This window comes from Nerophis ophidion, linkage group LG05, assembly GCF_033978795.1.
Source record: "Nerophis ophidion isolate RoL-2023_Sa linkage group LG05, RoL_Noph_v1.0, whole genome shotgun sequence".
NCBI classification, from domain to species: domain Eukaryota; kingdom Metazoa; phylum Chordata; class Actinopteri; order Syngnathiformes; family Syngnathidae; genus Nerophis; species Nerophis ophidion.
This window is the reverse complement of record NC_084615.1, coordinates 24976065-25120243: the sequence shown is the minus strand read 5'-3', so window position 1 is coordinate 25120243 and position 144179 is coordinate 24976065. Positions and strand designations below refer to the sequence as shown.

The 144179-nt window shown below is 39.4% G+C and overlaps 2 protein-coding genes across 9 annotated transcripts in view; both read right to left on the bottom strand.

Moving 5' to 3' along the window:
- Positions 1 to 18086, bottom strand: part of dse (dermatan sulfate epimerase) — a 62069-nt gene extending 43983 nt beyond the window's left edge. For all 7 annotated transcript variants that reach the window (XM_061900377.1, XM_061900372.1, XM_061900371.1 and 4 more), the window contains exon 1: positions 17911 to 18086. The gene's annotated coding sequence lies outside the window, so the exon portion shown is untranslated. The remainder of the gene's footprint in view (positions 1 to 17910) is intronic.
- Positions 18087 to 28034: 9948 nt separating this feature from the next.
- nt5dc1 (5'-nucleotidase domain containing 1) lies at positions 28035 to 127969 on the bottom strand. 2 transcript variants are annotated; one of them, XM_061900370.1, is made up of 13 exons: positions 127795 to 127969; positions 127581 to 127712; positions 123148 to 123239; positions 110548 to 110619; positions 110207 to 110316; positions 110010 to 110089; positions 109822 to 109903; positions 94119 to 94293; positions 74675 to 74772; positions 61959 to 62080; positions 45173 to 45346; positions 39723 to 39888; positions 28035 to 28805 (listed from the first exon to the last, which is right to left on the bottom strand). In XM_061900370.1, exons 2-13 carry the CDS (start codon positions 127671 to 127673, stop codon positions 28690 to 28692), a joined length of 1380 nt encoding a protein of 459 aa, XP_061756354.1. In that variant the 5' UTR covers positions 127674 to 127712; positions 127795 to 127969; the 3' UTR covers positions 28035 to 28689. The 2 variants fall into 2 exon arrangements, with proteins under 2 accessions (XP_061756354.1, XP_061756353.1); XM_061900369.1 differs by having other exon boundaries at positions 127581 to 127969.
- Positions 127970 to 144179: the final 16210 nt, after the last annotated feature.

The window sequence follows — 144179 nt, the reverse complement described above, 5'->3', positions numbered from 1 at the left end:
ATATATAAGCAACATATATGTAGCACACATCTCATATACACAGTTTAACATTTAAATCAAACATATACATTTGTACACTTATATATATATATATTATATATATACACAATTTATTTAAATTCCATATAAAGTGGTAATATATACATTTTAATATAACCTATATGTATAATTATGAAATCATAAATTGTATTTATATACATATATATTATTGTCTTTCTAAAACAATGTTTGCTCTTCTTTCTTATATTTACTAATGATAAATGATTTAAAAAGCTTTAATTCAATTTAATTCAATTACGCATATGACAACTGAAAGTATTTTATCCACGGCATTTGATTGATTTGAATGAATTATGATTATTTTTATGATGATTGTATATTCAGATTTTAATGTGAACTCTTTTTCCTTCTTTTAATTTTATGTAAAGCACTTTGAATTGCCTTGTGAACGAATTGTCCTCTATAAATAAATTGCCTAGCCTAACAGCTAGAAGACAAAACAGCACTTTGACTTCCGGTTGAAAGCATTAAATCGAAGGACACTGCAGCACCTGCAGTTAATGAACTAATGTCAATATTGGATTTATTTTAAAATAACATTTTACAATACAATAAAGAAATGTTTCTTTTGCACTCAAATAACAAGTTTACAAGGTTAAAATATAAATTAAAAAGCATTGAGCGCATTGGGCTTTTCTTGTTGCAGTCAGAATTTTTTTTAATTTTCCATAATAGATATAGTCTGCCATAATCAACGACTGGATTAGAATATAATAAAAATTATTTATTGACATTATATCAAATGTTTCATGATTTATGGTTGCCACTACTGGTCTGTGATTTAAGAAAAATAAAATTCTTAGTAAAAACTAAAAACTAAACTATGGATAAATGTATTCAGATAAGACATGTGGCAGGTATAACACGCATTTTCTAAAGATAAAACAAAAATTGTAGCAATTTGTTACAAAACTTTCACGTGCATTAGTTGACGCTGGATGGGCGGTCTTCACTCTGCTAGTATTTAGCATCAAGCCAAGCAGCTGTGTGCGTGTCTACGTATCATCATGTGCACAACAGGGGAGCTGGTTTACTTAGGAGAGTAGTGTAAGTGTGTTTGAGAGAATGGCAATGTGTTGGCTGAGTGACGTCAGTGAGTGAGTGAGTGAGTGGGCGAGTGAAGAGAGAGTGAGAGGTACCTTGTGCACTGCACAATAGAAGGATGAACGGGTCTGGTTGTGTCCTGCAAAACTTATAATAAAGCAACAAGATTGTCACGAATTAGCGGTCTCGTCATTCTGACCCGAAAGCGGAGCTTAGCAGACCCATTGAAGGGTGTTACCCCGACGAAAAAATCAATTCTGAAAAGAATATCCGTCCTATACTCCTCCACTACGGACTGCATGGGAGCCGAACGGCTGGAAAAGTGTAACAACTACATTATTACCCGAGATCTTGTCCTTTTTGTCACAACCCAAAGCTCATAACCATAAGTGAGGATAGGAACATAGACCGACCAGTAAATTGAGAGCTTTGCCTTCCAGCTCAGCTCCGTTTTCACCAGGACGATGCAGGGTGCGCATCAATGTTGATCTCACGATCCAATCTTCCCTCACTCGTAAACATATTAAAAAGGTTCGAAAACTGGGTGGGAGTATCTGGTTCTGTTCCTAAGTGTTTTAAGTCCTATCTTGATCACAGGACATAGTTTGTTGAAATTGGCACCTGTGTCTCTGACCAAATGGCTTTGACCTGTGGGGGTTCCTCAGGGCTCAATTTTGGGACACCTGTTGTTCAACTTGTACATGTTGCCACTAGACCAGCTAATACGGAGCTTCAATGTGTAATATGCACAACTATGCACCTTGAAGTACTTCAACTCCTCCACTTGGGGCAGGATCTCCTCCCCAACCCGGAGATGGCACTAAAATCTTTTACGGGCAAGAACCATGGACTCAGACTAAGAACTGCTGATTTTCATCCTAGTGGCTTTCAGTGACAGCTGAAGATCCTGGCCAGATCAAGCCAGCAGGACCACATCATCAGCAAAAAGCAGAGTCCTAATCCTGTAGTCACCAAACGGGATCCTCACAATGCCCTGACTGCGCCTGTAAATTCTGTCCATAAAATTTGTAAACAGAATCGGTGACAAAGCGTAATTGTAATTGGCAATCAAACGTTCACAGCATGTTGATATAGGGCTGGGCTTTTTAATTAAAGCAGATTGTCCCGTGCAGGATTATACGAGTACCACATCCCTACTGTTTACTACTTCAGTATCTTGTAACAGACATTTCCACCACGTTTGATTGATGTAACATAAGCTAACGGCTGACAACTTTTATTTTGTTCATATTTATAATTGTGTTTACAAGAGGAGCATCAGTACAAGTAACCCACGCTACAGTCTGTACCTGGTTTTAGGGCCATGGTTTTGTTTCTCTTTTGGTACGTTTTGTGGGGGTAAAGGGGGTAAACTTTTTTTTCCTCTCAAAATTGTTTTGTTTTTTTTGCTTGTTATCACAATCATTCTGCAGTAAACATAATACAATTGGTGTGGTGAATAGTATAAGACTTTTATTTCAAGTTAATGTTTACTAAACAACATTATTGTATTCTTTGATTACTTGCATATCAGTGTTTCTCACTATTGCTTTAATTTGAAGTTAACATTAATAAAAACATCTCTTTCAGATGGTAAAATTTATTCTTTATTGTTTACATCGGTGCTTCTCACCAGTGGTTTGGCTAATGGCAAGCGGTGAGCCACATTGTGGAGATTTTAAAACTAAAATTTTGTATCTTATATTGAAGGAAAATACAATAAGTGCAGTTTGAATTTGAGGTACTGTAAAAATTGTGTCGCAACACATAAAACATGTTTAATGTTTATGTCAGGAACACATTTTTTTGTATTCACAAACAAACAAAAAGAACATTAAGTAGGATACCGGTACTATTGTGCCTTTTACTCCAACAGCAGGGACACTTTTTTTTTTTAATCTTTGCAGACACATACACAATAAGTCTAATTAAAATATTCATACATAAAAATGCCTTTTCAGATTAAATGAGTGTGTGCTTTGATTCTCCCAGTAGGGACCAATACAGTCACATTGACATTCTCAGTGCCTGAAAGTCCGCATTCGGGACAGGATTACAGGTGAACTGCAGCAGATAATGAAAGTAAAGTCGCTGCTCCTTTTAAATGTTGTGTTTAAACTTCTATGGTAGTGTTGGTCATACGTATATATTTTGTTCTTCTGGGCTGCACTTTCAGCTGTGTTCGACTTCGACTTCAAGAAGAAAATGACCCCTGTGGAGCCCATCAACATCTAGGGTCAGGAGGTGGCAGTAGTGGGGCGGTACAAGTAACCTGGGAGTCTACTTGAACAGCAGACAACAGCAAAACTGTATACAAGAAGGGCATGAGCAGACTCTTTTTACTGAGCAAGCTTAGGTGTGCAGCAAGCTGTTGGAAATCTTTTTTCAGTCTGTTGTGGCCAGTGTCCTGTACTCAGCAGTGTTTTTTGGGGGGAGCAGCACCAGCAAAAGGGACTTAAATCAGATTGACAAACTGATCCGGGAAGCCGGCCAAAAAATATTGTCACGCAGTTGGAGGCATTTGTGTCAGTGAGGGACAGGAGGACACTGGACAAACTGCTCGCCATCATGGACATCCTGCCCACCCAATTGAGGGACAGCGGAGTTCATACTCCAACAGACTTCTTCAGCTTCATTCCTACAGTGTTTGATTCAAGAACTCCTTCATTCCGCACTCCATCCAGCTGTATAATCACTCGCCATACAGCAATAGATGATGCCTATTACCTGACACCTTCTATGTTAACTACTTATCTTTGTTTATAATGTCTATTTTCTGCTGGATTTACTCTCTATTTTATGCTGCAGCTGTTACATATTCTGTAATATTTTACATGGTAATTGTTATATAGTGTACATATGATATAAACATATAATATAATATATCAGTATATATCCTATACTGTACATATATTATGTACATATTACGTATATATGTTATATTTTGTATTGATTTTAGTCTGTTTTATACCTGCATTGTCCTTTCCATTTTTTCCATCATTTGTAACTGAGCTACTGTGTGGAACAATTTCCCTTGTGGATCATTAAAGTTTGTCTAAGTCTAAGTCTAAGTCTATTGTATATTTTATATAAAAAAAATATAATATAAAATTATAATATATCAGTATGCATTATATACTGTATAAATAATATGTTAATATTACTTATATACCGTATTTCCTTGAATTGCCACCGGGGCACTAATTAATTTAAAACCTCTTATCACTCCTGCGCTTACCAAAGGCATGCGGTAAAAGTAGGCATGCGCTAATTTTTTTAAAACCTCTTCTCACACCGACACTTACTAAAGGCATGCAGTAAAAATTTGAGTGTGATGTAAGCTTGGACCTTAAATCCTACTGAATAGCTCTTAATCTTCTTCCCTTTATGCGATTTCAAATTACTGGTATTGAAATCAGCCTCCTCCATTTTGAAAATGATGACAGGGGAAGTGTCACTCGTGACGTCACGAGTTTGACCAGGCGGTAATACTAAGCATGCGCTAATTATTTTGCGAAGCGAGTTTGACCCGGCAGTAATTCAAGGCAGGCGCATACTATATGCCCTGTGGCAATTCAAGGAAACAGTATATATATATTGCTACTATGGTACATTTTGTTTTCGTCCTGTTTTTGTGTCCTTGTGTGAATTATCCTTTCCAACCTTATCCTTTCTATCATTTGTAACTAAGCCACTGTGTGGAACAAGTTCCCTTGTGGATGAATACATTTTGTCTAAGTTTCTAAGTCAAAGTGCAAGGAGACGAGGCACAACACAATTGAACATTAGTTATGTCGTCAGGAGACTGACGAGATGGTAGCGCACACCGATACACGCAAACACATACATTCACAAACACACACAGGATCACGGTCAATAAAGCTGGATTGTTCCGTGCAGGATTATAGCGAGCGTCGTTGTTCCCCTCCTGTTTACTACCGTGGTAACTTTAACAAACCTTTTCGCCATGTTTGCACTTTATTTGTTTTAAACTATTGAAGCGGTGTTCTGTACAAAACGTGCACTTTAATTTAGTGTTGTTTTGATATGGCATCTTAGTGACATCATGATGCACAAAAGTGCACGAATAGCTTGTTTTAAAATGTCTCTGATAATCTTGCACTTTCTGTTTTAAAATGACATGAATGTTTGTGCCACTGCTTAATAAATGTTTAATAAATACGCTTTTGGTAAATTGACTTCATTGTGGTTTCCTTCTCTGCATGAAAGTTTAAAATGAGCATATATCAATAGAGCATGAAGAAGAATGTTTTAATGTAGACACATAGAATCATCATACTGGTGTGATTACATGCATCAAGTGTTCATTCAAAGCTAAGGCAAAATATCGAGACATATATCGTGTATCGTGATATGGTTTAAAAATATTGAGATATTAATAAAGGCCTAATCGCCCAGCCCTAACTGCACATAATATTGGCAGTTCCAGTTCTGTTGTTGAAGGGGAACTGCTGTGACGATTTGTCACATTCACGTCTTGTTATGTGTCCTTAGTTGGTGTTTATTTCCTGTCAGCACTCTTATTTTAGTTGAATTTCCTGCTTGTCTCCCTGAGTGCTATTTGCCCTCACCTGTCCCTGGTTGGCTGCCTGGCCACACCTGTTTTCTATCAGCTAGCTGCTATTCATGCCTGCCTCGCCCTCCAGTCAGGGCTCGATGATTGTTTCCTGTCTTCTGTTTCCTGGTTCCTTTTATCCTGTCACCTGTTACCCTATTAAAGTCATGTTACACCTGTTATTTCTGCATCTTGGGGTTCACCACCAACAGATTAAAAAAAAATTAATGTTGTCTATCATTTACAATTCCTATGTAAGACAAGAACACCCATTTTTCTTATTTTTATCCATTCTAAATCCTAAAATACGGCACGTACAAAATGCCATTGTGGAGTGACGCAGCCGACGGGCCGACAGCGGGCTGAGAGGAGCGGTCCTGACCAAGATGGAGGCCAGGAGGCGGGGCATGCGGCAGAGAGGAGAGGCGTGACGCACGCGGAGCGGCACGGCAGCGGCAATCCGAGTCAGGTGCGTACAACACACATCTGCTCACAATCTCTCCATCTGCGGTTGCAGCATAAAAAGAGCGAGGGAGGAACGATCGTGGCAGAAGACGTAGGAGGAACTGCAGCACACGACGACGACAAAAGCGACAAGAGTGACCCAAGAAAAGACGAGCCCCCGCGGAAGACGCAGCACCCGGCCACCGAAAGCCGTGCCAAGACGAGCAGCCAAGAAGGTCGCGCTAGAAAGTGGCGCGACCGAGTGGGACACGACGCAGTTTATTGAAATAATAAACGAGTGTCAACCTTGCTACGAGTGGTCCTTGCAACCCACAGGAGGACGGCAAGAAGTCCGTCACAGTGGCGCCCAGCGGAGGAGAACCATCAGAAGCGGAGGGCAATGACGTCATGGGGGCGCTCGTCGCAAGCTACACCAAACTGCTTGAACAAAAACGTCAGCAAACCCAGATGCTGCTAGCGATGATGGAGAAGACAGAAGAAGCAGCCAAGAAAGCCGGCGCCGAGGCCATCTACCTGGAAGGCGGGGCTGGAGAGGCGGCATTGGCGGCGACAGACCAGCAGGGCGAGCTGTCAGCCAAAGATAAAGAAGAGAAAGTGCCTGGAGAAATGCAGGACGACGGAGAAGAAGAAGTTTATGATAAAGAAATTTACGTTGAAGAAGTTTATTGTGAGGATGAAACTTACGTTGATGATGAAGATTATGACGATGAGGGAGATTATGTAGAGGATGAAGAAGAATTTGAAGAAACCAAAAAAATTGAGACAGAAGAAGAAATAATTGAAGAAATTCTGGAAGATGATGAAGATGAAGACGAAGAAGAAAATGAACACGAAGAGGAAGTTGAAAAATCTCAAGAAATTGAGAAAGAAATACTTGTAGAAATGCAAGAAAAGGAAGAAGAATTACTTGGAGAAATGCAATAAGAAATTCAAGAGAAGGATGAAGATGAAGAAGAAGTCGAAGATGAAGAGGAAGTTGAAAAATCTCAAGAAATTGAGAAAGAAATACTTGGAGAAATGCAAGAAAAGGACGGAGAAATCAAAGAGGACAAAGAAAAAGTGAAGCAAGAAGATGGAACTCAAGAAATTGAGAAAGAAGAAGTTTATTCTAACGACAAAGAAGAAGAGGATGATGATGACGATGACGAGGAGGGTGGTGAGGAAGACCATGGTGAAGATGATGATGATGAAGAGGACGAAGAGGACAAGGAAAAACTCGAAGAGAACAATAAGAAAGGCAAAGAAATTGAAGTTCGGGAAGTCAAAGAAAAACGCAAAGACAAAGAAAACAAAGATAAAGACAAAGGAGCAGTTTTTTTCCCGCTCCTTGAAGAAAAGGTGGGGGGGAGTATGCTCGGCCAGACTGGAGCCCGGCCTCGAACTGGCAGTGGAGGTGTGTGGAGAGACGCAGCCGACGGGCCGACAGCGGGCTGAGAGGAGCGGTCCTGACCAAGATGGAGGCCAGGACGCGGGGCATGCAGCGGAGAGGAGAGGCGTGACGCATGCGGAGCAGCACGGCAGCGGCAATCCGAGTCAGGTGCGAACAACACACATCTGCTCACAATATCTCCATCTGCGGCTGCAGCATAAAAACGGCAAAGGAGGAACGATCGTGGCAGAAGACGGAGGAGGAACTGCAGCACACGGCGACGACAAAAGTGACGAGAGCGACCCGAGAAAAGATGAGCACCCGCGGAAGACGCAGCACCCCGCCACCGTAAGGCGTGCCAAGACGAGCAGCCAAGAAGGTCGCGCTAGAAAGTGGTGCGACCGACTGGGACACGACGCAGTTTATTGAAATAATAAACGAGTGTCAACCTTGCTAGGAGGTGTCTTGCATCCATGGTCCTTGCAACCCACACGAGGACGGCAGGAAGTCCGTCAGAGCCATATTTTAATTTAGTTCTTTGCACTGGTACTCCTCAGGGGTGTGTACTTTCCCCCTGGCTGTTCTCCCTGTATTCAAACTGCTGTACCTCCGAGCTCAGTTACAGCTCTTTTTATTACCTATTCAGTGTTATGTGTTTTATGTTGCACGATTGCGCCCCAAAAAAATTCTAGTTTGTGAACCCGTTCTCAAACAATGGCAATAAAAAAACTATTCTGATTCTGATTCTGCACACTCTTGGCATTCACACTTTTGACGTGAAAACATTCCAGGTGACTACCCATTGAAGCTCATCAAGAGAATGCCAAGAGTGTGCAAAAAAGTAATCAGAGCAAAGGATGGCTATTTTGAAGAAACCAAAATATAAAACATGTTTTCAGTTATTTCAACTTTTTTTGTTAAGTACATAACTCCACGTGTTCATTCATAGTTTTGATGACTTCAGTGACAATCTACAATGTAAATAGTCATGAAAATAAAGAAAAACGCATTGAATGAGGATAAGGATTGTCCAAACGTTTGGCCTGTGCTGTATGTGTTCTTGTATTATAAAAGAATTGTGGATGATAGGTAGGGTTGTCCCGATCTGATATTTGGATCGGATCACCCGCCGATATTTGTCCAAAAATGCGTATCGGCAAGGCATGGGAAAATGCCGATCGAGATCCAATAAATAAATAAATAAATAAATACATAAATGATACATTCCATTTTTCTGCTGCTCCTTAAGTTCTGTTCCGCATTTTCCAGCACACCTTCAACACCTCCACAGGTCTGTGTCCTAACCGTTAAGACGGCCATGTGAATTAAAAGTTACCGGTAAAAATGTCAGCTGTGTAGGATTATTTTACCCTACAAAACAAAAAAGATGCCAGCCACGTTAACAGGCAACCAATGGTCGCTCCTAGAGAAAACTGCAACAATTCTCAAACAGTTTCAAGAGCTGAGAGCCGAGGTTAGTGCAGCCTCCGCTACAGCAGCCGATGTTATCCCATCTGTCCGTGTTCTGACACGCTTTCTAGACAGTGAGAGCAAAGAACACCAAGGGATTCAAACCATGAAGGCCATCTTACTACTCGATGCGGTGCACACACGTTTTGACCATGTGGAAACTGACCCCTCTATGCCGTGGCAACAATGCTAGATCCACACTACAAAGACAAGTAAGTGATTAATAATTATTTGAGCATGTTATAAGCTTCAGTACTATATTGAAAATATTTTATTCTACAGCTGGCATTTATTTCTTTGTCAGTATTTCAGTAGCCTAATGTTTCATAGATATAAGGTGATGGGAATTTATTATTATTGTTATTATTATTATTATATTATTTATTATTATTATTGTTATTATTCTTATTTTCCTTCAGTTATATGATGTGTGAGGAAACGAATGTCACTTTTAATCATTTGTGATCCATTTTGTGTGTTACTTGTTGTCATTGAACATTATTTTGTGGAGACTGGCTGAAACAATATAGAATAATTGATTTTTCTTTATTACATTTTATCCAAATGTTAAGGATCTTCTTCGGGATATGCATGATGAGCAACACCCTCTGCATGACCTGCTACCTCCAACACGAGGCAGTCGCACTGCCAGGACATTGAGGAACCAATATAAGCGGGCTGAACCCAAGTCCAAAGCCAAGACAAAAAGACTTAAAAACTCTACCCTGCACACTGCAATTAAGCTGTACAATGACACTATCTAATTAAATAAGTAATACAGTCATATACCAGAATGCTAATAGTTTCCATGCTGCTGCTGCCCTGAAAAAAAAAATATATATATATATACTGTCTGTTTTTTTTATTTTTATTTTTTATTTGTTTGATATTTATTGTAAAGTTCAGCTGTTTTTTCAGTGGGGCCTTGGCTCCACTGCTGGCATGAATTAATAAAGTCAAGTCAAGTAAGTCACTAATGCTACCAACCTGGATCAGGCAAAGGAGGCACTAAAGGTAGAGGTGATGAAAATGGAACAACAACTGAAGACCATGCCCTCTGGAGAAGGTGTGGTTGAGGCTGAGACAGCAAGGCAAACACCATGTAAGGAGGCTGGAAGCTCAACCAGCAGTCTCGGCAGCTACTTTGACGAGATACTTGAGGAGAGCTGCACAGCAGGTCCATCTGAGCAGCAGATCACCCCAGGGGCACTGTTTCAGTTGGAGAGCTCCCTCAGTGAGCCTCAAGCTGGGCGTAAGAGCAATCCAATTCACTACTGAAGAGACAATACGTCTCGACTACCCGCCCTGGCAGCAACAGCAGCCAAGTTCCTCAGTGCTCCTTGCACCACTGTTGAGAGTGAGAGGCTTTTTAGCACAGCCTCACTCATCATTGATAAACACAGGAGCAGCCTGATACCTGAGCATCTTGAAGTGCTCGTCTTTGTTGGAAAGAATCTCCCCATTATGCTCGGACTGCAGTCAGAGGGGGCAAACAATTGAAGGGAGTGTGTAGATATTTTTATTTTTTTTTAAGTTTACATTTGTTCAAGAGCAAGTATTGATGCTGAGTTATAGATATTTTATCCCACTTAGGTTGTTTGTGTGTTTTGTTTTTTTAAATAACGTTTACAGCATTATTTGCACTTTATACTGTTCACTTTTCTACTGTTCAATGATGCCATTTCTGTTAGTCATGTATAATTTTGTCTATTTTGTGTTTATCCTTGAATAAACAAGTCAGTTTCTTGTTACCAACCATTGTGTATTATTCAAACTAACCTAATTCAGCTGGCTAGTTGTTATCAAGAGTACTAGAACCCTTTTCAACATGAACCTGACAACCAAGTAGGCTAAATAACTTTAAACTTTAATACATGCTCGGATAGGCCAGTATCGGCCGGTATCGGTATTAGATCGGAAGTGCAAAAACAACATCGGATCGGATCGGAAGTGCAAAAACCTGGATCGGGACATCTCTAATGATAGGTAAAATTCCCAAAAAAGAGGAGACGACCGGAGAGCCGGTGTCGTGTTAAATTCTTCATCACCAAAATATTCTGTATCCCCTTCCGCGGAGGCACGCATGGGGGGATACAAAATATTTGAGGAATACAGAATTTCGCACGACATTGGATTGAAAAACCTAACGAGTCATATACAGCCCACAGGCCGTATTTTGCCCAGATCTGCAAGTCAGTAAAGTTCTTGTGATATTTTTTAGTTAAAAAAAAATAAATAACTTTAAACAAGTTGAAAAATCCCCTTAACCATGGGTGTCAAACTCGTTTTCATTGAGGGCCACATCGCAGTAATGGCTGCCTTCATAGGGCCACGTTTTAAAAATTAATTAAAGTTATGCATGGGGGCGATAACCTATGATTAATCACCCCAAAAATTATTCATTTGACAACATCGTGTATATTCTTCCATTCCCGTCCTTGCACGCTACACCGCTACAGCAAAGATGACGGGAAGAAGACGCTGCCGAAGGTGAGCCACGTAAATAAGACCGCCCACAAAATGGCGCATCCGGAAGCGACTGTCAGAAAGCGGCTTGAAGATTATCTGTAAAACATAATCTATGCAACATTTAGACCAAAGAACCAACATTATATGCTATGTAGACCACAAGGAAATGTTTTACATTTAGAAAAAAAAATACAAATAATATGACCTCTTTAATGCGCCCTAGGGTCCAGCAAATTTGCATTTCGTAAAAAAATTAAGTATGTTATTAACATACACTTTTCCCAGTCTTTCACGGGGTCCACATATAAAGATGTGGCGGGCCAGATCTGGCCCCCTGGCCTTGAGTTTGACACCTGTCGTCTAAGAGGAGCATAAACATTTTCATTTCAAAATATGGGAAATCTCCTGAAAATTGGTAAAAACATGAGATGTTCCTACATCACAAGGACTTGCAATGTAATCGACTTTATGAATGCAGCTCAGCTAAGCAGAAAGAAGCGCCGGTTGTTACTAAGCTAAATCCTGGTATCATATGTGTATATATTCAATCTGCTATCAGTATGTTTGTTGTTGAAAAAAAACAAAACATAAAATAAAATATTGTCCGATACCGATAAAAAAATTAGGCCAATATCAATATTCGTCAAAATGTCAAATATCGGCAATGACGATCGGTGGATTCCTACTTTGTATTGTTCTTTCTCGAGCATTGGGTAATATTTGGCGTGATTAGATAATAATGTTTAAAACATGCATATTTTACCCGTCAAAATCGAAATAATTATTTGCATTTGGTAAAAAATAAAGAAAAAAATGAAGTATTTTATTAACACACACTTTTCCAAAGTTTTGGCGGGGCCACAAACAATAATGTGGCGGGCCAGATTTGGCCCCCAGGCCTTGAGTTTGACACCTGTCATCTAAGAGGAGCCTAAACATTTGCATTTCAAAATATGAGAAATCTCCTGAAAATTGGTAAAAATATGAGATTTTCCTACATCACAACAACTTGCAAGCTAATCGACTTTCTGAATGCAGCTCAGCTAAGCAGACAGGAGCGCCGGTTGTTACTCAGCTAAATACTGGTATCATATGTGTATATATTCTATCTGCAGATGTATGTTTGTTGTTAAAAAAAAAAACATAAAATAAAATATTATCTGATAACAATAAAATAATTAAGGCCAATATCAATACTTATCGCTGATAATCGGTCGATTATACTTGCCAACCTTGAGACCTCCGAATTCGGGAGATGGTGTGGAGGTATGGGCGGTTTGGTGGTAGCGGGGGGGTGTATATTGTAGTGTCCCGGGAGAGTTAGTGCTGCAAGGGGTTCTGCGTATTTGTTCTGTAGTTTATGATGTTCCTGAGTAGTCCTGGGTTCAATCCCGGGCTCTGGAACTTTCTGTGTGGAGTTTGCATGTCCTCCCCGTGACTGCGTGGGTTCCCTCCGGGTACTCCGGCTTCCTCCCACTTCCAAAGACATGCACCTGAGGATAGGTTGATTGGCAACACTAAATGGTCCCTAGTGTGTGAATGTGAGTGAGAATGTTGTCTGTCTATCTGTGTTGGCCCTGCGATGAGGTGGCGACTTGTCCAGGGTGTACACCGCCTTCCGCCAGATTGTAGCTGAGATAAGCACCAGCGCCCCCTGCGACCCCAAAGAGAATAAGTGGTAGAAAATGAATGGATGGATGGATGTTTATGATGTGTTAAGGTGCGGATGTTCTCCTGAAATGTGTTTGTCATTCTTGTTTGGTGTGGGTTCACAGTGTGGCGCATATTTGTAACAGTGTTAAAGTTGTTTATACAGCCACCCTCAGTGTGACCTGTATGGCTGTTGACCAAGTATGCATGGCATTCACTTGTGTGTGTGTGTAAAAGACACATATATTATGTGATTGGGCCGGCACACTGTTTGTATGGAGGAAAAAGCGGAGGTTACGACAGGTTGTAGAGGATGCTAGAGGCAGTGCCTTTAAGGCACACCTGCAATATTGTTGTCCGGGTGGAAATCGGAAAGGTTTGGGAGAATGGTTGCCCCGGGAGATTTTCGGAAGGGGTGCTGAAATTCGGGAGTCTCCAGGGAAAATCGGGAGAGTTGGCAAGTCTGCGGTCGATTCCTACTTTGTATCTTTCTTTCTTGAGCATTGGATAATATTTGGCATGATTTTTGTTTAAAAGATGCTTTTTTTCCTGTCAAAATCGAAATAATTATAGTAAAAAAATATATATATTTTATAGGGCTGGGCAACGATTAAAAATTTTAATCGAAGTTAATCGCACTATTTCTCAGATTAATCGCGATTTTTGATCAAATTATCTGTAGTAGCAATATTAATAACGTTGTGTTTATTCTGCGTAGTGCACTTAAAATAATTATGACCATATCTAGGAATTGATATGATGGGAATTTTCCGATTGTTTGCTTGGTGCTTTGATAAATTGAACGCATCATATACATGGTACTATATTGTGATGTTATGAGCCAGGGAAAAAAATAACTACCCTACCCAGCATGCAACAGGAGTGACGAGCATGCGCGGTAGCCCGGTAAAGGTTGTGTGTCGCCATGACGGCATCTTGTATGTTGTGATATGCACGCTCTGAAAGCAAACGTTAAGAACTCAGCCAACACTCCTCGTCTGCATTATTGATAAATAGACAGACAACACATATACTCCGCTGCTTCACAGGCCGCTGGATGTAGCCGGCAAAGTATTCCCATGCTAGCTAGCCAGTCTAGCAAGCACGCGTCATTCAGTCCAAAACGGCCCGATCCATCCACATTCAGAATTGTCTGGCGGTCGTAAGTGACCCCGGAGTGACCACGCTGTAAGCCAACCATGAAATTTGCAGAATTGTCCAGTATTTTTGCCAAATGTTCCATCTTTACCAAGAGCTCCTCGACGCCGAAACCCGTCCGGGCGACGCCATCTTGTTAAGAAAAGGCGTTAACAAAATAAAAGCATGTAAACAACATACGCAAATATGCGATAAAATAATTGTTGGCGTTAATAGATTGATGAATTAGCTCGTAATTAACGCATTAATTTGCCCACCCCTAATATTTAATTAAGACACTTTTTCCCCAGACTTTGGCAGGGGTCACATACAATTATGTGGCGGGCCAGATCTGGCCCCCGGGCCTTGAGTTTGACACCTGTCGTCTAAGTGGGGCATCAACATTTGCATTTCAAAATATGGGAAATCTCCTGAAAATTGGTAAAAAGATTAGATTTTCCTACATCACAACGACTTGCAAGCTAATCGACTTTATGAACGCAGCTCAGCAAAGCAGAAAGGAGTGCCGGTTGTTATTAAGCTAAATACCGGTATCATATGTGTATATATTCTATCTGCAGATGTATGTTTGTTGTAAAAAAAAAAACATAAAATAAAATATTGTCTGAAACCGATAAAATAATTAAGGCCCATATCAACCCTTGTCAAAATGTCAAATATCGGTGCTGGTGATCGGTCAATTCCTACTTTGTATTGTTCTTTCTCGAGCATATTTGGCATGATTTTCGTTTAAAAGATTCTTTTTTTCTGTCAAAATCGAAATAATTATAGTAAAAAAAATTATTTTTTTATTAAGACACTATAAAATCCACAATAATTACTGCGGCGCTAATGTTGTTGTTAATATATCAGAGGATGTCCCAAAAACCTTTATTTTGTGTGTCTAAGACACGGGTGTCAAACTCGTTTTCATTGAGGGCCACATCGCAGTAATGGCTGCCTTCATAGGGCCACTTTTTTTAAATTATCCATGCGGGCAATAACCTGTGATTAATCATTGAAAACAAACAGAACATCCATCCATCGTGGGCAGCAGCCTAGGCAAGGAAGCCCAGACTTCCCCTCCCCAGCCACTTTGTCTAGCTCTTCCCGGGGGATCCCGAGGCGTTCCCAGGCCAGCCGGGAGACATAGTCTACCCAACGTGTCCTGGGTCTTCCCCGTGGCCTCCTACCGCTTGGACGTGCCCTAAACACCTCCCTCTGGAGGCGTTCGGGTGGCATCCTGACCAGATGCCCGAACCACCTCATCTGGCTCCTCTCGATGTGGAGGAGCAGCGGCTCTACTTTGAGTTCCTCCCGGATGACAGAGCTTCTCACCCTATCTCTAAGGGAGAGCCCCGCCACACGGCGGAGGAAACTCATTTCGGCCGCTTGTACCCATGATCTTATCCTTTTGGTCATGACCCAAAGCATATGACCATCTCTGTGCTGCTGATCCGCCTCCGCTTGGGATGGTTTCCTGCTGGCTGCGCTGTGGACGGGACTTTCGCTGCTGTGTTGGATCCGCTTTGGACTGGACTCTCGTGGCTGTGTTGGATCCACTATGGATTGAACTTTTACCCGCTCGACATCCATTGCTTTCGGTCACCTAGAGGGTGGGGGGGTGGACGGTGGGGGGTTGCCCACATTTGTGGTCCTCTTCAAGGTTTCTCATAGTCATCATTGTCACCGACGTCCCACTGGGTGTGAGTTTTCCTTGCCCTTATGTGGGCCTAGCGATGATGTCGCAGTGGTTTGTGTTGTGGTTTGTGCAGCCCTTTGAGACACTAGTGATTTAGGGCTATATAAATGAACATTGATTGATATATATATATATATATATATATATATATATATATATATATAAATATATATATATATATATATATATATATTTATATATATATATATATATATATATATATATATATATATATATAATAATATTTGTTGCAATATTTGACACTTATGTTTTCCCTGTCAAATGATAAAAAAAAAATCCTAATACCTTTAGTAAGAAAATAAGAATGTAAAGAAAGAAAATATAAGGTATTTTATTGACATATTATTTCCAGGCTTTTGCAGGCCATATAAAATGACGTGCAGGGCCACTTCATTTTATGTGGCCCACGGGCTTGGAGTTTGACATTTGTGGCCTATGCACTTGATTATCAGATTGGTTCATATACAAATTAATGGATACATCATACGTAAAAGTGACAAGGAAATATTCAACTTTTCATTTTTCTCTTTACTTACCTATTATTGTATATATATCCATCCATCCATTTTCTACCGCTTATTCTCTTTGGGGTCGCGGGGGCGCTCGCGCCTATCTCAGCTACAATCGGGCGGAAGGCGTTGTACACCCTGGACAAGTCGCCACCTCATCGCAGGGCCAAGTTATTGTATATAATAATGTAATATTTGGCATGATTAGATAATAACAATTACAAGATGCATTTTTTTCCCTGTCAAAGTTTAAATAAATTTTTGCTTTGAGTAAAAAAATGAAGTATTTTGTAAACACACACTTTTCCCAGGTTTTGGCGGAAAAGGGTGGAGTGCCATCTCTGGGTTGGGGAGGAGACCCTGCCCCAAGTGGAGGAGTTCAAGTAACTAGGAGTCTTGTTCACGAGTGAGGGAAGAGTGGATCGTGAGATCGACAGGCGGATCAGTGCGGCGTCTTCAGTAATGCGGACCTTGTACCGATCCGTTGTGGTGAAGAAGGAGCTGAGCCGGAAGGCAAAGCTCTCAATTTACCGGTCGATCTACGTTCACATCCTCACCTATGGTCATGAGCTTTGGGTCATGACCGAAAGGACAAGATCACGGGTACAAGCGGCTGAAATGAGTTTCCCCCGCCGGGTGGCGGGGCTCTCCCTTAGAGATAGGGTGAGAAGCTCTGTCATCCGGGAGGAACTCAAAGTAAAGCCGCTGCTCCTCCACAAGATGAGGTGGTTCGGGCATCTGGTCAGGATGCCACCCGAACGCCTCCCGAGGGTAAGAGGCCACGGGGAAAACCCAGGACATGTTGGGAAGACTATGTCTCCCGGCTGGCCTGGGAACGCCTCGGGATCCCCCGGGAAGAGCTAGAAGAAGTGGCTGGGGAGAATGAAGTCTGGGCTTCCCTGCTTAGGCTGCTGCCCCCGCGACCCGACCTCGGATAAGCGGAAGAAGATGGATGGATGGATGATGTGGCGGGCCAGATCTAGCCACCGGGCCTTGAGTTTGACACCTGTGCCCTTAACCAAGTCATTTTTATTTTAGTCTTAACTTCCAACTGTGAACTCCATACAATTAAAAAAAAAAAAAAAAAAACATGGCTGATTTCTAATGGCTTAGTTTATTGTGTATGATCCAGAAGGCCTAATCATCACATTTTCAAGAAGATTATACCTGCTTTAATGGAAGTACTGTAACAAAGTTGAGGGAAGTTTTCATGGCAACGTCGTGGGGATAAAGTGAGAAGGTTATTAAAGTGTGTAAAAGGGCGCAACGCGACCGTAATGGAGTTCGAACTCCTTCCCTTTTCCACACCGGAATGACGTCCCTCAGAAATACATTTTCCATAACGCCAGTAATCCAGGAGAGAAAAGAAAAAAAAAAAGAAAAAAAAGGCAGAAAAAGCAGCCGTTGTTTCATCGACTATCAAATTTCGGCAGCTTACCTGTCACGGGAAAGACTTCGCGAAGCTTCCACGGGACTTTTCAGCTCATTTCACCCACGAACAGCGAGGATGTAGCGATGGAAGAAGAGTGACTTGATGAAGAGGAAGTGGAAGAAGGGCGAAGGAATGTAGGAGCGAGGAGGGAACAACATGCTGCTAGTGTGTTGGGGCGGAGGGGGCGGGGGGTTCAGAGGGGGGGTGGGGGGGGAGGGGGGGGGGGACATTTGAAAAGGAGACCTTCACCAGATCTCCCCCCCCCCCCCTCCCGGCGCCCTTCTACGCATGCGCTGATTCAAAATGCCTGACACGTTCAATAACTGAAATATTGCCAACAATTGAAGTTGTTCATTCACTTGAGAGAGCCCGTGTACTGGGCTCTCCAATGATGAAACAAAGTAGCGTCGTAGGCCTAAGTATTGATAAAAAACAACGCAGAGTTGCCGTAATATTTAATGCACTTGCCAAGCACACGCGTGGGATCGATGGCAACGTTCCATCTTTAAAATAATATTTGAAAAATCAAACCTGTTGTGGTTAATTTTGTGGCGATTTTGGTCTATTGTACAAAATAGTAAAGCCACAAATGAAATGGGATATTAACTTCACTGAACGTCTATTTTTTTATTTTATTTTTTAATACACACACCAAGCACTGACTGGCAGAAATGTAGATCGGCGCCAATGTGTGTAACTCAACTTTTGGGTTAAATTAATTCAACCCAATAGTTGGGTCAGGGATAAACCAGCATTGAGTTAGCATAACTCAACTTTTGGGTTAAATTAATTCAACCCAATAGTTGGGTCAGGGATAGACCAGCATTGAGTAAGCATAACTCAACTTTTGGGTTAAGTAAATTTAACCCAATAGTTGGGTGAGGGATAAACCGACAATGAGTTAGCAAAACTAAACTTTTGGGTTAAATAAATTAAACCTAATAATTGGGTGAGTGATAAACCAACATTGATTTAGCATAACTCAACTTTTGGGTTAAGTAAATTCAACCCAATAGTTGGGTCAAGGCTCAACAGACATTAAGTTAGCATAACTCAACTTTTGGGTAACATAAATTCAACCCAATAGTTGGGTCAAAGCTCAACAGACATTAAGTTAGCATAACTCAACTTTTGGGTAACATAAATTCAACCCAACAGTTGGGTCAGGGATAAACCGACATTGAGTTAGCATAAGTCAACTTTTGTGTTAAATAAATTTAACCCAATAGTTGGGTGAGGCATAAACCCACATTGAGTTAGCAAAACTAAACTATTGGGTTAAATAAATTCAACCCAATAGTTGGGTCAGGGATAAACCAACGTTGAGATGACATAAATCAACGTTTGGGGTAAATAAATTCAATCCAATAGTTGGGTCAAGGATCAACAGACATTAAGTTAGCATAACTCAACTTTTGGGTAACGTAAATTTAACCCGATAGTTGGGTCAGGGATAAACCGACATTTAGTTAGCATAACTCAATTTTTGGGTTAAATAAATTAAACATAATAATTGGGTCAGTGATAAACCAACATTGAGTTAGCATAACTCAAATTTTGGGTTAAGTAAATTAAACCCAATATTTGGGTCAGGGATAAACCGACATTGAGTTATCACAATTCAACTTTTGGGTTGAATAAATTCAACCCAATAGTTGGGTCAGGGATGAACCGACATTGAGTTAGCATAACTCAATTTTTGTGTTAAATAAATTCAACCCAATAGTTGGGTGAGGAATAAACCAGCATTAAGTTAGCATAACTCAACTTTTGGGTTAAATAAATTTAACCCAATAGTTGGGTGAGGAATAAACCGACATTGAGTTAGCAAAACTAAACTTTTGGGTTAAATAAAATAAACCTAATAATTGGATCAGTGATAAACCAACATTGATTTAGCATAACTCAACTTTTGGGTTAAGTAAATTAAACCCAATATTTGGGTCAGGGATAAACCAACATTGAGTTATCATAATTAAACTTTTGGGTTGAATAAATTCAACTCAATAGTTGGGTCAGGGATGAACCGACATTGAGTTAGCATAACTCAACTTTAGTGTTAAATAAATTCAACCCAATACTTGGGTCAGGGATAAACTGAAATTGAGTTCGCATAACTCAACTTTTGGGTTAAATAAATTCAACCCAACAGTTGGGTCAGGGATAAACCGACATTGAGTTAAAATAACTCAACTTTTGGGTTAAAAAAAAATTCAACCCAATAATTGGGTTGAATTACACTAACTCAATTTTTGTGTTAAATTTAACCCAATAGTTGGGTGAGGAATAAACCAGCATTGAGTTAGCATAACTCAACTTTTGGGTTGAATAAATTCAACTCAATACTTGGGTCAGGGATAAACTGACATTGAGTTCACATAACTCAACTTTTGGGTTAAATAATATCAACCAAATAGTTGGGTCAGGGATAAACTGACATTGAGAAACTCTATGATCTTCAAGCACGCCTGTGAAGTGAAAACCATTTCAGGTCCCTCACTACCTCTTGAAGCTCATCGAGAGAGTGCCAAGAGTGTGCAAAGCAGCAATCAGAGCAAAAGGTGGCTATTTTGAAGAAACTAGAATAGAAAACATGATTTCAATTTTTTCACCTTTGTTTTTGTTAAGTACATAAATCTGCATGTGTTCATTCATAGTTGTGATGCCTTCAGTGACAATCTACAATGTAAATAGTCATGGAAATAAAGGAAACACATGAAATGAGAAGGTGTGTCCAAACTTTTGGCCTGTACTGTATTTATTTAAAGGCTAAACTTAGAGTCCGCTTTGTGTTATAGGTGACAAAGTGTACAATTATTCATCTTTACACCGGTAAACGGTTAAAAAAATAAAAATAAATAAATAAATAAAAAATGTCAAAGAAAATACCTAATGTATGAAAAAAGCTGAAACTTTTACACTAATAACTAATAATAATACTCTGTCACTTATAATACAAAGTTTTGTCTTAAATACAGTATATATGTACGATACATATATTGATTTTTTTAATTTATTAAATATAAAAATGGCCTTTACATACATTGACTTTTAAGTATGCAACCCTTGGTGGAAGACCTTTAACGCCCCTGAGTTATAAGCATCACTCTTTTTTTCACCTTACATCCCAAATGTTTGCATTTACTTTAATTTTTTTGCATTTTTACTGTTAATTTTTATCCGACAACTTTGGGCAGCCCCGTGTTAAAATCATGGTTTTTTTGCATAGCCAAATATGTTTTTAGGTTTAAAAGATGTGCGACTGTATGGAGCACATGCATTTTTCTGTCAACATTGAAAGAAGGAATAGGATTAGTACTAAAGATCAATCAATCAATGAGTATTTATATAGCCCTAAATCACTAGTGTCTCAAAGGGCTGCACAAACCACAACACAAACCACAACGACATCCTCGGTAGAGCCCACATAAGGGCAAGGAAAACTCACACCCAGTGGGAAGTCAGTGACTATGATGACTATGAGAAACCTTGGAGAGGACCGCATATGTGGGCACGCCCCCTCCACCCCCCTCTAGGGGAACCGAAAGCAATGGATGTCGAGCGGGTCTAACATGATACCGTGAAAGTTCAATCCATAGTGGATCCAACACAACCTTGAGAGTCCAGTCCAAAGTAGATCCAAAGTAGATCCAACACAGCAAGCGGAGGCGGATCAGCAGCGCAGAGATGTCCCCAGTCGATACACAGGCGAGCGGTCCATCCTGGGTCCCGAACTCAGGAGAGCCAGCACCTCATCGACTGGACCCCCTCTAGTGGGACAGAGGAGAAAAAGAAAAGAAACGGCAGATCAACTGGTCTAAAAAGGGGGTCTATTTAAAGGCTAGAGTAGGGGTCACTAACCTTTTTGAAACCAAGGGCTACTTCTTGGGTACTGATTAATGCAAAGGGCTACCAGTTTGATACACACTTAAATAAATTGCCACAAATAACCCATTTGCTCAATTTACCTTTAATAAATAAATCTATATATACAAAAAAATGGGTATTTCTGTCTGTCATTCCGTCGTACATTTTTTTTCCTTTTACGGAAGGTTTTTTATAGAGAATAAATGATGAAAAAAACACTTAATTGAATGGTTTAAAAGAGCAGAAAACACGAAAAAAATGAAAATTAAATTTTGAAACAGTTTATCTTCAATTTAGACTCTTTAAAATTCAAAATTCAACTGAAAAAACATGAAGAGAAAAACTAGCTCATTTGAATCTTTTTGAAAAAATTAAAAAAAGATTTATGGAACATCAGTAGTAATTTTTCCTGATTAAGATTAATTTTAGAATTTTGACATGTTTTAAATAGGTTAAAATCCAATCTGCACTTTGTTATAATATATAACAAATTGGACCAAGCTATATTTCTAACAAAGACAAATCATTATTTCTTCTAGATTTTCTAGAACAAAAATTTTAAAAGAAATTCAAAAGACTTTGAAATAAGATTTAGATTTGATTCTACAGATTTTGTAGATTTGCCAGATAATTTATTTGAATTTTAATCATAATAAGTTTAAAGAAATATTTCACAAATATTCTTTGTCGAACAAACAAAAAATTAAGAATTAAATTATAATTTATTTATTATTCTTTACAATAAAACAAAAATACTTCAACATTGACTTAAATTGTTTGGAAATAAGAGGAAGGAATTTAAAAGGTAAAAAGGTATATGTGTTTAAAATCCTAAAACCATTTTTAAGGTTGTATTTTTTTCTCTAAAATTGTCTTTCTGAAAGTTATAAGAAGCAAAGTAAAAAAATTAATGAATTTATGTAAACAAGTGAAGACCAAGTCTTTAAAATATTTTCTTGGATTTTCAAATTTTGTTTGAGTTTTGTCACTCTTAGAATTAAAAATGTCGAGCATAGCGAGACCAGCTTGCTAGTAAATAAATTAAATTTAAAAAATAGAGGCAGCTCACTGGTAAGTGCTGCTATTTGAGCTATTTTTAGAACAGGCCAGCGGGCTACTCATCTGGTCCTTACGGGCTACCTGGTGCCCGCGGGCACCGTGTTGGTGACCCCTGGGCTAGAGTATATGAATGAGTGTTAAGGTGAGACTTAAATGCTTCTACTGAGGTAGCATCTCGAACTGTTATCCGGGCATTCCAGAGTACTGGAGCCTGAACGGAAAGCGCTCTATAGTCCGCAGACTTTTTGTGGGCTCCGGGAATCACTAATAAGCCGGAGTCCTTTGAACGCAGTTTTCTTGCCAGGACATATGGTACAATACAATCGGCAAGATAGGCTGGAGCTAGACCGTGTAGTAGAGATGCGCGGATAGGAAATTTTATCATCCGCAACAGCATCACCAAAGTCGTCATCCACCCTCCGTACACCGAAACCAACATTTTATCCGAACCGCAACCGCCCACCCGCTGAAATACATCAGAGGTCGGCCACCTTTACCATTCACAGAGCTATTTGAACCCGTTTCACAGAGTAATGAAGACAATTGGAGCCGCAAACGTTCTCGCGAATATCCAATTGGCGTTCATCCTGATGACAAGAATATGGCCGTGCTGTGAAGCCATTGCCTTTGACTCCTTCAACATGTACAAACCGATTGTTAGTTCGGCATCATGTTGCGTGCAGCTTCCGCAATCACACATACAAGATTGAAAGGCATATTGGGTGATACAGAGTACACTGATGGTTGTGATATAAACAACTTTAACACTTACTAATATGCGCCACGCTGTGAAGCCACACCAAACAAGATTGACAAACACATTTAGGGAGAACATCCTCACAGTAACACAACCTAAACGCAACACCACAAATACCCAGAATCCTTTGTATCCGTGATAATTCTTGAATTTATTTGACAACCCCGCGCCCCCAACCCCGCCCACCTTACCGACGCACGGCGGGCGGGGGGGTTGTTTGCTGCTAGCTGGGTGTATAAAATAGTCAGGATGTATCACGGATACAAAGGATTCTGGGTATTTGTTGTGTTGCGTTTATGTTGTGTTACTGGGAGGATGTTCTCCCGAAATGTGTTTGTCAATCTTGTTTGGTGTGGCGTCACAGCGTGGCGCGTATTACTAAGAGTGTCAAAATTGTTTATATCACAACCATTAGTGTACTCTGTGTCACCCAGTATGCCTTGAAGTCGTGTGCGTGCCGACGCGGAAGCCACACACAACATGAAGCTGGACTGACAAGCAGATCGTACATGCTGTAGAAGGCGTCAAAGGCAAAGGCTTCATAGCACGCCCTAATCCTTATTATCTGGGTGACTGCCGGCAGTCATTCTAGAGAATATTAGCGTCTCCTATTGTCTTCTTCGCTTTGTGACACGGGTCTTAAATGGCTCTTTGAATGGCAAAGGATACCGATCCCAGAACCATGTATATCAAATATTTCCGGATGCTCAAATATTTCCGGATGGTTCAACCGCCACCCGCCCGAATCTATCCATCCATCCATTTTCACTTATATTACTTTCTTATTTTCTTACTAAAGGTATTAGGATTTTTTTTGTAATTTCTGTAGTAGTGTCAAATATTGCAACAAATATTATATATATATATATATATTGTGACAGGTCTCCAGCCGTCATCGTGTGGGTTGCAGTGACAATCGATACAGGACGCATCGTAGCAGGTTTGACTCTGGTTTATTATTTCAATAAACACATTTTCTTGCCAGTCGGTCGCGCCAATTTCTAGCGCACCCTCTTTTCCTGCTCTTCGCGGCGCACCTTTCGGTGGCCGGTGGTTGCGTCTTCCGCGCGGGCTCATCTCGCTCTGGGTCACTCTCGTCGCGTTCGTGGTCTTCCTTCTCGGGTGGTTCCTCTCCTACTTCTGCCACGATTGTTCCTCCTTCTCCACTTTTATGCTGCAGAAGAAGATGTAGGGATTGAGAGCAGGTGTGTGAAGTACGCACCTGACTCTGATGGATGCAGTGTCGCTCCAGGCGTGCCCCGCCTCTCTGCTCCGCTGCATGCTCCGCCTCCTGGCTGCCATCTTGGGCCGGACCACCGTTTGTCCGAGCCCGTTGTCGGCTCCGCCTCTCCACATGTAAATATATTACTTTTTTGGGCAAAATCCAAGTAAATACTTAAATATCTGCTTAACTTATGGTTTTGAAGCAAGTTATCCATCAACTTGTACACTATAAAAATGACCAAAATAGTTAATTGTAAAATTTAGGGAGTTTTTTTTACAGCATATAAATTGGAAAAAAAAAAAAGACTCATGTTTTTTTTTTTTACTGTAAAATCCACGGTTGATCATTTTTATGGTAAATTTTATTATAGTAAAAAACTGGCAGCTGAGTTGCCAACATAAAATTAAACAGCGGTACTGTATTTCTATTTATGTCGTAATAATAATAATAATAATAATAATAATAATGATAAAACACCATATATTTTACAGTAAAAGTCTGGCAACTAAGCTGCAAGTTTTTTTCTGTAAAAAAACATGGTTAAAAAAAAAAAGTAAATATTTAAATTCATAGGCAAATTCATTAATTATTTCCTGTTACAAACAGCCCTCTAATGGCAGCCATGACTGCGGTGTGGCCCTTAATGAAAACACGTTAGACACCCCTGGCATAGGCAATAATGTAATAATATGAGGGTATTACTGCTACAACATTTATATTAATGCTGTCAAATTATTACATTTTTAAATTTTTTTTTTAAAGATTAATCACAGGTTATTGCACACATGCATCATTTAAAAAAAGTGGCCCTATGAAGGCAGCCATTATGGCAGTGTGGCCCTCAATGAAAACGAGTTTGACTCTTGTGTCTTTAAATCACATAATAAAGGTGTTTGTGAAATCTTCTGATATAGTAACAACAAAATATGTGCCGCTGTGTGGGAAAAGCAACGCTGCTGCAAAAACAACAGACTGCTTACTGCGGTGGAATCATTGACACAAGTAGCAAAAGAAGCACAAATATCAGTCGCCTGTCGCTAAGGATGTGGTGCAGATACAAAGAAAAATTCTGCATTTATCATTGACTAAAACTATAGTCCTCTCACCGTTTTATTATTATTATTTATGCAATATACAAACCCCATTTCCATATAAGTTGGGAAATTGTGTTGGATGTAAATATAAACAAAATACAATGATTTGCAAATCCTTTTCAACCCATATTCAATTGAATGCACTACAAAGACAAAATGTTTGATGTTCAAACTCATAAACTTTTTTTTTTTTTTTTAAATAATAATTGACTTAAAATTTCATGGCTGCAACACGTGCCAAAGTAGTTGGGAAAGGGCATGTTCACCACTGTGTTACATCACCTTTTCTTTTAACATCACTCAATAAACGTTTGGGAACTGAGGAAACTAATTGTTGAAGTTTTTAAAGTGGAAATCTTTCCCATTCTGGTTTCATGTAGAACTTCAGTCGTTCAACTGCTGCTGTCGTATTTTACGCTTCATAATGCGCCACACATTTTCAATGGGAGACAGGTCTGGACTGCAGGCGGGCCAGGAAAGTACCCGCACTCTTTTTTTACGAAGCCACGCTGTTGTAACACTTGCTGAATGTGGCTTGGCATTGTCTTGCTGAAATAAACAGGGGCATCCATGAAAAAGACGGCGCTTAGATGGCAGCATATGTTGTTCCAAAACCTGTATGTACCTTTCAGCATTAATGGTGGCTTCACAGATGTGTGAGTTACCCATGTCTTGGGCAGTAATGCACCACCATACCATCACAGATGCTGGCTTTTGAACTTTGCGTCGATAACAGTCTGGATGGTTCGCTTCGCCTTTGGTCCGGATGACACGATGTCGAGTATTTCCAAAAACAATTTGAAATGTTGACCCGTCAGATCACAGAATACTTTTCCACTTTGCATCAGTCCATCTTAAATGATCTCGGGCCCAGAGAAGCCGGCGGCGTTTCTGGATGTTGTTGATAAATGGCTTTCGCTTTGGATTGTAGAGCTTTAACTTGCACTTACAGATAAAGCGACAAACTGTATTTAGTGACAGTGGTTTTTCTGAAGGGTTCCTGAGCCCATGTGGTGATATCCTTTAGAGATTGATTTCGGTTTTTGATACAGTGCCGTCTGAGGGATCGAAGGTCACGGTCATTCAATGTTGGTTTCCGGCCATGCCGCTTATGTGGTGTGATTTCTCCAGATTCTCTGAACCTTTTGATGATATTATGGACCGTAGATGTTGAAATCCCTAAATTTCTTGCAATTGCACTTTGAAAAACGTTGTTCTTAATCTGTTTGACTATTTGCTCACGCAGTTGTGGACAAAGTAGTGTACCTGCATGATGTTTCCACCCCCAAGCTTCACAGTAGGTCGGGTGTTCTTGGAATGCAACTCAGTATTCTTCTTCCTCCAAACACGACGAGTTGAGTTTATACCAAAAAGTTCTATTTTGGTTTCATCTGACCACATGACATTCTCCCAATCCTCTGCTGTATCATCCATGTATCCATTTTGGTATAAACTCATCTTGTCGTGTTTGGAGGAAGAAGAATACGGACTTGCATCCTAAGAACACCACACCTACTGTGAAGCATGGGGGTGGAAACATCATGCGTTGGGGCTGTTTTTCTGCTAAGGGGACAGGGCGATTGATTCGTGTTAAGGAAAGAATGAATGGGGCCATGTATCGTGAGATTTTGAGCCAAAACCTCCTTCCATCAGTGAGAGCTTTGAATGGTTGACCAAATACTTATTTTCCACCACAATCTACAAATAAATTATTTAAAATTCCTACAATGTGAATTCCTGGATTTTTTTTTTCACATTCTGTCTCTCACAGTTGAAGTGTACCTATGATGAAAATTACAGACCTCTGTCATCATTTTAAGTGGGAGAACTTGCACAATCGGTGGCTGACTAAATACTTTTTTGCCCCACTGTATATATTTCAACATTTTGGGTTGCCGACCCCTGACTTTGCTATTGTTGGTCATTATGGTGGTACTTAGAGAAAAAAAACGTTTGAGAACCACTGCTGTGGCATCAATAGTAATGTACCAATTTCACAAATTAGGTTTTTTTTTTTAAAACAATTTAATAGCGGATCATAATACAATGCAACAAATCCTGTAATAAATAGTCATAATAGGATTAAAACCTTGTTCACGATGCACCAAAAAGAAGTATCAAGCGTGACTTGTCCACATTCATTGCATTTTATTGAAACAGCATTGTGCAAGCTCTTTGACACTTTATGACTTTAAGATTAACATTTTCCACATAACTGTTACGAGCAAAATACCTCACACCCCGAATACTTGAAGTACGTTTCATACAGGAAACGATGTATTCCAAGAACACGTCAACAATAACAAGTGATGGCACTGATGCGTCCGTAACAAAAACAGCTGCAATAGACGAGGTTCTGTGTAAGGTAAGACACATCACTGAGGTAACGACATCTGGATTATTTTGTACGTGACATTTTTGAATTGTTGAAGCAAAAAAGAGAATCAGGCACATAATACAGTATATGACACATGAGAACAATATTTTCCACGACTAATTACTCCTTGCAGTTAGGCGAACATACACAGACACACACACACAGTTGTGTATTCTCACATGTACTGAAAACTATACTATAAAACAATATTGTCCTGATGACATAGAATCTTTAGCTTAGGTTACATTCAACACGTTTTTTCGAATGATTGAGGAACAGTGTGCTAAACAAATGATTTTAGATTAGGTGGGGGAAAATACAAGTGGAAGTGGTGACACATGCCTCTCATGAGAGGGTGCGAGGGATGAGTTGTTGTTTTAATCATACCATTTTTTTTTATTTTTTTTTACATACACACATTTGAACAAATCTTTAGCAACGAATCCGGAGGCCTGGGGAAATATCCAATGGTGCATGGCTTATCAGGTGAAAACCTGAGAAACTTGTAGTCCAGAGGAAGATCTAGAAAGCAGAAGAGATAAAATAATAGTTCATTGTAAATGCAGGCTAGCTGAAGCTTTAAAGTCACAGTGAAATCGACAAAATTATATTATTTGTAAAACAAAAACAATGGTGAACACCACCTTATTTCAAACAGTAGACTGTTTCAGATAAACCACAAATGTACCTGTTGAGAGTCCTTGTCCATTCTTGTGAGGCAGTCACACACACACACACACACACACACACACACACACACACACACACACACACACACACACACACACACACACACACACACACACACACACACACACACACACACACACACACACACACACACACACACTTATATATATATTATACAAACCCCGTTTCCATATGAGTTGGGAAATTGTGTTAGATGTAAATATATACAGAATACAATGATTTGCAATCCTTTTCAACCCATATTCAAATAAATGCACTACAAAGACAACATATTTGATGTTCAAACTCATAAATTTAATTTTTTTTTGCAAATAATAATTAACTTGGAATTTCATGGCTGCAACATGTGCCAAAGTAATTGGGAAAGGGCATGTTCACCACTGTGTTACATCACATTTTCTTTTAACAACACTCAATAAACGTTTGGGAACTGAGGAAACTAATTGTTGAAGCTTTGAAAGTGGAATTCTTTACCATTCTTGCTTGATGTATAGCTTAAGTTTTTCAACTTGTTGTCGTATTTTAGGCTTCATAATGCGCCACACATTTTTGATGGGAGACATGTCTGGACTGCAGGCGGGCCAGGAAAGTACCCGCACTCTTTTTCTGTGAAGCCACGCTGTTGTAACACATGGCTTGGCATTGTTTTGCTGAAATAAGCAGGGGCGTCCATGATAACGTTGCTTGGATGACAACATATGTTGCTCAAAAACCTGTATTGACCATTCAGCATTAATGGTGCCTTCACAGATGTGTAAGTTACCCATGCCTTGGGCACTAATGCACCCCCATACCATCACAGATGCTGGCTTTTGAACTTTGCACCTATAACAATCCGGATGGTTATTTTCCTCTTTGTTCTGGAGGACACCATGTCCACAGTTTCCAAATATAATTTGAAATGTGGACTCATCAGACCACAGAACATTTTTCCACTTTGCATCAGTCCATCTTAAATGAGCTCAGGACCAGCGACGCCGGCGGTGTTCCTGGTTGTTGTTGATAAATGGCTTTCGCTTTGCATAGTAGAGTTTTAACTTACACTTACAGATGTAGCGACAAACTGCAGTTACTGACAGTGGTTTTATGAAGTGTTCCTGAGCCATGTGGTGATATCCTTTACACACTGATGTCGGTTTTTGATGCAGTACCGCCTGAGGAATCAAAGGTCCGTGATATCATCGCTTACGAGCAGTGATTTCTCCAGATTCTCTAAATCTATTGATGATTTTACGGACCGTAGATGGTAAAATCCCTAAATTCCTTGCAATAGCTCGTTGAGAAATGTTGTTCTAAAACTGTTTGACAATTTGCTTACAAATTGGTGACCCTCACCCCATCCTTGTTTGTGAATTACTTAGCATTTCATGGAAGCTGCTTTTATACCCAATCATGGCACCCACCTGTTCCCAATTAGCCTGGACACCTTTTGGATGTTCCAAATAAGTGTTTGATGAGCATTCCACAACTTTATCAGTATTTATTGCGACCTTTCCCAACTTCTTTGTCATGTGTTGCTGGCATCAAATTCTAAAGTTAATGATTATTTGCAAAAAAAAAAATGTTTATGAGTTTGAACCTCAAATATGTTGTCTTTGTAGCATATTCAACTGAATATGGGTTGAAAATGATTTGCAAATCACTTTATTATTCCATTAATATTTACATCTAACACAATTTCCCAACTCATATGGAAACAGGGTCTATATATATATATATATATATATATATATATATATATACACACATACACACACATATATATATATATCATACATACATATATATGTATATATACACACAGACACATATATACATATATGTATGTATATATATATATATATATATATATATACATCATACATACATATATATATGTATATATACATAAACATATATACATATATTAGAGATGCGCGGTTTGCGGTCCCATCCGCGGAGTCCGCGGATAAACCGCGGGTCGGGCGGGTGACATGACGAATAAATAGATTAAATAGATTTGAGCGGGTGGCGGTTGAACCATTCGGGAATATTTATTATATACATAGTTAAGGGATCAGCAAACTTTATCACTCAAAGAGTCATTTTGAACCGTGTCTCAAAGACAATAGGAGCCGCAAAACATTCTCGTGAATATCTGCTGGTGGTCACCCAGTTAACGAGGTTAAGGGCCTGCTATGAAGCCATTGCCTTTGACGTCTTCTACAACATGTACAAACTGCTTGCCAGTCCAGCAACATGTTGTATGTAGCCTCCGCAGACACACGCACACGACTGCAAGGCATACTGGGTGACACAGAGTACACTGAAGGTTGTGATATAAACAATTTTAACACTCTTACTAATATGCACCACACTGTGAAGTCACACCAAACAAGAATGACAATCACATTTCTGGAGAACATCCTCACAGTAACACAACATAAATGCAACATAACAATTACCCAGAATCCTTTGCATCCATGACCCCCGTGAAGGTGTGCGGGGTTCGGGTCGTGGGGGTGTAAAATATAGTCAGGATTAGTCATGGATGCAAATGATTATGGGTATTTGTTGTGTTACGTTTATGTTGTGTTGCTGTGAGGATGTTTTCCCGAAATGTGTTTGTCATTCTTGTTTGGTGTGGCTTCACAGTGTGGCGCATATTAGTAAGAGTGTTAGAATTGTTTATATCACAACCATCAGTGTACTCTGTGTCACCCAGTATGCCTTGCAGTCATGTACGTGTATTAGCGGAAGCTGCATACAACATGTTACTGGACTGGCAAGCAGTTTGTACATGTTGTAGAATGCGTCAAAAGCATTGGCTTCATAGCACGCCCTTATTCTCGTTACTGAATGAGAACCAGCAAATATTCGCGAGATTGGTTAAGGCTCCCATTGGTATCTTTACTCTGTGAAACGGGTCAAAATAGTTCTTTGAGTGGTAAAGATTGCCGACCGCTGATATATAACAACGGGCGGGCGGTTGCGGTTTCGTTAAAATGTTGGTTCGGGCGGATGGCGGGTGGATGACGACCTTAGTGATGCGGTTGCGGATGATATAACTGCCTATCCACGCATCTCTAACATATATATACACATACATATGCATATATATACACATACACACATATACATATATATACATATACATATATATACATATACACACATATACATACATCTATATATATATATATATATATATATATATATATATATATATATATATATATATAAATAAAAAACAGCCCCAGAGCATGATGTTTCCACCCCCATGCTTCACAGTAGGTGTGGTGTTCTTGGGATGCAACTCAGTATTCTTCTTCCTCCAAACAAGACGAGTTGAGTTTATACCAAAAAGTTCTATTTTGGTTTCATCTGACCACATGACATTCTCCCAATCCTCTGCTGTATCATCCATGTCTCCATTTTGGTATAAACTCAACTTGTCGTGTTTGGAGGAAGAAGAATACTGAGTTGCATCCCAAGAACATCATATCTACTGTGAAGCATGGGGGTGGAAACCTCATGCTTTGGGGCTTTTTTTCTGCTAAGGGGACAGGACGATTGATCCGTGTTAAGGAAAAAATGAATGGGGCCATGTATCGTGAGATTTTGAGCCAAAACCTCCTTCCATCAGTGAGAGCTTTGAATGGTTGACCAAATACTTATTTTCCACCATAATTTACAAATACATTCTTTTAAATTCCTACAATGTGAATTCCTGGATTTTTTTTTCACATTCTGTCTCTCACAGTTGAAGTGTACCTATGATGAAAATGACAGACCTCTGTCATCATTTTAGATGGGAGAAGTTGCACAATCGGTGGCTGACTAAATACTTTTTTGCCCCACTGTGTATATATATATATATATATATATATATATATATATATATATATATATATATATAAAAAATAGTTTTATGTTATGTATATATATATTGTATATATACACGTACAGATACATACATACATATATACATACACACACACATACATACATTTATACATAAATAAGTACATATATACATATATACACACACACACACACACACAAATCTATATATACATATATATATATAGATACATATATATAAATATACATATATATATATACATACACATATATATATATACATACACATATATATATATATATATACATACACATATATATATACACATACACATATATATATACACATACACATATATATATACACATACACATATATATATATATATATATCCATCCATCCATCCATTTTCTACCGCTTATTCCGTTTTGGGGTCGCATGGGGTGCATGTCTTTGGAAGTGGGAGGAAGCCGGAGTACCCGGAGGGAACCCACGCATTCACGGGGAGAACATGCAAACTCCACACAGAAAGAGCCCGAGCTTGGATTTGAACCCAGGACTGCAGGAGCTTCGTATTGTGAGGCAGACGCACTAACCCCTCCCCCACCGTGAAGCCCCATATATATATATATATATATATATATATATATATATATATATATATATGTGTGTATATATATATACTTATATATATATATGTGTATATATATATATATATGTGTATGTGTATATATATATATGTGTGTGTATATATATATATATATATCTATATTTATATAGATATATATATATATATATCTATATTTATATAGATATATATATGTATATATACATATATATACATATATATATATATATATATATATATATATATATATAAATACATATACATATATACATATATATATATATATATATATATATATATATATATATATATATATATATATATATATATATATATATATATATATTAATGAGTATACCGTATTTCCTTGAATTGCCGCAGGGCATATAGTATGTGCCTACCTTGAATTACTGCCGGGTCAAACTCGCTTCACAAAATAATTAGCGCATGCTTAGTATTACCGCCCGGTCAAACTCGTGACGTCACGAATGACACTTCCCCTGTCATCATTTTCAAAATGGAGGAGGCTGATTTTAATACCGGTAATTTGAAATCGCATAAAGGGAAGAAAATTAAGAGTTATTCAGTAGGATTTAAGGTCCAAGCTTACATCACACTCAAATTTGTACTGCATGCCTTTGGTAAGTGCCGGAGTGATAAGATGTTTTAAAATAATTAGCGCATGCTTACTTTTACCGCATGCCTTTGGTAAGCGCAGGAGTGAGAAGAGGTTTTAAATTAATTAGCCCCCTGGCGGCAAATCAAGGAAATACAGTATATAAATGGGTTGTACTTGTATAGCGCTTTTCTACCTTCAAGGTACTCAAAGCGCTTTGACACTACTTCCACATTTACCCATTCACACACAAATTCACACACTGCCATGCAAGGCGCCAACCAGCACCCATCAGGAACAAGGGTGAAGTGTCTTGCTCAGTCATTCACAAACAAGGATTGGGAAACGATCACCACTTTGTGAACAAATGCGTGAAAAAATTGTCAAACAGTTTAAAAACAACATTTCTCAACGGGCTATTGCAAGACATTTAGGAATTTCACCATCTATGGTCCGTAATAGCGCTGCGAATCTTTGGGTGTCCCACGATTCGATTCAATATCGATTCTTGGGGTCGCGATTCGATAATATATCGATTTTTCAGATTCAACGTGATTCTCGATTCAAAAACAATATTTTTTCGATTGGAAACGATTCTGTATTCATTCAATACATAGGATTTCAGCAGGATCTACCCCAGTCTGCTGACACGCAAGCAGAGTAGTAGATAAAAAAACAAAAACTTTTATACAGGGATGGGAATGAAGATTTACAAAATCAGCTGAAAATATTCCGATCCCAAAACAGCGCTTTGCGCCGCACCCTGCTAGGGCGATCTGGGGGCATGCCCCCACCCCCCAGAAAATGTTTGTAATCTACGTTAGCTTAGGATGCATTTCCTGCTATTTTGAGTCAAAATCTAACAATATTCTCCTGACCAAAATTTCACATTTATTAGCAAATATTTTCATAAAAATGTATCATGTGATGAAATTTATGTATACAAGTTTACACAACCAATATAAACAGAATACGAGTTCAGAAACGCTCACAATAATTGAGGATCAGGGACTAGATATTGTGGCAAATGACGCGTGCAGACGCCTATAATGGGCAATGTCATTGGTTGATGTTGTCAGCTAAAAGTAGAGCTAGCCTATCTGGTGCCTTCACACATTGGCATTATATTTTTCGCGGGAATTCTCTGCCTTGTACTGATAACTAGGTCAACGCAGAGACAAAAACCACAAGTACTTAACCCCCCCTATAATTTTCTCCCCGGAATGAAACGATTTACAGAAATAACCCTGGCGGTAGGCGTGTAACGGTATACAAAAATTTCGGTTCGGTACGTACCTCAGTTTAGAGGTCACGGTTCGGTTCATTTTCGGTACAGTAAGAAAACAACAAAATATACATTTTTTGGTTATTTATATACCAAATGTGTAAACAATGGCTTGATCCTTTTAACATTGAGAACACTATAATAATTCTGCCCACGTTAATCCACATTAAACTGCCTCAAGTTGTTGCTTAGATGAAATAAAACGACAACTTTTTTTCTACATATAAAAAGTGCAACATTAAACAGTTTCAAATCAACTCATCATGCTTAATTTATTACAGCATTTGGGAAGCCTGTAGTTGATTTTTACTATTTAAAAGTTATATTTGTATCAACATTTGATAGCAGGGACCCTGCCATTCAAAACCAGGCTGTTACATTACTAATGATTATGTAACCATAGCTGAGAAAATAGTACAGTAGCAATAGGAGAGACTATTCATACCTAAACACCATGGAGTTCTTGTAGTCTTAATGATGCACTTACATTATTATATCCACTATCAGAGACACAAACTCTTCATTTAATATAATGTCCTTTTTTGCTGCTTCAACACACCTCAATCAACACTGTCCGTAACACACACACACACACACACACACACACAAACACACAATCCCACACATACACACACACGCGCGCACACGTCACACGCACACACCGCAAAATGAGCTAACGTTACGCTAAAAGCCAACTAGCCTTCACCTCAAACAGGACTGCGAGTGAGCTGAGCTGCAGTTTGTTTCTAGAAGATCAACGGGCTCATAGTGATGTTTAGAAAGTAGGTGACTTGGAAGTGTTTAGTATAATTTGGGGAGAGTCCGCTGCTCCCCTGCTAAACGCCTATCTGCTTGACGCTGAAGCGCTGACCAGATAAGCTCTGAATACGCACTGCTGATTGGCTTGTTATCACTACGGTTGTAACCAGATGGTTGTGTGGGAGGGACAATGCTGGGTGCTGTGTACAGACAGACACAGAGGCAGAACGCAGCGGAGCAGCTTGTTAAGACTTTAGAATAGGCGGCTACTTCATATGTTCGTGTGGAACTCGTTCGGTACTCCTCCGCACCGAACCGGAACCCCCGTACCGAAACGGTTCAATACAAATACACGTACCGTTACACCCCTACCTGGCAGCGACAAAATCGGCGGAATTCCGCGGAAAATTCCCATCCCTGTTCATAATTATAAAAGGACAATGTTTTATCAACTGATCGCAATAGTGAAAATTTGTTTTAACTATTAAACGAACCAAAAACATGACTTATTTTATCTTTGTGAAAACATTGGACACAGTGTGTAGTCAAGTTTATGAGATGTGATGCAAGTGTAAGCCACTGTGACACTATTGTTCTTTTTTAAATTTTTTTATAAATGTCTAATGATAATGTAAATGAGGGATTTTTAATCACTGCTATGCTAAAATTATAAATAATATTGATACTGTTGTTGATAATATTCATTTTTGTTTCACTACTTTTGGTTTGTTCTGTGTCGTGTTTGTGTCTCCTCTCAATTGCTCTGTTTATTGCAGTTCTGAGTGTTGCTGTGTCAGGTTTGGTTTTGGAACTGGATTGCATTGTTATGGTATTGCCGTGTAGTGTTTTTTTGGATCGATAAAAAAATAAAAAAATAAAAAAAAAATTAGATTAAAAAAAAAATGAGTATCGATTCTGAATTGCACAACGTATTCGATTCGATTCGTATTCGTATTGATTTTTTCCCACACCCCTAGTCCGTAATGCCATCAAAAGGTTCAGAGAATCTGGAGAAATCACTGCAGGTAAACAATTATATAACGGACCTTCGTTCCCTCAGGCGGTAGTGCATCAAAACCCGACATCAGTGTGTAAGGATATCACCACATGGGCTCAGGAACACTTCAGAAAACCACTGTCAGTAACTACAGTTTGTCGCTACATCTGTAAGTGCAAGTTAAAACCCTACTATGCAAAACTAAAGCAATTTATCAAAGATACCCAGAAACACTGCCAACTTCGCTGGGCCCGAGCTCAGCTAAGATGGACTGATCCTAAGTGGAAAAGTGTTCTGTGGTCTGACGTGTACACATTTCAAATTATGTTTGGAAACTGTGGACGTGGTGTCCTTTGGAACAAAGAGGAAAATAACCATCCGGATTGTTATAGGCGCAATGTTCAAAAGCCAGTATCTGTGATGGTATTGGGGTGTATTAGTGCCCAAGGCATGGGTAACTTACACATCTGTGAAGGCACCATTAATGCGGAAAGGTACATACAGGTTTTGGAGCAACATATGTTGCCATCCAAGCAACGTTATCATGGACGCCCCTGCTTATTACAATGCCAAGTCACTTGTTACAACAGCGTGGCTTCTTAGTAAAAGAGTGCGGGTACTAGACTGCCTTGCTTGTAGTCTAGACCTGTCCCCATTGAGAATGTGTGGCGCATTATGAAGCCTCAAATACCACAACGGAGACCCCGGACTGTTGAACAACTTAAGCTGTACATAAAACAAAAACGGGAAACAATTCCACCTGAAAAGCTTCAAAAATGTCTCTCCTCAGTTCCCAAACGTTTGAGGTGATGAAACACAGTGGTGAACATGCCCTTTCCCAAATACTTTGGCACGTGTTTCAGCCATGAAATTCTAAGTTAATTATTATTTGCAAAAAAAAAATAAAGTTTATGAGTTTGAACATCAAATATCTTGTCTTTGTAGTGCATTCAACTGAATATGGGTTGAAAAGGATTTGCAAATCATCGTATTCCATTTATATTTACATCTAACACAATTTCCCAACTCATATGGAAACAGGGTTTGTACATAAGTATTAACAGCTTTTGCTTAATACTTTGTTGATGCATTGTTGGCATCAATTCCAGCCTCAAGTGTTTTTGAATACGATGCCACAAGCTGGGCACACCTCCAGTATCTTTGGGCAGTTTCAGCCATTTCTCTTTGCAGCACCTCTCCAGCTCAATCATGTTGGATGGGAAGTGTTGGTTTTTCATTCAGAATGTCTCTGTACATTTCTGCATTCATCTTAAAAGACTCAGGGAGGTTACCACGAACCGGAACCTGTCAGAGCTAGAACATTCTTCCTTGGAGAAAGGAGACAACCATCGCTCCAGCAATCCATGAATTGATTAAACAAGTTGAAAAACGTATTCGGGTGTTACCATATAGTGGTCAATTGTACAGAATAATATGTACGGTACTGTGCAAAAAACAAATAAGAGTTTAAATCAATCAATCAATCTACCGATAAGGCCTGTGTAGTACAGTGGCCAGATGGAAGCCATTACTTAGTAAAAAGTTTGCCAAAACGCATTACCACCAGGCCAAATGCCATTCCTACAGTGAAGCATGGTGGTGGCAGCAACATGCTCTGGGGTTGGTTACCAGCGGCAGGATCTGGGGGACTAGTCAGGAAAGAGGGAAAGATGAACGCAGCAATGTTTGTACATGGGACGGACAGATGGGACGGCGTGGCGCAGTGGGAGAGTGGCCGTGCGCAACCCGAGGGTCCCTGGTTCAATCCCCACCTAGTACCAACCTCGTCATGTCCGTTGTGTCCTGAGCAAAACACTTCACCCTTGCTCCTGATGAGTGCTGGTTAGCGCCTTGCATGGCAGCTCCCTCCATCAGTGTGTGAATGTGTGTGTGAATGGGTAAATGTGGAAGTAGTGTCAAAGCGCTTTGAGTACCTTGAAGGTAGAAAAGCGCTATACAAGTACAACCCATTTATCATAACCCATTTATGTACAGAGAGACATTCTGGATGAAAACCAATGCTTCCCATCCAACTTAGTATAGTTTTCAGAGGTGCTGCAAAGAGGAATGGGCGAAACTGCCCATTCATAGGTGTGCCAAGCTTATGGCATCGTATTCAAAAAGACTTGAGGCTGTAATTGCTGCCAATGGTGCATCAACAAACTATTAAACAAAGGGTGTGAATACTTCTGCAAATATGATTTTTTTTTTATATTTAATAACTTTGCAAATCAAAAAATATATTTAAAAAGATCACATTGTTATTACAGGTTGCTGTCTGTAGAATTTTGAGGACAAAAACATTGCATTTTAGAATAAGGCTGTAACATAACAAAATATGTGAAAAGTACTGTATGCTGTATTATTATTTTGTACCTTAATTGGTTTATCATCAAGTAATTATTAAATTATTGGATGGGGTGTGTTTTCTACAAAAGACACCTGCCTATTTTTAGAGAGAAAAAACATTAATGGGTGGGATTTCCCCAGAAATAAAAATAAATCAAGGACAGAAAATCTTCAAATTTGCAGAGACTGGAAAGCGGAAACACTGAATACTTCTATCCCACTGTTTACAGATTTGTTCACGTTGACATACTTGCTATGTGCTCCACACTGGGGATGGCCATCGTGCTGTATTTGTGAATACAGTGGCAGCACCAGGTCAGTTTCTGCTCCTTCTCGTCCTCTCCAGCGCCTCCATGTACATCAACAAAATAGGAACCCCACTGGTTGGACACAGCGGAGGGTGGCTTCATGCTTTCCTGTTGAGATGGTAAACACACAAACCAAATTACTTTGATTCATGTTTTGATTAGTAAACAAAAAAGAAACAAAACTAAAAAATAATAATCAAACATTTAAACGTCTCACGGCAGGAAAATAATTGTTCAATAAAAAGTATTTTTTATTATAAAAGTAATAATGGCCCAAAGGGAATACGACATTCAAATGCATGATAAGGGTACCGTATTTTCCGGAACATAAGGCGCACCGGATTATCTCTTTAAAGTTCCTTGGGTGAATAATGTAAACTCACTACACGGGTATGTTTTAGCGCTTTCATGGCTAGTTTACTGACAGATATAAGTAAGAACTTTACACTACTTTATATTAGAAATGGCAACAGCAGAGGGTGACTGTCCCATTACGAGAAGATAGAGAAAAAGAAGAAGCTTATCGACTACGGTTTTGGCATAGACTACAAAGGCGGATGGGCGCAATTTTTCAGGATTTACGCACATCCCAAATACAGATCAGCAGGTACCAGAAGGTAAGAAAAGTTGCTTTTCCATTACATTGTGAAACAAAACGCCAGATATGTCTTACCTTATACACCCACCATAATATTACTCCTATGTTGAAGCACAGTACAATCCATCAAGCGGTGCGGCTTCATAGCTTACCAAAGTCTTACTAAAATATTTTGACGGATTTTTGAGTGCTGTGTGTAATGTTGTATATTTTCAATGGAACATATCGAATGTTGGTGTTGTGTACTTACTTACTCTCTTATGTGTGACTACCATTTACTGGTCACACTTACCATTTAACAATGTGCAAAATAAAATAGCTCTGAGGTCGGTAAGCAAAACCAGAATTATTCCGTACAAATGATTTTAAGTGCGCCTTATAGTCTGGAAAATACGGTATTTAATCTTCAGACTACAGCAGTAAAAATAACACCCAATACAATGTAATGTGATAATTCATCCATCCATCTATTTTCTACCGCTTGTCCCTTTTGGGTTTGCGGGGCTGCTGGAGCCTGTCCCAGCTGCATTCTGGCGGGAAGCAGGGTACACCCTGGACAAGTCGCCACTTCATTGCAGAGACAACACTTATAGATACACAACATTCACGCTGACATTGACACACTTGGGCCAATTTAGTGTTGTGAATCAACCTATGCATTGGATATCACTGCTGGACTCTGCAAAGAGGTTCCGCGTGCTCCGTAGCACATACTTTCCAACCCTCCCGAATTTTTAAGGAGACTACCGAATTTAAGTTAATCTCCTGAAAATCTCACGGGACAACCATTCTCCCGAATTTCTCCCGAATTCCAGCCGGACCTGAGTGAGGACAGCCTGTTGTCACGTCCGCATTTTCTCCATATACAAAAGACTTAGCACAAAGGCACTTAACTATAAACTATAAACAAAAACTTACACGACATGGAACTGGGAACGAGGGCATGAAGGTAGGAACAGCATGGGTAGGGTGTAGATGCCAGGACGAAGACAGAAAAAGAATGACTTAAATAGCAGCTGTGATGGTTAGTGAAAACAGGTGTGAGGCTGAGGACCGGGACGTGACTAGGAGACCAGGTGACACTAATGGGTTGGCATGGAGACGAAAACAAACGAGGAAGTGCAAAGACAGAACTAAATGTTCAAACAACTAAACATAACCTGACCAAACATGGCAAAAAACAAAACATAATCTTACAGGCATGACAGTGCCCCCCCGTTAAGGACATTATCCAGATGTCCACAAAAGAAACAATGATCAAAAGTCATGGGAGGGCGGGAGGGGGACATGGCGATGGGTCGCCAGACCACGTGTCCCCGTATCCACCGGGGCAGAGTCAGGTGGCGGCGACGCGTAGAGGCCCGCTGCACCTGACGAGGTGGACGACCCGGGAAGGGCCATATCCGTGGCCGACGAGAAGGTCGGCACCCTTGGCGTGGCAGACGACCACGTAGTGGCCACATCCGTGACCGACGAGGAAGTCGGCGCCCTTGGCGTGACGGACGACCACGTAGTAGCCACATCCGTGACCGACGAGGAAGTCGGCGCCCTTGGCGTGACGGACGACCACGTAGTAGCCACACACGTGGCCGACAAGGAGGCGGACACGTTGTCAATGTGGCAGGCGGTGAAGCTTGGCGTGGTGCTGCTACTGGCGGCGCTGGAGCTTGGCGTAGTGCAGGCACTGATGCTTGGCGTGGAGCATGCACTGGTACCTGTAGTGGTGCAGGCACTGGGACCCGACGTGGTGCAGGCACTGGAGCTTGGCGTGGTGCAACTATCGGCGGCATTGGAGCAGGCACTGGAGCTTGGCATGGTGCAGGCACTGGAGCTTGGCGTCGTGGAGCTGCAACTGGCGGCACTTGGCGTCGTGGAGCTGCGACTGGCGGCACTTGGCGTCGTGGAGCTGCGACTGGCGGCACTTGGCGTCGTGGAGCTGCGACTGGCGGCACTTGGCGTCGTGGTGCAGGCGCTGGTACCCGGCGTGGTGCAGCCACGAGCGTCAGGAAGATATCTCTTCCAAACTTTCAGCGAAGAAACTTGTGCGGCTGGCATATACTGTCAGACTTGGATTTGGATTAAGGTTGTTTCTTCGACGCAGAGGGAATTTAGCACGAGCGAGACGTGAATGGGAGTACATCTTTTTATTTTAACACTATAACTGACAAAAGACAAACAAAAAGCCAAAAAACGCTCACAATGGAGGTACAAGACTTGGCTCTGGAAACAAACACTTGCACTACGGCATAAACTATGGACAAAGGCAATTAACTATGAACTATAAACAAAAACTTACACGACATGGAACTGTGAACGAGGGCATGAAGGTAGGAACAGCATGGGTAGGGTGTAGATGCCAGGACAAAGACAGAAAAATAATGACTTAAATAGCAGCTGTGATGATTGGTGAAAACAGGTGTGAGGCTGAGGACAGGGACGTGACTAGGAGACCAGGTGAAACTAATGGGTTGGCATGGAGACGAAAACAAACCAGGAAGTGCAAAGACAGAACTAAATGTCCAAACAACTAAACATAACCTGACCAAACATGGCAAAAAACAAAACATAATCTTACAGGCATGACAGAAAGGTCACCCGCTAGAGAATGAAGAGTGTTTGAAGCTCTGCATGTCAACATCTCCTTTCGGTGCCACACCCACAAAATGCCGAAGCAACAATTTCCACATCAACACCGTATGAAAAAAATTGTGAAGGAGATAACGTCCGCAGGAACCTACCACATAGCGAAGGACATACACTATTTGATTTCCTATTATGCAGCTCATTTTTATTTGACACTTATTGAAATATCTTGTGTGACATCATGCACAAAAGTACACTTTGTTTGTTTTAAACTATTGTAGTGGCGTTTTCTACAAAAAGTGAACTTTAATTTTGTGTATTGATATGTCATCTTAGTGACATCATGCACAAAAGTGCACTCATAGCTTGTCTATGACAGTCTTGCACTTTCTGTTTTGGAAATTACATGAATATACAGTTTTGGTAAATTGACTTAGTTGTGATTTCCCTCTCTGTATTAAAGTTTAAATTAAGCATATATGAATGAAGTATGAACAAGAATGTTTTAACAGAGACACATAGAATCATCATACTGCTGTGATTATATGCATCAAGTGTTCATTCAAGGCTAAGGCAAAATATCGAGATACATATCATGTATCGTGACATGGCCTAAAAATATCGACATATTCATAAAAGGCCATGTCGCCCAGCCCTGTTCTGGAGTACCGCAAAATAATCAACTGGAATTTCAATCCTACTTCCTTATTCTGAATTGGCCTGTTATATAGTTCAAGAACCCCGCTGCATTTAAAAAGAAGATTTTCTATCGACAGAAAATTACATTAAAGGCCTACTGAAATGAGATTTTCTTATTTAAACGGGGATAGCAGGTCCATTCTATGTGTCTTACTTGATCATTTAGCGATATTGCCATGTTTTTGCTGAAAGGATTTAGTAGAGAACATCGACGATAAAGTTCGCAACTTTTGGTGCTGATAAAAACGCCTTGCCTTTACCCGAAGTCGCAGAAGATGACGTCACAAGGGTGAGGGCTCCTCACATCCTCACATTGTTTATAATCGGAGCCTCCAGCAGCAAGAGCTATTCGGACCGAGACAATGACAATTTCCCCATTAATTTGAGCAAGGACGAAAGATTTGTGGATGATGATATTGAAAGCAAAGGACTAGAAAAAAAAAAAGAAAAAAAAAAGGCGATTGCATTGGGACGGATTCAGATGTTTTTAGACACATTTACTAGGATTATTCTGGGAAATCCCTTATCTTTCTATTGTGTTGCTAGTGTTTTAGCTAGATTAAATAGTACCTGATAGTCGGAGGGGTTCGTCCACGGGTGTCTTGAGGCCAGTCTCTGAGGGAAGTCGACGACAGCTGCATGGACGGCGCAAGCTCAGCTGATCTCCGGTAAAAAGCGACTTTTTACCAAAATTTTCTCACCGAAACCTGCCGGTTGACAAGTGGTCGGGAACCATGTTCGCTTGACCACTCTGATCCATAGTAAAGCTTCACCTCCGGGAATTTTAAACAAGGAATCACCGTGTGTTTGTGTGGCTAAAGGCTAAAGCTTCCCAACTCCATATTTCTACTTTGACTTCTCCATTTTTAATTGAACAAATTGCAAAAATTCAGCAACACAGATGTCCAGAATACTGTTTAATTGCGCGATGAAAGGAGACAAATTTTAGCCGTAAATGGTGCTGCGCTAATACGTCCTCTACAGTCCGTGACGTCACGCGCATGCGTCATCATTCCGCGATGTTTTCAACAAGGAAAATTGTAATTTAGTAAACTAAAAAGGCCGTATTGGCATGTGTTGCAATGTTAATATTTCATCATTGATATATAAACTATCAGACTGCGTGGTCGGTAGTAGTGGGTTTCAGTAGGCCTTTAAAGGCAGGTTTTGGACTTAAAGGCTTTGGCCATATATTTTAATGAAAAGACAAACAACACTTATGAGTTTAAATGCAGTTTTTTCTTTTCCTCTTTCTCCTGTTCCTTACAATGTGGTTTCAATCCACCAGCGCAAAAGTCAAATAATGCTACTCCTCTTTTAATGTTATGTTATTATTATAATATATTACAGGTATTTTACCCCAATGTCAATATTTTGTTGACAAGTGCATAATAAATTCAACATCTATTGCCTTGTGTGCAGGTTATGTAACAGGCTGCAGACCAAAGAAAGGAAAACAGATTAACTGAGATTGAGGTTGGAGGACGGAAAATGTGAACAGGTTGACCTTACCTCATACTTTCCCTTTTTCTCGAGTGGCTCCACTTGGGCCTCATTTAATTTTGCTGCATCACTCTTGGGAACACCCTCCCCCTCCATTTCCTCCACAATCATCACCGTTTCCCACTTCCCAAAACTGCTTGCAGGGAACATGTCCGACCTCATGCTGTCTCCAAAATAGACAACCTGAAAGGAATCAGTTAAAAAAAAAGTTGATTTCAGAATTCATTCATCTTGCTTTCAACATGCCAGGTTAATAGAGCTGCAAAGCTTAGTCGTGGCACCCAAAGGGGGATTGAATATGACACATTGACTCTGGCTCATCAAAACCTCTTTGCACTCTTCCTGTGAAGAGGTGATGCGAGTTGAAACAAGCCAAACCGAGATGAGTTGCATTCCATAAAGTGAGCTGCGGGCCCACATTGTTAAATGCTATATAATCAAGGAGTAGATTAGAGTAGAGCAAAGTTTCACTGACATTATATTCAATTATTCGTACTTTATGGTTGCCATGTGGCTGCACCAGCCCTTTGAGACACTCGTGATTTAGGGCTATATAAGTAAACATTGATTGATTGATTGATAAGCCCCATTTCAGCAGGTATATTTTCAGACCTTTCAAGTGGAAAAAGAAAAAGGGGAACAATATTATAATGTTTCCTACCGTATCGTATTTTGCATTAAAAATACTCTGACTACTACAATTTATCCAAAAAGTTACTTAAGTAAATGTAACATATTACATTTAGAGTGACACTACCCACCTATGAGAAAGATATATTATTATACAGCAAAAATTGAAATCTAAGTAAGATTAAACATCTCAAATAAGGGTGAAATTTGCTTATTTTCTGTCTGATAAGATAATAATTCTTCTCACTAAGCAGATTTTATGTTAGAGTATTTTACTTGTTTTAAGGGGTTTCGGTCCTAAATGATCTCAGTAAGATATTACAGCTTGTTGCTGAGATTTTATGACCTCTATTGAGTAAAACATACTTGAAACTAGAATATCAACTGTTGCAAAGCTGTGTCATCAACACTCACAGGTAAAAAAAATACTTTTTTAAAGTAATAATTTCTTATTTCATGTGACTTTGACACAATTGTGTCTCATAATTAAAACATTTGACAGCCAAATGGACTTTGCTGTTTTATTTTCAATGAAACAATAGAAAACACGTACTCATATAGCAGTACATTTGGCACAGTACAGCAAACTGACTATTTAAACAATTAACATGTGACATTTCAAACAATTTTGAACAGAAAGAGTTCATGCACATTCAGATAAATTCTTCAAAATTACAATAGAAAAAAATTTGGCCGGGGGCTGGGCTGTATATATGCGCACTAATTGACTGCAAGAGCATGCACTTGGCGCGATGATGTCATGTTATCGATGGAAAAATGCATTTTTATACCATATGATTTGCCTGAGCGGCTAGGAATCCTCGAGAGTGACAAGATGTTGACTTGTTGCCTTTCCATTAAGAACAATAAATTAGTTTTTAGTATAGGTTTGCGGGCTTCAAGAAATGTAATGCCGAGCACATATCACTATGTCAAGATAATGGCACTAGCATTTACTTAATTTAAGACTATTTTTCAACATATTGCGCAAAAAGGTCTTTTTTTTCTACCAAGAAAAGTGCACTTGTTATTAGTGAGAATATTCTTATTTTAAAGTATTTTGGGGTTCATTGAGGTTAGCTAATTTTAATTGTTTCGGAAAGTCTTGATAGGTCATATTTTCTTATTCTATTGGCAGATAATTTTGCTCAGTTCAAATAAAATACCCCTTATTTCTGTATTTTCGTTTTGTACAAGCGCTAATGTAGACAGACTATTTTTTAGCGGCACATGTTGATGTTATTGGCTGGTGAGCTGATTTCTCGCCTTGGAGATTGTGGAAGTTTGTTTTAAATCATAAATATTGCCTCTCACCTGGATAGCACAAGGATGAGGACATAATCTGACAAATTGGTACACTTTGTTTCTAATTTTGACTCGGAAATGTTTTCTAATTGAGTACATAATATATCGTACCTCAAGATGTCCGATTACTATCGGCAGTCCGATATTATCGGCCAATAAATGCTTTAAAATATAATATCGGAAATTATCCGTATCGGATTCAAAAAGTACAATTTATGACTTATTTAGAGCACCAATAAACCTTTCAGGCACTGCCTTTGCGTGCCGGCCGAATCACAGAATATTTACGGCTTTTCACACACACAAGTGAATGCAAGGCATATTTGGTCAACAGCCATACAGGTCACACTGGGGGTGGCTGTATAAACAACTTTAACACTGTTACAAATATGCGCCATACTGTGAACCTACACCAAACAAGAATGATAAACACATTTCGGGAGAACATCCGCACCGCAACACAACATAAACACAACAGAACCAAAATACCCAGAACCCCTTGCAGCACTAACTGTTCCGGGACGCTACAATATATACTCCCCTACACACCTCAACCCCCCACCCCCCTAACCCCGCCCACCTCAACTTCCTCATGCTCTCTCAGGGAGAGCATGTCCCAAATTCCAAGCTGCTGTTTTGAGGCATGTTAAAAATATAATGCACTTTGTGACTTCAATAATAAATATGGCAGTGCCATGTTGGCATTTTTTTCCATAACTTGAATTGATTTAGTTTGGAAAACCTTGTTACATTGTTTAATGCATCCAGCGGGGCATCACAACAAAACTAGGCATAATAATGTGTTAATTCCACGACAGTGTATATCGGTATCCGTTGATATCAGAATCGGTAATTAAGAGTTGGACAATATTGGAATATTGGATATCGGCAAAAAAGCCATTATCGGACATCTCTAGTAGTAACAGCAGACATGCATCCTGTTAGTTTCTTTCTGGGACTGCTTTGATAACAATAATAAAAATGGATTGCATTTATATACTCCTAAATGATCTCAGTAAGATATTACAGCTTGTTGCGGAAATTTTATGACCTATATTGAGTAAAACACACTTGAAACTAGAATATCAACTGTTGCAAAGCTGTGTCATCAACACTCACAGGTAAAAAACTACTTTTTTAAAGTAATAATTTCTTATTTCATGTGACTTTGACACCATTGTATCTTATAATTAAAACATTTGACAGCCAAATGGACTTTGCTGTTTTATTTTCAATGAAACAATAGTAAACACGTACTCATATAGCAGTACATTTGGCACAGAACAGCAAACTGACTATTTAAACAATTAACATGTGACATTTCAAACAATTTTGAACAGAAAGAGTTAGTGCACCTGCGATGAGGTGGCGACTTGTCCAGGGTGTACCCCGCCTTCCGCCCGATTGTAGCTGAGATAGGCGCCAGTGCCCCCCGCGATCCCAAAAGGGAATAAGCGGTAGAAAATGGATGGATGGATGGAGTTAGTGCACATTCAGATAAATTCTTCAAAATTACAATACAAAAAAATTTGGCCGGGGGCCGGGCTTTATATATGCGCACTAATTGACTGCAAGAGCATGCACTTGGCGCGATGATGTCATGTTATCGATGGAAAAATGCATTTTTATACCATATGATTTGCCTGAGCGGCTAGGAATCCCCGAGAGTGACAAGATGTTGACTTGTTGCCTTTCCATTAAGAACAATAAATTAGTTTTTAGTATAAGTTTGCGGGTTTCAAGAAATGTAATGCCGAGCATATATCATTATGTCAAGATAATGGCACTAGCATTTACTTAATTTAAGAATATTTTTCAACTTATTGAGCAAAAAGGTCTTTTTTTTTTCTACCAAGAAAAGTGCACTTGTTATTAGTGAGAATATACTTATTCTAAAGTATTTTGGGGTTCATTGTTTCGGAAAGTCTTGACAGGCCATATTTTCTTATTCTATTGGCAGATAATTTTGCTCAGTTCAAATAAAATACCCCTTATTATTGTATTTTCGTTTCTTGTTTTTGAACAATGACTTTTTGCTGTGTATACATTAGACCTGTGGTGTCAATGTCAATTAATTATCTATGGCCCCCAGGATGATATTTGTTTAGTATTATCATTAAAAAAATACAAAAGAAAACAAATGTTTATGCATATGTAAATGTATTCAGTTATAAACATATATTCACTCTCTTCTTTTCTTCATGAATCTAAACTCTACCGCTCCTGGTATTTTTTTCTATATTTTTATTGTAATATTTTTATAATGTGTTTTTCTTATTTTGGGCCAAAGTAAGACAAAAAAAACAATCTAAAGTTGTCTTTACTTTTTTGTTTTAATTCCATGATCTTAATAGTACGGCCCGCGTATGCACACATTTTCCTCCATGCGGCTCCGAGCAAAAATGAGTTTGACACCCCTGCATTAGACTAATTGACTTTGTGTAGTTTACAATATGCTACAATACATTGACAAATTTATACTTAACTTTAATGTACAAAAATAATCAGGCCACTATATCCTTACATTTGTCTGTATGCTGTAACTATAAATGTATGTTTCTTTCTCATTAAAGGGTCAAAAGTTAGCCAGTTTTATGTTTTGGTAATTTTTTTCTTTACTCAGAATCAAAACCTTAATACTGTGGTAGCTATGGAAATAAGAGAATGCCGTACAATTGAACCCTAAATTAGTGTTGTCAAACTATGTATTTGTTAAATTAAATTGATTACAAATCTGGATAAATCACAATTAATCACAGGTTAACACTCCTTTGCATAATTTAAATTAACTTAAAAAAACAGTGATGTTTGGTCACAAATGCAGTTTTATTGTTAAAATGTCATCCAGGAGCATTTTTTCAAACGTTTCACTTAAATACACACAACTTAAGCGCTTAAACCTGGTAAAAGTATTACCCAAAATTAGTCAGAGTGTATTTTGGAGTTAAATGGCGTATGCATTGACCTGATCATTGACCGTGTAACAACCTGTTCAGTTCGGTTGCAGTTTATTTCGAACAGCATACGATACAATGTAATGCATCACATATTTTCCGTTGTTTAATTACAGCATATTCAAAAAGGAGTAGGAAGAAGCACTATAGCAATTCTATCCCATTTCCTTGCTCTCCGAAACAGTAAATAAATAATGTATAATTAATATACCATGGTAAGTAAAGAATTAAATACATAAATAGTCATTATCTAAAAAAGAAAAAAACCTTCTAAATGTTCATTATAATGGTTCTTTGTACTTTGTGAACACTTGTAGTTAGAACAGTCTCTTAAACTGAATCACATTGGTGCTTTCTTTGATGTCCTTGTTTAATCTATTCCATAATTTAATGGTAAAGGTTTTAAGTGCTGTACACGCATACAAATGTTTTAAATTACATTTTCCTCTAAGTTTATATTTTTCCTCTTCTACATGTGAATGCTAACTTGTGAATGCTAGCTCCCCAGCTACCCCCCCCCCCCCTTTTTTAAACTTTTATCTTTTGAACAAAAGACAGCATGACCACCCCCGAACTGTCAACCGTCACTGTAGACACTTTTCACCTTCGATCACTAAAGACACTTTTTAAAAATTCTGCTGTGATCTAATGTCACCTCCATATTTATACTGTTGACTGTAAATCTGAATGTGCAATAATTTTGTTACTCACTGTGCCTTGTATATAAAAAAACATATTTTTATTTTATTTTAATTTACTTTTTGTTTTATTTTATTTTAGCTTAGTACCGTGTGACTTGTTGAAAGGGGGACTAGCAAAGTAAGATGTTCATTGTACGGCCAACTGTCTGTTTACCTGTGCATATGACAACAGACGGCGTGGCGCAGTGGAAGAGTGGCCGTGTGCAACCCGAGGGTCCCTTGTTCAATCCCAACCTAGTACCAACTTCATCACGTCCATTGTGTCCTGAGCACTTCACCCTTGCTCCTGATGGGTGCTGGTTAGCGCCTTACAAGGCAGCTCCCTCCGTCAGTGTGTGAATGTGTGTGTGAATAGGTAAATGTGGAAGTAGTGTCAAAGCGCTTTGAGTACCGTGAAGGTAGAAAAGCGCTATACAAATACAACCCATTTATCATTTATAAATAATCTTGAATCTTGAGAAGAATTGTTCTACATTCTTGGGTAGCAGGTTATAGTTTGCTTTTTACATCATTTTAGCTGTTTGCAAATGCACCAAGTCGTTGAATTTCAATATTTGTGATTCAATAACTAAAGTGTTTGTATGTTCTCTATATCCAGCATTATGTATTATTCTAATTGATCTTTTTTCTAACACGGTTTGGGAATAAAGCGCACATTTGTAGTTGTTTCCCCATATTTCTACATAATAACTCAGATGTGGTTACAATAGCGAGCAGTACGGAATATGGAGTGATTTTTGGTCCAGAATTTTTTTTTGCTTCATTCATTTTTGACGTGTTTCTTGTTACTTTATGTTAGAGATGTCTGATATTATCGGCCGATCAATGCTTTAACATGTAATATTGGAAATTATTGGTATCGGTTTAAAAAAATAAAATGTATGACTTTTTAAAACGCCGCTGTAGACGGACGTAGGGAGAAGCACAGAAGGCCAATAAACGTGCGTGCTGGCCCAATCACATAATATCTCTGGCTTTTCACACACACAAGTGAATGCAAGGCATACTTGGTCAACAGCCATACAGGTCACACTGAGGGTGGCTGTATAAACAACTTTAACATTGTTACAAATATGCGCCACACTGTGAACCCACACCAAACAAGAATGACAAACACATTTCGGGAGAACATCCGCACCGTAACACAACAGAACAAATACCCAGAAGCCCTTGCAGCACTAAATCTTCAGGGACGCTACAATATACACCCCCCGCTACCCTCTACCTCCCGACCTCAACCCCGCCCACCTCAACCTCCTCATGCTCTCTCAAGGAGAGCATGTCCCATATTCCAAGCTGCTGTTTTGAGGCATGTTAAAAAAAATAATGCACTTTGTGACTTCAGTAATAAATATGGCAGTGCCATCCATCCATCCATTTTCTACCGCGTATTCCCTTTGGGGTTGCTGGTGCCTATCTCAGCTACAATCAGACGGAAGGCGGTGTACACCCTGGACAAGTCGCCTCCTCATTGCAGGGCCAACACAGATAGACAGACAACATTCACACTCACATTCACACACTAGGGCCAATTTAGTGTTGCCAATCATGTCTTTGGAAGTGGGAGTAAGCCGGAGTACCCGGAGGGAACCCACGCAGTCATGGGTAGGACATGCAAACTCCACACAGAAATATTCCGAACCCTGACTATTTAGGACCTTCATATTGTGAGGCAGACGCACTAACCCCTCTACCACCGTGCTGCCCTATGACAGTGCCATGTTGGCATTTTTTTTCCATAACTTGAGTTGATTTATTTTGGAAAACCTTGTTACATTGTTTAATGCATCCAGCGGGGCATCACAACTAAATTAGGCCTAATAATTTGTTTAATTCCACGACTGTAATTAAGAGTTGGACAATATCGGAATATTGGCAAAAAAGCCATTGTCGGAGATCTCTACTTTATGTTGTATATTGTTATATAAGGTTTCCAGTTAATTTTAGCATCTGTTATTACACCCAAAAATGTGCTTTATTTACCTGCTTCCTGCTATTCTTACTTAGCACCTAATTTAGTTACTATAGGCCTCTGCAAAGTTCCCGGTTTTACTTTTAGTACAACACTGTTTTGTGTGAACGGATTATTAATTCTCAATAACGTTACTGATCGCTTATGATGTTATAACAGGGCTAATGTTGATGTTAAAGGAAACTCTGGGGTGGGGTTTTGCACGAGGATAAGTTCTCTTTCTGGGCCTATTTCTTTTTGGTTGATTATCCCTGAAATACCAACACATAAATTACCACGCATTGGTGACCAGTCTGTGAAGAATCGATAGTAGTTCAGGGTTACAGATGGATGGCCAGGAAATCCTTTAATCATCTCAAAAATGTGTGTTTTATTTGTACATAAAACATACGCAGAACAGTTAAGAACTCTGTCTGTGTCCTATCTTTGTGTTGGAGGAGATTCTATAAAGCTTTGTGCTCCCTGCAGTGTCCATGCACTCTTCACATGAGGTGTTCAAGCGTACTGCATAACCATGAGTGTAGGCGAATACTCTTTCAGACAGTCCCTGACCTTTTTTTTTTTTTTTTTTTCAGTAGAACTGCAAAATTGGTCACCATTGGGCCAAAAAAAAGCTGTTAGTGCCAGCATTTTCATAAAAAAGGTAAACCGAGAAACACTATTTACAAAACCCAAAACCAGTGAAGTGGGCACATTGTGTAAATCGTAAATAAAAACAATGATTTGTAAATCATTTTAAACCTATATTCAATTGAATAGACTGCAAAGACAATATATCTAATGTTAAAACTGAGAAACGTAAGTTTTGTTTTTGCTAATAATCATTAACTTATAATTTAATGGCAGCAAAACATTGCAAAAAAGTTGGCACCGGGGCATTACCACTGTGTTACGTGGCCTTTCCTTTTAACAACACTCAGTAAATGTTTGGGAACTGAGGAGATCAATTTTTGAAGCTTTTCAGGTGGGATTCTTTCCCATTCTTGCCTGATGTACAGCTCAAGATGTTCAACAGGCTGTGGTGTTTTACACTTCATATTGCACCACACATTTTTAATGGTAGACAGCTCTGGACTACAGGCAGGCCAGTCTAGTACCCACACTCTTTTAATACGAAGCCACACTGTTGCAACACCTGGCTTGGCATCGTCGTGCTGAAATAAGCAGGGGGGTCCATGATAACGTTGCTTGGGTGGCAACATATGTTGCTCCAAAACCTGTAGGCACCTGATAATGCCAGCTTTTTTGAAACATGTTACAGGCATCAAATTCCAAATGAGCTAATATTTACAAAAAATATTGTTTTCCAGTTCGATTGTTAAGTATCTTGTCTTTGCAGTCTATTCAATCGAATATAGATTGAAAAGGACGTGCAAATCATTGTATTCTGTTTTAATTTTAGATTTACACAACGTGCAAACTTCACTGGTTTTGGGTTTTGTAATTGAAGAAAGAACTTGTAGCAACTAACAACTTCTCTTTTCATTTGCCATTTACAAGTATTTCATATTGAGGGTTTTCTATACATGTAAAAATATAATTATTGTATGTAATTTTGTGTTATCTGTCGGTTTTCCGTTAATATTTTTGGGTATCTGGAATACAATAATAGGCTTTGCAGTGTTTCTTGTCAGTATTCCATTTCTGGATGATTCAGTTTTTGCCTGACATTTTGAAAAACATTGAAAACCGAGATAACACTGTAGAGACATTATTCATTAATTTCGTATTCTTTCAATGGCAGCCTGTTTAGTCGGTTCTAGTTGTTTCTTTAGGGCAGTACTGCCACTTAGCAAAATATATTATGCCTTTATTACACAACATTATCTTATTGATGCAAATTTACAAGTCCATTTAACATAAACATGATCAAAATTTTTTCCAATCCATACTTTCAAACAAACACTAAACAGGGTGCTAAAATTTAGCACATTTCAGAATGATATTGAAGTATGAACTAGGTAAAAAACATAATTGAATCTTTTGTTATTTCTCGACTGACACTTTTTAGGCATCACCAATTCAAAGTGTTCATTTTTCAAAAGTAAGCAGCAACAATTGGAGAGTAATGGCGACAAGTTCAGGCTAGCGACAGTAAAATTGGCCAAATAATCTGTTGTTCGCAGTCTCATCCTAAAAGGGGAAATGCTTTTTTTTTGTAGTAATTCTGCCCATTGTTCACAATCATAATGAGAGACAAGAAACCGGATGTTTTTTTTAATGAAATGTAACTCGAAAATAAACGTAAATAAAAGTCAGCTTAAAATGGATCAATGGGAAGTCCGGTTTTCCGCCAATACATTAAAAAAGTGCCAACAATTCTCTTTTACATTTCGTGACCTGAATTTTCAGTAAGTATTGGTGATACTAATGTAGACAGACTATTTTTTAGCGGCACATGTTGACGTCATTTGCTGGTGAGCTGATTTCTCGCCTTGGAGATTGTGGAAGTTTGTTTTAAATCATAAATATTGCCTCTCACCTGGATAGTAGAAGAACGAGGACAAAATCTGACAAATTGGTATATTTTGGAATGTTTGCTAATTGAGTACATAATATATCGTACCTCAAGATGTCCGATTAATATCGGCAGTCCGATATAATCACCCAATAAATGCTTTAAAATATAATATCGGAAATTATCCGTATCGGTTTCAAAAAGTACAATTTATGACTTAGTTAGAGCACCAATAAACCTTTCAGGCACTGCCTTTGCGTGCCGGCCCAATCACATAATATTTATGGTTTTTCACACACACAAGTGAATACAAGCATATTTGGTCAACAGCCATACAGGTCACACTGAGGGTGGCTGTATAAACAACTTTAACACTGTTATAAATATGCGCCACACTGTGAACTTACACCAAACAAGAATGACAAACACATTTCGGGAGAACATCCGCACTGCAAAACAACATAAACACAACGGAACCAAAACACCCAGAACCCCTTGCAGCACTAACTGTTCTGGGACGCTACGATATACAACCCCCTGCACACCTCAACCCCCCCGCCCCCAACCCCGCCCACCTCAACCTCCTCATGCTCTCCCTGAGAGAGCATGACCCAAATTACAAGCTGCTGTTTTGAGGCATGTTAAAAAAATAAAATGCACTTTGTGACTTCAATAATAAATATGGCAGTGCCATGTTGGCATTTTTTTCCATAACTTGAATTGATTTATTTTGGAAAACCTTGTTACATTGTTTAATGTATCCAGTGGGGAATCACAACAAAATTAGGGATAATAATGTGCTAATTCCACGACTGTATATATCGGTATCGGTTGATATCGGAATTGGTAATTAAGAGTTGGACAATATCGGAATATCGGATATCGGAAAAAAAAACATTATCGGACATCTCTAGTCGTAACAGCAGACATGCATCCTGTTAGTTTCTTTCTGGGACTGCTTTGATAATAATAATAAAAATGGATTGCATTTATGTACTCAAAGTGCTTCACAGTGAGAACCCACTTTTGTGTACATACATGTAAGTAATGGTAAATGGATTATATTTATGTAGCGATTTTTTTTACCTTCATGGTAAAAAAAAAAGGTACTTTGACAGTATTTTCACATTCACCCATTCATTCACACACTGATGGTGGGAGCTGCCATGCAAGGCCCAAACCACGACCCAACAAGAGCAAGGATTTAGTGTCTTGCCCAAGGACCCAACAGACGTGACTCGGATGGCGGAAGCTGGGATCGAACCTGGAACCCTCAAGTCACGCTGTCACTCTGAGAGCCTAAAGGCAGCCTTTTCACTCAGACCAACTTACAATTAATAATCAATATAATTAGTAAATGTAAAAATTATAGACATTTAAAAACCAAAATATGTTTATTGAAACCACTAAATGTAGTATAAGCTAGCCTGTGGTGTTCTCGTTATATTTCTTGGTTTAACAAATGAAATGTGATGTTTTTATTTCCCTGCCTTCTTTTTTGTTGTGATTTGTTTCCTCAGCTCGTTAGCCTCCAGCGAGGGGCGGACACTAGACACACCTGCAACCATTTTCGACCAAGGAGTATATAATCTCGTCATCCACAACTGCTCCTTGTCGGTTAATTTTCGATCCTGCACCTCCTACGTGCATGTGCCCGCTTCGCCCCGTCAGACCGGTATGTTGACTTTCCTTATTCTGGTATTTCCTAACCTTGTTGTATTTTGTTTTCTAGCCTCCCTGAGGCAGTAGAGACTTTTACCCTGCGCACTAATGCGTCCCAGTTTTTCCACTGCCAACCTCTGAGGAACGGGCTTCATTTAGTTTTCATGGTGTGCATTTTCTGCCCCGTCACCTTTTGTTGCACTTTTTGGACTGATTAAATGTATTCCCTTTTGTTATTCAAATTTGCCTCCCGGTGTCCCACCTAGACCAGTTCCTAACATGAAACTTAAAGCAAGTTGAAAACAGTCACTGTAATGCACATGTGTCAAACTCAAGGCCCTGGGATCAAATCTGGCCCGCCACATTACATTGTGTGTCCCGCGAAAGCCGGGAAATAATGCGTTAATAAAATGCTTAATCTTTTCTTACTAAATATATTTGTTCTTTCCCTTTTGACATTGGAAATCATGTACTGCATTCAATTGCATATCTTTTAAAATTCAATATAATCAAAATCAAAATATTATATTATCATGTATTCCATGTATATTTTTGTTAAAATAAAGATAAATACTGTACTTAAATATCTGCTTGACTTATGGTTTCAAAACAAACTATCAATCAAATTGTAGACTGTAAAATTGGCAATAGAATTTATGGTTAAATTCCGCCGACTGAGTTTTTGACTGTAAAATCAACTTTGGTACTGTTTTCTTTAATATACAATAAGACACTAAAACATTAAAAATCAAACAAAAAAAACATTAAAACAACGAGATTTTACGGTAAAAAAACAAACAAACTGGCAGCTCTGTTTGAATTTTACCGCTAAAAACAGTGATATTGTTTTTCCACTCCATTCCATTTATAAAACATTTGTATATGCTGTAAAAAACCCCCCACTGCTTTTAATGTAAAATTCTGGTGACTGAGCTGCCAGTTTTTGAAAAAAAAGTAAATATTTTGTTAGCAGCTTTTGTAAAAAAAATATATTGTTCATGTATTATATATATATATATATATATATATATATATATATATATATATATATATATACACACAAGTACAGTATAATCATACATTACTCATTGTTAAAGGGCAACCATAACTGTGATGTGGCCCTCAATGAAAACGAGTTTGACACCTCTGCTTTAATGGTTTATCATGGGTAAATGATTACAACAACAATTTCTACATACCCTATTTTAGTATGTTGAAAATAAAACGAGGATATGCTTTCACATGACTGGTTCTATACCGTATTTTTCGGACTATAAGTCGCAGTTTTTTTTATATTTTGGCCCGGGGTGCGACATAAACTCCGGAGCGACTTATGTGTGAAAATATTAACACATTGCCGTAAAATATCAAATAATATTATTTATCTCATTCACGGAAGAGACGAAGAAAATGTAAACAATCGTCACACACACGTCAACCAATAAGAATTCGGCGGGGGAGGGTCATGGCAGAAGTGCATCGTGGGTCATGGAATGCTAACTGCTATATGCGACTGCCGTAGCTATTGAAATGGATCATTTCATCGTTGGCTGTAACTTATAAAAACTGAGAAGGGCTGAACAAAAATGGCACTGAAAAGGACATCATGTACTGCAGATTACAAGCTGGACGTAGTGAAATATGCAGCAGAAAACGACAAGAGAAAGCGGCCAATGTTCCCTCTAAGCTGTGCGCTTGAGCAATCTAGCACTGCTCGCACATTCTTAGCGCACAAAAAATCTATGCAGCGCATGAAATAAAATTCACCATAAACGTATAAATTAATATCTAATATTAGTCCTAATATTATCTAATCAATTAAATCAATAATAATAAGAATAATTTTGTTTTCTGTACCATTTTGGAACGTAACTCAGTGAGTGACAGGTGTCCGGACAATTGTATTTTATTTTATTTTAATCTTCTATTTTTTCCTCCCAATCCCCCCCACTTGTTTGCCTGTATCTCACCTTATTTGTAAGGCGCTCGAAGCCGGCAGACCCGTCAGCGATCCTGTTCTGTCTCCCTGTAATGTTTGTCTGATCTTGAATGGGATTATGCTGAAAATTTTAATTTTCCTGAAGGAACTCTCCTGAAGGAATAAATAAAGTACTATCTAATCTAATCTAATGAAACGATTCGGTTCACTTACGCTACGCAGCCAATCATAGCATTGACACTATTGATGTTGATAATAACCCCTTATCATGGTGAAACGAACAGGCAGAGACACATCCACTCACCAAGCCGTTGTAAAAAAGAAATGCGGTTCTTTTAAGATGGAATGGCTGTCGGAGTATGTTCAAATAGAAGAACAAGCGGTGAAACTGGGTGAGATTTTTTTTTTTCGAGTGAGAAGGGTCTACTCTGCAAAACACGCCGCGAAGCTAAAGTAGCAAATGAGTTTTCCGAGGGAAAAATGTGGAGTGAATGGAAGTTGGACTACCTCAAGCGTCACATTCAGCAGAAAAGTCATTTGAAAGCTGTTGGAATTGTATGAAGACTCAAGATGGGACCGGGGATTGGTACATTATTGCGAGAAAACGCAAAAGACAGAGAGAAAAGGAACGAGCTGTCACACAAAACAAAATCTGACCCCAAGCAAGTTAAAGTTGTCATTGACAACATTTTACTTGCGATCAAAATGAATGCATCAATGCTGTCAGTTCAACAAATCCACGATCACATGGCAAAGTACGTGAGTATACCAGAAAGCTGGCGAAGCAAAAACTATACCTTTGAATTTGTGAACTCAATCAATGAGTTCACAAGTGCACTTTTCTTGGTAGGGGAAAAAAAAAAAAAAGAGACCTTTTTGCTCAATATGTTGAAAAATATTCTTAAATTAAGTATATGCTGGTGCCATTATCTTGACATAATGATATGCGCTCGGCATCATGATTTTTTTGTTCATGCTTGAAGTAAGAAATTGCTACTTTAAAAAAGTAGTTTTATACTTGTGTTAATGACACAGCTTTGCATCAGTTGATATTCTAGTTTCAAGCATGTTTTACTCAATATAGGTCATAAAATCTCAGATACAAGCTGTAATATCTTACTGAGATAATTTAGGACCAAAACCCTTAAAACAAGTAAAACACAAACATAAACACAAACGTAAAAAAACTCAAACATAAAATCTGCCTTGTGAGAAAAATTAACTTATCAGACAGAAAATAAGTAAAAATCACCCTTATTTGAGATATTTACTCTTACTTAGATTTCAGTTTTTGCAGTGTAGAGGGGTGGGGACTAAGCTCTTATTGTGTCTTTCTTGCCAGTTCCAGTTCCTAAATACCCATCAAAGTGTCCCAACTTTTCTGATTATATCCTCAGCCATCAACTATTCAGGTGAGAGGCATGATTTATGAACTCCAATAAACTTCCAGGGAGCAGGAAAGCGAGGAAACAGCAGACCAATCGAGGATGTAAACATAGACACAGCGCAGAATTAGACTATGTGCAGTGTTAAAAATGCACCCTGGCATACAGTTGGAATTTCCAACTGTCTTTCCACTGTAACTCATCCTTCTTTTTCTTTAATAACGTATTCCACTTTTAATCATCTTAAAGTATCAGCTGCCATAGAAGACTTTCCAACTGCAGGGTAAACAAAAAGTTAACATGAACCTCTGTGGTCCAATATGCCAGGCCACATGATCTAAAAAGGGTTAATGAGCCCTTTCAACAGTAATAAGGCATTTAACATTTGAAATGATAACATTGCCAGAGAGAATACATTTAACAGTATGTTTATTCTTGTTATTACAGTTGTGTAACACTGCATCACACTAAAGCAGTGGTTCTAAACCTTGTTGGAGTTACCGAACCCCACCAGTTTCATTCACCGAACCCTTCTTTAGTGAACAATAAAAAAGTATTTTTCTTAATTTTATCTTAATTTATAAATATTAACCATGTTATTATCCATCCATCCATTTTCTGCCGCTTATTCCCGTTCGGGGTCGCGGGGGGCGCTGGCGCCTATCTCAGCTACAATGTTATTATATTAAATAAATACTAATACAGATATACTTTACAAACAAAGTTACAAGAATGTACACATGATCCCAGGTTTGCATCTTATTGTGTAACATGTGAATGTTTTAGTTGGAATTAAATGCGATATCTGAAAGGGGTACAAATGATTTCCAAAGCAGGAACCCCACCCAGACATACAGTACTAGTACACAGCTCATGAAAAACAATTTTTTTTTGTTATTGTTATTGTAAATGGGCCAAAATACTTATATTAGAAAATAATGTCATGGAAATCACTGCTGTCATTTGATAACAAATGACAGCATTATGATAACAAAACATTTAACTTGTTATTTAGTCAGGTTTGGGACCAGTGTTCTGCTGGTGTGGCCACAGTACATGCGCACGTCTAACGTCGCTCACATGTGCTCCCCTGAATGCTCAAGGAGTTTTTGCGTTTGCTCACACATATGGAAAATTAGAGGGAACATTGGAAGTGGCGCATACCTTTGGAGTTGGCAGAGTTGTTTAGAAGCGACACCGGGAAAGAGGATTTCATCGGATTTATCGATTAGGAGTGACAGATTGTTTGGTAAATGTATATGTTATAGTTATTTGAATGACTCTTACCATAATATGTTACGTTAACATACCAGGCACGTTCTCAGTTGGTTATTTATGCGTCATATAACATACACTTATTCAGCCTGTTGTTCACTATTCTTTTTTTATTTTAAAATGCCTTTCAAATGTCTATTCTTGGTGTTGGATTTTGTTAAATAAATTTCCCCCAAAAATGCGATAAATATGTTTTTTTCCTTCTTTGTTATGCATTTTTGGCCGGTGCGACGTATACTGCGGAGCGACTTACAATCCAAAAAATACGGTACATTAAAAAGGATGTGCAGAGGACAAAAAGAAAATAATTAGTTTTACTTTCCATCCAGGTTCCGAGCAAACTTGGCAACCAGGCTAAGTGACACATCCTTGCTATTTATCACAGTAGTGAAAAATCAAACAAAGATCCATCATTTCACCTTTTGCCCCAAAAAAAATCTTGAGGTAAACCTCTAAGTGAGAGTCAGGTTTTCTGCACATCAATGCTCATCGGTATGCAAGGTGGTGTGAATACCTTGGGTTCCATTTTTCCTGTCATGGTCTTAAGCAGTTCATGAAGGTGGATCCAGTTGCCTTGCGAGTACCAACCAGGTTTTTCCAAAGATGGCAGATCGTCGGGCTCTTCCACATTATTCACTGTGAGAGGCAAAATAAATAACGAAAGCAAATCAATAAGAAATTATACATTGAGAGCAAACTACTGTAAATGAGTTGGAATGCACCTACAACGCCTAATTATACTCGACCATTTAGCAACATACTGTATATGACATTGTTATGCAATTATGTGGAGGGACAACTATTATTTCTTGTAAGGTATAGTATAGTATAGTAAGTGTATATGAATACAAACAAGTAAACAACAATTAAAAGCCAATACATTCCCAACTTATTTGAATAAAGTGCAATCGACATTTTAGCTTGAATTAACAAGAAGAAACATTTTCAGCATTAAAGCAATTTTCAATAAAACTACAGCAACCGACATTTTAACAGTAGTTTTACCTGCCAAATATAGATTCCCAGAAATTGCTTTCTTGTGGTGTGCTTGAAGCGCATCGATAGAATGCCAAAGGTGTGCTAAGCAGTAATCAGAGCAAAGGGTGGCTACTTTGAAGAAACCTGACTATAAAACATGTTTTCAGTTTTTTCACCTTTTTTGTTAAGTACATAACTCCACATGTGTTCATCCTTAGTTTTGATTTTTTCACTGACAATCTAAAATGTAAATCAGGCCTGGGCAATTATGTTCACTCGAGGGCCACATTTGAAGTGAAGTGAATTATATTTATATAGCGCTTTTTCTCTAGTGACTCAATGCAATTTTCATAGTGAAACCCAATATCTAAGTTCCATTTAAACCAGTGTGGGTGGCACTGGGAGCAGGTGGGTAAAGTGCTTTGCCCAAGGACAAAACGGCAGTGACTAAGATGGCGGAAGCGGGGATCGAACCTGGAACCCTCAAGTTGCTGGCACGGCCACTCTACCAACCGAGCTACACCGCAAAATGTGTCTGGGGGCTGTTATATCTATTTTTAGGAAGACTAATACAAAACCTCACAATAATGTCTGATTGAATGCTAAAAACGTTATGACAGACCACCATAAAAAACAATGGAATTTTACATTTTTCTATGAACGATAAAACACTGAATATTGACAAAATCGAAATTTTTTTTTCTTTCGATCGACATATTTTACAATCAAGTGGAACGCAACAAAAATGCAAAAAACAATGAAATATGAATGTGAAGGGTACAAAATAAACCCACCTACAATATAATATATTTGATATATCACTAAGCGTTAGAACTTAGTTGTGAAAATCTCCTTCAGCGCCTATGAAAACGCTTCCCACCCACACTGCTTGGTGGCTTGTCTGAGCTACTTTGAAGTAGATTACCACTAATTACATGACCATAGTAACTCATTAGATGACCATAGTAACTGGTATATCATCTAAAAGCGCATATTCCAAGCATTGAAAGACTTAGTATAGTTGAAGACTTCCGGTCATGGATGGCAGCTACACTTCACATCTCAAAGATCTAAAAAAAAATATTTGGGAATGTCCGGCGGGCCAGATTGAAAAGCTTATCGGGCCGCATGTGGCCCCCAAGGCTTAATTTGCCCAGGTCTGATGTAAACAGTCATGAAAATAAAGAAAACGCATTGAGTGAGAAGGTGTGTCAAAACCTTTGGCCTGTACTGTACGTGTATCCTTTCAAATACAATAAACTTGTATTTCATTGTACCTGGAATGTAGACTTTTAAATCTTCAAGTTAAATAAAACAAGCAAATTATAACAATAAAATATACTTTCTCTGTTACCATAACAAAGTAAATTTTATTGCTGAATAAAAATAATAAAAATCAATACAATACATTAGGAGTGTGTTGGGAGCCCTCAAATATTCACAACTAAAAAATAAATAAATAAAATGACCAAATAAAGTAATGACAAAGTTGCACATCAATATTGAACATGTAGACAGACGAAGAGTTGTACATTACTTAACAAACAATCAAGTAAGAACTAGAGATGTCTGATAATGTCTTTTTTGCCGATGTCCGATATTGTCCAACTCTTAATTACCGATACCGATATATACAGTCGTGGAATTAACACATTATTATGCCTAATTTTGTTGTGATGCCCCGCTGGATGCATTAAACAATGTAACAAAGTTTTCCAAAATAAATCAACTCAAGTTATGGAAAAAAAAAAATGCCAACTTTATTATTGAAGTCACAAAGTGCATTATTTTTTTTAACAGGCCTCAAAACAGCAGCTTGGAATTTGGGACATGCTCTCCCTGAGAGAGCATGAGGAGGTTGAGGTGGGCGAGGTTGGGGTGGGGTGGGATTTGGGCAGTGGTTGAGTGTATATTTTAGCGTCCTGGAAGAGTTAGTGCTGCAAGGGGTTCTGGGTTTTTGTTCTGTTGTGTTTATGTTGTGTTTTACGGTGCAGATGTTCTCCCGAAATGTGTTTGTCATTCTTGTTTGGTGTGGGTTCACAGTGTGGCGCATATTTGTAACAGTGTTAAAGTTGTTGAAACGGCCACCCTCAGTGTGACCTGTATGGCTGTTAACCATGTATGTATTGCATTCACTTGTGTGTGTGAAAAGCTGTAGATATTATGTGACTGGGCCGGCACGCAAAGGCAGTGCCTTTTTATTTATTTAGCCTTTATTTAACCAGGTAAAAATCCCATTGAGATCAAAGACCTCTTTTCCGAGGGAGACCTGGGCAAGAGGGCAGCAGCAAGGTTACATTGAAAACAGTAAACAACACATAAAACATCACATTTACAACATTAAAAATTGCTCATATGACACGTGCATACTGTAGACTGCAATCATTTCACAGAAGCTTTAAACTAATTTAATGTAACAAGGGATTGAAGTTGAATATTCGATTGTAGGTTATTCCAAGCCTTCGGTGCTGAAAACCTAAATGCTTTCTTGCCCTATTCAGTTCTTACTTTGGGGATGACAAATTGAAGAACATTCATTGAACGGAGAGCGTGACTTCTTTGTTTTTTTGTTAAAAGACAAGATAGATAAGATGGAGTGATACAAAGAATGGTTTTGTAGATGAAAACATAGCAACGATTGAGGCCTTGAGCACATAAAGATGTCCAGTTAAACTTTAAGGTTTATTGGCGCTCTGTTATTCTCCCTACGTCTGTTTACACAGCGACGTTTTAAAAAGTCATGAATTGTACTTTTTGAAACAGATACCGATAATTTTGAAACAGATACCAATAATTTCTGATATTACATTTTAAAGCATTTATTAGCTGAGAATATCGGCAGTCCGATATTATCAGACATATCTAGTTAGAACCTTTTTGAACAATAGTGGAGTAACAATATAAACACAACGATATAAGCAGATGTTATAAATAGGATATATATATATATTAAAAAAAAAAACCTTAAGCCTGGCAGATTCCGAGTGAGGAACACTGACATGTAACTATGACAAATATCTGTCAAACATTTGCAGCACTATTAAAAATACGAGTTTTTAGGAGTATTCAATGGCAGCATGTCTTTGGCGATGTATTTAACAACACATTTTGTGTCTTGTTTGCACTCACCTTGTACACTAAACGTGAAACGGGATTGTACTTAAAGGGGAACTGCACTTTTTTTTAAATGTCGCCTATTGTTTTCACAATAATTATAAGAAACATGGCAATGAATGTTCCTTTTTTTTTTTTAATGCATTCTAAATATTAAATAAATGCCATCAAAAGTCTGCTTAGGGCTTCACGGTGGCAGAGGGGTTAGTGCGTCTGCCTCACAATACGAAGGTCCTGCAGTCCTGGGTTCGAATCCAGGCTCGGGGTCATTCTGTGTGGAGTTTGCATGTTCTCCCCGTGAATGCGTGGGTTCCCTCCGGGTACTCCGGCTTCCTCCCACTTCCAAAGACATGCACCTGGGGATAGGTTGATTGGCAACACTAAAATTGGCCCTAGTGTGTGAATGTGAGTGTGAATGTTGTCTGTCTATCTGCGTTGGCCCTGCGATGAGGTGGCGACTTGTCCAGGGTGTACCCCGCCTTCCGCCCGATTGTAGCTGAGATAGGCGCCAGCGCCCCCCGCGACCCCGAAAGGGAATAAGCGGTAGAAAATGGATGGATGGATGGAAGTCTGCTTACAATGGAGCCTATGGGAGCCGTTCAATTCTGCCTATAGAACCCCTAAAAACATAAAAACACCTACATTAAGGTTTTATATACTGAACATTATGTAGATATATTTGTAATGTTGTAACGGATACATTTAATTTAACATTTATTATTTTGATAATTTTAAGCATACGCGGCACATTAATAAAAAAAACCGCATCATGACGTTTGCTTTTTTTGTTTTCTTCTTCACAGATTTCTGCTCACTGCAGACTTTATGAGCGCCAACAAACATAATAAAAAATCCTTTACTGTATAAGGTCTGCTGTCATTAGGATGCAGACTGCTTAGATGTTCATATATTCCCATTGAGGTGAAAAATGTTTCATAATCCTGGCAAAGAAACGGGTTACACTGCAAAAAGTCAGTGATCAAAAACAAGAAAAACTTATATAAAAATTAGGGGTATTTTATCTGAACTAAGCAAAATTATCTGCCAATAAAACGAGAAAATTTGGCTTGTCAAGACTTTCCAAATCAAGTAAAATTAGCTAACCTCAATGAACCCCAAAATACCTTAAAATAAGTATATTCTCACTAATATTAAGTGCAGTTTTCTTGGTGGAAAAAAATGAGACCTTTTTCTTCAATATGTTGAAAAATATTCTTAAGTTATGTAAATGCTAGTGCCATTATCTTGGCATAATGATATGCACTCGGCATCATGATTTTTTTGTTCATGCTTGAAGTAAGAAATTGCCCCTTTAAAAAAGTACTTTTATACTTTTGTTAATGACACAGCTTTGCATCAGTTGATATTCTAGTTTCAAGCATGTTTTACTCAATATCGGTCATAAAATCTCAGCTACAAGCTGTAATATCTTACTGAGATAATTTAAGACCAAAACCCTTAAAACAAGCAAAACACAAACATAAAATCTGCTTAGTTAGAAGAATTATATTATCGGACAGAAAATAAGCAAATATCACCCTTATTTGAGATATTTAATCTTACTTAGATTTCAGTTTTTGCAGTGTAGAGGGGTGGGGGACCAAGCTCTTATTGTGTCTTTCTCGCCAGTTCCAGTTCCTAAATACCCATGAAAGTGCTCCAACTTGTCGAATTATATCCTCAGCCATCAACTATTAAGGTGAGAGGCATGATTTATGATCTCCGATAAACTTCCATGGAGCAGGGAAGCGAGGAAACAGCAGACCAATCGAGGATGTAAACATAGGCACACACACAGTAGAGATCACATCACTTCTATAAATAATTTGTCTGCATTAGCACCTATAATAAAAATATCAATAATACTTGGTTAATATTCAAATCACAAAGTGTAAATGGAGTATTGTTGGCACTTTTTAAATGGTTATTTATCGGATTTTATTGGCAGAATAGAAAACCTCCAATTGGCTTTGACTTTTATTTAGACTTACTTAATATTTACAATGCATTTCTTTTTATCCATCCGCCGTCATGTTTTTCATAATGATTGTACTCACGTGCAAGATTCCTTAAAGGCCTACTGAAACCTACTACTACCCACCACACAGTCTGATATATCAATGATGAAATATTAACATTGCAACACATGCCAATACGGCCTTTTTAGTTTACTAAATTACAATTTTCAATTTCCCGGGAGTTTCGTCTTCGAAACGTCGTGTAATGATGACGTGTCCGCAAGACGTCACAGGTTTTTTAGGAAGTATGAGCGCTGCGCGCACACACAGCTAATTGTTGTCTGCTTTAACGGCATACTTATACAGCTTTTTGGACATCTGTGTTGCTGAATCTTTTGCAATTTGTTCAATTAATATTGGAGAAGTCACAGTAGAAAGATGGAGTTGGGAAGCTTTAGCTTTTAGCCACACAAACACACGGTGATTCTTTGTTTAAATTTCCTGGAGGTGAAACTTTCCTATGGATCAGAGCGCGGTCAAGCCAACATGGATCCCGACCAAATGTCAACCAGCAGGTTTCGGTGAGAAAATTGTGGTTAAAAAATCAGTTCTTACCGGAGAAAAGCTGAGCTTGTGCTGTCCATAGCTGCCGTCGACTCCCTTGCCGTCGACACTGCGCGTCAGGACACCCGTGGAGACACCCTTCCGACTATCAGGTACTATTTAACTCACTAAAACACTAGCACATTGGTTCTTAACCTGGGTTCGATCGAACCCTAGGGGTTCGGTGAGTCGGCCTCAAGGGTTTGGCGCAGGTCAAAACACACTCGACTCATCTTGTAAATACAAACTTGTCCCTATCGGCCTATTACGGATACGACAACAGCTGACTGATTTGCAAGTGTGTAATTTGTTGTGAGTTTATGCACTGTGTTGGTTTTGTTGTTTGAACAAGGTGATGTTCATGCACGGTTCATTTTGTGCACCAGTAAAAAAAAACATGGTAACACTTTAGTATGGGGAACCTATTCACCATTAATTAGTTGCTTATTAACATGCAAATTAGTAACATATTGACTCTTAACTAGGCATTATTAAGTACTTATTAATGCCTTATTTGGCATGGCCTCATTATAACCCTAACCCTCTAACCCTGATCAAATAACTCTAAATTAAGTTTTTGTTACTTAGAATATGTTACCCATACTAAAGTGTTCCCAAAAACATATAACTTTGTCTTGAATTTAAAAAACATTTTATTTTTCACTAAAGAAGGGTTCGGTGAATGCGCATATGAAACTGGTGGGGTTCGGTACCTCCAACAAGGTTAGAAACCACTGCACTAGCAACACAATAGAAAGATAAGGGATTTCCCAGAATTAACCTAGTAAATGTGTCTAAAAACATCGGAATCCATCTCAATGCAATCGAGTTTTTTTTTTTTTTACTTGTTTTTATTTTCTTTCTAGTCCGTCGTTATCAATATCCTCAAACACGAATCTTTCATCCTTGCTCAAATTAAAGGGGAAATTGTCGTTTCCTCGGTTTGAATAGCACTTTTTGTTGGAGGCTCCCATTAAAAACAATGTGAATATGTGAGGAGCCATCACATAGGTGACGTCATCGTCTGCGACTTCCGGTAGAGGCAGGGCATTTCTCTTAGCACCGAAAGTTGCAAACTTTATCGTGGATGTTCTCTACTAAATCCTTTCAGCAAAAATATGGCAATATCGCGAAATGATCAAGTATGACACATAGAATGGACCTGCTATCCCCGTTTAAATAAGAAAATCTCATTTCAGTACAGATTCATGCAGGAGGTGTGTGGGGGATTTTTAAGAGGGTGGTGCGTGTCTTGCTAGAACACCAGCTAGAATTGGAGAGCAAGCTGTAACAAGTCCGTCGGCTAGAAGCTGCTTGTAAGATACAATTCCTCACCTCCTTGGCAGAAAATTAATTTCTTCCAAGTATCACTGGAGGACAAGAGCATGCCAACGCAGGCAGGCACGGACAAACCGAGCAGGACGACACAAGAATCGAAAGCGTGTGATCGATCCAAATGTTGAAGCTATCAATACTGTATTAGTGTATAAACTATATTAAAGTAATTAGACTGAAATTAATACATGAATATTATTGCAAAAACCTTTTGGGGTTGTTTTTATTACTGTTTACTAGGGGTGTAACGGTACACAAAAATTTCGGTTCGGTACATACCTCGGTTTAAAGGTCACGGTTCGGTTCATTTTCGGTACAGTAAGAAATCAACAAAATATAAATTTTTTGGTTATTTATTTACCAAATTTGTAAACAATGGCTTTATCGTTTTAACAATGGGAACACTATAATAATTCTGCCCACGTTAATCCACATTAAACTGCCTCAAGTTGTTGCTTTGATTAAATTAAATGAAAAAACCTTTCTTCTACCTATAAAAAGTTTAACATTAAACAGTTTCCATAATAACTGTTTAAAGTCAACTCATCATGCTTAATTTATTACAGCATTTGGGAAGCCTGTAGTTGACTTTTATTATCTAAATGTTGTATTTTTAATCAACATGTGATAGCAGGGATCCTGCTATTCAAAAATAGGCTGCTACATTACTAATGATTCATGTAACTATAGCTGAAAAATAGTACAATTGCAATAGGAGAGACTATTCATTCTTAAACACAATGGAGTTCAATGAAATAACAGATAGACAGGGCTTTGCTGCCCCTAAAACGCGCACGCACACACACACACACACACACACACACACACACACACACACACACACACACACGCACACACACGCACGCACACACATACACACGCTCACACACGCTCACACACGCTCACACACGCTCACACACGCTCACACACGCTCACACACACAGAAAAATGAGCTAACGTTACGCTAAAAGCTAATTAGCCTTCATCTCAAGCCTATACTGTGAGCGAGCTGAGCTGCAGTTTAAGTTTCTAGAAGGTCAACGGGCTCATAGTAATGTTAGTAATAGTTGTGACTGGGAAGTGTTTAGTATAATTTGGGTAGAGTCCGCTCCTCCCCTGCTAGACAAATATCTGCTCGACGCTAAAGCATTGACTACATCGTTCTGAAGTCTGAAAACGCACTGCTGATTGGCTGTTACATCGCTCTGAATACGCACTGCTGATTGGCTTTGTATGTAACCAATCAGATGGTTGTGTGGGCGGGACAATGAGGCAGAGACAGAGGCAGAAAGCAGAGCAGCTTGTGAAGACTTCTTCTTCCGAACTTGTTCGGTACGCCCGCGTGCCGAACCGAAACCCCCGTACCGAAACGGTTCGATACAAATACACGTACCGTTACACCCCTACTGTTTAAAAACTCAAAGTAAGTCTCTGAATACAGGAAGGCTTTGAGGGCAAACCCCAAATGATTAAATGGGAGGTAATATTCAATTTTACTTTTGTTTAGCTACTAGGGCTGGGCAATAAATCGTTATACTTGATAAATCTGTGCGATATAGAAAATGACTACATCGTGATATTCGAGTATACATTCTAATGCAGTTGCTTTTAGCTGCGGGCATTACACTACAGGTTTTTTTTCACTCTTTCTTGTCTCTCCTTCTCACAGAGCCTTAAAACAAGCGCACCTTCTTACATATGTCACATACTGTCGCGTCATACGCCCTTGCTGAGCAGAGAGGTAGCAGCATGGGTAACATTAGCTGTGAAGCTAGCGGAGTGGTGCGAGTGGTAACACGAGCGAAAGAAGCTGCGAATCTGGTAACTAATGAAGAAAGAATGAAATCCTAAGAAAAACAGCAGGGGGTCCATCGTCTGGCGGTGGTTTGGTTTCAAGCGGGAAGATGTCGAACAAGTATGCGACAAAAGCGTTGCTACAAAAAGTAGCACCACTGCTAATTTGTAGCATCATTTGAAAAGTCATCCGCTAGAGAATGAAGAGTGCTTGAAACTCCGCATGTCAACATCTCCGTTCAGTGCCACACCAACAAAATGCCGAAGCAACCATTTCCAGATCAACACCATATGAAAAAATAGTCAACAACAGAAGGAGATAACGTCCGCAGGAACCTAACACATAGCGAAGGACATAAACCTTTTGATTTCATATTATGCAGCTCATTTTTATTTGACAGTTATTGAAATATATTGTGTGACATCATGCACAAAAGTGCACTTAATTTGTTTTAAACTATTGTAGTGGCGTTCTGTACACAAATTTCGTGTTTTCATGTTTTAAAATGTCTCCGACAATCTTGCACTTTCTGTTTTGAAATAAATGACATGAATGTTTATGCCACTGCTTAATAACTGTTTAATAAATAAAGTATTGATAAATTGACTTTAAATTTGATTTCCCTCTCTGCATGAAAGTTTAAAATGAGCATATATTAATGCAGTATGAACAAGAATGTTTTAATTTAGACACATAGAATCATCATACTGCTGTGATTATATGCATCACGTGTAATTCAAAGCTAAGGCAAAATAGCGAGATATATATCAAAATATCAAGATACTAATAAAAGGCCATATCGCCCAGCCCTACTGTGGACTAACCACTTTATTTTGTTAAAAAAATCGTATGTAACATTCAATATCACAAATACATGATCTGATATAAAACAATACTAGAACATTAGTATTATCGTATTTACTTCTGTTTCTTGCTTTCACCTGCTCAGTGGCCTTGTGGTTGGAGTGTCCGCCCTGAGATCGGTAGGTTGTGAGTTCACACCCCGGCCGAGTCATACCAAAAGACTATAAAAATGTGACCCATTACCTCCCTGCCTGGCACTCAGCATCAAGGGTTGGAATTGGGGGTTAAATCAACAAAATGATTCCCGGGCGAGGCCTCCGCTGCTGCTCACTGCTCCCCTCACCTCCCAGGGAGTGAACAAGGGGATGGGTCAAATGCAGAGGACCCACTTCACCACACCTGGTGTGTGTGTGTGACAATAATTGGTGCTTTAACTTTAACTTAACTTAAAACATTTTTAGTTCTCTAATTTATTGTCAAAGTATCAGATTGGGAACAAAAATGTAAAATCAGAACATCCTTACTAGTGCTAACTAACATCAAAGATGACTACATTGTTTAGAAATACAGTACAGGACAAAAATTTGGACACACCTTCTCATTCAAAGGGTTTTCTTTATTTTTATGACTATTTACACTAAAGGCATCAAAACGATGAATGAACACGTGGAGTTAAGTACAGTACGTAAAAAAGGCAAAATAACTAAAAATAAATGTTTCATATTCTAGTTTCTTCAAATTAGCCACATTTTGCTTTGAATACTGCTCTGCACACTCTTTGTATTCCTTTGATGAGCTTCAAGAGGCAGTCACCTGAAATGGTTTTCACCTCACAGGTGTGCGAAGCAGTAATCAGAGCAAATGATGGCTAATTTGAAGAAACTAGAGTAAAAAACATGTTTTCAGTTATTTCACCTTTTTTGTTGAGTACATGACTCCTCATGTGTTCAATCATAGTTGTGATGCCTTCAGTGACAATCTACAATGTCATGAAAATAAAGAAAATGCATTGTATGAGGAGGTGTGTCCAAACTATATATTCATACTGTAACTGTACAGCACATTAGGCTGTTTCAAAAATACCTATTACAAGTTAGTGGATTTGTAAGAAAGGGCAAGCAAATTTCTAACATGCTAACTGTCTTACCGAGTTGAGTTAGAAATCTCATCCTCAAGATTTCCGACGAGCCTACGATTTAAATGCTCCCATGTTAAAAGCAAGGTCCGATTTGCAAACTGAGCTTGTTATTCGTACCTGTGACGTGTTTAGTTTTTAAATATTCCTTTCCTGTTTTTTCCGGTGGTAACCAATCGTGCTAGCACATGCATCCCCCGTTTATGTCTTGAAAAATGACGTTGTCGACTATTCTCAACAAATGCATTTGTCGGCGACAAATTATTTTAATGTTTTTTGTTGACTGCATCAATAAATTGTTGCACCTCTTTTAGTTACTGTAAATTTAAAAACACAAGTTTTATTTCACAATATATTGTTTTCCATGAGAAAAATTAGGCGCGTCCTTAAGAATCGTGGATATTAAATGTACTTCCAATTTGAATGTGTCAGGGACGCGTACCTCGCAACATCACCACATACTGTATGCATACTGAAACAACACTGAAAGGCCACTACTGAGCTCAAGTATATTAACTAGAGATGTCCGATAATGGCTTTTTTGCCTATATCCGATATTGTCCAACGCTTAATTACCGATATCAACCGATACCGATATACACAGTCGTGGAATTAACACACTATGATGCCTAATTTTGTTGTGATGCCCTGCTGGATGCATTAAACAATGTAAAAAGATTTCCAAAATAAATCAACCCAAGTTATGGAAAAAAAATGCCAACATTGCACTGCCATATTTATTATTGAAGTCACAAAGTGCATTATTTTTTTTTTAACATACCTCAAAACAGCAGTTTGGAATTTGGGACTTGCTCTCCCCGAGAGAGCATGAGGAAGTTGAGGTGGGCGCGGGGGTAGGTTGTAGCAGGGGTGTATATTGTAGCGTCTCGAAAGAGTTAGTGCTGCAATGGTTTCTGAGTATTTGTTCTGTTGTGTTTATGTTGTGCTACGATGAGGATGTTCTCCGGAAATGTGTTTGTCATTCTTGTTTGGTGTGGGTTCACAGTGTGGCGCATACTTGTAACAGTGTTAAAGTTGTTTATACGGCCACCCTCAGTATGACCTGTATGGCTGTTGACCAAGTATGCCTACATTCACTTGTGTGTGTGAAAAGTCATGCATATCATGTGACTTGGCCAGCAAGCAAAGGCAGTGCCTTTAAGGTTTATTAGCGCTCTGTACTTCTACCTACGTTCGTGTACACAGCAGTGTTTTAAAAAAGTCATAAATTTTACTTTGTGAAACCAATACCGATAATTTTAAAACGGATATTGATAATTTCCGATAATACATGTTAAAGCATTTATCGGCTGATAATATTGGCTGTTCGATATTATCTGACATCTCTGATATTAACTCATCAATATTAGTAACCTTGTTTCATCTTCATTGTCAGGCAGGATTGTTATTTGAGTTGTCATTTTTGCGTGTAAATTTGCTTTGTATTGAGAAGTGACTTTAACTGTGTAAGTGAAAGTGAAAGAAGCACAGAATTTAAAGATTTTCACCTAGATTCTTGAAAGACCTCTGTTGCGGTTTTAAGGAGAAGAAACCAGGCTTGAGCGAGTTTGTGATGATGACATCGAAAAGATCCTCAAAGTCCTTCCTGCAACAAGAGAAGAACAAGAATACAGTAGCTGAAGACTGTTGCAGAAGGCACTTTATTGCCTGATGGTCAACAAATATGATGTTTCCACCGAAATCATATTTGTTGACCTCATGGAGATGCTCCAAACTGAATAATTTATCCTCAATCCCAGGCATTTAAAAAAAAATATTGGTGCCATGTGGAGGCAATGCTGAAACCGTAAGAACAATGTTTTATTACTGTGGCCAAAGTCCACCCTAATAATAAGACATTGTAATTACTGGTACACTTCTGATCTCACAACTTGTCTCAACAAACAGATATTTTCAATATCGCAAATTCTCCTCATTCAAGCTCCATCCACAGCGTTATATATATATATATATATATATATATATATATATATATACATACATATATATATATATAAATATATATATATATACACACACACACACATGTATATATATATATATATACATACATATATATATATATAAATATATATATATATATATATACACACACACACACATGTATATATATATATACATACATATATATATATATATAAATATATATATATACATACATATATACTTACATATACATACATATATATATATATATACTGTATATATACATATATACATACATACATACATATATACATATATATATATATATATAAATATACACATACATACATATATATACATATACATTAGGGGTGTGGGGGAAAATCGATTCGAATACGAATCGAATCGTTTACGTTGTGCGATTCAGAATTGATTCTCATTTTTAAAAAATCAATTTTTTTTTATCAATCCAACAAACCACTACGCAGCAATACCATAACAATGCAATCCAATTCCAAAACCACACCTGACCCAGCAACACTCAGAACTGCAATAAACAGAACAATTGAGAGGAGACACAAACACGACACAGAACAAAATAGTGAAACAAAAATGTATATTATCAACAACAGTATCAATATTAGTTATAATTTGATCATAGCAGTCATTAAAAAACCCTCATTGACATTATCGTTTGACATTTATTAAAAAAAAAAAGTGTCACAGTGGCTTACACTTGCATCGCATCTCATAAGCTTGACAACACACTTTGTCCAATGTTTTCACAAAGATAAAATAAGTCATATTTTTGGTTCGTTTAATAGTTCAAACAAATTTACATTATTACAATCAGTTGATAAAACATTGTCCTTTACAATTATAAAAGCTTCTTTTTTTTAAAAAATCTACTACTTTGCTTGCATGTCAGCAGACTGGGGTAGATCCTGCGGAAATCCTATGTATTGAATGAAAACAAAAAATATCGTTTTTGAATCGAGAATCGAAAAAAATGGATATATTATCGAATCGTGACCCCCCAAGAATCGATATTGAATTGAATTGTGGGACACCCAAAGATTCACAGCCCTAATATACATATATATGGGGACGGCGTGGCGCAGTGGGAGAGTGGCCGTGCGCAACCCGAGGGTCACTGGTTCAAATCCCACCTAGAACCAACCTCGTCACGTCCGTTGTGTCCTGAGCAAGACACTTCACCCTTGCTCCTGATGGTTGCTGGTTGGCGCCTTGCATGGCAGCTCCCTCCATCAGTGTGTGAATGGGTAAATGTGGAAGTAGTGTCAAAGCGCTTTGAGTACCTTGAAGGTAGAAAAGCGCTATACAAGTACAACCCATTTATATATATTCACATACATACATACATACATACATATATATATATATATATATATATATATATATATATATATATATATATATACACACACACACACATACAAACATATATACACATATATAAAAAAATATATATATATACACACATATATATACACACATATATAAAAAAATATATATATATACACACACATATATATACACACACACACATATATATATATATATATATATATATATATATATATATATATATACACACATATATATATATATGCACGCACGCACCAGATATTGTCTATTAGTGAAAAAATACTTCAGTTATTATTCGTTAAAACACAAAAAAACATAATGTGTACGTTTTTTGTTTTTTTTTGTGTTTAGAAGAAAACAAGATTGTGTGAGCAAATAGAGTTGGTTCAAGTCTGCTGTAAGAATGCCGCCAGCTTCTGGTATATTATTTGTGTTCTAAATTAGTTTGAGTATAAATTACCGCATCATCGGCGTGCATTCGGACATGAATATTTTTATATGTCAAAAAGATCATTAATATACTGTAGACCAGGGGTCTTAAACTCAATTTACCTGAGGGCCACTGGATGCAGAAACTGGGTGAGGCTGGGCCGCGAGAAAAGATTTCTTAAAAAAATCTAACATGCACTTTTTAATGATTTCACCTTCTTTGAATGGCTTTCCCGTCCTTCCCGACTCTCGCAATTTTTCCGGGAAACACCCGAATATCAGTGGCCCTCCTGTCAATCTCCCCAGGCAATCATTCTCCCGGTTTTCACTTGGGCAACAATAGTAAGGGCGTATGTCGTGATGGCACTGCCTTTAACGTCCTCTACTACCTGCCGTCTCGTCCATTTTTCCACCCTACAAACAGTGTACAGACCCAGTCACATATTGTATGAGGCTTCTGACGACCCACGGAAGTAACTGCAAGAAAACTTATTCAACAGCTCTACAGGTCACACTGAGAGTGGTCGTATAAACAACTTTATCACTGTTAGAAAGGTGCGCCACACTGTGAACCCTGCAACAAACAAGATTGACAAACACATTTTGGGAGAAATTTCAAAACACAACATAACAAATACCCAGAATCCAATGCAGCCCTAACTCTTTCTTCCGGGCTACAATAGGTGGCGGGGTTAGGGGGGAACGGGGGTGTATATTGTAGTCCGGAAGAATTAGGGCTGCATGGGATTCTGGGTATTTGTTCTGTTGTGTTTATGTTGTGTTACGATGCGGATGTTCTCCCAAAATGTGTTTGTCATTCTTGTTTGGTGTGGCACATATTTGTAACAGTGTTAAAGTTGTTTATACAGCCACCCTTAGTGTGACCTGTGTGGCTGTTGATCAATTATGTCTTGCAGTCGCTTACTACGTCTATGAACACTGACTACAACGTATGGCTGTGCTGGCACGCTGTTTGTACAGGTTGAAGAGGACGTTTGAGGCAGTTCATTCACGGTCCTCTCTTACTATTGCTGTTGAAGAGAAATCCAAGAGGATGATTATCCCAGGAGGGGCACTGACATTGTGAGTCTCCCAGAAAAATCGAAGGAATTAAAGTTTGATGCTGTAAAGCGCCATTCATGTAAAACTCGCAAGCTGCACCAACATTAAATTTTCACATCAAGGTGCGGGCCAACTGTGGCCCGCGGGCCACGTGTTTGAGACCCCTGCTGTAGACCGGGAAATGTGTGGAACTTTGCAGGTCCCCTATAGGGCATTTGACACTGTTGATCGTACCACAATATAGTCTGTTATTGAGATACAACTCCACCCTGGAGCCTGCTCAGAAGTCTTAATATATTGTTTTTAGTTCATAAAATTATATGGTAGATGTGAAATTCCATTTAATATCTATAAAAAATGGCTCCAATAGAGTTGCTCTTATGTTAGTTCTTGGGTTTTCACTGTAAGAAGACACTGTGAGCAGTTTTAGTTGAATGATGGGAACAAACTCCAAATTTCATGGGACACTTTTGTAGATGAAAGTAATTTTCTGATGAAGTGCATGAAACAACTGACACAAACTTTGATCAAAAACAATATACAATATATATTAAATGCAGAGGCAACAATGTTAGGATCATTCACCAAATGTTTTTTTTACAAAACCAAAAACCAGTGAAGTTGGCACTTTGTGTAAGTCATAAATAAAAAACAGAATACAATGATTTGCTAATCCTTTTCAACTTATATTCCATTGAATAGACTGCAAAGACAAGATTTTTAATGTTTGAACTGAGAAACGTAATTTTTTTTTTGGGCAAATAATCATTAACTTAGAATTTTATGGCAGCAACACATTGCAAAAAAGTTTGCACAGGGACATTTTTACCACTGTGTTACATGGCCTTTCCTTTTAACAACACTCTGTATACATTTGGGAACTGAGGAAACCAATTTTTGAAGCTTTTCAGGCGGAATTATTTCCCATTCTTGCTTGATGTACAGCTTAAGTTGTTCAACAGTTCGGGGTCTCAAATTGTGGTATTTTAGGCTTCATATTGCGCCACACATTTTCAATGGGAGACAGGTCTAGACTACAGGCATGCCAGTCTAGTACCCGCACTCTTTTACTATGAAGCCACGCTGTTGTAACACGTGCAGAATGTGGCTCGGCATTGTCTTGCTGAAATAAGCAGGGCCGTACATGAAAAAGACGTTGCTTTAATGGCAACCTATGTTGCCCCAAAACCTGTATGTACATTTCAGCATTAATGGTGCCTTCACAGATGTGCAAGTTACCCATGCCTTGGGCACTTATACACCCCCATACCATCACAGATGCTGGCTTTTGAAATTTGCGCCTATAACAGTTCGGATGGTTCTTTTCATCTTTGGTCCGGAGGACAGGACGTACACAGTTTCCAAAAACAATTTGAAATGTGTACTCGTCAAACCACAGAACAGACAATTTTACAATCAGTTAATCTTAGATGAGCTCGGGCCCAAAGAAGCCGGCGGTGTTTAAGGGTGTTGTTGATAAATGGCGTTTGCTTTTCATTGTAGAGTTTTAACTTGCACTTACAGATGTAGCGACCAACTGTAGTTACTGACAGTGGTTTTCTGAAGTGTTCTTTAGCCCGTGTGGTGATATCCTTTACACACACATGTCGATTTTTGATGCTGTACCGCTTCAGGGGTCGAAAGTCACAGGCATTTAATGGTGGTTTTGTCGTTGCCACTTACGTGCAGTGATTTCTCCAGATTCTCTGAACCTTTTGACGATATTACGGACCGTACATGGTGAAATCCCCTCATTGAGAAATGTTGTTCTTAAAGTGTTAGACAATTTTCTCACACATTTGTTTCAAAGCGGTGACCCTCGTTCCATTCTTATTTGTGAATGACTGACCATTCCACGGAAGCTGCCTTTATACCCAATCATGGCACCCAACTGTTCCCAATGAGCCTGTTTAACTATGGGATTATCTAAATAAGTATTTGATGAGCATTCCTCAACTTTCACAGTCTTTTTTGCCACTCTTGCCAGCTTTTTTGAAACATGTTGCAGGCATCAAATTCCAAATGAGCTGATATTTGCAAAACAAAGTTTTCCAGGTCGAACGTTAAGTACCTTGTCTTTGCAGTCCATTCAATTGGATATAAGTTGAAAAGGATTTGCAAATCATTGTTTTTATTTACGAATTCCAAAACATGCCAACTTCACTGGTTTTGGGTTTTGTATAATTATTTCTAACTCACAATTGTCATTTTTCTTTTGTTTAATGGTATGTTTATTAATATTGTTCTAAATGGTTTTGCTATTACTTCTGTCATTTTTAATGATTTTTTTCCAATGCACTTTTACGTTATTTAGAGAATGAACTGAGTTCTGAATGGAATAATTGCCAAAATGGAAGTATTAGGTTCAATTAATTGTGATTTTTATTTTTGCCTAAATTGGCCAGCCATATGATTTCATAATCATTGTATTTATCAGTGCGCTGTTGACGTGGACGGTGTGTGCTGCCGCCTCCAAGTCGCTGCTAAATGAATCAACAGTCATAAAGCTCTTTACACGACAATCAATTTAGGCAGGAGAAGAGGAGCTGTGCGGATATGGACACACTAAAATTGGCATGGAGGGCACTGCCACCTTCTCTGTGCGCTGTGGATCTAGAGCCTTACAAGCATTCAGCTTCCACATGTCTCGACATGGTGATAATATGCTGGGCTTTGACCTCTTCTGCACGCTGACCTTCTCCATTAGACACTACAGCAGGGGTGCCCGTTACGCTACCGGTCGACCGCAGGGGGTGTGTCAGTCGATCGCCAGCCAGGCTTTTAAAAAAATAGACCTAAAAATTAGCGATCATCAATCTTCATCAAGACGTCACTTGATTGACATCCAAGGCACCCGAGGGTCTTGTGAGATGACGCTGGCTGCTGCGTGATCAATATTAAGAAAAAATGACCGAGAGGAAGGAGAGAAACACTTTTTATTTCAACAGACTCTCGCGCCATACCTGCCATCAAAAGCCTAAAGACCGACTGCACATTTCCTTTCTTCACAATAAAAACCCTGCTTCATGCTGCCTGCCTTAACACAATAAAGAGTCTCGGAAAGCTGCCGTGCACAAGCGATCGCTCGGACAGCTGGAGTGCACAAGCGCTTGTGCACTCCAGCTTTCCGAGACTCTTTATTTTATTAGCGCAGGCAGCATGACGCAGGGCTCTTATTGTGAAGATAGGAAATGCCGTGAATGTCAATCAATCAAGCAAGCTACGGAATTTGCCGCCAATATTTTTCTTGTAAAGTGTATGGAAGCTGGATAAATAAGATGCCAAAAACCAACCACTTTCATGCGGTATTGTACAGAAAGGAGGACTTTTTTTCTCCTCCATTCGAAAATGTGGGCGTTATCATATACTGTCTGATTCCAATCAATGCAAGTCATCAGAATCAGGTAATATGCACCAACTTATATTCTTGTCTTCATGAAAGAAAGACATCTATATGTGTTACACATGCTTGTATAATCATTAGACACATTTAACCTGTTAACAAAAACGTCTCTTTCATAAATAAATAAATATAAATGATATATATGAATGAGGTAGATCCCCTCGATTTGGTCAATTGAAAAGTAGCTCGCCTGCAGAAAAAGTGTGGGCACCCCTGCACTACAGGCTCAACTATACTGGCTATACTGGCTTTTAACCACCAGCCGCGCATCAACCCGCCTGTGTGCCATGTCATTCAAACTCTGCTGCGTCTTGCCCCTCGCCTTGCATGATGACATCACCACAGACCCGCAGAAGCTGCTGGACGCGGGCGTCATCTAGCGAGTTAACTCTGTGGATCTCTAACGTGGTGGTGGCAAGAAAAAAAAAATTGTCGACCTCCGGCAGGCAAACAGTTCAGTCATCCCCGTCAAGTACCCACTTCCCACATCAGAGTAGCTATTGCAAAGTTCCACGGCTCTTCATCAAACTGAACTTCCCCTAAACCAAGACAGCCGCAAGCTTTTGTGACTCAAATGGGCGTGTTCCGCTACACTGCCTTTCAGAGGTACTTCAGGTTCTTGCACGCAGCAACCTTACCTTGAACAGTGAAAAGTGAGTCTTTACTGCACCTGCCATCCAGTTTGTGGGGTTTCGCCTGACTGCTGCACTGCAAAAACTGAAATCTAAGTAAGATTAAATATCTCAAATAAGGGTGACATTTGCTTGTTTCTGTCCGATACAATAATTCTTCTCACTAAGCAGATTTTATGTTAGAGTTTCTTACTTGTTTTAAGGGTTTTGGTCCTAAATGATCTCAGTAAGATGTTACAGCTTGTTGCTGAGATTTTATGATCTATATTGAGTAAAATATGCTTGAAATATATCAACTGTTACAATACTACTTCTCTAAGCAATAATTTCTTATTTCAAGCATGAAAAAAAAAAATCATGATTTTGACACAACTGTGTCTCATAATTAAAACAGATGACAGCCAAATGGACTTTGCTGTTTTATTTTCAATGAAACAAGAGAAAATCCGTACTCATAAAGTAGTACAGTTGGCACAGTGCAGCAAACTGACAGTTAATATTTAAACATTTAACATTTCAAACAGAAATAGTGCATGCACATTCAGATAAATTCTTCAAAATTACTATATTGCTTAATATACGCACACTAATTGACTGAAAGATCATGCACTTGGCGCGATGATGTCATGCTGTCGATGGGAAAGTGCATTTTTAGACCATATGATTTGCCTGAGCGGCTAAGAGACCCCGAGAGTAACAAGCGATTGCCTTGTTGTCTTTCAATTAAGAACAATACATTAATTTTTAGTATAAGTTTGCTGGTTTCAAGAAATGTAATGCCGAGCGCATATCACTATGTCAAGATAATGGCACTAGCATTTACTTAATTTAAGAATATTTTTCGACATATTGAGCAAAAAGACCTCTTTTTTCTACCAAGAAAAGTGCACTTGTTATTAGTGAGAATATACTTATTTTAAGGTATTTTTGGGTTCATTGAGGTTAGCTAATTTTACTTGTTTAGGAAAGTCTTGACAAGCCAAATTTTCTTGTTCTATTGTTCTATTTTGCTTAGTTCAGGGGTCAGCAATCCGTGGCTCTTGAGCCGCATGTGGCTCTTTAGCGCCGCCCTAATGGCTCGCTGGACCTCTTTCAGAGATGTGTGAAAATGGAAAAAGATAAAGAAAAAAAAAACACATTTTTTGTTTTAATATATTTTCTGTAGGAGAAAAAAACAGACACAAACCTTCCTAATTGTTAGCAATCCCACTGTTTATGTTATACATGAGTCACTGATGAGAATATATGCCAGCACCGTTTTGTCTTAATTTTGGCGGTCTTTGAACTCACCGTAGTTTGTTAACATGACAACTTTCCTGCCACAGAAAAATATGTTTTATGCCACTCATTTTTTGTCTCATTTTGTCCACCAAACGTTTTATGCTGTGCGTAAATGCACAACGGTGAGCTTTGTTGACTTTGTTGATTTGCTGGAGTGCTTATCAGGCATATTTGGGCAATCCATGACCGCAAGCTAATCGATGCTAACATGCTATTTAGGCTAGCTGAGTGTACATATTGCATTATTAAGCCTCGTTTGTAAGTATATTTGAGCTCATTTTATTTCCTTTACTTATGTCTTCTGTGTATTTAATTTATATTTGCATGTCTCATGACATATTATCTGTATGTAATATTGGCTGCATTTCTCATGGTTGTTTGTGTGCCATGTTGTTCCAGACCACAGCAAACATTACCCAGATTGCAAAGACTGTAATAAATCCATTTAAAGAAAACAGCCTGCAGTTTCCTTTAACTTGGACAAACACTTCTATACCTTTGGCCATTCTGATCCAGTAATTTCCAGAAGTAATCTCATCCTGCGAGAATCCTCCGTTTTAGTAATATTTTCCAATGTTGCAATAATGTGTAGAATAAAAATTAAAATGCAATATTTCTGTCAACAAAGATTTGCATCAGCCTTTGATAGTAGGCTAATATACCTAATGTGGACACTTACATCATGTGTTGCCATCATTATATCACTTATAAAAGGCTTTTAATTTTTTGTGTGTCCAGACAGATGTTTTTTGTATTATTGGTCCAATATGGCTCTTTCAACATTTTGGGTTGCCGACCCCTGGCTTAGTTCAAGTAAATTACCCCAAATTTTTGCTTGTTTTTGAACACTGACTTTTTGCAGTGTGCCAGTCTGAGCCCCCTTCACTCAAATGTCCATGCTGTCCTGAGCCTTCCTCTCCCGCACTTTGCCATTGACCGCCTTCTACCTGCGCTTCCTTCCCCGCTATTCTGACACCACCACACAACTCGGTGCCCTCCTCAGACAGGATGCGCCCTAGAATTGGACACTTGCGTGCTGAGCTGCTGTCCACCAGTGGCAGCCACAGCTCACTATTTACCCCGTGCTTTCCCACTTTGATTTACTGTGACTAAGGATGGATATTGAATTCAGTACTTTTATAGGCACCAACCGAATTATACCGTTTGACTTTACGATTCACTTAAAGTCAAACGGTGCCGTGTTTCAATAACATTATTGTACGGGCACGCTTCTGATTGCGCTTCTCTCCTGGCTACTCGTGCTACTGCTGTTTCCTTTACCATTATGTGCTGTTTAAGTGTTATCTAAGTGGATTACTTTATTCTGTGTTGTGCGAATAATAATTTTGTGTTGGACTGGCTACCGTGGCAAATATTGGACTAAAAGTGACGCGGACATCCTATTTATGAGCGACAACGAAGCTGTCACTGTGTCTCCAAAACCACACAGCTGTCCGCGTCGATAGGAACATAGATGGGGGCGGTATAGCTTGCACTGCAAAAAGTCAGTGTTCAAAAACAAGAAAAGAAAATACAAAAAATAGGGGTATTTTATTTGAACTAAGTAAAAACACCTGCCAATAGAACAAGAAAAATTTTGCTTATCAAATTAGCTAACCTCAATGAACCCAAAAATACAACCCCGTTTCCATATGAGTTGGGAAATTATGTTAGATGTAAACATAAACAGAATACAATGATTTGCAAATCCTTTTCAACCCATATTCAATTGAATGCACTACAAAGACAGATATTTGATGTTCAAACTCAAACTTTATTTAAAAAAAAATAATAATAAACTTAGAATTTCACGGCTGCAACACGTGCCAAAGTATTTGGGAAAGGGCATGTTCACCACTGTGTGCACAGTTGCCGGAGCCACCTGACCCAGGTATGCAGGATGACTCTATGCAGCCTGGGACCCATCCTGTCAGGGCCTGCTAAAAGCCTCTCGACTTGGCAGAACTATGTTACTGTTGGTCCCAGGCAAGCAAAATTACACTGAAGCCATTGGAAACCTTGCACAAACAATCACTCAAAATCCTTGATCGAAAACAACACCACTATCACTGTTTAGCTCTTCAAAAATATAGATTGTTGAATTTTGCTAACATTCAAAGATTAGTATCAATACGAATGGCCCATCGAATCCTAAATAAAACTGCACCGGCGCCACTTAGGCACTTTGTCCAGTTTACATCTGCTGTGACAAGTGGTTCTTAACTTGGGTTCGATCGAACCCGAGGGGTTCGGTGAGTCGGCCTTAAGGGTTCGGCGGAACCTCCGCCACGGAGGTCAAAACACACCCAACTCATCGTGTAAATAAAAACCTCTCCCTATCGGCGTATGATGGATACCCCCAAACAATGTTCCCTCTAATTTTCCATCTGATTTGCAGGTGTGTAATTTGTTGTGAGTTCGTGCACTGTTGGTTTTGTTCTTTGAACAAGGTGAGGTTCATGCACGGTTGATTTTGTGCACCAGTAAAAAAAACCAACATAACTTTGTTTTGAATGTGAAAAAAATGTTTTGTTTTGTTTTTTGCTAAAGAAGGGTTCGGGGAATGCGCATATGAAATTGGTGGGGTTCGGTACCTCCAATAAGGTTAAGAACCACTAGCAGTACAGCTGTATAGCTCGGTTGGTAGTGCGGCCGTGCCAGCAACTTGAGGGTTGCAGGTTCGATCCCCGCTTCCGCCATCCTAGTCAATGCTGTTGTGTCCTTTGGCAAGACACTTTACCCACCTGCTCCCAGTGTCACCCACACTGGTTTAATTTTAACTTAGATATTGGGTTTCACTATGTAAAGCGCTTTGAGTCACTTGAGGAAAAAGCGCTGTATAAATATAATTCACTTCACTTCACTAACTGATTATTCTTCAATCACAATCAAACTTAAAAAAGTGGCTGTGGAGCAATCAAAGTTGCTCACACGGTCAATGAGGTGGGCACTATGTTTGTCATGTCAACTTAATGTGTAATAAATTTATGCATGAGAACATTTTGTTGTAAGCTGTGAGGTGTGTGTTAAATCCATCCATCCATCCATTTTCTACCGCTTGTCCCTTTTGGGATTGCGGAGGGTGCTGCAGCCTATCTCAGCTACAATCGGGCAAAAGGCAGGGTTAAAATCATGGTTGCTTTTATAAATGACAACAGATGTGAACAAGAGCATGTATTGTCTAGGTTTGATGATGTAAATGAGGTGTGGTTGTAATGTATATAGTAAGTAAGGGCAATTTATGACTTTTCTTAATTTTATTAGATGTTATAGTATAATGTTATTGTTACAATTGTATTGCATGTGTTTGTATCTCTTTAAAGTAGGTACCCAGGGACTGTAAATGGAAATTACCTAATTAGCTATAATCTGGTGCAGAACATATCTGTGTTTGAGATTAATGTCTCTGTGCATTGTCCCTTCAAAGAAAGACTAAACAAAAAAACAGACCATAGGAAAAAAAAAAAGGAAAAGGAATAGGTTTAATTGTAGCCTGTCATGTGGCAAAATAATCAATACACAAGGCTCGGCGGTGGGCCTTCCACCCAGTTTGGTTGGCTCTGTTTGGTTTGATGTTTTTGTGTAAAGCCTTGCAATAATTGTTGTTGTTGACATCCTTTTAAAGGGGGAGTGAATGTTGGCATACAGGCTGGGCTATGTGCTGGTGTGTTACGACAGTGAAGTGTGACCCACGCCGGTTGGAAGTCTCTTAGATGAAAAAAACTGCTGTTTGAGTCTGTGTGTCCTTGGATATAACAAACACGTTGTTTTTTAAACCCTGGTTTTATATTTAGGGTTGTTGTCCTGCTGTTAGGTGAATCTCCGCTTGGTCGGGGGTCGGCAACCGATGGCTCTTTAGCGCCGCCCTAGTGGCAACCTGGAGCGTTTTCAAAAATGTATGAAAATGGAAAAAGATGAGGAAAATATATATTTTTATTTTAATATGGTCTCTGTAAGAGGACAAAAATGACACAAACCTGCACAATTGTTAGAAATCACACTGTTTGTATTAAACATGCTTCAGTTATCAGAGACTACTTGGCGAGCGACGTATGGTTCTACTCATTTTGCCGGTCCTTGAACTCACCGTAGTTTGTTTACATTTAAATAATACGTGTTTTATGCCGCCCTTTTTTGTCTCATTTTCTCCACCAAACTTTTAATGTTGTGCGTGAAGGCCCAAAGGTGAGATTTTTTGATATTATTGACTTGAGTGGAGGGCTGATCAGGCATATTTGGTCAGTGCATGACTGAAAGCTAATCGATGCTAACGTGCTATTAAGGTAGAGATGTCCGATAGTATCGGCAGCCCGATAAATGCTAAAAAATTTAATTTCGGAAATTATCGGTATCGGTTTCAAAAAGTAAAATGTAGGACTTTTTAAAACGCCGCTATATTTAGCGGTACACGGACGTAGGGAGAAGTACATAATGCCAATTAACCCTAAAGGAACAGCCTTTGCGTGCCGGCCCAATCACATAATATCTACGGCTTTTCACACACAAGTGATTGCATGGCATACTTTGTCAACAGCCATACAGGTCACACTGAGGGTGGCCGTATAAACAACTTTAACACTGTTACAAATATGCGCCACACTGTGAACCCACACCAAACATGAATGACAAACACATTTCGGGAGAACATCCGCACCGTAACACAACATAAACACAACAGAACAAATACACAGAACCCCTTGCAGCAAAAAATTTTCCAGGACGCTACAATATACACCCCCCGCTACCTCATACCCCCACCTCCCAACCCTACCCACCTCAACCTCCTCATACTCTCTCAGGGAGAGCAGGTACCAAATTCCAAGCTGCTGTTTTGAGGCATGTTAAAAAAAATAATGCACTTTGTGACTTCAATAATAAATATGGCAGTGCCATGTTGGCATTTTTTTCCATAACTTGAATTTATTTATTTTGGGAAAACCTTGTTACAAACCCCGTTTCCAGATGAGTTGGTAAATTGTGTTAGATGTAAATATAAACGGAACACAATGATTTGCAAATCTTTTTCAACCCATATTTAATTGAATGCACTACAAAGACAAGCTATTTGATGTTCAAACTCATACGATTTTTTTTTTTGCAAATAATAATTAACTTAGAATTTCATGGCTGCAACACTTGCCAAAGTAGTTGGGAAAAGGCATGTTCACGACTGTGTTACATCTCCTTTTCTTTTAACAAGACTCAATAAACCTTTGACAACTGAGGAGACACATTTTTGAAGATTTTCCGGTGGAAGTCTTTCCCATTCTTGTTTTATGTACAGCTTAAGTTGTTCAACAGTCTGGGGTCTCCGTTGTGGTATTTTAGGCTTCATAATGCCCCACACATTTTCAATGGGGGACAGGTCTGGACTACAGGCAGGCCAGTCTAGTACCCGAACTCTTTTACTACGAAGCCACGCTGTTGTAACAAGTGACTTGGCATTGTCTTGCTGAAATAAGCAGGGGCGTCCATGATAACGTTGCTTGGATGACAACATATGTTGCTCCAAAACCTGTATGTACCTTTCAGCATTAATGGTGCCTTCACAGATGTGTAAGTTACCCATGCCTTGGGCACTAATACACCCCCATACCCTCACAGATGCTGGCTTTTGAACTTTGCACCTAGAACAGTCCTGATGGTTCTTTTCCTCTCTGGTCCGGATGACACGACGTTTATCGTTTACAAAAAACAAATTGAAATGTGGACTCGTCAGACCACAGAACACTTTTCCACTTTGCATCAGTCCATCTTAGCTGCGCTCGGGCCCAGAGAAGCCGGTGGCGTTTCTGGGTGTCGTTGATAAATGGCTTTGGCTTTGCATAGTAGTTTTAACCAGCACTTACAGCTGTAGCAACAAACTGTAGTTACTGACAGGGGTTTTCTAAAGTGTTCCTGAGCCCAGGTGGTGATATCCTTTACACACTGATGTCGCTTTTTGATGCATTAACGCCTGAGGGAACGAAAGTTTGTTATATCATCGCTTATGTTCAGTGATTTCTCCAGATTCTCTGAACCTTTCGATGGTATTACGGACCGTAGATGGTGAATTTCCTAAATTCCTTGCAATAGAACGTTGAGAAATGTTGTTATTAAACTGTTTGACAATTTGCTCACACATTTGTTCACAAAGTGGTGACCTTCGCCCCGTCCTTGTTTGTGAATGACTGAGCATTTCACGGAAGCTTTTTTTATACCCAATCATGGCACCCACCTGTCCCCAATTAGCCTGCACACCTGTGGGATGTTCCAAATAAGTGTTTGATGAGAATTCCTCAACTTTATCAGTATTTATTGCCACCTTTCCCAACTTCTTTGTCACGTGTTGCTGGCATCAAATTGTAAAGTTAACGATTATTTGCCTAAACATTTTTTTTATCAGTTTGAACATCAAATATGTTGTCTTTGTAGCATATTCAACTGAATATGGGCTGAAAATGATTTGCAAATCATTGTATTCCGTTTATATTTACATCTAACACAATTTCCCAACTCATATGGAAACGGGGTTTGTACATTGTTTAATGCTTCCAGACGGGCATCATAACAAAATTAGGCATAATAATGTGTTAATTCCACGGCTGTATATATCGGTATTGGTTGATATAGGAATCGGTATTTAAGATTTGGACAATATCGGAATATCGGCAAAAAAGCCTTTATCGGACATCTCTATATTTAGGCTAGCTGTATGTACATATTGCATCATTATGCCTCGTGTGTAGGTATACTTCAGCTCATTTAATTTCCTTTACGTCCTCTTAATTTGATTTACATGTGCATCTCTTATGACGGGATTCACGGTGGGAAAGGGGTTAGTGCGTCTGCCTCACACAATACGAAGGTCCTAAGTAGTCCTGGGTTCAATCCCAGGCTAAAGATCTTTCTGTGTGGAGTTTGCATGTCCTCCCCGTGACTGCGTGGGTTCCTTCCGGGTACTCCGGCTTCCTCCCACCTCCAAAAACATGCACCCGGGGATAGGTTGATTGCCAACATTAAATTGGCCCTAGTGTGTGAATGTGAGTGTGAAAGTTGTCTGTCTGTGATGGCCCTGCGATGAGGTGGCGACTTGTCCAGGGTGTACCCCGCCTTCTGTCCGATTGTAGCTGAGATAGGCACCAGCGCCCCCTGCGACTCCAAAGGGAATAAGCGGTAGAAAATGGATAGATGGATGGATGGATGGATGAACGGATGTCTTATGACACATTATCTGTATGTAGTATTGCCTGTATTTCTGATAGTTGTTTGTGTGCCGTTATACACCGCAGCAAACTTTACCCAGCTTGCAAAGATTGTAATAAATTTACAAGAAGAAGACAGCCTGCATTTTTCTTTAACTTGGACACACACATCTATATACTAGAGATGCGCGGATAGGCAATTATTTCATCCGCATCCGCATCAACAAAGTCGTCATCCACCCACCGTCCACCCGAACCAACATTTTATCAGGACCTTACCCGCCCGCCAACCGCCCGCTGAAATACATCAGAGGTTGTCCGCCTTTACCACTCACAGAGCTATTTAAACCTGTTTCACAGAGTAATGAAGACAATTGGAGCCGCTATTGTTCCCGCGACTATCCAATAGTCTCCATCCTGATTACAAGAATATGGGCGTGCAGTGAAGCCATTGCCTTAGACACCTTCAACAACATGTACGAACCGATTGTTGGTCCGGCAACATGATGTGTGCAGCTTCCGCAATTACACGTTCAAGATTGAAAGGCATACTGGGTAATACAGAGTACAACGATGGTTGTGATATAAACAATTTTAACACTTACTAATATGCGCCACGCTGTGAAGCCACACCCAACAAGATTGACAAACACATTTCGGGAGAACATCCTCACAGTAACACAACATAAACGCAACACAACAAAGACCCATAATTCTTTGTATCCGTAACACTTCCTGAATATATTTTACACCCCCGCGCCCCCAACCCCGCCCACCTTACCGACGCACGGGGGGGGGTTGCTGCTAGCGGGGTGTATAAAATAGTCAGGATACAAAGGATTATGGGTATTTGTTGTGTTGCGTTTATGTTGTGTTACAGTGAGGATGTTCTCCCGAAATGTGTTTGTCGTTCCTAATTGGTGTGGCTTCACAGCGTGGCGCATATTACTAAGAGTGTTAAAATTGTTTATATCACAACCATTAGTGTACTCTGTGTCACCCAGTATGCCTTGCAGTCGTGTGCGTGTTGCTGCGGAAGCCACACACAACATATTGCTGGACTGACAAGCAGATCGTACATGCTGTAGAAGGCGACAAAGCCAATGGCTTCATAGCACGCCCTAATACTTATTATCTGGGCAACTACCGGCAGTCATTCTAGAAAATAATAGCGTCTCTTATTGTCTTCTTCGCTTTATGACACGGGTCTTGAATGGCACTTTGAATGGGAAAGGATACCGATCACAGAACCATGCATATCAAACGTTTCCGGATGGTTCAACCGCCACCCGCCCGAATCTAATAAAATCTATTTTTTTGTCATGTCAACCGCCCGCCACGCGGTTTATCGGCGGATGAGACCGCAAACCGCGCATCTCTACTATATACCTTTGAAATTTCTAAGCCAGTAATTTGCAGGAGGTATCTCACCCTCTGAGAAGTCTCCATTTTCTAATAATTTTGAATGTTGTAAAAATGTGTAGAATAAATATTACATTTCGACATTTCTGTTAACGAAGATTTGCATCAGCCTGCGACACATAGTCATTTTGATAGTAGGCCAATAGAGCTAATATAGACACTTACATTAAGCTAACCATATTCTGAAATCCCAAAAAGAGGACACACGCGTGCCAAGGCCGGGACTAGGTGAAAATTTGTCAATGATACTCGAACTTGCTTTATAAATAATATATGTATTTAAATAAAACATTTTTTCTCCTCTGTTGACAGCAGTGTTGGCGCTAGGAATTTTCAAAATGGGGTCCCACAGTAAATTTTTGGGGTCCCACTTTTTTGTAAGCGTTGAAAAAAAATGATAAACGTAGGCATTTTTCTGTTATATCTCACATTCTATTTTGTGTTTTGGAAAAAGGTTGTCATAAATGTTACTTGATTCATTAAAAAAAATAAGAAATAAAGAAAAACTATTTGTATAGATATGTAAATGTATTCAGTTATAAACATTCATTTACTTTCTGCTTTCCTTCATGGATCTAAACTTTAACGCTGCCGGTAGTTTTTTTATGTTTTTATTTAATGAAGGTGTATTTATTTCAGTATAAAAGTGTAAAAAATGTTTTGTTTCGGTCATGAAATGATTATAATGGTGGCCAGGGCATACATACATTTCATATTTAACGCTTAAATCTCTGGAGTCTACATCAACTTCAGATTTATCACTCATTTCAAAATGTTTTAGTTTTTTTATGTTGTTTTTTTTCCGCCCTTTTTTGTCAAACAAAATGGCAATGGCAAACACACAAAATATGCTAAATCTTCCACCAAAAATATTTTTCAAAGTGGAATATTTGATGTGAAGTAATCAGAACCTTGGTTAAGTCAGTAATTCATAACAACATTGATTTCGATTTAATATTATGTTTTGAGCAATGACAGTTTGAAGAAAAAAAAACAGCTTGGTTTTATTAGTCAACATTGCAACGTTTTCTAAATTACATTTCACCTTTAAGCTTTTTAGGCCTTTAAGCGCGTTTATCATAACTCTCTCGCTTTCTCTTTCTCTGCTGTATGTGCACACCTTCACAATTTGTTTTGTTTTTAACCCCTTCTTAACCCTGAACGTACATTGAAAATACACGCAACCCTAACTTAAAATGCCGGACATTTGAGGCATTTAAGAAATTTCGCCCGGACAGCCCCGCAAAAAAGAGGACATGTCCGAGGAAAAGAGGACGTATGGCTTTTAATTTTTTGCAGATTTTTTTTTTTTTGTGTTTTTGGTCCAATATGGCTCTTTTAACATTTTGGGTTGCCGACCCCTGGCCTAGGTCTAAAGTCTTTGGCAGACTTCAACAGGTTTTTTTTTCCAAGATTGCCCTGTATTTGTCTCTAACCATCTTCCTTTCAACTCTGACCATCTTCTCTGTCCCTGCTGTATAGAAGCACCACAGAGCATCAATCAATGTTTATTTATATGGCCCTAAATCACAAGTGTCTCAAAGGGCTGCACAAACCACAACAACATCCGGAGTTCAGCGCCCACATAAGAGCAAGGAAAAACTCACAACCCAGTGGGAGGTCGATGAGAATAACTAGGAGAAACCTTGGAGAGGACCGCATATGGGGTGCCATGGGTAACCCCTGGCATGATTTTGCCACCACCATACTTGACTGGGGATGGTGTGTTCAGAGTAATGTGCAGAGTTAGTTCTTTGCCACACATAGCGTTTTGCATTTTGGTAAAAAAAAGTAAAATTTTGGTCTTGTCTGACCAAAGCACCTTCTTCCACGTTTGCACTGTCCCAAACATGGCTTCTGGCAAACTGCAAATGGGATTTCTTATAGTTTTCTTTTAACAATGCGCTTTTTTATTGACAATCCCCCATAAAGACCACATTTCTCTGTAGAGAAAAAGCGCTATATAAACATTTTTCTCTTCACTTTAAGGGGTATGAATACTTTTGCGAGTATGTCAGATTTGTTTTGGTGATGAGGATTTTACTGTTTGAGCCTGTATTGTTTAAATAAAAGAACTGTGAAACATTTTTTGAAAGAAAACTAAGAAATCTTGAGTAGGAGCTGATCATAAAAATTTGATCAATCATTATTGTATTAAACAATGCAAAAAATAGGTCTTTACATTTTTAATCAGAAACCTTACCCCAGGATGTGTTCACAGATGAGCCTGCAGTAGTCACTGTGGGAGCTGGTTATAAGGAGAAGGACTTTCCCCGCATTCTTCATGCTCCGTAGCCAGGTCTTGACCGAGTCAGAACAGGTCTGCAAGTAACGGCCGGGGTCTCTTTTTACACTTGGAAAGTAAGTCCCTGCATCTTCTGAAAATAATTGAAAAAAAGCCATCATTATTTATTTACCAAATTTGCAAAATCTTCCACCAAAAATTGTTTTCTTAGTGGAATATTTGATGTGAAGTAATTGGAAACTTGGATAGGTCAATAATTCATAATAACATTGATTTTGATTCAATATTATGTTTTGAGTAATGACAGTTTAAAAGAAAAAAAACCAGCTTTGTTTTATTAGTCAACGTTGCAACTTTTCCTAAATTACATTTAGCCTTTAAGCTTTTTTATTTCACTTTTGTTTATGTTTTTTATCTTATTTTAATAGTATTTTTAGAATGTGCCGTGGGCCTTAAAAACATTAGCTGTGGGCCGCAAATGGCTTCTTTTGACACCCCTGCTATAAATAATAAAAAATTAAATCTGATAAATCCATCTTTAAAAAGCAGAACCTGGTGACGCATGCGCGTTTATCATAACTCTCTCGCTCTCTCTGTCTCTGCCCCTCCCTCACGAATGCTGCTGCGTGCACAATTTGTTTTGTTTTTAACCCCTTCTTAACCCTGAACGTACATTGAAAATACACGTAACCCTAACTTAAAATGCCGGACATTTGAGGCATTTAAGAAACTCCACCCGGGCAGCCCAGCAAAAGAGGACATATCCGGTGAAAAGAGGAGGTATGGTCAGTCTATCGTAGCGCGGTTGCTGCTAGCATGCCGTGTGTTGTTCCTCGGTGTGCATTGTTTACACAATGTGCGGTACGCTACTTAATACTTAAACTCGTTCGGTACACCTCCGAACCGAACCAAAAACCCCGTACCAAAACGGTTCAATACAAATACAAGTACCGTTACACCCCTACTGTCTATGTCTATTGATGCTCTCATTCATCTAGGTCATTGTATACTGCTAACACTGCATCTGTTAAAAAAAAAAAAAAAAAAACTTCCTAAGCCACTTGCTTTGGTTATTTATTAATATTTCAATCTGCCCCAATAATGAATTAATTTGAATACAAATAAGTTGAGGTTTATTCTTAACAAAAAATACATAATTTTAAGGCAACAAAATTTTGGCTTAGAATAAAATCCTTTTTTTTTTTTCACTGAAAACTTAATTTTCAATTACGATTCTGACAAGACAAAATTGTAGTGGAGAGGAGTTGCTGCCATCATCATGTAATTTGTAAGTGAATGGGCTATACTGCACTCAATAATATTTCAAGGGGACTTATGACAAATGTTGTCTTTTCTGACCTATAAATGTTGTTTAAGTGTTGGATTCTTGTGTTGAACAATGCCAAAGCATGAAATCCTAAGGTTTATACAAACCCCGTTTCCATATGAGTTGGGAAATTGTGTTAGGTGTAAAAATAAACGGAAATACACTGATTTGCAAATCATTTTCAACCCATATTCAGTTGAATATGCTACAAAGACAACATATTTGATGTTCAAACTGATTAACATTTTTTTTTTTGCAAATAATCATTAACTTTAGAATTTGATGCCAGCAACACGTGACAAAGAAGTTGGGAAAGGTGGCAATAAATACTGATAAAGTTGAGGAATGCTCATCAAACACTTATTTGGAACATCCCACAGGTGTGCATGCTAATTGGGAACAGGTGGGTGCCATGATTGGGAATAAAAACAGCTTCCCAAAAAATGCTCAGTCTTTCACAAGAAAGGATGGGACGAGGTACACCCCTTTGTCCACAACTGCGTGAGCAAATAGTCAAACAGTTTAAGAACAACGTTTCTCAAAGTGCAATTGCAAGAAATTTAGGGATTTCAACATCTACGGTCCATAATATCATCAAAAGGTTCAGAGAATCTGGAGAAATCACACCACATAAGCGGCATGGCCGGAAACCGACATTGAATGACCGTGACCTTCGATCCCTCAGACAGCACTGTATCAAAAACCGACATCAATCTCCAAAGGATATCACTACATGGGCTCAGGAACACTTCAGAAAATCACTGTCACTAAATACAGTTTGTCGCTACATCTGTAAGTGCAAGTTAAAGCTCTACTATGCAAAGCGAAAGCCATTCATCAACAACATCCAGAAACACCGCCGGCTTCTCCGGGCCCGAGATCATCTAAGATGGACTGATGAAAAGTGGAAAAGTGTTCTGTGGTCTGACGAGTCCACATTTCAGATTGTTTTTGCAAGTATTCGACATCGTGTCATCCGGACCAAAGGGGAAGCGAACCATCCAGACTGTTATAGACGTAAAGTTCAAAAGCCAACATCTGTGACGGTATGGGGGTGCATTAGTGCCCAAGGCATGGGTAACTTACACATCTGTGAAGGCACCATTAATGCTGAAAGGTACATACAGGTTTTGGAACAACATATGCTGCCATCTAAGCACCGTCTTTTTCATGTACGCCCTCGCTTTTTTCAGCAAGACAATGCCAAGCCACATTCAGCATGGCTTCGTAAAAAAAGAGTGCGGGTACTTTCGTGTACCCGCATGTAGTGTAAATAATGATGTAAATAATCAAATGTACTTCTAATGTATATACTTGTTCTTATGCTATCTGAACTCACTATGTTCTCTGCTCGTACATATCCTACTAAGTCAGACCTACACTGTTTCAATGTCCATTTCTCTTTTGATGCAATTGTTGATGACTGAAGTACTGATATCAACCAAAGCTCCTCATCCCACCCCCCGGATTGTAAATAATGTAAATAATTCAATGTTTATACTATGATGATTAACCTGTGTGATGACCGTATTATGCTGATAGTATATATTTGTACCATGAATTGATTAACGTGGACCCCGACTTAAAAACAAGTTGAAAAACTTATTCGGGTGTTACCATTTAGTGGTCAATTGCACGGAATATGTACTGAACTGTGCAATCTACGAATAAAAGTACCAATCAATCAATCAATCCTGGCCCGCCTGCTGTCCAGACCTGTCTCTTATTATTAATTGCAAAAAAATAGAAATTTTATGAGTTTGAACATCAAATATCTTGTCTTTGTAGTGCATTCAATTAAATATGAGTTGAAAAGGATTTGCAAATCATTGTATTCCGTTTATATTTACATCTAACACAATTTCCCAACTCCTATGGAAACGGGGTTTGTACATTTGGATGTGAAATGGCACGTTGTTTTGGAAGCCTCTAACGTTGTGTTTTGGAGTCTTTTATTTTTTTTTAAGCAGTGTGACATCACACATTGACTAGTACATGCTGTCTGCCTGGCCCCTCCTCTCTGCTCTGCTCTCTGTACCAAGACCATTCACTGCTGCCTGGAGCCTCTCGTGTCATGCCTTTTCATCTCATGCCCTCCCAACTGCTCTGAGGTCTAAAAAAGAAAAATGTTCATTTGTCTACAACATTTTACATGGGACTCTTTTGTCAACATGGGCCAATACAAAGCTTAATTAGCTGCTAAACTCAGACGGAAAAAAATGCGCTATTGCCATCTTACGCCTTGGTTTGAGGGACCGCATGAGAAGGAAAAAGCATTATTTACATATACAGAGCCTCTGTAGGTTTCAACAAGTGAAATTTAAGACTTTTTAAGACCATGATAAATAGTAACACCATTTCAGAGTCATACATCCATCCATTTATTTTCTACCGCTTGTCCCTCTCTTTGTTATTGGTATCATTATTGGCTATTTTTCTTGTTACATTATGGCTTTTTGTTAAGATTTTGTGTCGTTTTAATCAGATTTTATTTCTACAATGTGCCACAAGTCCAGAAAAATGCTACGCTTTGAACGCCACTGTTTTATGTATTTCACCAAAGGTCAACGTGTTGCCAAACGACTAAACTCGGTCTTCTTAGAATTTATGGAAGCGATAAAGCTTGGGTTGCACGCTCTGGGGGTTTTCGCCAAGCTGTGGTAATACACACTCCGTGGGCTTGTGGTGGCAGGTAGCCACCTGTATTTGATCACCCAATAAAAGAAACATTCCTTTCTTTCACTTCACAAAATGTGCACTACGGATAGCTTACGCTACATTAGGGCTGGGCGATATACCTGATATATTGCGGGTTTGTCTTTGTGTGATATAGAAAATGACTATATCGTGATATTAGAGTATACGTTCTCACGCAGTTGCTTTTAGCTGCGGGCATTGCACTACAGGCTCTTCTCACTCTTTCCTGCCTCTCCTTCTCCCAGACAAGCACACCTTCTTACATACCTCACCTACTGTTGCGTCACACGCCCTCGCATGAGAGGTAGCAGCATGGGTAACATTAGCTGTGATGCTAGCAGAGTGGTAATATGAGAGAAAGAAGGTGCCGATCTGGTAACAAATGAAGGAAGAATGAATTCCTAAGAAAAACAGCATGGGGTCCATCGTCTGGCGGTAGTTTGGCTTCAAAGGGGAATATGTCGAACAAGTATGCGACAAAAGCGTTGTTACAAAAAGTAGCACATACTGCTAATGTGTAGCATCATTTGAAAAGTGCCCCGCTAGAGAATGAAGAGTGCTTGAAACTGCATGTCAACATCTCCGTTCGGTGCCAAACATACAAAATGCCGAAGCAACCATTTCCAGATCGTATGAAAAAAATAGTCAACAACAGAATTTAATAATAATGTCCGTGGTAACCTACCACATAGAAAATGACACACACTATTTGATTTCCTGTTACGGAGCTCATTTTTATTTGACAGTTATTGAAATATCTTGTGTGATATCATGCACAAAAGTACAATTTATTTGTTTTAAACTATTGTAGTTGCATTCTGTATAAAAAATGCACATTAATTTAGTATTTTGATAGGACATTTTAGTGACGTCATGCCCAAAAGTGCACTAATAGCTTGTTTTAAAATGTCTCTGACAATCTTACACTTTCTGTTTTGAAATGACATGAATGTATGTGCCACTGCTTAATAACTGTTTAATAAATGCAGTTTTGGTAAATTGACTGAATTGTGGTTTCCCTCTCTGCATTAAAGTTTAAAATTAGCATGGATTAATGCAGTATGAACTGAATGTTTTAATGTAGACACATAGAATCATCATACTGCTGTAATTATATGCATCAAGTGTTCATTCAAGGCTAAGGCAAAATATCGGGATATATATTGTGTATATGGCATAAAATATCGAGATATTAATAAAAGGCCATTTCGCCCAGGCCTGTGCTACATCTTACTCGCTTTTCTAGAGTGTCAATGAGTTTTGTTGTGGAGCGCAGCTATGATGCATACTGCCACAATTCCATAAAAAATCTTTTTACGAGCGAGGGCAAAAGCGAAAGCTAAAATTAGCTTTTTTCACAGGGCAAATTTGTGGCCACAAATGGTAAATGGGTTGTACTTGTATAGCGCTTTTCTACCCCTTTTTAAGGAGCCCAAAGCGCTTTGACAGTATTTCCACATTCGCCCATTCACACACACAGTCACACACTGACGGCGGGAGCTGCCATGCAAGGCGCTCACCTGGACCCATCAGGAGCAAGTGTGAAGTGTCTTGCCCAAGGACACAACAGACGTGACTAGGATGGTAGAAGGTGGGGATTGAAGCAGTAACCCTCAGATTACTGGCAAAGCCAGGGCTATAATAGGAAACACTAATGTGTGTATGGAGAGCGCTCTTATATAGCGTATAGCCTGTAGACGCGAGTTATGATATCTGAGATATATCAATTCAACTAGGGCTGGGCAATATGGCCTTTTTTTAAAGATCTCGATATTTCTAGGCCATATCGCGATACACGATATATATCTCGATATTTTGCCTTAGCCTTGAACACTTGATGCATATAATCACGGCAATATGATGATTCTATGTGTCTACATTAAAACATTCTTCTTCATACTGCATTAATATATGCTCATTTTAAACTTTCATGCAGAGAGGGAAATCACAACTAAGTCAATTTACCAAAACTGTATTTATTAAACAGTTATTAAGCAGTGGCACAAACATTCATGTCATTTCAAAAACACAAAGTTCAAGATTGTCAGAGACATTTTAAAACAAGCTATTAGTGCACTTTTGTGCGTGATATCACTAACATAACATATCAAAACAACACTAAATTAAAGTGCACTTTTTGTACAGAACGCCACTACAATAGTTTAAAACAAATAAAGTGCACGTTTGTGCATGATGTCACACAAGATATTTCAATGAGTGTCATATAAAAATGAGCTGCATAATAGGAAATCAAATAGTGCTCGTCCTTCGCTATGTGGTAGGTGTCACGCCTATGGTTCATGTTTTGTTTTGGTCATGCTACGTTTAGTTTTTGGGACATTTAGTTCTGTTTTGCATTTCCTTGTTTGTCTTGTTACCATGCCAACTGATTTAGTTTTCATCCATCATGTCTGATAATGAGTTTTGTATGGCCATACTACCATGAGCATCCCCAATCTCGTCTGTTCTCAAACCTAAGCAGTGTCTGGCCTGGTTAGTACTTGGATGGGAGACTGCTTCGGAATACCAGGTGCTTTTGACCTTTGGACTCTAAGTTCCTTTTTTTTTCACTCCCTGTTTTGTTACCATGACAACCAATCAGTTCACCTGTCTTGTCTCACACCTGTTTTGACTTATCATGTTCATTATTTAAGCCACAGTTACCAGGTAGTCAGCCTGGCAACATCACCTCCTTCACGACCTCGATTATCTGCTTCATGCCTTGCTATGCTGTTCATTTCGTCCACGTAAGTTTTTGTCATTCATGCCATAGCACAAGTGTTTTGTTTCATGTTTATAGTATATAGCCTTTGTGCTAGTCTTTTGTTTCATAGCCCAAGTTCTATACCTCCAATGTGAGCGCTTTTTGTTTGTTCCTGTTTTTAGTTTATGAGTAAATAAATTAAATATGTACCTACCTTCACGCCGTTTCCACTCCATTCGCTTCGCACCTCGGGAAAACAACGCAAGACCAAGTCCAAGTCTGACAGTAGGTTACTGCGGACATTATCTCCTTTGGTTGTTGACAATTTTTTTCATATTGTGTTGATGTGGAAATGGTTGCCTCAGCATTTTGTTGGTGTGGCACCGAATGGAGATATTGAAATGCAGAGTAAGCACTCTTCATTCTCTAGCAGGTGACTTTTCAAATGATGCCACATATTAGCAGTAATGCTACTTTTTGTAGCAACGCTTTTGCCCCACACTTGACAAATTACGGTTGTCTGTTCGACATATTCCCACTTGAAGCCAAAGCACTGCCAGACGATGGACCTCCTGCTGTTATTCTTGGGAATTCATTTCTCCTTCATTTGTTATTAGATTCACACCTTCTCTCTCTCGTATTACCACTAGCACCACAGCTAACGTTACCCATGCTGCTACCTGTCTGCTCTGCAAGGGCGTATACTGTACGTATGTGACTTATGTGACTTTTTGGCAAGATGGCGGCGCCCGGACGGGCTGCGACACTGCGGTGCTCTTGCTAAAGATGGAACATTTGGCGGAAATGCCGGACAGTTCTGCAGACTTCATGGCTGGCTCGCATCGTGGTCACTCCGTGATCACGTACGACCGCCAGACACTTCTGGATATGGACACATCGGGCCGTTTTGGACTGATAGACGCGGGCGTGCTAAACATGCTAACTAGCATGGGGATACGTCGGCGGCTACATCCAGCGGCCTGTGAAGCAGCGGAGTCTAGTGGCAGCGGGGGCCGTCTACGGAGCAGACGCCAGCGGTGTGATCGGAAACGCGGATGTCGAGCGGGGCTAAAAACAAAGCAGAAGGCTAATCCCCACAGAACACCACTTCCCTCCACCCTGAAGACGGATTTAAATAAGGGATGCGAGACTACTGGTCTGGGTAAGGAGTCAGTTAAATTAGAACAAGTTTTTTCTGCTTTGAGTGTTTCAGAGTTGGACATGTGTTTTACTGAGGTGGCTAACTATGATGCGTGCAGTTTATCAAAGCAACAAACAAACAATCGGAAAATCCCCGTTACTGAGGAGGCTAACCATGATGCGTGCAGTTTATCAAAGCAACAATCAAACAATCGGAACATTCCCGTCATATCAATTCCTAGATATGGTCGTAATTATACTGAATGCACTGGGCATAATAAACACAACATTATTAATATTGCTACTACGGATAATTTGATCAAAAATTCCCTAAAACAGCCCACTACCTATAATATAGGTTTTTTAAACATAAGATCATTGTCTCCCAAAACGTTGTTAGTTAATGATATCATCAGAGACAACAATCTTAACGTCATCGGTCTCAGTGAAACCTGGCTTAAACCAAACGACTTTTTTGCGCTAAATGAGGCATGTCCTCCTAACTTTACACATGCGCATATTGCCCGTCCGCTTAAAAGGGGTGGGGGGGTCGCACTAATATACAACGAAAACTTTAACCTTAGTCCTAACATAAATAATAAATATAAATCGTTTGAGGTGCTTACTATGAGGTCTGTCACACCGCTGCCTCTACACCTGGCTGTTATCTACCGCCCCCCAGGGCCCTGTTCGGACTTTATCAATGAATTCTCAGAGTTCGTTGCTGATCTAGTGACACACGCCGATAATATAATCATAATGGGGGACTTTAATATCCATATGAATACCCCATCGGACCCACCGTGCGTAGCGCTCCAGACTATAATTGATAGCTGTGGTCTCACACAAATAATAAATGAACCCACGCATCGCAACGGTAATACGATAGACCTAGTGCTTGTCAAGGGTATCACCGCTTCCAAAGTTACGATACTCCCGTATACTAAAGTATTGTCCGATCATTACCTTATAAAATTCGAGGTTCAGACGCATGTTCGTCAAACTAATAATAATAATAACTGCTATAGCAGCCGCAACATTAATACGGCCACAACGACAGCTCTTGCTGACCTACTGCCCTCGGTAATGGCACCATTCCCAAAGTATGTGGGCTCTATTGATAACCTCACTAACAACTTTAACGACGCCCTGCGCGAAACCATTGATAACATAGCACCGCTAAAGTTAAAAAAGGCTCCAAAAAAGCGCACCCCGTGGTTTACAGAAGAAACTAGAGCTCAGAAATTATTATGCAGAAAGCTGGAACGCAAATGGCGCACGACTAAACTTGAGGTGCACCATCAAGCATTTAGTGATGGTTTAATAACTGATAAACGCATGCTTACCTTAGCTAAAGCTAATTATTACTCAAATCTCATCCACCGCAATAAAAACGATCCTAAATTTTTGTTTAGTACGGTAGCATCGCTAACCCAACAAGGGACTCCTTCCAGTAGCTCCACCCACTCAGCTGATGACTTTATGCAATTCTTTAGTAAGAAAATTGAAGTCATTAGAAAGGAGTTTAAAGACAATGCGTCCCAGCTACAACGGGATTCTATTAACACTGACACGATTGTATATACGGCGGATACTGCCCTCCAAAATAGTTTCTCTCGTTTTGAGGAAATAACATTAGAGGAATTGTTACAACGTGTAAATGGAATAAAACAAACAACATGTTTACTTGACCCTCTTCCAGGGAAACTGATCAAGGAGCTCTTTGTATTATTAGGTCCATCAGTGCTAAATATTATAAACTTATCACTTTCCTCGGGCACTGTTCCCCTAGCATTCAAAAAAGCGGTTATTCATCCTCTTCTTAAAAGACCTAACCTCGATCCTGACCTCATGGTAAACTACCGACCGGTGTCTCACCTTCCCTTTATTTAAAAAATCCTCGAAAAAATTGTTGCGGAGCAGTTAAATGAACACTTAGCGTCTAACAATCTATGTGAAACCTTTCAATCCGGTTTCAGGGCAAATCACTCGACGGAGACAGCCCTCGCAAAAATGACTAATGATCTATTGCTAACGATGGATTCTGATGCGTCATCTATGTTGCTGCTCCTCGATCTTAGCGCTGCTTTCGATACCGTCGATCATAATATTTTATTAGAACGTATCAAAACACGAATTGGTATGTCAGACTTAGCCCTGTCTTGGTTTAACTCTTATCTTACTGATAGGATGCAGTGTGTCTCCCATAACAATGTGACCTCGGACTACGTTAAGGTAACGTGTGGAGTTCCCCAGGGTTCGGTCCTTGGCCCTGCACTCTTCAGCATCTACATGCTGCCGCTAGGTGACATCATACGCAAATACGGTGTTAGCTTTCACTGTTATGCTGATGACACCCAACTCTACATGCCCCTGAAGCTGACCAACACGCCGGATTGTAGTCAGCTGGAGGCGTGTCTTAATGAAATTAAACAATGGATGTCCGCTAACTTTTTGCAACTCAACGCCAAAAAAACGGAAATGCTGATTATCGGTCCTGCTAGACACCGAACTCTATTTAATAATACAACTCTAACATTTGACAACCAAACAATTAAACAAGGCGACACGGTAAAGAATCTGGGTATTATCTTCGACCCAACTCTCTCCTTTGAGGCACACATTAAAAGCGTTACTAAAACGGCCTTCTTTCATCTCCGTAATATCGCTAAAATTCGCTCCATTCTGTCCACTAAAGACGCTGAGATCATTATCCATGCGTTTGTTACGTCTCGCCTCGACTACTGTAACGTATTATTTTCGGGTCTCCCCATGTCTAGCATTAAAAGATTACAGTTGGTACAAAATGCGGCTGCTAGACTTTTGACAAGAACAAGAAAGTTTGATCACATTACGCCTGTACTGGCTCACCTGCACTGGCTTCCTGTGCACTTAAGATGTGACTTTAAGGTTTTACTACTTACGTATAAAATACTACACGGTCTAGCTCCATCCTATCTTGCCGATTGTATTGTACCATATGTCCCGGCAAGAAATCTGCGTTCAAAGGACTCCGGCTTGTTAGTGATTCCCAAAGCCCAAAAAAAGTCTGCGGGCTATAGAGCGTTTTCCGTTCGGGCTCCAGTACTCTGGAATGCCCTCCCGGTAACAGTTCGAGATGCCACCTCAGTAGAAGCATTTAAGTCACACCTTAAAACTCATTTGTATACTCTAGCCTTTAAATAGACTCCCTTTTTAGACCAGTTGATCTGCTGTTTCTTTTCTTTTTCTTCCATGTCCCACTCTCCCCTGTGGAGGGGGTCCGGTCCGATCCGGTGGCCATGTACTGCTTGCCTGTGTATCGGCTTGGGACATCTCTGCGCTGCTGATCCGCCTCCGCTTGGGATGGTTTCCTGCTGGCTCCGCTGTGAACGGGACTCTCGCTGCTGAGTTGGACCCGCTTTGGACTGGACTCTCGCGACTATGTTGGATCCATTGTGGATTGAACTTTCACAGTATCATGTTAGACCCGCTCGACATCCATTGCTTTCCTCCTCTCTAAGGTTCTCATAATCATTATTGTCACCGACGTCCCACTGGGTGTGAGTTTTCCTTGCCCTTATGTGGGCCTACCGAGGATGTCGTGGTGGTTTGTGCAGCCCTTTGAGACACTAGTGATTTAGGGCTATATAAGTAAACATTGATTGATTGATTGATGTAAGAAGGTGTGCTTGTTGTCCGTGAGAAGGACTGACAAGAAAGAGTGTGAAGAGCCTGTAATGTAATGCCAGCAGCTAAAAGCAACTGTGTGAGAACGTATACTTGAATATCACGATATAGTAATTTTCTATATCGCACAGAGACAAACCCGCGATATATCACCCAGCCGTAAATTCTACCAATTTTTTTAAATTGTCAATCTGATTACCATATCCAGCGGCCTGTGAAGCAGGGGAGTCTAGTAGCAGCGGGGGCCGTCTACGGAGCAGACGCCAGCGGTGTGATCGGAAACGCGGATGCCGAGCGGGGCTTAAAACAAAGCAGAAGGCTAATCCCCACAGAACACCACTTTCCTCCATCCCGAAGACGGATTTAGATGGAAAATGCGAGACTACTGGTCTGGGTAAGGAGTCAGTTAAATTAGAACAAGTTTTTTCTGCTTTGAGTGTTTCAGAGTTGGACATGTGTTTTACCGAGGTGGCTAACTATGATGCGTGCAGTTTATCAAAGCAACAAACAAACAATCGGAAAATCCCTGTTACTGAGGTGGCTAACCATGATGTGTGCAGTTTATCAAAGCAACAAACAAACAATCGGAAAATCCCCGTTACTGAGGTGGCTAACCATGATGCGTGCAGTTTATCAAAGCAACAATCAAACAATCGGAAAATTCCTGTCGTATCAATTCCTAGATATGGTCGTAACTATACTAAATGCACTGGGCATAATAAACACAGCATTATTAATATTGCTACTACGGATAATTTGATCAAAAACTCCATAAAACAGCCCAAAACCTATAATATAGGTTTTTTAAACATAAGATCATTGTCTCCTAAAACGTTGTTAGTTAATGATATTATCAGAGACAACAATCTTAACGTCATCGGTCTCAGCGAAACCTGGCTTAAACCAAACGACTTTTTTGCGCTAAATGAGGCATGTCCTCCTAACTTTACACATGCGCATATTGCCCGTCCGCTCAAAAGGGGTGGGGGGGGTCGCACTAATATACAACGAAAACTTTAACCTTAGTCCTAACATAAATAATAAATATAAATCGTTTGAGGTGCTTACTATGAGGTCTGTCACACCGCTGCCTCTACACCTGGCTGTTATCTACCGCCCCCCAGGGCCCTATTCGGACTTTATTAATGAATTCTCAGAGTTTGTTGCTGATCTAGTGACACACGCCGATAATATAATCATAATGGGGGACTTTAATATCCATATGAATACCCCATCGGACCCACCGTGCGTAGCGCTCCAGACTGTAATTGATAGCTGTGGTCTCACACAAATAATAAATGAACCCACGCATCGCAACGGTAATACGATAGACCTAGTGCTTGTCAGGGGCATCACCGTTTCCAAAGTTACGATACTCCCGTATACTAAAGTATTGTCCGATCATTACCTTATAAAATTCGAGGTTCAGACGCATGTTCGTCAAACTAATAATAATAATACCTGCTATAGCAGCCGCAACATTAATACAGCCACAACGACAACTCTTGCTGACCTACTGCCCTCGGTAATGGCACCATTCCCAAAGTATGTGGGCTCTATTGATAACCTCACTAACAACTTTAACGACGCCCTGCGCGAAACCATTGATAACATAGCACCGCTAAAGTTAAAAAAGGCTCCAAAAAAGCGCACCCCGTGGTTTACAGAAGAAACTAGAGCTCAGAAATTATTATGTAGAAAGCTGGAACGCAAATGGCGCACGACTAAACTTGAGGTGCACCATCAAGCATGGAGTGATGGTTTAAGAACTTATAAACGCATGCTTACCTTAGCTAAAGCTAAATATTACTCAAATCTCATCCACCGTAATAAAAACGATCCTAAATTTTTGTTTAGTACGGTAGCATCGCTAACCCAACAAGGGATTCCTTCCAGTAGCTCAACCCACTCAGCTGATGACTTTATGCAATTCTTTAGTAAGAAAATTTAAGTCATTAGAAAGGAGATTAAAGACAATGCGTCCCAGCTACAACGGGGTTCTATTAACACTGACACGATTGTATATACGGCGGATACTGCCCTCCAAAATAGTTTCTCTCGTTTTGAGGAAATAACAATAGAGGAATTGTTACAACGTGTAAATGGAATAAAACAGACAACATGTTTACTTGACCCTCTTCCTGGGAAACTGATCAAGGAGCTCTTTGTATTATTAGGTCCATCAGTGCTAAATATTATAAACTTATCACTCTCCTCGGGCACTGTTCCCCTAGCATTCAAAAAAGCGGTTATTCATCCTCTTCTTAAAAGACCTAACCTCGATCCTGACCTCATGGTAAATTACCGACCGGTGTCTCACCTTCCCTTTATTTCAAAAATCCTTGAAAAAATTGTTGCGGAGCAGTTAAATGAACACTTAGCGTCTAACAATCTATGTGAAACCTTTCAATCCGGTTTCAGGGCAAATCACTCCACGGAGACAGCCCTCGCAAAAATGACTAATGATCTATTGCTAACGATGGATTCTGATGCGTCATCTATGTTGCTGCTCCTCGATCTTAGCGCTGCTTTCGATACCGTCGATCATAATATTTTATTAGAACGTATCAAAACACGAATTGGTATGTCAGACTTAGCCCTGTCTTGGTTTAACTCTTATCTTACTGATAGGATGCAGTGTGTCTCCCATAACAATGTGACCTCGGACTACGTTAAGGTAACGTGTGGAGTTCCCCAGGGTTCGGTCCTTGGCCCTGCACTCTTCAGCATCTACATGCTGCCGCTAGGTGACATCATACGCAAATACGGTATTAGCTTTCACTGTTATGCTGATGACACCCAACTCTACATGCCCCTAAAGCTGACCAACACGCCGGATTGTAGTCAGCTGGAGGCGTGTCTTAATGAAATTAAACAATGGATGTCCGCTAACTTTTTGCAACTCAACGCCAAAAAAACGGAAATGCTGATTATCGGTCCTGCTAGACACCGAACTCTATTTAATAATACAACTCTAACATTTGACAACCAAACAATTAAACATGGCGACACGGTAAAGAATCTGGGTATTATCTTCGACTCAACTCTCTCCTTTGAGGCACACATTAAAAGCGTTACTAAAACGGCCTTCTTTCATCTCCGTAACATCGCTAAAATTCGCTCCATTCTGTCCACTAAAGACGCTGAGATCATTATCCATGCGTTTGTTACGTCTCGCCTCGACTACTGTAACGTATTATTTTCGGGTCTCCCCATGTCTAGCATTAAAAGATTACAGTTGGTACAAAATGCGGCTGCTAGACTTTTGACAAGAACAAGAAAGTTTGATCACATTACGCCTGTACTGGCTCACCTGCACTGGCTTCCTGTGCACTTAAGATGTGACTTTAAGGTTTTACTACTTACGTATAAAATACTACACGGTCTAGCTCCATCTTATCTTGCCGATTGTATTGTACCATATGTCCCGGCAAGAAATCTGCGTTCAAAGGACTCCGGCTTATTAGTGATTCCCAAAGCCCAAAAAAAGTCTGCGGGCTATAGAGCATTTTCCGTTCGGGCTCCAGTACTCTGGAATGCCCTCCCGGTAACAGTTCGCGATGCCACCTCAGTAGAAGCATTTAAGTCTCACCTTAAAACTCATTTGTATACTCTAGCCTTTAAATAGACTCCCTTTTTAGACCAGTTGATCTGCCGTTTCTTTTCTTTTTCTTCTATGTCCCTCTGTGTATCGGCTGGGGACATCTCTGCGCTGCTGTCCGCTACCCTTGGGATGGTTTCCTGCTGGCTCCGCTGTGAACGGGACTCTCGCTGCTGTGTCTTGGATCCTCTTTGGACTGGACTCTCGCGACTGTGTTGTATCCATTGTGGATTGAACTTTCACAGTATCATGTTAGACCTGCTCGACATCCATTGCTTTCCTCCTCTCTAAGGTTCTCATAGTCATCATTGTCACCGACGTCCCACTGGGTCATTATTGTCACCAATGTCCCACTGGGTGTGAGTTTTCCTTGCCCTTATGTGGGCCTACCGAGGATGTCGTGGTGGTTTGTGCAGCCCTTTGAGACACTAGTGATTTAGGGCTATATAAGTAAAAAATTGATTGAATTGATTGATTGATATACAATCTTGGTATCATCAAAAGGTTAGGACAAAATGCATACCTCTGAATGCAGATGTGTTGTAATTGTGGTCGATGGCAGCAACCATGTCTTTCCAAAAGTCTGAATTCACCTCAGTTCCCCACTGTTGACATAATATAAACCACATACAAGGTATCATCAAAGCTTTTTCTAATAAAAATGTATATTACTTACATTAAACTAGGTTTAATATAAAAACAGCTTATTACCTTGTGCAACATGTCCACAACTCGTCCGCAGAGGAGCGCACCAGGTAGATCAAAGTAGTTGTCATATAAATAGTATTTGGCTGTGTAGTTAGAAACAAAATAAAAACAAATTAACTAAACAAATACTAGAAATATGCTGCATATTTGAGAGAACAAAATACATAATGCATTACAAGAAGTAAAGTAATTAAAGATACCAGATTTAGCGAAAGAGGTATTGAGGCTGTTAAAGTGCTTCCATTTCCTTTCTGGACCATAATGTTTGATGATCTCGTCTGTGCTCAGGTAAGTAGTTCCATGTGTCGCTCTAATTAAGGAAAACATGCCAGTTATGACTCATTCTGCTTCCAAAGGACTCAAGTACTTGCATGTAAAAGTAAATGAGATGTTTCTGGAAGTCTATAAAATGTGTTTATCAAAGTTTTAGATATATCATAAATCAAATATGTATTCATTGTGGGATAGCATCCAGCCTTGCCTGCGACCGCGAAGCGGTAGAAAATGGATGGATGGATGGATGGACGTTTCAAGAGCATACCTCAATACAGATCCATCTTCAGCGAGCTTCACTAAGTTTCCATCTTCAAGGTCCACCACTAACCCTTTAAAACTGGAAAAAAAATATTACCATTTTAAATAATTGTTGAACTGTTAAATGTATTGTTGTCTAAACTTGTCTGGCAAACACCAATTGAACTGGCTGTTGTTGAGCAGTGAATACAATCACAATATGCTTGGAACATGTGACGCTTATGTATTATATTGCCAGTGTAACTTCTTAATGCAAGCAGTCCAGCAGGCAGTCGCTCTAGTGATGACAGCTAACAGCGATCGTGAATTTAAAACAATGGTTTCGTCTTCTCAGGAGAACGACTTGCCATGGTTTGGACCTGGGCTACTCATAATACCCTCTTCTTTCTACAATTCTGCCCGTTATTTTTGTCCCGCTTGTGGCTCAACAGTAACTGAAGGCAGCTAGAGCTGGAGTATATCCCAGCTGCATTTGGGCGGAAGGCGGGGTACAACCTGGAGAGGTCGCCACCTCATTGCAGGGCCAACACAAATAGACAACATTCACACTCACATTCACACACTAGGGCCAATTTAGTGTTACCAATCAACATATCCTCAGGTGCATGTGTTTGGAGGTGGGAGGAAGCCGCAGTCATGCAAACCCCACAAATATATAAAAAAAATGAATATATATGTATACACAAACATACATACATACACAGACTTGTCTAGGGTGTACTTCCGCCAGAATGCACCTGGCAAAGGCTCCAGCACCCCTGAGAGAAAAAAGTAGTAGAAAATGGATGGAAGATTATACTATATATATATATATATATATATATATATATATATATATATATATATATATATATATAATGTATAATATATATATATATATGTATATATATATATATATATATATAATGTATAATATACATACATACATACATACATACATACATATATATATACACATACATACATACACACATATATATATATATATATATATATATAATGTATAATATACATACATACATACACATATATATATATACACATACATACATATATATATATATATATATATACACACACATATGGGGGCTTCACGGTGGCAGAAGGGTTAGTGCGTCTGCCTCACAATACGAAGTTCCTGCAGTCCTGGGTTCAAATCCAGGCTCGGGATCTTTCTGTGTGGAGTTTGCATGTTCTCCCCGTGAATGCGTGGGTTCCCTCCGGGTACTCCGGCTTCCTCCCACTTCCAAAAACATGCACCTGGGGATAGGTTGATTGGCAACACTAAATTGGCCCTAGTGTTTGAATGTGAGTGTGAATGTTGTCTGTCTATCTGTGTTGGCCCTGCGATGAGATGGTGACTTGTCCAGGGTGTACCCCGCCTTCCGCCCGATTGTAGCTGAGATAGGCGCCAGCGCACCCCGCGACCCCAAAAGGGAATAAGCGGTAGAAAATGGATGGATATATATATATATATATATATATATATATATATATATATATATATATATATAGGTGTGGGAAAAAAATCACAAGACTACTTCATCTCTACAGATCTGTTTCATGAGGGGTTCCCTCAATCATCAGGAGATTTTAATGGAAGCATTCACATACAATGGTTTATATAGAGCACAGAGTGGGTGGGTAAAAGCAGGCGTAGGGTGTGGTGATTGGCTCATGTGTTACCTAGGAGGTGTTTCCGTTTGTGGCGGCATGTTGAAATGATTTCACTGCGCTTGTTGAGGGATGATAAATCTGGATGATATATAATAAACAGTGTCTCTTTTAAGCATAGGTTGCATCTTTTATTACCACTGTTGTAAGGTGAGCTGGATGCAAGAATTTGCCATGTTATTGAATATTCAACATTATTGTCTTTGAAGTTCCAAATGTGTTTGCTGAGTTCTGTAGAATTCTGCAAAGTCTGGTTTCTAAAGGAGGCGTTGTGATTATTCCATCTTGTTTTGAACGCTCCTTCGGTTAATCCTACGTACGTGTCGGATGTGTTAATGTCCTTGCGTATTACCTTTGCTTGGTAAATGACTGATGTCTGTAAGCACCTTCCGTTGAGAGGGCAATCAGGTTTCTTGCGACAGTTACATTCATTATTGGTTTCAGAGTCGTTTGGTCTGGGGGTAGGCAGTCCTTTTGCAATTGCTTTGTTGTGGTTTGAAATGATTTGTTGCATGTTATTCATACAGCTGTAGCTCAATTTAATGTTGTTCTTGTTGAATATTTTTCTTAGGGTGTTGCCTTTGGGGAAGTGTTTGTCGATCAGAGTGAGGAACTTGCGGCCGATGTTGGTTGAGACGTCTTTGCTGAATGGCGGATTGTACCAGATGATGTTGTTTCGTTTTCTGCTCTTTTTTGGTTGGTTTCCTGGAGTGGGTTCATAGGTGAGGGTGAAGTTGTATCCGCTTTCATCAAGTGCTTTCTGGTACGGGGGGGTTGCTTTGTCGAATTCTACAGAATGGACATACCAGAACATAACTCTTTACTGGACAAAAGCATCACCAAATCATACAAAAAAGCGCAACCCAACACTTTACAGAACATCCACTTGGAAAACAAGCGGATCACAACCGAACTGAATATTGAGGACAGGGTGGACGCCACAGCCAACAAAGAAGCCTTCATCACATTGAAGGACCACAAACCCAACTTCGCAAATAACCCAACATGCCGACTAATAAACCCAACTAAATCCGAAATAGGAAAAATCAGCAAAATAATCCTGGACAGAATCAACGCAAAAATCAAGGACAAAACACCACTCAACCAATGGAGAAATACAGCAGCAGTAATCAAATGGTTTAACAACATCCAAGACAAACAACAACACAACTTTATCTCCTTCGACATCGAATAATTTTACCCTTCCATCACGCAAGACCTACTGACCCAAGCACTAAACTTCGCCTCGGACTACGACTCAATCACGGGCAACGAAAGAAACATCATCATCCACGCAAAGAACTCCATACTCATCCACAACAGTACACCATGGCAAAAAAAGAACAATCCAACGTTTGACGTTACCATGGGGAGTTTTGACGGAGCAGAAACGTGCGAACTCGTTGGGAGTTTCCTCCTCTCCCAGCTTGCTAGCCTCAACCTGAACCTTGGTATTTACCGTGATGACGGACTGGCAGTGTGCCGCGCCTCGCCAAGGAGCAGCGAGAACACCAAGAAGCGCATATGCCAAATCTTCAAAGAAAACGGCCTACGGATCACGATTGAAGCCAACAAGCAAACCGTCAACTTCCTCGACGTCACTTTCAACCTGAGAAATAACAGCTACCAACCATTCACGAAACCCAACACAACTCTCCAATACGTGCACCATGACAGCAACCACCCTACCCACCACCACGAAAAGAATACCTACCGGAATTAATAAAAGGCTATCGATGCTGTCATCCAGCAAAGCTGAATTCGACAAAGCAACCCCCCCGTACCAGAAAGCACTTGATGAAAGCGGATATAACTTCACCCTCACCTATGAACCCACTCCAGGAAACCAACCAAAAAAGAGCAGAAAACGAAACAACATCATCTGGTACAATCCGCCATTCAGCAAAGACGTCTCAACCAACATCGGCCGCAAGTTCCTCACTCTGATCGACAAACACTTCCCCAAAGGCAACACCCTAAGAAAAATATTCAACAAGAACAACATTAAATTGAGCTACAGCTGTATGAATAACATGCAACAAATAATTTCAAACCACAACAAAGCAATTGCAAAAGGACTGCCTACCCCCAGACCAAACGACTCTGAAACCAATAATGAATGTAACTGTCGCAAGAAACCTGATTGCCCTCTCAACGGAAGGTGCTTACAGACATCAGTCGTTTACCAAGCAAAGGTAATACGCAAGGACATTAACACATCCGACACGTACGAAGGATTAACCGAAGGAGCGTTCAAAACAAGATGGAATAATCACAACGCCTCCTTTAGAAACCAGACTTTGCAGAATTCTACAGAACTCAGCAAACACATTTGGAACCTCAAAGACAATAATGTTGAATATTCAATAACATGGCAAATTCTTGCATCCAGCTCACCTTACAACAGTGGTAATAAAAGATGCAACCTATGCTTAAAAGAGAAACTGTTTATTATATATCATCCAGATTTATCATCCCTCAACAAGCGCAGTGAAATCATTTCAACATGCCGCCACAAACGGAAACACCTCCTAGGTAACACATGAGCCAATCACCACACCCTACGCCTGCTTGTACCCACCCACTCTGTGCTCTATATAAACCATTGTATGTGAATGCTTCCATTAAAATCTCCTGATGATTGAGGGAACCCCTCATGAAACAGATCTGTAGAGATGAAGTAGTCTTGTGATTTTTTTCCCACACCTACATATTGCGCTCTACCACGGTATCGAGCACTATTCTCTGGATAATCCAATCAAGGCATATATATATATATATATATATATATATATATATATACATATACACACGCACATGCACACACATATATAAATATACAAATATAACTCTGCTAATATTTGGCATCAATCCAAGCAGCTGTGTGCATGTCTACGTATCTACATGTTATGTGCACAACAGGGGGGATAGTTTACTTATGAGAGTAGTGTATGTGTGTTTAAGAAAATGCCAATGTGTTGGCTGAGTGACGTCAGTGACTGAGTGGATGAGTAAAGAGAGAGAGAGGGAGCACTAGCACGACGCAGTACAGTGATGAACGGGTCCGGTTGTGTCCTGCAAAACTAATAACGCAACCAGAATGTCACAAATCAGTGGCCTCGAATTCTGACCGGAAAGCCGAGCTTAGCAGAACCATTGTAAAGTGAAGGGTTGGCCCTGACGACAACATCAACCCTGAAGGGAACGTCTGCCCTATGCTCCTTGACAACAGTCTGCACCGGAGCCAAACAGAAGGACGGGCGTAACAACTACATTATTAGCTGTCACTCTTTAAACTCCTTGTGTAGATCTGAATGTTCATTATTTAAATATTTACTTAAGTTTGAAGCAATGGTTTTAATACTAATTGACACGTTTTGTGAGGCTTGTTTTAAAGTAACACTTGAAGCACAACTCTTTCTTGTTTAAAGAGTCACCTTTACCGTTAGTTTTGAAGACCAAATACCTCCATATTGCGCTTCACGCATCCTCTTTATTAACCAGTAGAATTGTTCTTTTTTGCCATTCTTCCTCTCAAAGATGTTATGGCTTGTTTGCACTTTGTGTGTGCGTTTTGACATTCACAAAATCATGTGCCTCGGCTCTGTAGCCATCGCCGCAGATGAAAAAACGGTACCGGTACTTTCCAAAGGCTGCATAGTACCGACTTTAATCAATTAGTATGCCGGTACTTAAAGTACCGGTACACTGTACAACCCTAATATATACATATACTGTACACATATCTACATATACATATATAAATGGGTTGTACTTGTATAGCGCTTTTCTACCTTTAAGGTACTCAAAGCGCTTTGACACTACTTCCACATTTACCCATTCACACACACATTCACACACTGATGGAGGGAGAGCTGCCATGCAAGGCGCCAACCAGCACCCATCAGGAGCAAGGGTGAAGTGTCTTGCTCAGGACACAACGGACATGACGAGGTTGGTACTAGGTGGGATTTGAACCAGGGACCCTCGGGTTGCGCACGGTCACTCTCCCACTGCGCCATATCTCTACGTCATCAGACTGTACAACTCCTCTCTGGGGGGTGGGGGAGGGGGATAATAGGATGACAGGGGATGCAAAACAATAACATATACCCCCATTATTTATTTACTTTTTAAATTATATCTCAATTCTGTACACTGCTACTGGAATTTAAATTTTCCTGAGGGAACTCTCCTGAAGGAATCAACAATGTACTATCTATCTATCTATATACATATAGATATGCATACATATCTACATATACACACATATAGATATACATATATACATATATATATATATATATATATATATATATATATACACATACTGTAGATATCTACATATACATATATACCCCCTACACACATATACATATAGGTTCTGAGGTGCTAACGTCAGGATGTGGTCCTGATTTTATTTATATATATATATATATATATATATATATATATATATATATATATATATATATATATATATATATATACACACACACACATAGATACATATATATGTATATATATATATATACACATACATACATACATACATACATACATATATATATATATATATATATATATATATATATATATATATATATATATATATATATATATATACATATATATTAGGGGTGTGGGAAAAAATCGATTCGAATACGAATCGAATCGTTTACGTTGTGCGATTCAGAATCGATTCTCATTTTTAAAAAAATCGATCTTTTTTTTTTTAATCAATCCAACAAACCATTACACAGCAATACCATAACAATGCAATCCAATTCCAAAACCAAACCTGACCCAGCAACACTCAGAACTGCAAATAACAGAGCAATTGAGAGGAGACACAAACACGACACAGAACAAACCAAAAGTAATGAAACAAAAATGATTATTATCAACAGTATCAATATTAATTATAATTTCAGCATAGCAGTGATTAAAAATCCCTCACTGACATTATCATTAGACATTTATAAAAATAATAAAAAAGAACATTAGTGTCACAGTGGCTTACACTTGCATCGCATCTCATAAGCTTGACAACACACTGTCCAATGTTTTCACAAAGATAAAATAAGTCATATTTTTGGTTTGTTTAATAGTTAAAATAAATTTACATTATTGCAATCAGTTGATAAAACAATGTCCTTTACAATTATAAAAGCTTATTATTATTATTTTTTTTAATCTTCTACTCTGTTAGCATGTCAGCAGACTAGGGTAGATCCTGCTGAAATCCTATGTATTGAATGAATACAGAATTGTTTTGAATCGGAAAAATATCGAAAAAAATCGATATTGAATCGAATCGTGGGACACCCAAAGATTCACAGCCCTAATATATACACATACATATTTATATATATATATATACACACACATATATATACATACATATTTATATATATATACATATAAATATATATGTATATATATATACATATAAATATATATGTATATATATGTACATACACATATTTATATATATATATATATATATATATATATATATATATATATATATACATACCTATATAGTTTTGATGCTTTCAGTGACAATCTAGTCATGAAAATAGAGAAAACGCAATTATTTAAATGTAATAAACATAATATTTCAAGACGCCACGCGCATGAGTTCGGATAACTGTGATCTATACCAAAAACAGTTGTATCTCGACTAACTGTGATGCCTTCAGTCGCAAGCAAAATTCAGCTCAAAAGCCTCTCCACTGCTAGTTGGCGACCGAAGTCAGCCTGAGACAGAAGGGGAAAAAAATGGTACATTGATACGGCACATGTGCCGCAATGATTGACTGCTATCAATCTGACCAATCATTGGTCAAACGCAATATTGGAATTGGGTTCACAAGCACAAGACCTTAAAATATTAATTTTAAGAAAGGTTGTTGTGTGGAGTTGGGACAATATCAAGAACCCCCCCCCCCCCCCACTGTTGTGTGTTGAGAATGAAGGAATCATGGGGGCAAGAATTCCTGACAGAGCTCCTGCTTTTAAGAAAACTACTAAGACAAGTTACATAACTGGACACGTTGGGGCTCACATTTACAACCTATCAATAGACGTAGAAGTTTTAGAAGTATTTTTTGGAAGTAAAATGTCGCCACCTCTTGGTGAATTGAATTCACAAAAGGGATATAAGATTTTGTATAAGAAAATCCTTCTTTTGACTTGAAGCAGCATTTAAACTAAAATGTAAAAATAAGTCTACCAAATAGGGATGTGAGAAACAATCGATTCGAATTTGAATCGCGATTCTCACGCTGTGCGATTCAGAATCGATTCTCTTTTTTTTTTTAAATCGATTTTTTAATTTATATTTTTAGGTGTTTTTTTTAAATCAATCCAACAAAACAATACACAGCAATACCATGACAATGCAATCCAATTCCAAAACCAAACCTTACCCAGTAACACTCAGAACTGCAATAAACAGAGCAATTGAGAGAAGACACAAACACGACACAGAACAAACCAAAAGTAGTGAAACAAAAATGAATATTATCAACAACAGTATCAATATTAGTTATAATTTCAGCATTGCAGTGATTAAAAATCCCTCATTGCTATTATCATTAGACATTTATAAAAATAAAAGAAAAGAACAATACTGTCCCAGTGGCTTACACTTGCATCGCATCTCATAAGCTTGACAACACACTGCATCCAATGTTTCACAAAGATAAAATAAGTCATATTTTGGTTCTTTTAATAGCTAAAACAAATTTACATTATTGCAATCAGTTGATAAAAAATCGTCCTTTACAATTATAAAAGCTTTTTACAAAAATCTACTACCCTGCTTGCTTGTCAGCAGACTGGGGTAGATCCTGCTGAAATCCTATGTATTGAATGAATAAAGAATTATTTTGAATTGGGAAAAAATCGTTTTGAATCGAGAATAGTGTTGAATTGAAAAAAATAATCGATATTGAATCAAATCTTGACCACAAGAATCGATATTGAATCGAATCGTGGGACACCCAAAGATTCGCAGCCCTACTACCAAAGTACAAATAAAATATTCATAAAGATTATTATTATTAGCTGTGGTTACATTTTGGTGTTAATAAATAAATAAATAAAAAAGTAGCACAGGAATGTTTTTATATCCCGAAAAAAATGTGCAGCGATATGAAATTTCTCAAATATCACAATGTCATTATTATCATTCCTAAACAGTGCCAGTCCACTGTCGCCAACACAAGTGTAGGGGTGGCCGATATGGATCAAAAATCATATCTCAATATAGTTTGCCCAAAAACTAACCACTAAATGGAAATATCCGTGACGCATGACGTAACTAAATATCTCCACCATGCCTTGATTTTAAAATTTTGAGACTGATGATGATCCAAATACACAAAAGCAGGAACAAGTGATAAAAGTATGATTTGCATAATACGATCCCAACTTAGAGTGTGTTCTGAGATCAGAAAAAAAGAAAAAGCCTTGGAAATAATTCAACAATCATCTTTAAAAAAAAAAAACATTTAGCTATGCTTAAATTTTCAGCCAAAAAAACAGAAAACAACAAAATGTGAAATAAAGTTCCCTGGTTTAAAAAGACATGTTTTAAATGGTTATGTAAATAGTTATACTTGTATAGCGCTTTTATACCTTTTTTTTTTTTTTTAAAGGAACTCAAAGCGCTTTGACACTATGGATGTTTTAAACGTCAGCAGCAACATGAAAATAATTTACCTTTAACAAAGGTGTTTTTGTAGGTAAACATTATTGTAGGACATACACACAAATATTTTAAACAGAAACACCAACCTGCCAACTGCTTCTTGATGCTGTGCTCTGAAAAATACTTTTAATTATGGTTACTTGTTACTTTACCAAAAAAAGTAATTTAATTACTAACGGAATTACTCTTTAATCAATGTACTTACCGTATTTTTTAGACTATAAGTCGCGTTTTTTTTTTTTTTGGTTTGGCCGGGTCTCACCCCCCGCTAGACTGTGGAGACGACTGCGACTTATAGTCCGAAAAATACGGTAATAACTAGGGAAAGTAATTATTGCGCTACTCAAAACATTTTTTATGTTTATTATGGCATAATGCATTAAGTGCCATATGAGCAGTGTGTGCGTGTGCGTGTGCCTTTTAAAAGGCGGTGCCTGTTGCCTAGTGACGTGTGATATCAGCTAGTTCACGTTCACGTTCACGTTCAGTAGTTTGAATTGTTTTTGTTGGCTAGGCTCTGACGGCAACGCTTTTGAATCTAATTTTTTACTAGTCGATTAAATGTGCTTGCTTGGCTGTATGTTCTTGTCATGAAACAGGGTGTTGTTTAGATGGCAAGTTTTGCTTCAATCACAGTCCATTTGGTTATGGTTATGGTTTAAGTCTATTTCTAATAAGCTTTACAGATAGGTGAAAATGTTACTACAGTTTGATCAACTTTCGATGGATTTATTTGGGGAGCAAAATGCAATGTGGTATTGTGTGATTATTAAGACCAAGACAAATCATATTAAGCCTCTCTGGTGGATTGCTTGCATTAATAACAGGTCCAACTGAAAAGAGACATACAAAATGTGACAAAGTATTTTAACGACGTATGAATGGATGATTCACCAGCTACTTTCGATTATTTTTTTTCCTTATTAAGACCAAGACAAATCATATTAAACTGCCTCTCTGGTGGATTGCTTGCATTAATAACAGGTCCAACTGAAAAGAGACATACAAAATGTGACAAAGTATTTTAACGACGTATGAATGGATGATTCACCAGCTACTTTCGATTGTTTTTTTTCCTCAATCCCCTTGTTGCGGGGCAAAATGGCTCGTACATGCACATGCTTGCTCAAACCCTCTGCTGTTGCCATTTCTAATAAAAAGTTGCGTATAGTTCTTATTGATATTTGTTTGTAGACTTCGATAAGGAAGCTTTAAACACTAAAACATGGCTGTGGGAGTAGAGACGTAGTCAAAGGTGGCTTCTTTAAAGTTTATTTGAAAGCACCTTTATTTAGACTGTCTGCAAAATATTTGTCAACCACAAAAAGTGGCATGATCGTATGGTCAGGGATGATGTAGGATACATCTGATGTTCAACGCCAATAAATATATTTTAGGCACTTTTTCTATTTTTTTATGCTACGTCTCTGTGTGTTGTGAATCAGAGTTACCATGCATGCCTTCATTGTAATTTTTTTGATGAACACAGAAGAACCAAAAGCAGAAAATACACATAGCTTTAACTTAAAGTTGTGTAGTTATCACAATGACTCGCATGCTGATGGCGTCAAAAATAAAATGTGTCCTCTTCACTTTCTCCCAGGTGTACACATATTACGATGTGCAGGGTTTCCCTCAGCGCTTTGTTGCTAAGGCAGCCGCCTTAACAACAATGAGCCCCCGCCTAACCTAAAGTCTTAACAAGCTGCTCCGCTTCGTTCTGCCTCTGTCTCTGTCAGTACTCTCTGCAGCACCCAACATAGTTCTGTGGGTGGGACAATCTGATTGGTTACACGCAGAGCGGTAACAACCAATCAGCAGCGCGCATTCAGAGCGGTAACAGCCAATCAGCAGTGCGTATTGAGAGCGCATGGAGTCAGTGCTCCAGCGTTGTGATGAGCAGATAGGTGTTTAGCAGGTACGCATTAGGCAGCGGACTCTCCCCAAATTATAATAAACTCCTCCCAGTCAGCTACTTGTAACATCACTATGAGCCCGTTGACGTTCTGAAAACAGTACCTGAGGTGAAGGCTAATTAGCTTTTAGCGTAATGTTAGCTCATTTTGCGGTGCGCAAGTGTGTGCGTGCGTGCGTGTGTGTGTGTGTTACGGACACCAAAGCGCTGTCTCTCTGTTATTTCACTTTGCCATTTTCTATGTTGAAGCAGCAAAAAATGACATTATGTTAAATGAAGAGTTTCCTGAAGCTGTCTCTGATAATTGATATAATAATGTAACTGCATCATAAAGCCTACATGAACTCCATGGTGTTCAGGGATGTCTAGTCTCTCCTATTGCTATTTGACAATTTTTTTTAGCTATAGTTACATTAATCATTAGTAATGTAGCAGCCTAGTTTTGAATGGCAGGGTCCCTGCTACCACATGTTGATAAAAATATAACATATACATAATAAAAATCAACTACAGTCTTCCCAAATGCTGTAATAAATTAAGCATGATGAGTTGAACATATGTCAGCATGTGGCATAATAATGACATACTTAGTATCTCAAGTAACTACGACTGTTTTGTTTTTACTTTATGGAAAAAATATCGAGATATATATCTTGTATCGCCATTCAGAAAATGGAGCGGAAAACACAACCAAAAATGTTAGACTTCTTCATGCGACGAAGCCGACCTACTTCACCACAGTCATGTAGTCTATTGCCCCCCAGGTTATTTGGTGGCAGCAACGAGGTGAAGACATGATAGCGACAGGTCAAGTTAAACCGATCCTTACACCCACCCATCCCCTTCCCCGCTCTGTCCGCCAGAGAGACACCACCTTAACTAACACATTTTCTGGGGGAAACACTGATGTGGAAAATGTTAAATCCACACATTGTTCTTTTCACAGTGAGAAATCAACATCCTCGTTTTAAAAAGGAAAAGCATCTAATTGGCTCTTCTTCGTAACTAGCTGCCGGTCCCTCTTTCATACGTACGCTGTTAAAGAGCTGTGATTGGATATATTCCCAACTTGTCCCGCCCATCTACAAGATGAAATTAAATATTATTGGATTTAATTTCTGTCAACATTTTTGTCTCGATTTTAATTCATCGACAAAAATCTCAGTTAATTGTGCATTTTCTTAGTCAACGTGCATTTCGTTTTGATTCATTTATTTTCGTCAGGGGAAAACCAGGTTGTTTACAGTAACTAAAAGGAGAATTGTTAGTCAATGAAAATAACACTGCATTTGATTTACCAGAAATCCCACGTAGCAGGTGTTAGGTTCAAAAGGTCCTCATCATAACCTTTATGTTCCACCAGATACCTGGCAAAGCTCTCATAGATCAGCTGTAAAAAAAAAAAAAAGAAAGAAAAAAAGGGAAATTATCACATTGCTACTGATACTTTAGGCAGACGTATATTTAAGTATGGCTGGCAAAAACAAAATACAATTTTAATGAATTGGCATTAAAACATTTGCTTAATTATGCAGTGATTAGATAACACACACAATCTCAAATATGTAAATACATTTGCAGTCATAACTTAACAGGAAAAATTCACTTTTTGTGGGGAATTTTGCCTATAATTTACAATCCTTTTTCGGGGCAAGAACACATTTGTGTGAGTTTTTTAATGCATTCTGACTCATAAATGAACATAAATGAAAGTATTCTTGCAATAGAACCAACGGGAGCTGTGACGTCAGAGTCTATTGCGTTTTTTCCAACTGTAAAATCCAACAAATAACCATCCAAAAAGCGCCAACAATACTCCATTTACATTTTGTGGCCTGATATTTAAGTATTATCCATATTGTTATTATAAGGGCTAATGCTAAAGACCTACATTTAGCGGCGCATTGATCAATGAGGCAACTTCCTTATGCAACTGTATTGACATCATCAGCTGAGGAGCTGATTTCTCGCCTTGCAGCTCATTAGTTTCTTCTCGATTATAAATCATGCTTCTCACATGGCTAGTAAAAGGTTGTGGACATAAACTGTGAAGTGGGTACACTTTGACAGCCAACATGGAGCCTGAAATGGCGAAAAAGACCAGAAAAGACGCCTCGTTCCATCCCCTTTTTGTCTTTGCTAGGATTATGAGTCATTCTTTATCCAAACAGGAATATATGAACATCTTAATAGTCGGCCTCCCAGTTTAAGCAGACATTGTACAGTAAGTGAAGTGAATTGTGTGAAGTGTATTACATTTCTATTGCGCTTTTCTAAAGTGACTCAAAGCGCTTTACATAGAGAAAAGCCAATGTCTAAGTTACATTTAAACCAGCGTGGGTGGCACTGGGAGCAGGTGGGTAAAGTGTCTTGCCCAAGGACACAACGGCAGTGACTAGGATGGCCGAAGCGGGGATTGAACCTGGAACCCTCAAGTTGCTGGCACAGCCACTCTACCAATCGAGCTATACCGCCCCACGATGAAGTGATGTTTGATTGTGTGAATGCTCCAAAGCATTCACATATATTATTTTTGTACACCAAAATTCATCTATTTTCAAACTTATTCTTCTTCTCCAGATTTTGGGGCGCTCTACCTTACATATTTTTCACCCGATTCAAATCGTTCCAACTTCAAACTTTTCAGCCTATTCTGGAATCGCGGGCTTTTCCTTGACAAATTCCAAAGATTCCCAGATTTCCGAGAATTCCGAATTTTCCGGGACATTATTCCCATTCAAAATGACTTGACCATTTTTTTAAACTCGACCAATTCCACATTTTTCAAACCATTCTACCTTCAACACATTCCACCCCCCGGAAAATTTAAACTACCTTTATCCAAGTTTTTAAAAATTCCAGGATTTTCCAGAATTCCTGGTTTACCAAAGCCCTATTTCCACCCTTTTTTCTGGCGACTACACCTTCCACATATTTCATAGCATTTAAATTTTTCCACCGTCAAAACATTCCTCTTAACCAGGAAAAAAATCTAAGTTGTTTTTTGAAATGGAAAAATTCCCGGTTTTCCCAAAATTCCAGGAATTCCTTAATACCATTTCTCAATTCAAAATGTTCAGCTTTTCTCGACGGATTTGAAAAATTACAACACCAACTGTTTTAACTCATTCAGACCATTCAAATTGTGTTACCATTTTCAAAAAAAAAACACTTTTCACGGATTTCCTATTGAAATCAATGGGACATTCTTCAAAGTTCCACAACTCCTATATTTTTCATCTGATTCAAACTGTTCCAACTTCAAAATATTCAGCCTGTTTGGGAAATGTGTGCTATACTTCAACAATTCTAAAACATTGTTACAAATATGCGCCACACTGTGAACCCACACCAAACAAGAATGACCAAACCATTTTGGGAGAACATCCGCACCGTAACACAACATAAACACAACAGAACAAATACCCAGAGACCCTTGCAGCACTAACTCTTCCGGGACGCTACAAAATACACCCCCTATTGGTAGGGAACCTATGGCTCTAGAGCCAGATGTGGCTTTTTTGATGACTGCAGCTGGCTCTCAGATAAATCTTAGCTGACATTGCTTAACACGATAGGTAATGAATAACTCCGCTGGTAATCACAGTGTCAAAAATAACATTCAAAATATAAAACATTCTCATGCATTTTAATCCATCCATCTGGTTTCTACCGCACCTGTTCAAGAAGTCGCATTAATTGTAAGAAGTATTTTATTTATTGTTAGTTAGCTTCAGAATAACAATGTTATAAAAAAAAAATGAGAGACTTATTATGCTCTAAAAATGTTGGTCTTACTTCAAAATGCACACAGTTAGTTGTATTCAGTCTTAAAAAAAAATATATATGGCTCTCACGGAAATACTTCTTAAAATATTTGGCTTGAATGGCTCTCTCAGCCAAAAAGGTTCCCGACCCCTGCCCTAACCGATCCCCTAGCCCCTTTTGCGTGCCGGCTCAATCACACGATATCTACGGCTTTTCACACACAAACACAAGTGAATGCAACGCATACTTGGTCAACAGCCATACAGGTCCCACTGAGAGTGGCCGTTTCAACAACTTTAACACTGTAACAAATATGCGCCAAATTGTGAACCCACACCAAACAAGAATGACCAACACATTTCAGGAGAACATCCGCACCGTAAAACAACATAAACACAACAGAACAAATACTCAGAATTCCTTGCAGCACTAACTCTTCCAGGACGCTAAAATATACACCCCCCACTGCCCCTGCTTAACCCTCACCTCAACCCCACCCCCTCCAACCCCGCCCACCTTAACCTCCTCATGCTCTCTCAGGGAGAGCATGTCCCAAATTCCAAGCTGCTGTTTTGAGGCATGTTAAAAAAAATAATGCACTTTGTGACTTCAATAATAAAGTGCCATGTTGGCATTTTTTACCCCATAACTTCAGTTGATTTATTTCGGAAAACCTTGCTACATTGTTTAATGCAGTGGTTCTCAAATGGGGGTATGCATAACCCTGGGGGTACCCAAAGGTATGCCAAGTGGTACGTGAGATTTTTTAAAAATATTCTAAAAATAACAACAATTCAAAAATCCTTTATAAATATATTTATTGAATAATACTTCGATAAAATATGAATGCAAGTTCAAAAACTGTGAAAAGAAAGCAACTATGCAATATTCAGTGTTGACAGCTAGATTTTTTTGTGGACATGTTCCATAAATATTGATGTTAAAGATTTATTTTTTTTGTGAAGAAATGTTTAGAATTAAGTTCATGAATCCAGATGGATCTCTATTACAATCCCCAAAGAAGGCACTTAAAGTTGATGATTACTTCTATGTGTAGAAATCTTTATTTATAATTGAATCACTTGTTTATTTTTCAACAAGTTTTTAGTTATTTTTATATATTTTTTTCCCCAAAAAGTTCAAGAAAGACCACTACAAATGAGCAATATTTTGCACTGTTATACAATTTAATAAATCAGAAACTGATGATATAGTGCTGTATTTTACATCTTTATCTCTTTTTTTCAAACAATAATGCTTTGCTCTGATTAGGGGGTACAAAAATGTTCCCAGGAGGTACATCACTGAAAAAAGGTTGAGAACCACTGGTTTAATGCATCCAGCGGGGCATAATAATGTGTTAATTCCACGAATGTATATATGGGTATCGGTTGATATCGGAATCGGTAATTAAGAGTTGGACAATATCAGAATATCAGCAAAAAATCCATTATCGGACATCTCTATTTTCAACCCTTTTTATTATTAGTATTGACACAGATTATTTATGTATTTAATATTTGTATGCTTACTATGGTATATTATTTATTTGTTTACTGTTCTGTTACAGAGACCAAGAAAATGGCCTTAGTGTGTGAATGTGAGTGTGAATGTTGTCTGTCTATCTGTGTTGGCCCTGCAATGAGGGAAGCGACTTGTCCAGGGTGTACACCGCCTTCCGCCCGATTGTAGCTGAGATAGGCACCAGCGCCCCCCGCGACACCGAAAGGGAATAAGCGGTAGAAATGGATGAATGGATGGTATAAAAAGGGGTAGGATTAATTAAGCTCTGCTTTTTCCTACTCCTTTTCGGACGTGCTGTATTGAAAAAACTGGAATTGTGCATCATGTTCAAAATAAACTGAAACTGAACTTAAAACACGATACATAATGCCGAGTACAGTTGACAATGAACTATTTAAGAAGCCGGTGTTCGGTGTTGTGGAACCGGCGTCATACTCACCTTGGAGGTCTCCTTCAGATGATACCGGCAAAGCGTATGGTCTAAATCGAAACCAATAACGTCGCACTCCGACAAAGTGAAATATTCAGACATTGCGGCTGACGCTCGGAAAGGAAAAGAAGGAAAAGAAACCTGTCACCAGAAAAAAAAAAAAAAAAAAACACGTTAGCGGTGTAACGAGGCCACGCTACAAGACGAGCCACTCTAGCGTCACCGGCTGCGTGGGAAGATGACGTGCCGTGTTTAAAGCACTCTCCTCTGCTATGGATATGGACAACAGTGCCGGCCCAAGCTCTACATTCGACGCTTGTTTCAGTTTCGTTCCACAGCCATGTATTTGCACTCATTTGCTCATTGGATGGCGCCTGTCTCTTCTTCGCCTTTGTTGCCGCATTGTAGGTTGTGGCTATTGTACATCTTTACCGCCATCTTCTGGATTCACCGAGGAACTGCCGCAATTTTCAACTGTCACAATCTGCCTACAAGAGATGCGCTGTTTGCGGTCTCATCCGCGGATAAACCGCGGGTCGGGCGGTTGACATTACGAAAAAATAGATTTTAATTAGATTTGGGCGGGTGGCGGTTGAACCATCCGGAAATATTTGATATACATGGTTCTGGGATCGGTATCCTTTGCCATTCAAAGAGCCATTTAAGACCCGTGTCATAAAGGGAAGAAAACAAGAGGAGACGCTATTATTCTCTTGAATGACTGCTGGCAGTCACCCAGATAATAAGGATTAGGGCGTGGTATGAAGCCATTGTCTTTGTCGCCTTCTACTACATGTACGATCTGCTTGTCAGTCCAGCAACATGTTGTGTGTGGCTTCCGCGGCAACACGCACACGACTGCAAGGCATACTGGGTGACATAGAGCATGAGCATCAACAAAGTCGTCATCCACCCACCGTCCACCCGAACCAACATTTTATCAGGGCCATACCCGCCCGCCAACCGCCCGCCAACCGCCCGCCAACCGCCCGCTGAAATACATCAGAGGTTGTCCGCCTTTACCACTCACAGAGCTATTTAAACCCGTTTCACAGAGTAATGAAGACAATTGGAGCCGCTAACGTTCCCGCGACTATCTAATAGTCTTCATCCTGATTACAAGAATATGAGCGTGCTGTGAAGCCATTGCCTTAGACACCTTCAACAACATGTACGAACCGATTGTTGGTCCGGCAACATGATGTGTGTAGCTTCCGCAATTACACGTTCAAGATTGAAAGGCATACTGGGTAATACAGAGTACACTGATGGTTGTGATATAAACAATTTCAACACTCTTAGTAATATGCGCCACGCTGTGAAGCCACACCAATTAAGAACGACAAACACATTTCCGGAGAACATCCGCACAGTAACACAACATAAACGCAACACAACAAATACCCAGAATCCTTTGTATTCATGACAAAACCTGACTATTTCATACACCCCGCTAGCAGCAAAACCCGCCACCTCCCCCCGTGCGTCGGTAAGGTGGGCGGGGTTGGGGGCGCGGGGTGTAAAATATATTCAGGCGGTGTCACAGATACAAAGGATTCTGGGTATTTGTTGTGTTGCGTTTATGTTGTGTTACTGTGAGGATGTTCTCCCGAAATGTGTTTGTAAATCTTGTATTGTGTGGCTTCACTGTGTGGCTTCACAGCATGGCGCATATTAGTTAGTGTTAAAGTTGTTTATATCACAACCATCAGTGTACTCTGTATCACCCAGTATGCCTTTCAATCTTGTACGTGTGATTGCGGAAGCTACACACAACATGTTGCCGGACCAACAACCGGTTCGTACATGTTGTTGAAGGCGTCAAAGGCAATGGCTTCACAGCACGCCCATATTCTTGTCATCAGGAAGAACGCTCTTGGATAGTCGCGAGAACATTAGCGGCTCCAATTGTCTTCATTACTCTGTGAAACAGATTTAAATAGGTTTGTGAGTGGTAAAGGTGGACGACCTCTGATATATTTCAGCGGGTGGGTACGGTCCTGTTAAAATGTTGGTTCGGGTGGACGGTGGGTGGATGACGACTTTGGTGATGCGGATGATATAATTGCCTATCCGCGCATCTCTACTGCCTACAATATCGCGTAGTTCAGGGGTCAGCAACCCGTGGCTCTTGAGCCGCATGTGGCTCTTTAGCGCCGCCCTAATGGCTCCCTGGACCTCTTTTAGAGATGTGTGAAAATGGAAAAAGATGAAGAAAAAAACATATGTTTTGTTTTAATATATTAAATTGGCCTTGTGCAGGGGTAGGGAACCTATGGCTCTCGAGCCAGATGTGGCTCTTTGGATGACTGCACCTGGCTCTCAGATAAACCTCAGCTGACATTGCTTAACACGAAAAGTAGGGGTGTAACGGTACGTGTATTTGTATTGAACCGTTTCGGTACGGGGGTTTCGGTTCGGTACGAGGGTGTATCGAACGAGTTTGTAAACTAAAGTTTTAACAAGCTGCTCTGCAGCTGCCTCTGTCTGAGCAGTGAGCACCCAGCATTGTCCCGCCCACACAACCATCTGATAGGTTACATACAAAGCCAATCAGCAGGGCGTATTCAGAGCGATGTACCAGTGTATTCAGAAAGCATGGAGTCGGTGCACCGGCGTCAAGATGAGCAGATGTGTGATCAGCAGGTGAGCAGCTGACAATTTACAATCCCCAAATTATAAAAAAACACTTCCCAGTCACAACTATTACAAACACCACTATGAGCCCGTTGAACTTCTAGAAACTTCAACTGCAGCTCAGCTCTAGTTCTGGGTTGAGGTGAAGGCTAATTAGCTTTTAGCGTTAGGTTTTGCTCATTTTGCGTGCGTGCGTGTGTGTGCGTGTGTGTGTGTGTGTGTGTGTGTGTGTGTGTGTGTGTGTGTGTGTGTGTGTGTGTGTGTGTGTGTGTGTGTGTGTATAATACAAGTCAACTACAGGCTTCCCAAATGCTGTAATAAATTAAGCATGATGAGTTGACCTGAAACTGTTTAATGTTGCACTTTTTATATGTAGAAGAAAGGTTTTGTCATTTTATTTAATCAAAGCAACAACTTGAGGCAGTTTAATGTGGATTAACGTGGGTAGAATTATTACAGTGTTCCCAATGTTAAAAGGATAAAGCCATTGTTTACAATTTTGGTAAATAGATGACCAAAAAATGTATATTTTGTTTTCTTACCGTACTGAAAATAAACCGAACCGTGACCTCTAAACCGAGGTACGTACCGAACCGAAATTTTTGTGTACCGTTACCCCCTAACGAAAAGTAATGAATAACTCCGCTGGTAATCACAGTTTTGATTGGTTGGTTGATTGAAACTTTTATTAGTAGATTGCGAAGTACAGTACACATTCCGTACAATTGACCACTAAATGGTAACACCCGAATAAGTTTTTTAACTTGTTTAAGTCGGGGTCCATGTTAATCAATTCATGTTAAAGTGTTAGAAACAACGTTGAAAATATTAAAACATTCTCATGCATTTTAATCAATCCATCCGTTTTCTACCCCAACAGTTCAAGAAGTCGAATTAAAGGCCTACTAAAACCCACTACTACCGACCACACAGTCTGATAGTTTATATATCAATGATGAATTTTTAACATTGCAACACATGCCAATACGGCCGGTTTCGTTTACTAAATTACAATTTTAAATTTCCCGCGGAGTTTCCTGTTGAAAACGTCGCGGAATGATGACGCGTGTTTGTGACGTTATTGGTTGGATGGGACATATTAGCCCAGCATCACTTACGGCTAAAAGTCGTCTCTTTTCATCGCGCAATTACACAGTATTTTGGACATCTGTGTTGCTGAATCTTTTGCAATTTGTTCAATTAATAATGGAGAAGTCAAAGTAGAAAGATGGAGGTGGGAAGCTTTTAGCCTTTAGCCACACAAACACACAGTGTTTCATTGTTTAAAACTCTCGGAGGTGAAGCTTTACTATGGATCAGACCAAATGTCAACCAGCAGTTTTCGGTGAGAAAATTGTGAAGTTTGCTCTTATCGGCGACATCAGCAGAGCTTCCAGAAGCGTGACTTGCCTCAGAGACTCTGGCGTCAACACACGTACCCGTGGCCACACCCCTCCGACTTTAGGTACTATTTAATCTCACTAAACCACTAACACAATAAGCAGATAAGGGATTTTCCAGAATTATCATAGTAAATGTGTGTAATTACATCTGCAATCGCCTTTATTTTTTTTAATTTTCTAGGCCTTCACTCTTAAATTTCCTCATCCACGAATCTTTCATCCTCGTTCAAATTAATGGGGGAATTGTCGCTTTCTCGGTCCGAATACCTCTAGCTGCTGCTGGCTATGATTGTAAACAATGTGAGGATGTGAGGAGCCCTACAACCAGTGACGTCACACGCTACTGCTACTTCCGGTAAAGGCAAGGCTATTTATTAGCAACCTAAAGTTGCGAACTTTATCATCGATGTTCTCTACTAGATCCTTTCAGCAAAAATATGGCAATATCGCAAAATGATCAAGTATGACACATAGAATGGACCTGCTATCCCTGTTTAAATAAGAAAATCTCATTTCAGTAGGCCTTTAAGAAGTATTTTGTTTATTATCGGTTTGCCTAAGAATAACAATGTTATTAAAAAATAATAAGAGACTTATTATACTCTAAAAATGTTGGTCTTACTTAAAAAAGCACACATTTATTTGTATTCAGCATTGAAAATATTATATGGCTCTCACAGAAATTAATTTTAAAATATTTGGCTTTCATGGCTCTCTCCGCCAAAAAGGTTCCAGAACCCTGCCCTAGTGTTTGAATGTGAGGGTGAATGTTGTCTGTCTATCTGTGTTGGCCCTGTGATGAGGTGGCGACTTGTCCAGGGAGTACCCCGCCTTTCGCCCGATTGTAGCTGAGATAGGCTCCAGCGCCCCCCGTGACCCCTCGGAGGGAATAAGCGGTATAAAAATGGATGGATGGATGAGAAAAAACCCGACACAAACCTTCCTAATTGTTAGCAATCCCACTGTTTATGTTAAACATGAGTCACTGATGAGTAGGGATGATGTTTGAAAATAAATTATCGAGTTCGAGCCCATTATCGAATCCTCTTATAGAACCGATTCCTTATCGATTCTCTTTTTGAATCCAGATAGGTTGTTGTATATGAAAAAACCCACAATATTTGGTTGAACAAAAGCTGACTTTTATTTTAAGAGAAAAAAATATTTACTGTTACCCCCCCTAAAAAAATATGACTGCTGTTACCCAAAGTAAATTAAGTGGGATTTTTCAGAAAAACAAATACAGTATATACAGTAACACAAAAACAACCTGTCTCTGTGGTCACTATAGGTGTAGAAATAATATAGTGTTAAATAAAATCAGTCCCTTGGGCACAAAACTGAAAATAATACAGCTCTCCAAAAAGTGCACTTCTGCTGCTATTGGAACATACTGACTACACACACTATGACCATACTTGCCAACCCTCCCGGATTTTCCGGGAGACTCCAGAAATCCAGCGCCTCTCCCGAAAACCTCCCGGGACAAGTTTTCTCCCGAAATTCAGACGGAAGCTGGAGGCCACGCCCACTCCAGCTCCATGAGAACCTGACTCAATGTTGTGACCCTCTTAAACAGGACAATACTGCCATCTACTGTACATAGAATAGAATGTCTGTTCTGAAGCCCACAGTAAAGAGACGTAACTTCATCACGTCGCCTGGTTATTGACTCCAACCCAATATATTACACCTTCGATGAGCAAAATTAAGAAATACACTTGCAAGTTCCTGAATGATTGGAAACAAGAATCTCAGTTTATCCAGGAGAGTTCGAAGGGGAAGGGGTATGTTGCCCGTACATTTTGTAGAACAGACTTCTCCATTGAACACGGTGAACGGATATACTCAGTCATGAACGGTCAGCTAAGCACAAAGCGTCCGCAGCGCAGCATTGTTCACAACCCAGTATTATGGCCCATCTTGCAAAATGGAGACCCGATGGTGTATCTTATGCTGAGACAAAGATGGATGGCTATGCTGATAGCTGGAAGCAACATCCCGTTCTCATTTGCGGATGTCTACAACAAATCCGTGAAGGATGTTCCCGGATTCAGGGATCGCTCGCCAATACGCAAATGGCAGAACAAAGGTTATTGAAATTGTGAAAGGTAAGTGTTGTTGTTGTTTCTTAGTAACCAGCAAGCAAAGTACAGTTAGTAGAACAACTGTGTTTTTATTACTGTGTATTTGATAGGTGCTGTCTGAAATTCAACTCTTTCTTTTATTTATATATATAATAAAATAATATAGTTAAAATTCACTTAAAGTCAAGTATTTCATATATATATATATACATATATATATGTATATATATATATACATATATACATATATATATACATATATATATATATATATATATATATATATATATATATATACATATAAATGAAATATATATGAAATACTCTGTCAGGCTTGCCACTGACAGTTTGTTTGTGTTTTAGTTTCTCCTCTGTGTTTAGTATTTCCTGTCAAGTGCTCTTATTTTGTCAGCTTCCTGTCCTGTTCCCTGAGTGCTGTGTTTCCCGTCAGCTACGGCTGATTGGCACCTGGCCACACCTGTTGCCAATCAGCCCGCTCCTATTTGTACCTGCTTTGTCTTGTGTCAGTTGCTGGATCATTGTATTGTCTTGTCGATGTCACGTCTATTCGCTCTTGCGATGTGTTATCGCTCCTGTCGTGTCGTACCTTGTCTTTGCAGCGTAGCGGTAAGCTATATTCAGTTGATATTTGTAGCTTACTGTTTTTTGTTCCCTGCTTCCGTTTTATTTTTCATTATACAAGTACGACTTCTGTTTGCCTGTTCGCTACCCGCTAGCTTCCACGCTAAGCTCCTGTTCGTTATTTTCTAGCTCCCAGGCTAGCTCTTTTTGTTTGATTATCCGCCTCGTGCGCGCTTTGTGTTTGTACCCTTTTGGTTTTGTTTTTGTCTCAGTATTTAATTAAATCATGTTTTCTCATTCCATGCCTGCCTCCATCTCTGCATCTTGGGGTTCGTCACCAAATAACTCTGACATACTCGACTTGGTGAATAATACGTCACCCCTCTTAACCACGCCCCCCGCCCCAAACCACGCCCCCAAATCCCTACCCCCCACCTCCCGAAATCGGAGGTCTCAAGGTTGGAAAGTATGACTATGACACTAAGAACACCACAGTCATCAATCAACTATTATTCCCCCTTTACATGAGAGCGAAGCCTGGCAATAATTGTCTATTGCCTGTTCTGCCCTCACTATACGTGTGGAGGTTATACAGCTTGGCAGACAGCTAACAAACAATCCAAAGCAGATGAATCCAATTAGGCTCTTTATTGTTGTTGATCTTGCTCTGTCTTTTCCTATCTTTACTTTTATCATGCACCAGATTTTTTTTTTTTTAAACTTAAATACAAACAATGACAAATGTATAAGCTATGTGATTCAATTAACATACTGAAATGTAATACACAATATGTAAATATTAGCTTCACACAAATATACAGTATTATCATCAAACAAATACTTCTGAGTATTGATACTTACACACAGTGTGTGAATGTGTGTGTGAATGGGTAAATGTGGAAGTAGTGTCAAAGCGCTTTGAGTACTTTGAACGTAGAAAAGCGCTATACAATTACAACCCACTTCTGAGTATTGAAACTATTTCGATGGTGGAAATATATGACTGGCAGCCATCTTAAGTCCTCAAAACATCCAATGAAATAGTGCATTAAAATCGTTTTTCAATAAACATCTCAGTATAAAACTTAACCACTTTCCACCTTAATGTTGAGTTACATAAACAAGTTAAACTGTTTACTTACAGACTTATCTTTTCCAAGGCTTGTAAGAGCTAACACAACTTGTTTACTTCTCAATTGTCTCAACCCGGAAGTGGCCAAACTAATGAGGCGTAGTATTTTCATATTGCCACTAGGTGTCAGTAACAGTCTACAATTAAATGGGCATAACATTGCAGGTCCCACAGGGCATTTCCTGTACGTAGGAAGGGATTCGTTCCCAGGGATTCAAACAAAGAACCAACTCTTTTTCTTTACTATAGTTGCCTCGGTAACGGGAACCGGTTCTCAAAAAGGGATTCGAGTCCATGGAATCGGTACATTCTTATCGAACAACCGGGAGAACCGATTTCGAACATCATCCCTACTGATGAGAGTATATGCCAAACACCGTTTTGTCCTAATTTTGGCGGTCTTTGAACTCACCGTAGTTTGTTTACATGACAACTTTCCCCGATGCTGCCATAGAAAAACGTGTTTTATGCCACTCATTTTTTGTCTCATTTTGTCCACCAAACGTTCTATGCTGTGTGTGAGCTTTGTTGATTTTATTGATTTGCTGGAGTGCTTATCAGGCATGTTTGGTCATTCCATGACCGCAAGCTAATCGATGCTAACATGCTATTTAGGCTAGCTAAATGTACATATTGCATTATTATGCCTTGTTTTTAGGTATTTTGAGCTCATTTTATTTCCTTTACTTATGTCCTCTGTGTATTTAATTTATATTTGCATGTCTCATGACACATTATCTGTATGTAATATTGGCTGCATTTCTCATAGCTGTGTGCCATGTTGTTCCAGACCACAGCAAACATTACCCAGATTGCAAAGACTGTAATGAATCCATTTCAAACATTACCCAGATTGCAAACACTGTAATGAATCCATTTGAAGAATACAGCCTGCCGTTTACTTTAACCTGGACAAACACGTCTATATCTGAGCCAATAATTTCCAGAAGTTATCTCATCACGTGAGAAGCCTCCATTTTAGTAATGTTTTCCAATGTAGAAAAAAATGTGTACAATTAAAATTAAAATACAATATTTTTGTTTTGATTGATTGATTGACTGATTGATTGATTGATACTTTTATTAGTAGATTGCACAGTTCAGTACATATCCCGTACAATTGACCACTAAATGGTAACACCCGAATAAGTTTTTCAACTTGTTTAAGTCGGGGTCCACGTTAATCAATTCATGGTAAACGAATATTTGCATCAGCCTTTGATAGTAGGCTAATATAGCTAATATAGACACTTACATCATATGTTGCCACCATTATAACACTAAAAGGCTTTTAATTTTTTGCGGCTCCAGACAGATTTTATTTTAGTAGTATGGCTCTTTCAACATTTTGGGTTGCTGTCCCCTGGTCTAGCTCCATCCTATCTTGCCGATTGTATTGCACCATATGTCCCGGCAAGAAAACTGCGTTCAAAGAACTCCGGCTTATTAATGATTCCCAGAGCCCATAAAAAGTCTGCGGGCTATTGAGCGTTTTCTATTTGGGCTCCAGTACTATGGAATGCCCTCCCGGTACAGTTAGAGATACTACCTCAGTAGAAGCATTTAAGTCCCATCTTAAAACTCATTTGTATACTTTAGCCTTTAAATAGACCCCCTTTTTACACCAGTTGATCTGCTTTTTTTTTTTTTCATCTGCCCCCTTCTCTTTTGTGAAGGGGGGGATACATGTCCGGTGGCCATGTATGAAGTGCTGGCTCTCCAGAGTCGGGGCCCGGGGTGGACCGCTCGCCCGTGCACCGGTTGGGGACATCTCTGCGCTGCGGACCCTTCTCCGCTCGGGATGGTCTCCTACTGGACCCACTATGGACTGGACTCTCACTTATATGTTAGATCCACAATGGACTGGACTTTCACAATATTATGTTAGAACCACTCATTGTCCATTGCATGGATGCAACCGGATCTCTAAAGTTTCTCATAGTCATTCTCATTGACATCCCACTGGGTTGTGAGTTTTTCCTTGCCCTTATGTGGGCTCTGAACTAAGGATGTCGTTGTGGCTTGTGCACCCCTTTGAGACACTTGGAGATTTACGGCTATATAAATAAACATTGATTGACTGATTGAAATAAACCACACAACATTTTGATTTGTACATTTTCAGAATGCCCTTGTTGTAGTTTTAAACAAAGAAAACAATCTGAAGTTGTCTTTATTTACTAAGTTATCATGCTGTGATTTTACCAGTCCAGCCCAATTGTCAGTAAGATTTTTCTTCGTATGCCCCCATCAAAAATGAGTGACAGTCACCCCTGCTTTCTGTGGTTAAGATGCATGCATCCATCCATCCATTTTCAACCGCTTATCCGGAATCGGGTTGCGGGGACAAAAGCTCCAGCAGAGACCCCCAGACTTCCCTCTCCAGAGCAACATTAGCAACTTCCTCCTGGGGGATCCCGAAGCGTTCCCAGGCCAGAGAGGAGATGTACGATTTGACTCCCTCGAATGTCCTTGACACTGTGGAAACAGGACCAGGCTGTTCTGAAAAACACCCCTGAGGACACCTCAATGATGGACGCTTTTGACCTCCCTCCCTCCTTAACGACACCTGGAGTCGAACTTTTGTAGATCGGCCTCAGTCTAAAAAACATTACATCATCACACTCAAGACAACTGGGCATACACGCATCCCCCCACCCCCACCCCACACCTTTACCAGCGCTTTTCCCCCTCGGGGTGATGGTCGGATGGCAGTGCTTCAAAGCAGTAGTCGCCTTCCAGGGCCCCAAATCCCCGCCCCTCTGTTGCGAGTTTGTCGTGATTAAATGTAACGTGTTTATGTGTGGATTGCACGGAGTGGTTTATTTCCACTCCAGACTAGGCCCCCTTAGGAGCCCAGTCTAAATTGTATTTGTTTTATTCATCTTTTTCCCCAGCGTTTTACCTTTTTCCCATCTTTTACGGGGCGCCTTGTGGCGACCCATCAGTGTTCCTGTTCTGTGACCATGTACACTGTTTGTTTGTCTAATCTTGAACGGGTTTGTGCTGAAAACAAAGTGTTGTTGTACTTGTGCAATGACAATAAAGACCTACCTACCTATCTACCTACCATCTGGTCCTTGGCCTGCCGCGGGGTCTCCTCCTAGTGGGACGTGCAACGAGGACCTCCCTAGGGAGACCCTCGTAAGGCATCTGCACGAGATGCCCAAACCACCAAAGCTGGTTCCTTTCCAAGTGAAGGAGCAGCGGCTCTACTCTGAGTCTCTCTCGGGTGACTGAGCTTCTCACCCTAAGGGAGATTCCAGCCACCCCTCCAAAGAAACTAATTTTGGCCGCTTGTATTCGCAATCTTATTCTTACGGTCATGACCCACATTTCATGACCATAGGTGAGGTGGCGACTTGTCCAGGGTGTACCCTGCCTTCCGCCCGATTGTCGCTGAGATAGGCGCCAGCGCCCCCCGCAACCCCGAAAAGGAATAAGCGGTAGAAAATGGATGGATGGATGAGGTGAAAGTAGGAATAATACTTGCGAACCCTCATGGATTTTCCGGGAGACTCCCGAAATTCAGCGCCTCTCCCGAAAACCTCACGGAAGAAATTTTCTCCCGAATATCTCCCGAAATTCAGCCGGAGCTAGAGGTCACGCCCCCTCCAGGTCCATGCGGACCTGAGTGGGGACAGCCTGTTTTCACGTCCGCTTTCCCACTATATAAACAGCTTGCCTGCCCAATCACGTTACAACATCTATGGATTTTAATAAAAAACTGCACACACAAGGAGACGAAGCAGAAGAACGAGGAAGTTACAGCCATGGCAACGCCGTCTGTAATAGAGTGATTGTATGTTGTCTGTTGCCATCTCCTGGTGAATGTTGGCTATAGCGTTATGGGGTTGCTTTTGGATTGGCCAACAATTTACGTAGTGTTGCACACCTGACGGCAAGTGAGGGAGTCTGTTCTGAAGCCCACAGTAAAGAGACCTAACTTCATCACCTCGCCTGATTATTGACTCCAACCCAATATACTATACAGTCGACGAGCAAAATGAAGAAATACGCTTGCAAGTTCCAAAACGAATGGAAACAAGAATTTCAGTTTATCCAGGAGAGTTCGAAGGGGTAGGGGTATGTTGCCTGTAAATTTTGTAGAACAGACTTTTCCATTGAACACGGTGGCCGAACAGATATACTCAGTCATGAACGGTCAGCGAAGCACAAAGCGTCCGCAGCGCAGTATCGTTCACAACCCAGTATTATGGGCAACCTCGCAAAATGGAGACCAGGTGGTGTAACTTATGCTGAGACAAAGATGTCTATGCTGAGAGCTGGAAGCAACGTCCCGTTCTCCTTTGCGGATGTCTATAACAAATCCGTGAAGGATATGTTCCCAGATTCAGAGATCGCTCGCCAGTACCCAAATGGCAGAACAAAGTTTACTCAAATAGTGAAAGTTAAGGTTTTTTTTGTGTTTTTTTTAGTAACCAGCAAGCACAGTACAGTTAGTAGAACACCTGTGTTTTTATTACTGTGTATTTGATAGGTGCCGTCTGAAATTCAACTATTTCTTTTATTTATAATAAAATAAATATATATACAGCAAAAAAGTATTTAGTCAGCCACTGATTGTGCAAGTTCTCCCACTTAAAATGATGACAGAGGTCTGTAATTTTCATCATAGGTACACTTCAACTGTGAGAGACAGAATGTAAAAAAAAAAAAATCCAGGAATTCACATTGTAGGAATTTTAAATAATTTATTTTTAAATTGAGGGGGAAAATAAGTATTTGGTCAACCATTCAAAGTTCTCACTGATGGAAGGAGGTTTTGGCTCAAAATCTCACGATACATGGCCCCATTCATTCTTTTCTTAACACGGATCAATCGTCCTTTCCCCTTAGCAGAAAAACAGCCCCAAAGCATGATGTTTCACAGTAGGTATGGTGTTCTTGGGATGCAACTCAGTATTCTTTTTCCTCCAAACACGACACGTTGAATTTATACCAAAATGGATACATGGATGATAAAGCAGAGGATTGGGAGAACGTCATGTGGTCAGATGAAACCAAAATAGAACTTTTTGGTATAAACTCAACTCGTCGTGTTTGGAGGAAGAATACTGAGTTGCATTCCAAGAACACCACACCTACTGTGAAGCATGGGGGTGGAAACATCATGCTTTGGGGCTGTTTTTCTGCTAAGGGGATAGGACGATTGATTTATGTTAAGGAAAGAATGAATGGGGCCATGTATCATGAGATTTTGAGCCAAAACCTCCCTCAATCAGTGAGAGCATTGAAAGGTTGACCGAATACTTATTTTCCACCATAATTTACAAATAAATTCTTTGAAATTCCTACAATGTGAGTTCCTGGATTTTTTTTTTCACATTCTGTCTCTCACAGTTGAAGTGTACCTATAATGAAAATTACAGACCTTTGTCATCATTTTAAGTGGGAAAACTTGCACAATCGGTGGCTGACTAAATACTTTTTTGCCCCACTGTAGCTAGCTAGTATAAACTGAAAGTCAAGAATTTCATACATATACATATACATATATAATATATATATTAAATATGTATGACATACTCGAGTTGGTGAATTGTAGATGTAAATATACTACTCCCCTCTTAACCACGCCTCCCACCCCCCTTCTCCCGAAATCGGAGGTCTTAAAGTTGTCAAGTATCGTAGGAATGTAGATCGCTCGGTAGACCGCGAGCTTTGCCTTTGCTCTCGTTTCGTCAAAACAATGCTTCAGAGAGACTGCAGTACTGTCCCAACTGCTCCGATTCTCCGGCTGATTTCCTTCTCCATTGTTCCCTCACTCGTGAACAAGACCCTGAGATACTTGAACTCCTCCACCTGGGACAGAGTCTCGTTCTCTACATGGACTGTACAAACAGTCGGTTTCCTGCTGAGAACCATAGCCTCAGATTTAGAGATGCTGATCTGTTAAGATGCAGCTGTTTGTAATTATACATTTGACCGGCAGGTAGTGTCTTGTGCTGAAGCATGTATTGAAGCTTTGAGAGATTCTGGAACTAATTGGCTCAAGTTGTTCAATGTCTCATGAGGCTTCATCTGACCAACATTACCGGCATCGGGAAGCTAACAATGTACAAACCCTGTTTCCATATGAGTTGGGAAATTGTGTTAGATGTAAATATAAACGGAATACAATGATTTGCAAATAATTTTCAACCCATATTCAGATAAATGCACTACAAAGACAAGATATTTGCTGTTCAAACTCATTGACTTAATTTTTTTTTTGCAAATAATAGTTAACTTAGAATTTCATGGCTGCAACACGTGCCAAAGTAGTTGGGAAAGGGCATGTTCACCACTGTGTTACATCACCTTTTCTTTTAACAACACTCAATAAATGTTTGGGAACTAAGGACACTAATTGTTGAAGCTTTGAAAGTGGAATTCTTTTCCCATCCTTGTTTTATGTAGAGCTTCAGTCGTTCAACAGTCCGCAGTCTCCGCTGTCGTATTTCACGCTTCATATTGCGCCACACATTTTCGATGGGAGACAGGTCTGGACTGCAGGCGGGCCAGGAAAGTACTCACACTCTTTTTGTGGGGCGGCATAGCTCGGTTGGTATAGTGGCCGTGTCAGCAACTTGAGGGTTGCAGGTTCAATTCCCGCTTCTGCCAGCCTAGTCACTGCCGTTGTATCTTTGGGCAAGACACTTTACCCACCTGCTCCCAGTGCCACCCACACTGGTTTAAAAATGTAATTTAGATATTGGGTTTCACTACGTAAAGCGCTTTGAGTCACTAGAGAAAAGCGCTATATAAATATAATTCACTTCACTTTTTTTTTACGAAGCCACGCTGTTGTAACACATGCTGAATGTGGCTTGGCATTTTCTTGCTGAAATAAGCACGGGCGTCCATGAAAAAGACGGCGCTTAGAAGGCCGCATATGTTGTTCCAAAATCTGTATGTACTTTTCAGCATTAATGGTGCCTTCACATATGTGTAAGTTACCCATTCCTTGGGCACTAATGCACCCCCACATCATCACAGCACTTGCTTTTGAACTTTGCGTCGATAACAGTGTGGATCGGTCGCTTCCCCTTTGGTCCGGCTGACACAATGTGGAATATTTCCAAAAACAATTTGAAATGTGAACTCGTCAGACCAAAGAACACTTTTCCACTTTGCCTCAGTCCATCTTAGATGATCTCGGGCCCAGAGAAGCCGACGGCGTTTCTGGATGTTGTTGATAAATGGCTTTCGCTTTGCATAGTAGAGCTTTAACTTGCACTTACAGACGTAGCGACAAACTGTATTTAGTGACAGTGGTTTTCTGAAGTGTTCCTGAGCCCATGTGGTGATATTCTTTAGAGATTGATGTCGGTTTTTGATACAGTGCCGACTTTTGAACCCTCAGGCGGTACTGCATCAAACCCGATATCAGTGTGTAAAGGACATCACCACATGGGCTCAGGAACACTTCATAGAACCACTGTAAGTAACTACATTTGGTCGCTACATCTGTAAGTGCAAGTTAAAACTCTAGTATGCAAAGCCAAACCCATTTATCAACACCAAGGAATGCCACTGGTTTCGCTGGGCCCAAGCTCACTTAAGATGGACTGATGCAAAGTGGAAAGGTGTTATTTGGTCTGACGAGTCCACATTTCCAATTATATTTGGAAACAGAGGACGCGGTGTCCTCCAGAACAAAGAGGGGAATAACCAGATTGTTATAGACGCAAAGTTCAAAAGCCAGCATCTGTGATGGTATGGGGGTGTATTAGTGCCCAAGGCATGGGTAGCTGAATTCTGATTGGATACAAACTGTAACCTAAAAACAACAGCAATGGAAGGAGCATAATATGACATGAAAAGAGCATGAATACTTTTAGATATTTAGGGGAAGTAAATTAAAAAATACTTTTATCTTTAATTCTGATCATGATTTCTGGTTATGTTAGGAGAGCAGAAAAGGCCTTGCTGGCCCTTACGGCACACCGCTGTTGATACCTAGAATAGAATAGAAAGTACTTTATTGATCACTGGGGCAGTCAAGGAACATATGCATTATACAGTTTGATGGCTGTCGGTATGAAGGACCTCCTGTGTCGTTCCGTGTTGCATTTAGGGAGTCTGAGCCTTCCACTGAATGTGCTCATTCTCTTCGCAAGGTCCGAGTGTAGTGGGTGGGAGGTGTTGTCCATAATGGCTAGGAATTTTGCTAGACTTCTCCTCTCTGACAGCACCACCAGAGAGGCCAGCTCCACTCCTACCACGTTACTGGCCTTCTCTACCAACTTGTCCAGTCTGTTTGTGTCCCTCACTCTCAGCAAGCCACGGCGTACAAGAAGGCGCCCGCCACCACCGACTCGTAGAACATCTTCAACATCTTTGTACAGACGTTGAAGGATCCTAGCTTCCTGAGAAAGTAGAGGCGGCTCTGTCCCTTCTTGTAGAAGGCCTCAGCGTGTTTTGCCATTTCAGCTTGTTGTCCACGTGTACACCGAGGTATTTATAATCCTCTACCATGTCCACATCGACCCCACTGATGGAAACAGGGGTCGCTGAAGTACTCCCCCTCCTTCCCAGGTCCACAACCAGCTCCTTGGTCTTCGTCACATTAAGCTGGAGGTGGTTCTTTCCACACCATGTGACAAAGTCCTCCACCAGTGTCCTGTATTCTTCCTCATAACCATCCTCAATACACCCCACTATTGCAGAGTCATCAGAAAACTTCTGAAGGTGGCAGGACTCTGATTGTGGAAATCGGTGGTGTAAATGGTGAAGAGGAAAGGGGGAGAGGACTGTGCCC

Coding starts and splice junctions, on each gene's coding strand:
- nt5dc1 (XM_061900369.1), bottom strand. CDS start 127,673: ATGTCTGAATATTTCACTTTGTCGGAGTGCGACGTTATTGGTTTCGAT. Junction 62,081..74,674: donor GAGGTCTTTCAAGAATCTAG/GTGAAAATCTTT, acceptor TGCCTCTCACAG/TGAATAATGTGGAAGAGCCC. Junction 45,347..61,958: donor CAGGAAAAATGGAACCCAAG/GTATTCACACCA, acceptor GATTCCTTTCAG/GTTGTCTATTTTGGAGACAG.